The sequence below is a fragment of the Megascapheus bottae genome, chromosome 6 (assembly GCF_031878675.1).
Source record: "Megascapheus bottae isolate mThoBot1 chromosome 6, mThoBot2.hap1, whole genome shotgun sequence".
Taxonomy (NCBI): Eukaryota; Metazoa; Chordata; class Mammalia; order Rodentia; family Geomyidae; genus Megascapheus; species Megascapheus bottae.
The window spans coordinates 56,527,571-56,670,494 of record NC_143514.1 but is presented as its reverse complement, the minus strand read 5'-3'; the positions used below and the strand labels follow the sequence as shown (position 1 = coordinate 56,670,494).

Below are 142,924 nucleotides of genomic sequence, written 5' to 3'. Positions count from 1 at the left end.
TGGATGATATATTTTCATCTCTCTGTCTACACATAGAAATCTGTGGTCATTCTTGTGTTTCACCTTCAGTGGCTGCATTTTTATACCAACAATATAGGAGAATTTCAATTTTGGATGGTCTTGTAAATAGTTATTATCTTGTCTGTTTATTATAACCATTCCCATGACGTGAGATGGTATTGCACTGTGGTTTTGATTTGCACTTTCCTGGTAGTAGATGACACTGCGCATCTTTCCATGTGTTCACTGATAATTCACACAATCATCCTTGGACTTCATTAGCTTTTCTTAGCTATCCATCTTTTATCAATATGTAGAAGTTTTTCTAGAAGCTGAAATATTAATCCTAAACTTATCCCCATAATCTACTCTAAATTAATGTGGTACTGCATCACACATAAGATAATATATAATAATGGAATTCTAGCTCCTTTCCATTCTTTCTGTCATTTTGTATCACCCCACAATGCACTGTGATTGTTTATTTTAAACATATAATTGGCTTTTAAATAATTTAAGGAAAATAGTTTCATATTTAAATATATATACACCCTTTTCAGTAGTTTTCAGTTCTTCCTTGCAAATTCATTTTCCCATCTGCTAATTCTTCCCTTCCATCTGAAGAACTTCCTTTACTACATCTCATAGTGCAGTTTGTGGGCAATGAATTTTCTCAGTTTGTACTCATCTGAGAGTGTCTTGATTCCACTTTCATTTTTAAATACATATTTTTTACTCAATGTGGAAGTGTAAGTTGATGATCCTTTTCTTTCAGCCCTTTAAATATATCATTCCATTTTCTTCTGTATTGTATTGTTTTTAGCAAGAAGTTGGCTGATATTCTTATCATTGTTCTATATATAATGTACTTTTCCTTTCTGGATGCTTTTAAGATTTATTTCTTGGGGGTGTGACTCAAGTGGTAGAGAATTTGTCTAACAAATGTGAGCTCTTAGGTTTAATTCTGAGGAGAGCAAACAAATATATTTAAATTTAATATTTATTTATTTATTTACAGTGTTTAACAGCTTGACCTCACTGTTCATAGATGTGATTATAATTGTATTTAGCTTGAGAATTCCTAAGATTCTTGGATCTAAGACTGCTATATATTTTGAATCGAATTTAGAACAATTTCAAGCAAAATTCCTCTAAATAGAATTTCAAACATGTTTTATTCTCCATGTTATTTCTGTTTTTCTAAAGGATTCCAGTTACGTGGGTGTTGCCTCTTGATGTTAACTTATATATCATTGATGAGCTGTTATTTATCTTTTTCTTCCTTTTTTTTCTGTTTCAGTTTAGATTATTTATATTGTCTTATTTTCAAGATCCTAAACCTTTCATTTGAATGTGTCCAATCTTATTTTTAAGTATGTTTTTAATTGACACACAGTAATTGTATATATTTATGGAACACAGTGCAACATTTGCATCAAGTATACTATGTACAAACACCAAATAGATCAAAATAGTTGGCCTACCACTCATCCCAAACACTTGCTTCTTTGTCTTAGAAACATTCAGTCTTCTCTATTTTGAAATTTAATTTTTGCTCACCATGGTTATCCTACTGTGAATTAAATTCTAGAAATTATTTCTGGATGTAAGAGTATCTCTATACTCACTAACCATCTCTCTACCTCTTCTTGTGCTTTTCCCAGATACTCCCACCATCTCTCCACCCTCTTCTCCTTTTTTATCCTGACTTTCCTACCCTGAGGCTTCCCAGTTGCTAGGATTACAAGTGTGAACCACCAATACCTAGTTAGGAATTTTATCCTAGTTACTGTTTTTTTAACTGTACAACTTTTATTTGCATATTTTTATAACTTCTATCTCTTTACTGATACTTACATGTAGTGAATGTGAGATACATATTCTTGATTAAGAGTACATCCTTACATCATTCTCATACTCATTCTCATACTTCCTTTAGTTGGTTAGTCAGTGCTCTGAAGCTGTTTAAAATAGTCTATCATCTGGACTTCCTCAGAGACAGTTTCTATTTGTTTCTTTTTTTGGTGAATGTTTTCTCTTTTTTTCTTTTGCATGTCTCATAATTCTTTATTGAAGTGGGACTTTGGTGGAGGTTTGACTTAATGTGAATCCCTAAGTTCAAACCCTAGTACCACAAAACAAAGCAAAAAAAAAAACACGGGCAGAAGTTTAAAAATGCTATTACATGTAAATCTAGAAACCAGATTCTCTTCCCTCTTCTCCAGTGCTTATTGCTGTTGCTGCTTGCTGAGGTTATTTATGTAGTAGCTTCTCTGAACTAATCTGTAGTTTACATTCACTGTGTATAGCCAAGTATATTTAGTTAGCTTAGAGGTCAACAGGTTGAACCAAGCTTTCCTTAAATAACTAGAATTTGTAAAGCATCCTAATTCTTTCCCAGTGTGTGTGTGTGTGTGTGTGTGTGTGTGTGTGTGTGTGTGTGTGTGTGTGTGTGATCCAAGCAATTTTGGTCTTTGTACGGTACCTTAAGACCACAGACAGGAGCTTATGGTATTCTCCATTATTTCCTATAAATGCATTCAGTTCTACACATACATGTGGCCTTGCAGATTACAAAAAATAATGGTGATTTTCATGGTCCTTCTGGACATCTTCTTCCCCACTAGTTTTTTCCTTCCAGGGAAAAAAATGTACACCAGATTGGCCTACAACTTGCTTAAACCCTTCATCCTCCTTCCTTAGTCTTCTGAGGGCTGGAATTACAGGAGTAAACCACCGTACTTGTTTCTAAGCTTTTCAATTAATTTTTTTAGTTCCCTGATCCTTCCCCACATCCAATTTATCCATTGCCTCAGTTTACCATGCTGGTAAAACACTTGCTATAGGCCGGGAGTTTGGCCTAGTGGTAGAGTGCTTGCCTAGCATGCACAAAAACTGGAGTTCTATTCCTCAGTACCACATATATAGAAAAAAACCCAGAAGTAGTGCTGAGGTTCAAGTGGTAGAGCTCTAGCCTTGAGAAAGTAGAAGGACAGTGCTCAGGCCCTGAGCTTAAGCCCAGGACTGGAAAAAAAAAAAACCAATAAAACAAAAACAAAAAACACTTGCTATAATTATTTTTGCCTACAATTATTATTATTATTTTTTGCCAGTCCTGGGGCTCAAATGCAGGGCCTGGGTCCTGTCCTTGGGCTTTCTCGAGGCTAGAGCTCTACCTTTTGAGCCACAGCACCACTTCCAGCTTTTTCTGTGTATGTGGTACTGAGGAATCAAACCCAGGGCTTCGGGAATGCTAGTCAAGCACTCAACCGCTAGGCCACGCTCCTGGCCCCCTACACTTGTTTTCAATAAACATCCCTCTCAACCCCAGTGACAAAGCTGTTCATGATCGGTTAGCTTTAAGCCAACCTTATAATTGGGGTCTCAAGGGAATCACTATACAAGTCAAACAAGGAAAATGCAGAGTATTTTTTTAAGGCCACTACTGAGCCAGAAAGTGGGAAATGCAAGTTGATCAGGCTAAAGTGCTCTACAGCTACTATTTTTGAGACCTAGTTCCCTCTTTTGTAAAGAATATTCCCCAGCAGGAAAGCTGGTGAGACTCTCACCTCCAATTAACCACCACAAAACTGGAATGGTGCTGTGACTTAAAGTGGTAGAGAACTAACCTTCCACAAAAGAGCTCAAAGATAGTGACCAGGCCCTAAGTTCAAGCCTCATGACCAACAAAGAAGGAGGAAGAGGAGGAAGAAGAGGAAGAGGAGGAGAATGAGGAGGAGGTGGTGTTGGTGGTTCTTCCTTTTTCCCTGTGCTTTTTTTTTTTTTGCTGTTGTTGTTTTGAAGTGTGTGTGTGTGTGTGTGTGTGTGTGTGTGTGTGTGTGTGTGTGTGCTGGTCCTTGGCTTGAATTCAGGGCCTGGGCACTAATCCTGAGCTTTTGTGCTCAAGGCTAGTACTGTACCACTTTAAGTCACAGCTATTTCCAGTACTTTCATAGATAATTTGAGGTAAGTGTCTCATGGACTTTTGTGCCAAAGTTGGCTTTGAACTATGATCCTCAGATCTCAGTCTCCTGAATAGCTACCAACACACAGCTTGAAAAGTCTTTTAAAGTCCATCTTTCCCAATTTGCCTTTCTCAATTCAATAAAGAGTATTTTCATTTTAACTAGTATATTTTTAGTTCAGATATCTCTATTGATTTTTATATGCTATATTCATGTATATTTGTATATATTCATTTATGTTTATATATGTGTGTATATATTTATATGTATATATAAGCAAACTTTATTCAGACATAACATAACTACCCATTGAATTGTACAATTCCCATTCACAGAGATATAAAGTTATCATAAGGTTGTGGTTCTTTCTTTGCAGTTTTAATATCCTTACTGAAATTACTCTTAATGTATTATTTTTATATTCTTCTGTGGATTTGTTGACATAGTTATCATTTATTTTCTCTGCTAATTCCAACATTGAGCTCTCTGAAGATTTGTTTCTACCTTTCTCTTAATTAAGTGTGCCATTTTTCTGCTTCTTCACCTGTCTAATAACTTTTAATGCATGTAAGACCTTGTAAGTAGACTGTTTTAGAGATTCTGGATTTAGTTATCTTGCACAGAGTTGCATTTTACTCTAATAGATAGCTAAATTCCTGGCATATCACAGTAACCATCATGAAGTCTTGGTTTCGTTCTTCATCAGGGTTTATTTATCTTACATTTGTTATGATTCCTAGGTATAATCTCATAATTCTGGCCATAGTCCCTCTGTTCAAAAAGCCTGACTTGTCTGCCAAACTTCTCCAACACAGTAAGACTCAAACTCTAAACACCATTTCTCCTGAGGTGGAAAGTAACGAAGTTTGCACTCAGCTCTTTCTGGCTTCCAGCTGTTGTTTTCCTACAGTCTCTCTGGAGTCTCTTCATTCATATAGTTCTGGAATCAGCCAAGGATATGAGGGAAATTTACATATAGATTTGGTGCTTACCCTCAGTAGTTCCTTCTTTTCTGATTTTTCCCTTCTCACTTTCTCCTACTGCTCTGGCAGGTCCAAACTCTGTCCTATGAATCCTCAGGCAATGGCATTCTATTTATTTTCTATCTCTATGATCCTCAAGAATTAGGAGGTGCTCTCCAAGGAGAAGCCATAAAATTGTGCATGTCACACCCAGCATGATTCTCTTTTCTTGTAAGAACTGAATTCCCTTAGGTTTCTTCTTTTTGTTCTTTTTACTCATGTTTTTGTTTTGACATTCTCCCATAGATGTAAGCCATTAAAAACAATTTAAGGCAGAATTTATATATTTTTTTGTCTGAGAGAGAACTAGTCAGACACAAGCTACTTTGTCACTGCTAGAAGTCAGGACCTTGTTCTAAAACTGTTACCTTTTAGTATTATTGACTAAAAGACTGTCATGTATAATCTACTGTGTAATACAAGTAATAAATACATATTTAAAAATTGGCCAAGGATACAGAAATACACAAAGGGAAAAATAATCATTTAAATTCTTTTATTGCAGCCCCCTGCCTTCCCCGGCCGTTTGGTATTTATCCTAGTACACACATACATGTGTAATTGCTTTCACGTAAATGGTATGTACTCTTACCCTTTTGTTGTTTTGTCTTTTGTTTTAAGTCAGGGGAGACCATTTTGGTCTCAAACCCTTAATCTTCCTACCATAGGTGCTAGCTCTCATTATAAATATTATTCAATAATTTGCCTTTACTATCGATATACTTTTTAGTTTTTCTGAGCACACATTTTTCTTTTTTCTTTCTTTCTTAAATCTGAACTCAGAAGCACTCAACCACTGAGCCATGCCCCCCCCACCAGGCTTTTTGGAGGCTGATTTTAAAGATAAGGTCTTGTCCTTGGTATATGCCTGGAGTTTGATCTGCCTGTTTTAGGATCCTCACTGTAGCTAGGATGACAAGTATGCACCACTATACTCAGCTGTTGATTGAAAATGGGTCTCACAAAACTTTCTACCCATGCTGGTGTTGAACCAAAGTTTTCCAAATGTCAGCCTCCCAAGTAGATGGATTACAGGCGTGAGCGACAAGTTCTCAGCTCATACACATTCTATCACATGTACACAGAGTGCTAGCTATATATCAGACACTCCTCTAGGTCCTAGGGATAATCAAATAAACAAACAATAGGGGGAAAATCTTCTTCATGGAGGGTGAGAGAGGTGAATTGGGCATAAAGAAGCAGTAAACAATAAACAAGGTATTAAATCCTGTAGGGAAAATTAAGTGGGAAAGGCAGGAATACTTGTAGCTATCTTAGAGGAGAAAGGTTTTCGAATTGTAAAAGAATTTAAAGGAATCAGGAATTTGGCCTGGTGGTAAAGTGCTTGCCTAGCATGCACGAAGCCCTAGATTCAATTCCTCGGTACCATATACACAAAAAAAGCCAGAAATGGTGCTGGAGCTCAAGTAGTAGTGTGCTAGCCTTCAGAAATCTCAGGGACCATGCTCAAGCCCTACGTTCAAGCCCCAGGACTAGCAAACTACAACAACAACAGAAGAACTTGAAATAAGGAAGGGCTTGTTCAAAAGGTGATACTTGAGCAGACTTAGGAAAAGTGTGATGATATAAGGAAATAATTTTCCAAGCAGTAGATAGAGCAAGAGCAAAGACTCGCCAGGAGCATGTGGTATGTTTGAGAATAATAAGGAAACCAACCATCTGAATCAGAGTGAGTGAGGGGATAGTCACTGGAGATGAGGTCCGATAGCTGTTGAGAACCAACCAGATAGCACTAAACGCTGGAGGCCACTCTTTCTTTGAAATTGTTTATCTGGATCTTTCTTACCAGTGCTACAAATCAGCTATTGCTCTTAAGACACAATATCATATTGAAATATGCTGGTCAAAAGACCTGGCCTTCTCCATGATTTTCGTGAATACTTAGTTGGAGTCTAGATTCCAACTTCTTTCATGAGACTATGCACTGGAAACCATGGGGTCCTTCCTGCCAGCACACCCATATCTGAATTCACTTTGTTTTCTCAAAGATAAAGCTACTATCCCACAAAGAAATGTAAGAATCCTGCTTTTTATGAAGGCACAGAAAGCTCCTTTGTATCCTTCGGTTAGGACAAAGGATGCCTACCTAAGATCCATTGTCATAAATAATGGATACCCCTGAAGCTGTCCTTTCCTGAATGCAGGAGGTCTGCTTCAAGGTGAAACATTACATCCAGAAGAGACAAGAAGCAATTCCTTGGTATTCTCCTCCATATGGATGTACTATAATTTAATTGATCGTTCTTCTACTTTGGGATATTTGTTTCCCTCCTTTTTATTATTATAAATAATTCTACAATGAATGTCTTGGCATGGGTACAAGACATTTCTGTAGAATAGATTTCTGAAAGCAGAATGGTTGGGTCAAATGTCATATGCATTTAAATTTAAAACATCCCCAAATTGCTTTACAAAAATGTTCTACCAGTTTTTATTCCTATGAGAATGTCTGTTCCTACTCCATCACCATCACTGAATATTAAGAATCATTTCTCACCTTTGATAGTAATATTGTTTCAATTTCCATATATCTGATTACTACTGAGGTTGAACATGTTTTTATGGTTATTGGCCATTTTTCTTTTTATGGGACCTGACTATTCATAACCTTTGCTTATTTTTATGTTGAGTAGTTTGTCATTTCCTTATCTTGCATGTGTTGTTTTAGCTTGATTTCTAGGTATTTTGAAGATGAGGTTGTAAATTGATTACTATAGACAAAAAGGAAAGCTATTGATTTTAGCAAGTGTGTCTTATTTCTGGCATCTATCCTGAATATTTGTCTTGATTTTAGTAGCTTTATACTTAATTATCATTTTTTTCTAGGAAAACTATCATATTATTTGAAAATAATGGTTTATTGTGATTACTGATGTTTTACCATTCACAATGCACTCTGGTTTTTTTTTTTTTAAATCACTTTCTGTTTTGATGCTTCTGGGGGTGTATTTTTGTTTGCTTGTTTTGTTTTTCTACATGTGTGTGGAAGGGTTGGGGGGGGTTGAGACAGGGTCTCACTATGTATCACAAGCTGGCCTCTCGAGCCTCCTGCCTCAGTTTCTCAAATGTCTAGGATAGGCATGTAACACCTAGCATAGCTTTTGTGTGTGTGTGAAAGAGAGAGAGAGAGAGACAGACAGACAGACAGACAGACAGAGAGAGACAGAGACAGAGAGACAGAGACTGAGAGAGAGACAGATCAAAACTGTGGCCTTGGCTGGGAGTTTGGCCTAGTGGTAGAGTTCTTGCCTAGCATGCACGAAGACCTGGGTTCGATTCCTTGGTACCACATACAAAAAAAAGCTGGAAGTGGTGCTGTGGCTCAAGTGGTAGAGCTCTAACCTACAAGAACAGTGCTCAGGCCCTGAGTTCAAGCCCCAGGACTGGCAAAAAAAAAAAAACAAAAAACACAAAAAACCAAAAAACCTGGGGCCTTACACCTTCTATATAAATGCTCTATCATTGAGCTATACACCTAGGCACTCCTTTGTTTCTTTTGTTATCTGGAAGTTCTGCATTTTATTTCTGTGCTCATGGGGTTTCCAGAAATGTAGTTTTCTGTCAGTGTCAAGAATCAATTCACACTGTCCCCTACCAAAGAAGACCATTAATTCACTTGAACGCTACTTCATATACCTAACTTAATTGAAATCATTTGAGACCTTAGTACCAGGTTTTTTAAAAGTCATTTTACACATTAAATCTGTTTCTTAAAAGTACTTTATTTTGCACTTTGGCTCTATAAAATGCTCCTTTTTTTCTTTGTCATGATTTGAAAAGTTGTAGTGCTGTTTTTTCTGTTACTACAGATTGACTTTTGTATTTACCAAATATATTCTTGAACATTAAGTGACAAAAGTTAAGAGCAGTGGCTGGGAGTTTGGCCTAGTGGTAGAGTGCCTGCCTAGCATGCACGAAGACCCGGGTTTGATTCCTCAGTACCACATACATAGAAAAAGCCAGAAATGTTATGGTGGCTCAGAGTAGAACACTATCCTTGAGGAAAGTGCTCAGGCCCTGAGCTCAAGCCCAGGACTGGCAAAAAAAAAAAAAAAGTTAAGAGCAGTCAATATCTCCTCCTTCTTCTATTTTATGTCTAATGAAGATTTTAGTGTTCTTCCAACCTGCCTTCCCCTCTTCTTGCACATTTTCAGTCTCTTCAAATTTACTGTGTGTTTATCAGAAACATGCATTTCATTCACCTTTCTTTTAATTTTTTAAGTTCAATTCCTATGATATATTTAGTTGGTTTTAGTGTTTGTCTCTGGTCTTTCTTTTATAATGTTCCCATTTCCAAGTCCTTAATTTTAATTCATCTCTTGAGCAAATGAAGTGTGTCTTCAAATTGTTTACTTCGGGTGAGTACATGGGTGGTACATTTTCTACACCCTTCTCTGCAAATATGGAATATATTTCTGTTGTCTTCCCACAGGAAGGACAACTTGGTGGCAACAAAGTTCTCATGCCACACTGCTTTCCGCTTACTCCTTCATCTGGGCCCCTTCTCTCCAGCCTTTTCTTTATTTGATGCTCACATCTGGCCTCATGGCCTGCTAACTCCTTTATATTCTTTAGATCTCACTGCAAATATTGCCTACTCAAAGAACTCCTCCCTGGCCCTCCTACCCAACCCCCCCTCCACTCCATTATGTCCTATAATAACCCCTAAGCCATGCCTTATCTTACTTTATTTTATTTTTATACTAGTACTGGAGCTTGAACAAAATGCCTCACTCTCGTGATTGCCTTTTTTAAAATCTAAGTTAGTTCAATGCCAATTGAGCTCCACCTCCACCTTTGGGTTTTGCTGGATAATTGGAGATAAGAGTCTTGTGGTCTTTTCCGCCCAGGTTGGCTTGAAACTACAATCCTCAGATAACAGCCTCCTGAATAAACAGGAGGGGAGGGGAGGGAAAATGGGAGAAAAACATGGGAAGGGGTAACAATGTTCAAGAGGTAATGAATGTACTTACTACCTTATGGTTGTAACTGTAACCCCTCTGACATCACTCTGACAATAAAATAAATAGGATTGCAGGCTTGAACCACCAGTGCTAGCCTTTTTTCTTTTTCTTTTTCTTTTTTTTTTTTTTTTTTGTGGGTCATGGGACTTGAACTTGGCCTGGGCACTGTCCCTGAGCTCTTCAGCTCAAGGCTACCGCCCTACCCTTGAGCCAAGCCCCACCTCCCATTTTCTAGAGGTTAATTGGAGATAAGAGTCTCAGGTCCTTTTGTGCCCAGGCTGACTCTGAACCTAGATCCTCAGACCCCAGCCTCCTGAGTAGTTAGGATTACAGGCGTGAGCCACCATGCCTGGCCCTTTTTTCATTTTTTACAAATGGCTACCATGCATCACATCAATTAAAGAGACAAACTTCTCTGCCCACATGGGGCATAATTTTATGGAATTTCCCTCATAATGCCTCTTAAAATCATTATTAATCTAATTAATTAATTTCATTATGTCTTCCTCAGAAATGTCATCTCTTTGAATGCAGGGATGACATCTACTTGATCACCTGTTTTTCTTTTTCAAGTTCTGGGTATGAAACCCAAGGCCTGGGCCACTGATAACCCACTGAGCTACATCTCCAGCCACAATTTCCATTTGTAGCTCTAGAATTCATTCCTGGTAGAAAATAGATACTTGATCAATGTTTGATGGACAAACAATATTAGAAACAAATCCTGTAGAAGTCAGGACCCTTTTGTGTTGCAATCTATCTCAAACATGCTACAAGGAGAAAAAAAGAAAGAAAGAAGAGGAAGGAAGGAAGGAAGGAAGGAAGGAAGGAAGGAAGGAAGGAAGGAAGGGGAAGGAAAGGAGGGAGGGAGAGCGAGAGAGGGAGGGAAGGAAGGAAGGAAGAGTGAAGTAAATTAATCAGCTCACTAACTGAGAAGCCCATAGGCAGCTCTAGCATCATACACAGCTGGATCCAGAGTCTTACGTGATGCCTACAGGGCTCCGTTAGCTCCCCTCTGAGTGTTGATCTTATTCTTTCCAGCTCTAGATGGATTTCCTCCATGTTGCCAGGGGAGATAGGTACTGACAGTTCCAAATGCACATATTCTCAGCTTAGCAACAACCAGGGGGGAAAAAAAAGCACTGCTTCTCTCTTTGTGTGTATGCATCTGTATGTATGTCGAGCCCAGACAACTGAAGACCTGGCCCAATGTCCAAGGGCTATTCTGACTGGTCAGGACCTAGTGGTCTTTAGCACATGAAGCAGCCATCAGGGTCCAGGATGAATTTTCTAAGGAAATAATAATACATATTACCAACAGAAAGAGTGAAATGTGAACCAGGCACTGGTGGTTCATGCCGGTAATCCTGGCTACTCAGGAAGTTGAGGTTGAGATCAAAGTTCAAAGCCAGCTGGGGCACTAAAGTCTCTGGGACCCTTATCTCCAATTAACTACCAGGAACCCAGAAGTGGTCCTGTGGCTCAAAGTGGTAGAGCCCTAGCCTTGAGCTGAAGAGCTCAGTGCCCAGGCCCAGACTTTCAATACCCATGACCTACAGAAAGAAAGGAAGAAAGAAAAAAGAGAAAAGGGGGAAGGAGGATAAAATGTACTACTAATACAAACATCATGATGTGTTTTTTTCCTTGTCTTCTTTTTTGTGATTGTTCTCGGATTGTTTGTTTATTCTGTCAATACTGGGGTTTGAACTCAGGGCCTTGTACCTATTCTTCTTGCTGACTCATCTGACCCTCTGCCACTTGATCCATGCCTCCAGTCCAGCTTTCTGCTATTTTGGAGAAGGAATCTCTCAGACTTTTTCTTCTCTAGACTGGCTTTGAACGACAGTCATCTGGATCTCAGTCTCCCAAGTAGCTAGGATTACAAAGGTAAGCCACTAAATCCCAGCTTCCTTGCCTTTTGTACTTTCTGCAGCTAGTGGAGTTTGCATCTTTCTCCCTCTCTTCACTGCTTGGGGCTTTTGTCTTGTCCTGAGTAGCTGTTTCTGGAAGTGCTGTCCTTTGACAATGGAGGAGTAGAGGGGACCTTGCACTTTCTCTACACAAAGCTAGGTTTAGAACTGGCCTTTTCATTCTTCCAAGAGCTCTGCCTCCTGATAATGATTCACTGGACAAGTGCAACTCAAATTCAAACTAACCATTTAGCCTCTGCCATGAGAAAGAACAGGTTAGCAGAAACTCCTATCTGATTTCAGGTGTCAAGGAGTAAGCGCTTTGTTTAGAGTGGGCTTACTACATACCCAGCTCCCTGCCTGGGTTCCAGGGATAGGTATGGACTAGCTCCCATTATGTATGTGGCATGCTCTCAGCATTTGTCATTTCAGAGGCTACAGCTTCAAGGGTCACACTGTTCTGAGGCCACTGCATATTGCTTTTGTATAACTTCAAGCTAGACTCTAGGTTCAGATCATGATAAACAGGTATATTCACTTGCAAGAAAGTCTAACAGGAATATTCCCCAACCAGGCAGGCTATAGGGTAATTCTTCACCATGCAGAACTCTCCAGTGTATACCAAGCATCCATCATCACTGGCACCTGACCACTAAATGCCAATGGTACCCTTTAATCATTAGAACAACCAAGAAGTGCTCCACAAATTTTCTAGGCACCTGCTAAGGGATTGTCTTCACACAGCATCTTGTCTTCTAAAGACTTTGAACCTAGGTTTACTGCTCTGCATCCCCAAGCTCTACCTAGATCCTGAGTTCTTTCCTGCGCATGCAGAAAAATGCCTCCAGGAAGGCAGCGACTACAGTGTAGATCAAGGGAAGATTGACCTTGGTTCTGCTTAGAATGTTTCCAATAGTTTCTCACCGTTGGGAACAACACTGAGAGCAAAGCCCCTTGAGGTTGTGCCAGCACTTCACAGTGTCTCATCTGCAATGCAGCTGTGGTGGTCAGAGATTCTACATTCACATACAAGCCATACAAGCATGTGAGCCTTTTTTTAAAATGTCTCCAGAACCTGGGTATTTACACAAAGATACATAATTCTGTTGTAAGAGACTGTTCTTCATATTACTGTTAAACTGTTGAGTCCTATGTGTGTGTATGTGTGTGTGTGTGTGTGTGCACTGCACACATGCACATGTGTGTGCTGTCCCTTAGCTTTTTTGCTAATCTGATAATCTCACATTTGAGCCACATCTCCACAACTAGCTTTTATTCTGGTTAACTGGAGATAGAAGTCTCATAGATTTTCCTGCCCAAGCTGGCTATGAACCTCTAATCTCAGATCTCAGTCTCATGAATAGCCAGGATTACAGGTATGAGCCCCCTATAGTGTCAAGCTGGCCTGTTGAGAATGGACATTTTAACATGTTGAACATATATAACTATACATATATATAGTAGATAATACTATTTATTCCTTTATCTCAAGCTACACGAAGATGTTATAAAATAGGTATTATCCATATATATTAGGTATGATAGAATTGAGAACAACAAATACAAGTTTGGCAGTTGTCACCAACAAGCAGGAATTATATTTATGGTCAGAACCATCAGACCGCTGGGCATTGGTAGCTCATGCCTGTCACTCTAACTAATCAAGAGGCTGAGATGTGAGTATCACAATTTGAAGCCAGCTGAGGCAGAGAAATCTATAAGATTCTCATCTCCAACTATCCAGCAAAAATCCAGAAATGGGAAAATGTGTAGCATCCACTTTGAATGAAAAAGCCAAGTAAGAGCCTAAGGCTTTGAATTCAAGCCCCAATATGCACGCGCACACGCGCGCACACACACACACACACACACACACACACACACACACACACACACACAATGTTCCTTTTCTCAATATCAGACCTGTATTTAAAAACATTTAAACTTGCTGATTTAATCCTCACTCTCCACCTGTTCCCATCAAAAGCACCACTTCTAGACATTTCCCTGACCAATGAGCCCTGGAAATGCAAGTCTTGGTAGTGACACACGCAGAGGCTGTCGGTTCAAGTTCAACCCAGGCATTATGTAGTTCCCAATCCCCTTTTCCTCACACCGTTTCCTCTATAATATATCCCCTGCCCAGGTTCTGGTATATCCAGACTACTAGCAAGAGATGGTCCCCAATGCACCAAAGCTCTTGCAATCCCATCTCTACAGAACAAGAGTTGGGTGCCATCTCTGAGTACCACAGCCATTCTGCCACACTAACCACCTCCCACCCTGTCTCAGGCTGCATAGAGTCATGTTTGTCTTGGAAAATGAGGAGCAGAAATAGGAGGTCTTCATTTGGATTCTGAGCACAGCCGCTTCCCTCACATCTGCACTTGAACCTTTTCTGGATTTCAGCAGCTTATCGTGTCACTGCTGTATGAGTGGGCTACACTGCACTGTGCTTGCCCCCCCACACCCTGCAGCCTTGAGACCAATCTCTGCATGTTGCTATATCCCAAAGAAACCGAATTCCAGCTCCAAAGACAGTGATAGATAATGTGGGTTTTCTCAGAGATTCTGTGAGATGACAGAGGAGTCATAATACTCCCCCCGAGTTCTGCTCCCAACAGCTGCTCATCTGTCTCCTGGCTCTCCAGTCTTCCTTCCTTGTCCTCTGCATCCATGGTGGTTCTAGTCTTCTCCCTCATTCTCCTTCACAAAGTCAGCATGTAGAAATCTATCAACACTAGCCAGACAGAGGCCACCAGCAATTCCCCTGGCATTTCTTGGGAGGTCTTGGTTCAGTTCTCCAAGCTCCTGCTTGGTGAATGCAATTTTCTTGTATCCTGAAGGCTCCTTACTCAAACCTGGCCCCACCGCACCCTCCTTCCTTCCCATCTGTCCTTTCCTACATTACTTTGTGTAGGAATGCCCTTGTCAGCCCCAACCTGGCTTTCCAGGATCTCTGGGTGTCTACCAAAGTCTCTGTGATGCTTTGGAACATGTGTGATATGGAGGCAAACCCACAGTCCTGGGACTCACCTGGAACATGCATGTTTGTGGAACAGGGAAGGACAAAGGAGCTCCTATCACCTATCTGGGCTGTTCTGGGTTGTCCCCAGTGCTATATGACCCTTGCTTAGGCCATCTGAAGGTGTTAGAAGACCCAAAAGTTCCTATGGAACAAACTTGCCACCTTAGAAACAATTCGGAAGTTGTATCTAACCCGATCCAGGGTATGAACTGGGTGCTAGTGGCTTATACCTGCAATCCTAGCTAATCAGAAGGCTGAAACTTGAGAAAACACAGTTCAAACCCAGCTTAAGTAAAAAAAAAAATCCATGAGACTCATATATCCAATTAACTAGTAGTAGGCCAGAAGTGGAGATCTAAGTCAAATGGTAGAGTATAGCTTTGAGTGTAAAAGCTAAGGGACAGCGCCCAGACCCTGAGTTCAGAGGCCCTACTTCTGATTGCCCCCCTCAAAAAATTTTTTGTCCTGCATCAATTCTAGATCCCCACATCTGAAACCTCTGATCCCAACTTCAAGTTGCATCTATCTCCTCCTGCCCTCCCTAGAAACTGGAATGCAGAGTTGTCTCCAGACTCTAAAAGGTCTAACAATGTTCAGGAAACCCTGCCTACATGATTCTCATGCCAACTGGTTCAACCATCTTTGCCACACACGTGTGTAAGAATACCACCCCACTCTACTGACTTAGAGTTCTAACAGTGTCAGAACTAGCTGTGCTGACAGCTTAGGTTGGGGGTCAGCCTCAGGTTGATGCTCCAGAAGCAAACCCTGCAAGGATTCACATGTAAGACAATTTAGAAGAGTTTCCAGGGAAAAGCAAGCGATGAGTCAGGTATGGAGACTAAGAAGGGAAGGGGGAGCCTATGGCTCTATGGGCTTTACAAGAAGCACAGGCCACATATTGGGCTGTCATGTCCAAGAAGAGGAGCTACCGAATTTATGGCCTCAATCTTTTAGTTGCTGGCCCTGCCTCCTCTAAATTCCCAGACACATGTGTGCATTTATTTACTGTTGCCAGATACTGTCTCAGTACTGTCTCTGGCAAGAAGGGAGTGCAGACTGTTGGAGGGGAATGAACTCAAGTTGTGGGTGTACAGGCAAAGCACTGATCACATTGCTTATTCTCTTGAAATGGAGGCTACATTTCCTCTCTAGACACCTGCTAGCCTGTCACATTTCTCTAGCAGATTCAAAGTCATCTCCTCTCCTGGGATCAGAGTCTCTTGTTCACTTGGAAGTGTGTCTCCTGGCATCTGTTTTACCTGCATGTAAAGCTGGAACCCAAATTGGTCCAAACAGACATTAAATTAGCATATGTATCTAGTTCCTCCTGCTCCAGAAAGGGACCCAGATCCTTAAGAAACTGTTTCAAGCATGTTCTTGCCTATAATTCACTAGACTGAGATGTGAGGATTGTGATTCAAAGCCAGCTCAAACAGGAAAGTCCATAAGACTTATTTCTAGTTCACCACCCTAAAGCCAAAGAGGAGCTGTAGTTCAAGCAGTAGAACACTATCCTTGAATGAAAAAGCCAAGGCACAAGAAAAGGACAAATGGAAAGAGGGAGAGAAGAAGAGTGGGAGGAAGGAAAATATTGTCAGTTTGATGTGGTTATACTTTCCTCATGAAGGGGAAAACATTCTCTGCATGAAGGGTAGCACGGGCAGTGGGCATTCCACATCCCCCCTGGACAAATGAGGACATCCATTCTTGGCAAAAACCATCCTTTAATCCTAAAAAATGGCTGGTGGATTTCTCCACCTTGATTTTAAAAGGTCCCCTATCAGATATGGGGCTTCTTTAGTGCTAAGCCATCTTCCATCAATCTGGAAGTGCCAAATCCATTTTGAAACCCAGTGTCCAGTCTGCAGCCATCACTCTGCATCTGGTTGAAGTACAAGGAACCTTTTAGTTGTATTGATAGGAAAACTGAGTCAAGTTTGCTAAGAAGGGGAATTTACCGGGTCATTAATGAAAAGTCACAAGGACATTTAGCTTCAGAATGAGTTGGATCCAAATGCGTAAAGGAGAGCTTGATAAACCCTATAAGAGCTAGAATACAGGTGTTCTTCTAGATCCCAAAAGGCTACCGCTGTTCAAGAAAACATGGATAAATTGATCTGTAAGTCAAATCTGTTAGGAAAAATGATGCCATCCTTATTTGTTTGTGTATGGCTTCTTTTACTCTATGACCACTGTGCTGGGCAGCTGCAACAGAGACCACCTGAACCACAGAGCATCAAAACTTACTATTAGTTCTTTCTTGGGGAAGAGAGAAGAACTGAGGTGTGAACTCAGGGCTTTACCCTTGCTAGGCAAGCACTGTATCATATGAGTCATGCCCTCAGCCCTTTTCTGCTTTGGTTATTTTTCAGATAGGGACTCAGCCTTTTGGCCTGGCCTCAGACTTGGATCCTACCACTTCTGCCACCTGAGTAGCTGGGATTATAGGCACAAATCATTGTACTTGACCTTTACTATTGGCTCTTCATGGAAAAAGTCTGTGTCACCTGATTTAAACAGTATCCAGGATCCCCCTTTATCTCTTCTTGCCTGAAGGTTGCTGTCAGTTCTTCTTACCCCTGTACCTAAACTACAAAGACTGAGAGTGGCTGTGGTGTGATTCCCCAAGTGAAAACTGGAATGCAACCACCAAGAGGAGAATAAATGCTTCTGAGCAGACCAAAACAGCAGATGTCCTCTCTACAGGCTCTGATCTTGTTTTCTGTGCAGTGTTACACTGAGCCACCATGCTGACAAACCATAAACCATTTGGAGTTGAGCCTTTAGCTCAGTTGCACACTGAGTGAGACTGTCCCTATGTATCCCCTTGTTGTTAAGGCCTGAACGAGATCAATAAGCAGCCGTGGCTCCGGCTCAACTATCAAGACAGACTGAGCACCACCAGCAACAGCATCCCCAGGGCTTTGTGTGAATTAGAGCCATCTCTCTACCACCCCACTGCCCTTTCTGATCTGGATAGAGCATTCCAAGCACATTGAACAAAGTTCTGTTAAATCCCTTGGGTTGAGGCATTCCCTTTGAGGAGTGATCATAGCTTTTCCAATTGAAATTCTGCTGGTAAAATGATCTTTGAAATCTTACAACATCTTGGTAAGGAAAACCTAAAAACAGGAAAGAAACTTCTCTCGCCACACCTCCACTACAGAGGATGCTTCTCAACTCGCAGTGGGCTTCCTTGTCACCCAAGGAAGTGCCTTTCCATTCTGACTGTCCAACTTCAGAGGACAATGATCAAGCACTCCATTCTCTAAGAGCCTCATTCTGAGTCATCTCCAGAAGGCTGATGAGTGAATGCAACACCCTGGGCGCAGGTGTGGAGTTTTATTTGGATGTCCTCTGCCGTTCTTGGGCCAGAGGAATCATGCCCTAATTAGCCCCAGCATCTGTTCCCTCCCCAAGGCCTGAAGTCATCACTGCGTGGATCTCTGTGCCACCGGGCAACCTTTTGAAACAGCACCAACTGCTTCCACAGTCCATTCATGAGGCACACAATATTCTATGCCATATCCAATCATTAGGGCCACGTCATTCCTAGAATCAAGCATTCCGGCTGCCAGAGGGGCTTTTACCCTCCATGCCAGAAGGCCCTATCCTCCTTCCCACCATCAAACACAACTCCACACCTGGCTAAACTCTTTGACAATCCCTGCCCGCCCCCCCCCCCCCGCTCCCACCTGGGGTGGGGAAGTTGATTTGGGGTGAAATAATTCAAGATTGTAAATATAGCTTCTGCTACCAGCTGTCAGCCAAACTCTTTTCCAGACCCCTTTCTCATTCCTAAGGGCCTAGATGTCCTCATTAAAGATGGCTTTAGTGACGTGAGGAAGTGACCTTTGGAACACAGCAGCTGCACCTTCAAGAGTACATCATAATGCTAAAATTTTAGGCCACTGGAGTTTCTATCCTGCCTATTCCCAAATACCTCCTAATATCTAATTCCATGCTGATAAGTGAGGGGCAGGACAGGGTGTTAGAGGACACTCCACTTTCATACTCTTTAGATATCTATTCTTGGTATCCATATCTGCAGGAAAAACTCTGGTAGAGTAAGGGTATAGTTCAGTGATAGGGTACTTGCCTAGCACATGCAAGAACCTGGCTTCCATCCTCAGCACTGCAAGAATAAAGAAAATTCTTGTACGTTAATGAGGCATTGGGCCACACTGCCAGACAGGCTGAAGAACAAATGCCACAGTGTTGTTTCTTTCTTCGTGTGTGTGTGTGTGTGTGTGTGTGTGTGTGTGTGTGTGTGTGTGTGTGTGTGTGTATTAGGGCTTGAACTCAGGGCCCGGGTGCTATCCCTGAGTTTTTTCAACTCAAGGCTAGCACTCTGCCACTTGAGCCTTAGCTCCATTTCTAGCTTTTGTGTGTGGTTAATTGGAGATAAAAGTGTCACAAACTTTATGACTTGGTGGCTTCAAACTATGATCTCAGATCTCAGCCTCCAGAGTAGCTAGGATTGCAGGTGTGAGCCACCACTGTCCAGCCACAGTGTTGTTACTTCCTTTGACATAATACTATCTTCTGTTTGTCTTCCATCAAGGTTTACAGCTCAAGTCTCTTCCTTTAGGAAGCCACCCTTCCTTCATTTCCTATAGTTGAGGAGACACTGATTCCCCAATCATTTCCCATAAACCCAGGATCTGAAGGCCTTGAGTATCACTAAAAATAGCCTATTCTGTTTCTCTAGTCATAGAAATTAGTTCAGGGATGAGCACATAACCAAGTGAGCCAATCAGAATCTTCTCTGGGATTTTTCTGTTAGAACTATCTGGTAGAAAATACTCTGCTCTCTGAGAGTGTAGGCTGGAGCTATCTGTGGCCATTTCACTGTCTAATTGAAGAAATAATTTGTAGAATAGATTATATATATATATAAATAGAATTAATAATAATAGTAAATAGAGGAGAATGAGGCCAATAAGCAACATGGTACAAAAAATTAGCTGTGACGAGATATGGATACAGAGTCAGAGAGAAACCTGATGAACATGATTTGGGTCCTTGGACTGGCCACTTCTGAATATCCATACTTAGAGGAAATTAAATATTATAAGCCTCCAAATTTCATCTTTATTTAAAACTGTAGTTGGAATAAGAGGTTTCAGTAGCAATAGATAAGGAATCTTGAGAGAATGAGAACTTACTGACTAAGGACTTTTAAGAGAATTCAAAGTATTGGACCTGATTGAATTCTTTTTTTTTTTTCCTAATAAAGAATATATATTTTTGTATAAAGTATAAAGTTATATCTTTTTTGACATTAGTCTATATTAATTACACAAAGCAATAAGTTTCATTTCACATATTCTATTGCTACCACTGTAGTCCTCATTTTAATAAGGTAACAGGCTCATGAAAGGGTGAGATTCTGCTGTTGCCACACAGGCTTTCTTTTTTTTTTTTTTTTTGGCCCCTTTCTCTTTCTGGCCCCGCTCCCTCCGGCCCTGCTCGCTCGGGCCCGGCTAGGCCCCCTTTCTAGCTCAGGCCCCGCTCGCTCCGGCCCCGCTCGCTCCGGCCCGCTCGCTCCGGCCCGGGTCGCTCCCGCACGCTCCTGGCCCCGCTCGCTCCGGCCTCGCTGGCTCTGGCTCGGCTCGCTCCCGCACGCTCAGGCCCCGCTCGCTCCGGCCACCACTCGGTTGGGCTCTGTTCACTTCAGCTCAGCTCGCTTCTTTCGCTCTCTGTCGCCGTCGCAATCTTGTCTCTGCCACTTTTCCGGTTTGGTTGTGTCCTGATTGAATTCTTTTAATATAGCCAAGATTAGGAGTAAGGGGAAGAGAAGATAGTTTAGAGAGAGAGTTTAGAGAAAGAGAACCACATGAAGTTAAGATCTTATTTCGAATCTCATTTATTCTTATGTTACATCTTAACATCATAATTTTGAGTAGTTTGTATGCAAGAAGCTCTCCTACAATATCCTACTCTAACGACAATGTTTTATTATTTTGGAACCCTTAACCTTAAGACTATGTTTGTTTATTGTAGAAAATTATATTTACTCACTGTAAGTTTATTGTAGGAAATTGAACTTTCCATCAACCTTATAATATTTAACCCACTGAGCCTGACTGCAGTGCTCTTGTTTTATCTGAAGCAGCATAGGAGTGGTAGGGGTTCATTGGTATTAGGAGAGAGCATTTGTAAGGTTTGGTTTTCCCCCTTGCATATGTTACACAAGAAAAACAAATACTAATTACAAGAGATGCCTACTAAAAACACCATACAGGATTGAAACTTTCTCTTTTACATCCTGGACTTTTTAATTCCATACACAAACACATTGTTCTTTCTTTTCTGAGTGTCATGGGAAAAACCTTTGCTAATCCACCTTCCTAGAGGAAATGGCAAGGGAGACAAAAGTGAATTGGCAAGATGAGTGTAAGAGCATGGATCTCAGTGTCGGGGACACTGGCTCTGAGTTAATGCTGACTGTATTACTCTAAGATTCCCTTGTGGTGCACTTCTAGCTCAATTGGGAGTGTATGAGATGGGGGCCAGTGAAGGCCTTAACCTGAGTCCACATCCCAGAAGCTTAGCAAGGTCCAATCCCTACCCTGCAATCATTCTTCTTAGCTCCATAGCACCAGCAGCTCCAGATCTCCATTCTAGAACCCAACCACTGAGGATTCAGAGTTCCTCCTCCACACCCTAGGAAAGACCTAGTGTAAGTCCTTGGATTTTGCCTCCCCTTAAAAAAAATGAAAGCAATACAACATCTAAAACCACTAACAACTTGAAATACATAGGATTCGTGATTCTTACCACACACCATTTAATTCTCCATAGCCAAAGAAGGATAGAAGTCTTGGAGGATAGCAGTGGGTCCTCACATGCTTTCGTGATGACTGTAGTCCTTGCCCTAGAGTTGTTCAGGCCAGGTGTGTTCACACTGCTGTATTCACTGAACACCTCCTTCTGAGGTTGTGGCTATCTGCTTGTATCCTATGTTCTTCACTAAACTCTAATACCAGGTGTAACTCCACCACACCTGATTTCTCATTCCAGCTCAGGTTGGAGACCCTTTACTTTTCATGTTTCAGATGCCATGAGGGCATATGATGGCTGTCTTCACTGAGGTGATAGAACTTGGTCACAGCTGATGCCAGCTTTGTCAACACTTCTTGATGATTTCACTTCAACAGTCCAAATGTAGGAGGCAGGAAATGGTTCTCTACTATAAACACCATATTACTAACCAGGCAGAGTGAACAATGTACAAACTTATTGTTGACTTCTGACTTGAGTTTTCATTCGAACCTATGTGGACATCCCAAGAACTACTTTCAGAATTGGCTGAGCCCTAGAAGCAATGCCACAAGCAAGGGCTTTCCCATGGAGGCACCCACTGCACCCCAAATGATCACTTTCTCCAGAATAGAAGAGAGAATCTGTACCATTGGCCCATGCCTATAATCCTAGTTACTCAGGAGACTAAGATGTGAGAATCATGGTTCAAAGCCAGACCAGATAGGCAAGTCCATGAGATATTTTATTTTATTTTATCTTGTCAGTCATGGGGCTTGAACTCTGGGACTGGGCACTGCCCTGAGCTCTTTAGCTCAAGACTACCTTCCTACCCCTTGAGCCACAGCCCTACTTCCTGTTTTCTAGAGATTAACTGGAGATAAGAGTCTCATGGTGTTTAGTACCCGGGCTGACTTTGAACCTCAATCCTCAGATCTCAGCCTCCTAAGTAGCTAGGATTACAAGTGTGAGCCATCACACCCAGCAAGTCCATGAGAGTCTTTTCTCCAATTAAGATTCTAACTCTTTCCTCGGATTCTCCTGTTTGTTTTCTATAATAGTTTTCCTTGCCTCCTGCAGGTGCCTGGCTCTATCTCCTTGAACTCTGATACAGGCTTCCAGTTGCTTTACTCCAGTTGATTTCATTCTAGACAGGAGGGGTAGGGGTAGGGTTAAGGGGACTGGTTGGTAGAATATCTACAAAAAAGGCAGACTTGGCTGGGAGTTTGGCCTAGTGGTAGAATGCTCATCTAGCATGCATTAAGCCCTGGGTTCATTTCCCGGTACCACATACATAGAAAAAGCCAGAAGTGGCACTGTGGCTCAAGTGGCAGAGTGCTAGCCTTGAACAAAATAAAGTCCAAGGACAGTGCCCAGGCTCTGAGTTCAAGCCCCAGGGCTGGCAAAAAAAAAAAAAGGGCAGACTTTTCATACCACTAATGTCTATCCCCTTTTGACATATGACTTATGTGTTATTATGCAGAAAGAAAACCATTGTTTTTTATCAGGACTCTTCTGGCCACAGAGCCCTTTTGGAACTCTGGCCTTTGTATGTTCCATGCTTCAGGAAGGCAGATGTGGGCCTGAAGGGGAATTTGTGCTGCTGTAGCTCTCATGTTGATTTTAGAGATCCAACGCTGAGATGCTATTTCAAATTCCATCCCTTCTCAGGCCTGATCAATCTTCATTTCTTTATGCCATAAATTTGCAAGCATGGCAGTCCTAGTGGGGAGATACTCTAGAGTTTCAGAACAATTTATTTCAAGATACAGCTGGGCTCCACTCTTAGGTTAAAAAATACATATTCCAGATTAGGCCCAGCCTTTAACCCACACATGACTGCATCTCCCTAAACTCTGGCTTCTGCTACCATTAACCAGATTTGAAGCTAATCTCTAACTACCATGAACTCCCTCCAAAATAAACCCAATACCCAAAGTGACTGGAAGTTTCTTAGAGAGCTGGAAAAGAAAGTTATGTGGCCAATAACAGTTCCCTAAGTATCTTCTTAAAAATCCATTCTCCTTTAACAAACAGGCAGTACCTGTTCCTGTCCATCTCCCCTCCATCTCCCTTCCTCCAGGAGCTCCGGCCTCTCTCCCTGCTAAACTTACTCTGTTTTCTATATCACAATCCTGCTGGCCAGAAACTACCACTCAGCAAAAGAGAAGTCAGCCAAAGAGTGCTTTGAACAACAAAATTCTGCTCGTTATCTAAACAGCAAATCTAATCAACCATTGTTCCTCAAGTGTGCCCTAGTGGCCTCAGGCTGTCCTACCATCTCGTGGACAAGTAAAGCAGAAAAGCTGAAATATATTTATATTAAATCCCACTATTTTAAAGTAATATTTCTACTCCTCTCCCAAATTCTTTCTGTCCTTGTTGTTGATGAAATGCTGTTAAAAAATCTCTGAGACTGCCAGGTGCTAATAAATGTAATCCTAGCTACACAGGAGGTTGAGAACTGAGGATAATGGTTAAAAGCCAGCCTAGGTAGGAAATTCCATGAGACTTTTATCTCCAATTAACCACCAGAAAATCAGAAGTGGTGACTTAAAGTAGTAGAGCACTATCCTTGAGCAAAAGAGCTTAAGGACGGCACCCAGACCCTGAGTTCAAGCCCCACCCCTAGTGGACCAAAAAAAAAAAAAAATCTCTGAGATTATTAAAGGTGGACCATGTCTTTCCATCATGAACATTTTAAGCTCCAAGTTTTATTTGTGATTACTCAGCTATTCTTTAATCCAGAGCTATCCAGAACTTTCTGCAGACACAGCAATGTTCTCTATGTGCACTGCCCAAGATGGCAGCTACTAGGCCATGTTCAATGTTCAGTGTTATTGAATATTTGGGAATGTGACTAGAGTAAGTGAGGAATTAAATCTTGAATTTTATGGTATTGGGGATCTGAGCCAGATCTTTATAGATGACAGGAAAGCACTGAACTTTTAAACTACAATCCCAACTCCATAATAAATTTTTACTTTTGTTAATTGTGTGTGTGTGTGTGTGTCTATCTATCTATCTATCTGTCTGTCTGTCTGTCCTGGGCCTGGGCACTGTCCCTTGGCTTTTTCTACTCAAGAATGGTATTCTAATGATTGAGTCTCACAGACTTTCCTACTTGGGCTGGCTTGGAACCATCATCCTTAGAATTCAACCTCTTGAGTAAAGAAGATTACAGGCCTGAGTCATAATGCCTGGCTTAATTTTATTAACTTTTAATTAACTTGAATTTTAATTGCAACTTGTTTCTGCTATATAAGGCAGCCCAACCAGTACCTTAATTCCTCCAATGGCAATAAGGGACATTATGTGAAATCATCAAAGAAAACAATTAAATTGTCTGCAGTAGAGTGTCTAGGATGGTCATAATTCTATAGGTTGTGCTTCTACTAGGAAAGTTTGTTCTTTGTCTAAGAACCTGAAAAAGCAAGGTTGCTCTTAAACAATTAATTTGTTTAATTCTTTTTCTTTAATATTAAGGCCACCTTTGAGTTTCACAATCAATCATGTTCCCTTTTTTCCTTTGGCTGTAAAAGGCTCAGCCACATTCCAAGTCTGCTTCTAGCTTGTGTACCTTTATAGGTTTTTTTGTTATATGGTGCTAGGGATCAAACCTAAGACATTTCACACAGTAAATATTTTTTTTACCACTGAGCCACATCTCTAGCTCCAATGTGTACTTTTTTTTTTTTTTTGCCAGTCCTGGGCTTGAGCTCAGGGCATGAACCCTGTCCTTGGACATTCTCAAGGCTAGAGCTCTACCACTTGAGCCTCAGCACCACTTCTGGCTTTTTCTATGTATGTGGTACGGAGGAATAGAACCCGGGTCTTCGTGCATGCTAGGCAAGCATTCTACCACTAGGCCAAACTCCCGGCCCCTCAATGTGTACTCTTGAATATTGATATCACCTTCAGTTCCATATCTCTCCTACTCTGTTGTCTTTTTTTCTTTTTCCTTTTGTGGCAGTATTGGGGTATGAACTCAGGGCTTTGTGCTTAATAGGCTTACTTTCAGCTCTTTCTGTTTATGCTGTTTTTTTCAAATAGGGTCTCACTTTTGTGTGTGTGTGTGTGTGTGTGTGTGTGTGTGTGTGTGTAGCTCAGTGAGTTTTGGCAACATTCTCTACAAGTTAATTTTAAAACTTTTTCATTGCCTCTAAAAGAGCATGCTCATTTCCAGTTACACCATGCCTGTAGTCACCACTTATTTTCTGTCTCTGTAGATTTCCTGTTACTGGACATTTTATCATATCATATCATATGGATTTTTTTCGACTTAAGATTGAATGAGAGGCATTTCATATGCTATCCTTAGCAGGCTGAGCCACACCTCTAGCCCCCAAAGTCTTTTGTATCTGGTTTCTTTTTATTCAGTGTCATATTTTTGAGCTTTATCAGAAGTATCATTCATTTTGAATGTCATTCCTTTTCATGGGTGAATAACACTTTACTGTATGGATATTCTACATTTTGTTTATCCAGTTATCAAATGATAAACATTTAGGATACTTCTATATTTGTGTTATTATGTATTATTACTATTATTATTATGCTGCTTTGGGCATTTCCATGTCACTCTTTCTATAGACTTGTTTTTATTCCTCTTGAGCTAAAAATACCTGTAAGTGAAACAAAGGTCATGCAGTAAGGGTAAAATTATGTTACGAATTGACTAAATTGTTTCGATGTCTGTGTTGTTTTTCATTCCCACAGGCATTACTGGTCAGAGGGCTTTGGCATTTCCATACCTTCCTCCACACTTGTTATTGCCTGTCCTATTGACTGGAACCATTTGAGTGGGTGTGAAACAGCATTTCATCATTGCCTTGCCTTTTCTTTTATTTTTTCCTAGTCTTGGGTTTTGAACTCAGGGCCTGGGCACTGTCCCTGAGCTTCTTTTGCTCGAGGCTAGCACTCTACCATTTGAGTCATAGTGCCACTTCCAGCTTTTTCTGTGTATGTAGTACTTAGGAATCGAACCCAGGGCGTCATGCATGCTAGGCAAGCACTTTACCACTAAGCCTGTCATTATCATCTTGACTTGTATTTTTTCAGTATCTAATGATGTTGACCATCTTTTCATGTATTTATGGAGTTCTTTTATAGATATGCCTATTCAATTTGTTTGCATGTTTTAAATTTGGATGGTCTTATGAATTTTTTAAGAGTCCTTTTTTATATATTCTGGATGAAAATCCCTTTATCTAATGAATACTTACAAAGATTTTTGTCCAGTCTGTGTGATTTGTTTATTTTACTTTATTTAAAAAGTTGGCCGAGAGTGTGGCTTAGAGGTAGAGTGCTTGCCTTGCATGCATGAAGCCCTGGGTTCAATTCCTCAGTACCACATACACGGAAAAACCTAGAAGTGGTGTTGTGGCTCAAGTGGTAGAGCTCTAGCCTTGAGAAAAAAGCCCAAGGACAGTCAGTGCTCAGGCCCTGAATTCAAGCCCCAGGACTGGCAAAAAAAAAAAAATTAATTTAAAAAGTTGTTTTAGGGGCCGGGAATTTGGCCTAGTGGTAAAGTGCTTGCTGAGCATGTACAAAGACCCGGGTTCAATTCCTCGGTACCACATACATAGAACAACGCTGGAAGTGATGTTGTGGCTCAAGTGGTAGAGCACTAGCCTTGAAAAAAGTCCAAGGACAGTCAGTGCTCAGGCCCTGAGCTCAAACCCAGGACTGCCCCCCCCTAAAAAAAAAAGTTGTTTTAAGAGCTGGCTGGGAGTGGTAGAGTGCTTTCCTAGCATGCATGAAGCCCTGGGTTTGATTCCTTGGTATCGCATACATAGAAAAAGCTGGAGGTGGTACTGTGGCTCAAGTGGTAGAGTGCTTAGCCTTGAGAAAGCTCAAAGACAATACGCAGACCCTAAGTTCAAGCCCCATTGCTGGAGTCTGCCTATAATTCATAGTTCTAGCTATTTAAGTGGCTGAGATATGTTGTTTAAAGCCAGCCTGGCTAGAAAAGTCCATGAGATTTTTATCTCCAATAAACAACTCAGAAAAATTTGGAAGTACTGCTGTGGCTCAAGTGATAGAATGCTAGTCTTAAGCACAAAGAGGCTCAGGGATAATGCATAGGCCCTGAGTTCAAGCCCCAGGAAAGGCAAAACAAAACAAAACTATATATATGTACATATATATATATATATGTATATATATATATGTACATATATATATGTATATATATATATATAGTTTTACTTTTTGATTTGTAGTGGTACTGGGTTCATTCTTGCTAGGTAAGTACTCTACCTCCTGAGACATTCCACTAATTTCTTGAAAAAATTTAGTCCTTATGAAATTAAGTTTTTTTTTTTTAAAGAACTCTTTGTCTATAGGCCGGGAGTTTGGACTAGTGGTAGAGTGTTTGCCTAGCATGCACGAAGACCCAGGTTCGATTCCTCGGTACCACATACATAGAAAAAAAGCCGGAAGTGGTGCTGAGGCTCAAGTGGTAGAGCTCTAGCCTTGAGAAAGTCCAAGTGCTCAGACCCTGAGCTCAAGCCCAGGACTGGCAAAAAAAAAAAAATGTCCTTTAACTGGACATTTCACATAAGTGTGAAATAAATAAATTAGTAAAAAAAAAAAAACCTCTTTGTCTAGTCCAAAGTCATGAAAAATTACTCCTGTGTTTTCTTCTGACTTTTTATAATTTTAGCTCTTATATTGATACATAACTTACTTTGTGAGTTAATTTTTACATATGAGTTAATATATCAGAAGCATCTAAATGCATATTTATTCATGTGTATACCCAGTTGTTTCAGAGCCATTTGTTAGGCGAACATGATAACCAGTACACTGCAGACACCTCCTTAGGGCCATTTATTAAAAGAAAATGGTGCTTTTCCCATTGAGTTGCCTTGCTACCTCTGACCATAATGTAAGGGTTTGTCAAAACTCAATAGACCATAAATGTAAGGGTTTATTCTGGGACTCTCAGTCCTATTCCATTGATTTATAATCCTATCCTTATAACCATACTCTCTTGATTACTGTCCTTGTTTTCATTTTCTTTCTGTTTCTCCATATACTTATCTTTAATTTTATTTAACTGGGAGAATATATCATCCCCAAATTGATATTAGCCGTTGGCAAGAATGTAATTGAGGCTTCCTAAAATCAGACCATCAAGGCCTCTCTTGTGAAAATCATTGCAAAGCCATTAAAGGGACTACAACCATATTCTTATTCAAACAAACCCCAAAGGGGATCAAGAGTGGAACAGACATCTACCCTTGCCACAATAATCGGATTTACTCATTCTTAGGGAATAGGGAAAACACACTGCTAATTAGGAGGCAGTTAAGGAATTATTTCCTTTCTCAATATGGCTTTAGAATGTACTAGACCTAAGAAGTAATGTCTGTCTTTGAGCTATGGGCATGAAAACATTTTGTTTAGCAGATTTGATACATAAAGAAGAAACCAATAGGAATTTTGAAAAGAAAGCTCCACTCAGAGTCCTCGCTCACTTTGAAGGATGCAAAGCGGGCTGCCCTTCCCCTCCAACTGTTCTCCAGGAAGACCTGAGCATTACTAACCAACTTGGTGCAGCCCGCAGGGTGACTCGAGAAGAGTTGGCCCAATCCAAACAGCTGAGGACGGGGAGGGAAGGACTTCAGGAGATAGGCTTCTCCCTGAGGAGGAAGGAAAGTAAAAGTCCTGCCATGTCGGGGTGGGAAAAGCTGAGGAATGATGCTATCCAGGCTCAGGCTCTTGAGAACAAGAGCACAGTTAGCATTTGTTGTAGGTGCTTTTTTCCTTTTCCTTTCTTTCTTCCTTCCTCTTTCTTGCTTTCTTTCTTTTTTCCTTCCTTCCTTCATTCCTTTCTTCCTTTCTTTCTTTTTCTGCCAGTACTGGGCCAGGTGCTGTCCCTTAGGTTTTTCACTCCAGATAAATGCTCTACCCCTTGAACCACAACCCCACTTCTAATTTTTTTTTTTGCTGGTTGATGAGAGATAAGAATCTCACAGATTTTCCTGCCTGGGCTGGCTTTGAACAGTGATCCTCAGATCTCAGCCTTTTGAGTAGCTAGGATTGCAGGTATGAGCCACTGGCACATAGCTGGTATTTTTCTTTTGGGGGGTCTCTGGAGAAATCCTAATTCTTACCTAGTCATACAATGTTCTCTTTCTACATTGTAAGTCTTCTTTTAAATTGCACTGTCCTCCACTAAAGCAAGTCACACGTGGCAATGGAGGCTCAGGTGATGGTCTTGGGGAGAACAGAAGTGTGGAAGTGGTGGAGGGAGTAGGGAGCTGCTAGGGCTCAAGGAAGGGAGCAGCTCCAGTTGGTGACCTACATTATGAGGTGAGATCGTAGACTGCTTCCTAGCTGAATGACTTGAGTCAGGCATAACACTGAATCTTCCATTTCCCTGTATGAGTGAGACAAAATTCACCTGCTATGTGTCACCTATTTTTTATGATATGATATTTCCTTTGTTTATATTTGCAGTACTGAGGATTTTAACTCAGAGCCTTACAATTGCAAATTGTCCCCCACCCCCAAATCCCTTTGTTTTTAGCTTGCTTTTTCAGATAGGATCTCACACTAACTTTGCCTTACATGGGTTTAAATAGAAATCCTCCTACCTCTCCCAAATAGCTAGGATTACCGGTGTACACTATTACACCTAACTCTTATCATATATATATATATACTTGTTTTATTAATACATTTTATATAATTTTATTATATATGTAACCCTCCTTTCTAAAAGATGAGAGATATATACTTGATAATTCTTGGTTGAATTAATTATGAGCCAGATGGCATGAACCTTAAGTAAGTAGGGATTTTTCCACAAGGCTGCAGGAATAATAATCTGGGAGTGGCTTTGGAGTTGAGAAGGCTCAGCCCTTCTCACTGCACCATGGTTGTGGAATAGCATCCTCCCCTGAGACAATAGCTTCATCTTCAGTTAGGCAGGAGTCAGAAGGAGGAGATCGGAAGGGACTGAGTTTGAGATTGAGGGGGTGTAATGGCAGGAAATTGGATCAGGGGAAGGAAAGTGCTGAAGAAGGTTGAGGGACAATGAAAGCTGGGCTTGCATTCAGACTGTAGTTGAGGATTAACCAGAAAAGGGAACCTGCTTGGATTAGCTTGTAAAAGCTTCTCCAAACTGGTGCTAGTGCAGGCTTGTTTATGCTAATCTAATAATCTCCACATAGCTTCTATGGTCAGAACCTATGATGAGGGCTGGGAATGTGGCCTAGGAGTAGAATGCTTGCCAAGCATGCACCAAGCCCTGGGTTCAATTCCTTGGTACCATATACACAGAAAAAGCAGGAAGTAATGCTGTGGCTCAGGTGGTAGAGTGCTAGCCTTGAGAAAGCCTGAAGACTGCCCTGTCCCTGAGTTCAAGCCAAGCCCCAGGACTGACCAAAAAAACTATGATGATATGAGGCACTTTACCATCTCATCCTGCAAAGTAAGTATTATTCCCATGTTCAGAAGAGGAAACTGAGGCTAACAGAAAGGGAGTGATTTGTCTAAGACAGCTAGTAAGGACCATGGAGATTATCCAAACCTGGGTCTGTTTCTCCCAATACCAGGCCTTCCCCTAGCTGCTTGGTCTGGGGCAGCAAAGGTAGCAACCTTGAAAACCTGGAGTTTTTATAACAGGCAGCTGTGCAGCTCCAAGCACCTAGCCAGAAACCTACACCTTCCCATTGCTTACATTGCCTGAGTATTTACAAACTCCCCCCCACCCACTTTCCACAAAGAAATAGATATCCTCAGAGTAATATATTCTGTCTCAGAGGAAAATTGACCATCTCTGCCCCACCCTTGCAAAATGGATATGGTATTTTAAACAGATACCTGGAGTTTCCTGCCTCCTACAAATCCAGATCCTTGCTCCATATGTGCTTAATCCACTAATTCATTCATTAAAAAAAAGTTTGGGCTGAGAGTTTGGCCTAGGGGTAGAGTGCTTGCCTAGCATGCACAAAGACCCAGATTTGATTTCTTAGTACCACAGACCTAGAAAAAGCTGGGAGTGGTGCTGTGGCTCAAGTGGTAGAGCTCTAGCCTTGAGAAAGCCCAAGGACCATGGTCAGGCCCTGAGTTCAAGCCCCAGGACTAGGAAAAAAAAGTTCCATCTGGCCTAGCTCCAGTACCTTACCCCTGTAATCCTAGGTGGTAAGAAGGCAGAGATCTGGGAAGATCTCCATTAGAGGCCAATCTGGGCAAAAAAAAAAAAATTGAGACTATCTAAACCAGTGGCTGGCCATTGTATTTCATGCTTGACATCTAAGCTATGAGGATTACCGTTCAAGGCCAACCTGGGCAAAAAAAAAATGTTCATGAGATGCCATTTTAACAGAAAAAAGTTGAGCTTTGTGGCACATGGCCGTCATCCCTGTCACAGTAGGAAGTGTAAATAGGTGGACTGAGGCTCAGACCAGCCTAGTGAGACCTGTGTCAAAAATAACCAGAGCAAAACGGGATGGAGGTGTGGCTCAAGGGTTAAAGTATCTGCCCCACAAGTGCAAAGCTCTGAGTTCAAACCCTAGTACCATGAAAGAAAGATAAAAAGAAGAAAGAAAGGAGAGAGAAAGAGGAAAGAAGGAAGGAAGGAAGGAAGCAAGCAAGCAAGTGAACTTTAGCGCTGGTGGCTCACACCTGTAATCCTAGCTACTCAGAAGGCTGAGATCTGAGGATCACAGTTCAAAGCCAGCCCAGGTACAAAAGTCCATAAGTCTACAATTAACCACTAGAAAACTGGACGTGGCACTATGGCTCAAAGAGTAGAGCGATATCCTTGAGCTGAAGAGCTCTGGGACAGGGCCCAAACCCAGAATTCAAACCCCATTACCTAGGGGAGAGGGAGAGGGGATGGGGAAGGGTTACATTGTGGCTTGAGCAGGCAGGCAGGCAGACCCATTCAGAGCTGGGTTTCTGTCATCAGGTAAGATAAAAAGAGAAACAACGGGGCTTGGAGTATTGACAAAAGTTATTAAGTATTGGACCTGGAGGAGGGGAGAGTTGACACACTTAGAAAACAAAGAAGTGGTCAGTAGGGAAGCCCGGTGATACAGAGCAGTTCTCCTGAGGAAGGTGGGTAAGGTGCAGCAGGGGTGGGGAGGGCTTCCATTTGGGGATGAGGATGAGGCTTAGTGTGACCTGTATGAGGCGACCATTGCCATGAAGGAGGTCAAGGAGCTGATCTCGCTAATGAAGTCTGAAGCTGAAGATAGCAGGCCAAGTGGCCCAGGCCACTAAGAAATCCACTGGCCTGAACACAGAGGTCACTCGACTTGGCAAAATGGAAGTGAACAGTCAGTATGTTAGAAGCAATTTAGTCAAGTGTTGGTCAAAAAGCTGGATTATATAGGCTGAGTGAGCAAAACATGGAAGAATGAAGGCATCACGCAAAAACTGTTTTGGCATTTGCCAGGAAGCAGAGCCATATTCGAGTCTTTTGCACTCTGGATAGGTGTGGGCTGGAGGGAAGGAATTTGTGGGGGATAGGAGAGGCTCAAACATAACTATGAATGGAGTGGCAAACAGAATGCAGTGGATGGGGGAGAGGGCAGCAGAGTCCTGCATTCTGGGCACAGGTCATCTGCCTCAGCTAGCTGACAGGCTAAAGTCCCTTTACCACTAAGATGAAAGCTGACAGGAAAAGGCTGGTGTGGGTTGCTTTGCAGACTTGGTAGTGAGGACAGGAGGGAGTCCTGCTAGGGTGGCTTCTGTTTTCTAAGAGAAACCTGCATTGAGGTCATCAGCAGTGGAGTTCTATTGAGAAATTAACTCGTATCAGACTCCCCACCATAGTGACTCATCAGGAAGGAACCAAAGGATTTTGTGTTCTAAGGCCTTAGCCTTATTTCTCCCACATGTACCTGGAAAGGTAAACAGACCATGTAATAGTTCTGGTGTTTCAATTCCCCCTGACAGCAGAGGGAAGACAGCTGATGATGTTTTGGGGAACTAATTGTCCAGGTGGAGAAGGACAGGTGAAGAATATTCTCTGTTAACCCTACTTCTCCCAGGAACACATATAACCCAGAATGCTAAGGACTAAGGGTTGCCACTTGAGGGGCTTCTCTGGAACAGACTCCTTTGGAAGAGCCTGGGACAGAGGGAATAGAGGATCCTTGTCCCAAGGACCAGGCTAGGAAGCTGAGTCTTTGCAGTTGGGGATCAAAGAGAGAAAAGTCCTCACAGTGATAGCTGAAGACTACCACAGAAACAGTGTTCCAAGGAATGTGCCAGCCCATGCTGGGTGCCAGTGGCTCATGGCCTGTAATCCTAGCCATTCAGGAGGCTGAGATTGTAGTTTGTCTGGTTTTTGGTTTTGTTTTCGTTTTGTCAGCCATGGTATTTGTAACTCAGGGGCCTGGGCACTGTCCTTGGGTTCTCGTTGCTCAAGCCCAGTGTTCCACCACTACGATCCACACCTCCATGTCCACTTTTCGGATGGTTAGTTGGAGATAAGAGTCTCACAACTTTTTCTGGCCTGGGCTTGGCTTTGAACTGTGTGAGAATTGCAGTTTAAAGCTAGCCCTGGTAGGAAAGTCTGTGAGATACTTCTGTTAACCACAAAAATGCCAGAAGTGGAGCCATGTCTCAAGTGATAGAATACCAGCCTTGAGTGGAAAAAAAAAAAAAAAAAGCAAAGGAGCAATACTCTGGCCCTGAGTTCCAAGTTCCAGGACTGGTACCAAATAATAATAATAATAATAATAATAATCAGTGTTTTTTCCTTCAGGGTTCTGAAGTATAGACTGTCCATCTTTGGATCTCCTTTCAGTGAGAGGAGAAAGTAAAGTTATAAGTGACAACAGAAATCTTGCTGATCTGGTAGATGGGGATTCAAGCTGAATTTAATTTGATTTAGACTGAGTAAGAGATGAGTAAGACATGTATTGATGTCATGTTGTTTGAGGAGTGTCCAATGGGTCCAGGCTCTGGACAGTGAGCAGGGAGTGGGAACTGACATCTGGCTCTCCCCTCACCCTGCACCCTGCGGCTGGAACACAGTAGTCACAGAGCTACCACGTGGTACCACTTGGCCTTCACAGATGAGCACAAGGACATCTGTCCCCTCCAGGCCCAGGAGCAGGGCAGCAGGGCAGCCCCACATGGACCCTGTGTTCAGAGTTTGGCAATCTGGACACAGCGTTGGCTCTGTTCCTTCACGAGTTTTCAAGCTCTCCTAGGCCTGGCCATCTGAGATTCTCCTCACGTGGCTCAGGGCCCTGGACTTCTGGCTTCATGTCTCTAGGCTTTCGTGTTAAGACTAGTGTAGGTGGCTCACAGCATTCTCTTCTTCTGACTGCACACATCCTGTGCCACATGGGAACAGAAAGATGGGTGACCAGTGGGTTAGAGACCAATGGATTGAAGTTCTGAGACCCCATGTGGAGTCTCAGAATGTAATCCTGCAGTGCTCAAAGAGCCTGGTTAGTTCTGCAGTGAGCAGGTCTGCCGCCCTTTAACCATGGAAGTACAAGGGTCCTGGTTCTGTCTCCTTACCTTGCAAGTGTAGGATCACTGGGCTGGGCAGTATTGAGTAGAGAGAAAGGACTACTAGAGCTTCAGATTAAGCAGATATATGGGACAGAAGACTTAAGTCCCTATTCCAGCACATACCAGCCAGGCCTACAGAAGACTGAGGTTCAGACAAGCTCTAAGGCTTGATCAGGGAGTTCTTTCATTCATGTCTGATGGTCCCTTGAGCACAGAAAAGGTGAGATCTGCCTGTTCATTCCCTGAACAATAATGTATTCTGCACCTGTCAGGAGTCAGGTCCCACGGCTGGCCACTGGGAAGTGGCAGGTGGATGAGGCAGATTGGTTACTCACTTTCAAGGAAACTATAGTTCTTCTGTAGACAGGAGAGATAGATACAGATTTAGATGGCAATGATATCCAGACTTAAAGCTCCAATGGGCAAGTCTCTTATATACAGTTAATTCAGAAACAAGGATGCCTTCCTGGAGGAAGCAGTGGGGCTTTTTATTTGTTGTACCAGTATAGGGGCTTGAAATCAGGGCCTTGTGTTATCACTTTGCTTTAGTTAATTGAAGATAAGAGTCATGCTTTTAAATCTTTTTGCTCCTATGATCTTTGAAATAAGGTCTCACATTTGTCCCTAGGCCAGCATGGATTGTAGTCCTCCCATTTATGCTTCCCCTTATAGCTGGGATGACAAAGATATGCAACACCACGCACAGCTTTTTTTCTGTTGAGATGGCATCTCATGAGGGTTTGTTTTTGTTTTGCCCAGGTTGGGCTGGAACTTTAGTCATGCTAATCTTAGCCTCCTATGTAGCTAAGCAGGCATGAGCCACCAATACCTGGCTGTGCCTGAGATTTTATGACTGAAATCTAAGTCAGAAACTCTCCCTCTACATGAAGCCATATGGTCTGTAGCCTCATTCTATTCCTGAAAGTTTTCGAGACTGATGACTGACTGGGGAGAATGCTGAGAAAAAGCCTGCATTTCTGGCCCAGTGACAGTGGATGAAGGGGAGCAGACTTGAGTTGGAAAGATGAAGCTTGTTTACCTAAGAGACATCCAGGAAGTGGTATGGAGACAGTTCTTCATATATGGATGTGGAGCACTCAGAAGAGAGATTTGGAAGTCATTGGCACGTGGTTGATAGTGGCTCAGGAGGCAGAGAAGGGAAAGTCTACGATGGAGCCCTGGCAGTGAAGAAATGGTGAAGGAATTGGAAAAACAGTCAGTGAAGAGTACTCAGGCCAGTAAAGACTGATGTTTCAGAAGTTCAGCAATGAACAGGCATAACTAACTGAAAAGTGCACCTTTTTTTTTAAGAAGCCAAACCCTCCAAGTTTTGAAAAATAGGCAAAATAATGTCTAAATATGCACAAAATTCTAACAGTTTTCCCTCACAGCAAACCAAAATTACCCAGAGCGAAAAACCACGGACTGGGAGTATTCATTTTTGATCTGTTTGTCATCTAGACCAAATTGTTTGTCCAGAATCATTGGAGCCAGTCCCATCCCTTTCTTGCCCACGAGGGGGCGCGCATGCACTGTTCCTGAATCCAAATCCAGGACAAAAGCAGGCAGTGAATTAGGCAGAACTTGAAACCTCAATCCAGACCTCTTAACTCAAAGCAACAATGCCCTACACATTCCCACTGCCATACCAGAATCCAATGAGTTTCAACAATCCTAACATCTTGTTTATTTTTCTCTGCACTCCAAACTCACAGGAGAAATCTGGGAGACCCCCACAGAAGATAAAAAACTTTATAAAGGATCTCAGGGGGTATGCCCCTGAACTCCGTGGAGAAGCTTAGCAAGCACAGAGGTGGGGTGGGAGATAGGAAGGGTCTTGTATGACTTAACTGATGCATGGACTGGAGGGGCAAGGGTGGAGGGAATCTGAAGGCTTTAATGCCAAGGCTGGCTCTTGATTTGGAGCATTAGGACCTAGAATAAATCTTCAGGTAGGCTGTTGGTTTAGTCCAGAAAATTTATGAGTCCGCATTCAAGTTAGGTTTGAGAAGTCATAAACTCAGTGCCAAGGTTTATATTAGGTGTGAGGCATTATCAAATCTTGAATTAAGGAGCAATTGTACTCATGGAATTAGTATAATATTGAGGCATTGACCAGCTTCTGGGTAGGATTAATACCAGCTCTGAGAAGTGGAATATACGGCTGAAGGAAGTTTGTGAGGAGTCTCTGCAAAGCCAGTCTATCAAAAAGTGGGATTTGAGGTCACTCTCGTCTGTATTTGGGGTCCTTTTCTGATGATCCAGTCTCAATACTATCATTGAAACTGAATGTTCCAATTCAGGAAGTGTGCTGGTGTTTTCCTGGGAAGGGGAGTGTGGTACTGGGGTTTTCCTTAAGACTTGGGGTTCAGAGGGTTTACTTAGGGATAGGGTCTCGGCATTGGTACTAGAGTCCATTTAGAATCTAGGCTTGATCCCTCTAATTATCAAGTTTTAGGATAGGTGGAGGTAAATTAAGACATAAGTCGGAATTAGAGGCCCATACAGGGTACAGAGGTTCAGATAAAAATTACTTGTGGGGGGGGGGCGGGAGTTTGGCCTCGTGGTAGCGTGCTTGCCTAGCATGCACAAAGACCCAGGTTCGATTCCTCGGTACACATACATAGAAAAAAAGCTGGAAGTGGTGCTGAGGCTCCAGTGGTGGAGCTCTAGCCTTGAGAAAGTCCAAGGACAGTGCTCAGGCCCTGAGCTCAAGCCCAGGACTGGCAAAAAAAAAAAAATTACTTGTGTCCATTTTAGGGCCAATGCTGGGTTTAAGGATGGGTCCGAGCTGCGCCTCCGGCTTGGGTCTGAATGGATCTAGAAATGGGGTCCCAGCCCTGCATTAGGTTCACGTTAGGACCGAGAGTCACTGGAAAGATCTAGGCTTGCGGCCGAGCCCGGGGCTGTGCCTTCTGGTGCGCTGCGGTGGGGTTTAGGCTCGGGCTTGGGTTGTGGCCTCGCTGGGCCTGCGCGGCTCCGCCGCCTTCCGAGGGAGCGAGCGAGAGTGCACGAGGGGAGGGGCGGCGCGGGCGCGCGCACGGCAGGGCAGGGGCGCGGGCGCGAGCGCGGACGCGCGGCTGGAGCTGGCGCGGGAGCGGCGGGAGCGGTGGCGGCGGCGGCAGCAGCAGAGGCGGCGGCTCCGGCTCCAGCACCGGCTCCGGCTCCGGCTCCGGCTCCCGCTCGGGCGGCGGTGGCGGGAGCGGGACCAGGTGGTGGTGGTGGTGGTGGTGGTGGTGGCGGCGGCGGCGGCGGTGGTGGTGGTGGTGGCGGCGCCCGAGGAGCCAGGAGAGGCGGCCTCGGCGGCTTGGCGGGGGGACATGCGGACCGACGGCCCCCGGATAGGCGGTGAGTGACCCCCCAGGGCCCCCCTCAGGTCCTCTCCGCGCCGGTCCCCAGCCCACCCTTCCAGCCTCGCCCCCTCCCCCGTGTCCGCCGGGAAAGACGGTCCTGGGGGGCCTGGAGGGGGGGACGCCGCTAAGGCCGGGCCGCGCCCCCACCTGCCGCGCCCGCAGTCGCGGCTCGCCCCCCCCCGGCCCCCCGCACCCGGCGGCTCCTCCCCGTCTTTACCCCGCGGCAGATACCCCCCACCGCCGCCGCGGCCCGCGGGCTCCCCGCTGCCCCTCTCCCCCCTCCCGCCCGCCGCACCTGAGCCGCAGCCCGCGCCCCCGGTGCAAAGTTTCCCCTTGCCTGTGTGGGCCCCCTCCCCGGCCTGCCCCCCGCCCACTCCCCACCTTCCGGCGCGGACGCGCTTCGGGGACGGCTCTCCGCCTCCCACCCCCCCAGCTCCGGGCGGGTCCAGGCCGCGCCCCCACCCCCGCCGCACCGGCGCCCCCTCCCAGCCGGCGGGGGAGCCGCAGCCGGCGCGCCCCCGTCCCGCCCGCGGCCCCCGGCGCACGTGCGGTCCCGGGATGCGCCGAGTGCGAGTTTGGAGCTCTTCCCCCCCCGCCCCGCACCCCCACGGCTCGGTGTCTGGCGCGGATCGGGGAGAGCCGGAGCGGGCGGTGCCCACTCCCACTACGCTGCAACGCCCTGTCCCGGGAGGACGTGGCCGCGCGGACCCGCTCCGAAAGTTCGCTCCGTCGCCGCCCCTTGTCCCGTCCCGTGCCTGGTCCCCAGTTTGCTGCGCCCCGTCTTAGTCTCGGTGGTAGCTTTATTTCCCTGCGTGTCTCTCTGTCTCCCTGTGTCACTGCCTTCCAATCTCACCCCCTGCGGTCTCAGAGTCTCTATCCAGCTGTCTCCCTTCTCCCTGCCCAGGTGTCCCTGTTCTCTCTGCCTGGTGGTGGTCACTTTGCTTAAGGCTTCCTGTTCTTCTGGGGCCTCTGGTCCCCCTCCCCTCTCTGTCTGTTGGTGTCTCTGTACCCCCTCAGCTAGGCCCCTTCCCCCACTTCTCTGGAATGCTGCCCCTCTGGTTCCTCCACTCTGGGGGGAAGGGGAGGGGCTAGCCCGTCTCCCCACTCCAGCCTCCCCTGCAGAGCCCCAAAGTTGCAATCGGTGTGTGTGTTGGAGCAGCTGCGAAACCTGCTTGGGCTATGAAATGGGCCACTGTGATGCCCCTGGGGTAGAACGGCAGGGAGCCTGGACTGCCAACCGGTGACCATGGCTCCACTTTGGCTTCTGAGGGACAAGGGACGAACCCTGAGTGACCTGATGCTGGCTGTGGCTGGAGAATCTAGGGGAGTGTATCCAGATTTGGTTAAAAAAAAAAAAAAAAGTGTAGGGTGGCCCTTCCAAGAGGAAGGGATCCGATCTGGGATCAGCTGGAATCCAGAGGAGAGTTCTGACAAGAAATGCAAGGAAATTTTGTTGGGCTTCTTAGAAACACTTGCTTCAGGGAGCATGAAAATCCCTCTTTTTCCTGATTATATGAATGAGCCCAGGGCTTCCTTGAGTACAGCCTCTGTATCTTAGCTGGGCCTCAGGCCACACACCAACACCCTGCATACTTCTTTCCCACTTGCCTTCCCTCATCTCTCATCCCCATACACCTCCACATTCCCTTCCTTCTTGCCCTTGTCTGCTCTGTCCCGCATGCCAGCCAGGGATCAGAAATCCGCTGTGCTTGCACACTTACAGCACACCTGTGCACTTGCATACTCAGTCCTGTGCCTTCTGGTACATGTGCTTCTGTGCATATTTTTGCTTGTTTAATATTTCTCTTTTATCACTTGAGATGTCATTTCCAACTCCTCGCTCTACCCTTTTTAATCAGCCCTGGGACTTGAACTCAGGACTTGGGTGCTGTTCCTGAGCTCCTTATGCTCAAGCCTAGCTCACTACCATTTGAGCCACAGTACCATTTAGACTTTTTCTGAGTTGTTTCTTGGAAATACGAGTCTCATGGACTTTGTTGCTCAGACTGGCTACGAACCTGATCCTCGGATCTCAGCCTCCTGAGTAGTTAGGATCACAGGTGTGAGCAACTGGCACACAGCTATTTTTTCCTTTCTTGATCAGGAAACATTTTAAGGTTATTCTTCCACTCCTTGCTCTTTGTTTTTTTTTTTTTTCTTTCTCCTCCTTCTCCTCCACTGCTGCTGTTGCTGCTTTTTCTTCTCGCAGCTACTGACCTCCCTCCTTGTGTCCCACCTGTGTAGTGTGTGCTACATCCTGCCTACAAACACAGCTGGTGCTAGTGTGATATATAGGATTTTGTGAAGAGCAAGATGGGTTTGGGTGCTGGAGAAGCAGTTTGGTAGACTGAAGCAAAAGTAGATTGGCTAAACCTCTTTTTTGGAGAATTGCATTGATGTGCAAGGAGATAATGGTCCCTGGTGCTTTGTATTTTCTTCACTCTTCCCAGGAGCTGTAACCAAGGGTTCTAGTTTTCAAGTCCTCTGTCAGGGACTTAATGCACTGGAGAATGTTACACACACTACACCTGCCCCTCTGTCCTCCAGCCTTAGACCTCAAGGAGGTTGCTTTCTCCCTAATCTCAGTTTTGGCCCCTATAGAACAGGCCCCAGTGGGCCTTAGGGCTTCTGTGAGAAGCCACTAAAATTGTGTGGCAATACATCCTCAGCAGTGACAGTAACTTTGTGTGACTATGAAAGCAATTTGGTAACCTGCTGTTGATTGCTGACTGTATACCAGACTCCAGGGCTAGGCACATTCAGCCAGGCCATTTACTTCCTGTAGGATAAGACCTGATTAGAAGAGGGAGCCCATCCCTTAGCTGTTGAGGTTGTGGCATCAGTTTACCTAAAGTATCTTCAGTCCTTAGCTAAGATTAGAATATTGGGGAGTTCACCATGAAATGGGAGTTTGAAGTCAAGGTGAGATGAGTCCCAGAGGAGACGGAGAAAGGGCTGTCTAAGCCAGTCCTTTAGAGGTTTAGAGGATTGAACAGCATTTACCAATTGTAGAAGGGAGAAAGAATACTTGTGGTAAAGAACCATATATATACCTAGTATGAAGAAAGACGAAGAGAAACCACTTGTAGGATATTTAGACATTACAATAGATTACAGAACTTTCAGAGCTCAGTGAGATACCTGTGATTTAGAGAACAGAGGGGATTTTAAAGTTTTTCTTTTTTGTTGTTGTTTGTTCATTTTGTGCCAGTACTAGGGCTTGAATTCAGGGCTCTGGCACTGTCCCTTAATTTTTTCACTCAAGGTTGGTACTCTACTATAGAGGCTACACTTCTAGCTTTTTGCTGATTAATTGGAGATAAGAATCCTGCGGCCTTGGGCCAGGAGTTTGGCCTAGTGGTAGAGTGCTTGCCTACCATGCACGAAAACCCATATTCATTTCCTTAGTACCACATACATAGAAAAAACCAGAAGTGATGCTGTGGCTCAAATGGTAGAGCTCTACCCTTGAGGAAAGCCCAAGGACGGTGCTCAGGCCCTGAGCTCAAGCCCCAGACTGGCAAAAAAAAAAAAAATCCTGTGGACTTTCTTGCCTGGACTGGCTTTGAACTGCGATCCTTAATTCTCAGCCTCCTGAGTAGCAAGGATTAGATACAGGTGTGAACAACCAGCACCTGGCTAACACTGAAGGTTCAAAGTTGGGGTGGTAGCTGTGGTGAGATTTATTTTTCTGGAAGATGGCTTCGGGGGTGTGCAAAGATAAAGATGGTGTATAGGATGCTCAGTGACGAAGATGTTACAGTGAAGTTAGGAGAGAGGACTGTGTGGTGTGATAGAGTTGGAGGTATGGGCCATTGGAAAAGCTCCTTGGTCTGGACAGGATAGCTTATTGGATGTGGTGTGAGGAAGAAAGAGGAGCCCCAAGTTCCCAGGAAGCTAGGTAGGGCCTTCCTGAAGGCCCTGGAATATCTGGACAATCCTGAGGTGGGGACCTTACCAGGTGGATGCCGAACTCAGGCCTGATGTGCTGTCTTTGATGTGCTTGGGCACTTAAGGTTCAGTGGAGGTGGGGGCTATGCAGGGGTGGGTCTGTGAAAATAGAATTTGGGAGAACATTTTGAGCCAGAGAAGGAGAACCACTTTGGTTTTGAATGACTGGAGTTTGACTTGACCTTGACCAAGCTGCTTAATATCTCTGAGCCAGTTTCCTCATTTGTTAAACAAGTATAATAAAATTTCCATGTCTCAAGGGGGTGTAAGGAGGTTTAAAGTTAATATGCATTAAGCTTTTAGAACTAGGTCTGGTACCTCATAAGTACTGTTCCTCAGTGGTGGTGGTGGTAGTAGTAATTATAACCATATCAACAAGAGTGGTACAAGCCCACTTTCCATCAGAATCACTCAAGATTGCCTCAAAAAACCCATACTGGTCACCTAAAACAGCTCCAATTCTAAGCTGTAGTTAATAAGTAGCTAGCTTGACAAGGAGAAGTGTGCTTTTGTGCCCCCCCCGCGGCCCCCCTCCCCCCGCCATCGTCATCATCATCAGTGGGATTGTATGTTACTTGGATGTATTTGAGCTTCAGCTGGACAAGTGTAAGAAGGATATAAAGGTGTAGCCTTGTAGAAGAGGGCTTGTGGTAGGTGGGTAGAATTCTCAGAAGAGGTAGCCTCACCTTTCTAGTTCCTCAATTCCTCGGGCTCTTCCTGGGTCCTAAGCAGCTTCAGAGATTGGTTCTTTCTGAGTTTGCCTTAGAGATCCAGTGTACCTGGTCTGGGGGTCTGAAGACAGGTTTAGTTCCTTGGCTGTGTTTTAGTTGCTGCTTCTGGGAACTTTTCCTGATGCAGCCACAGGGGCTGCCTGGGGGTTGCTCCAAACCATGTCTGTGTTCTGGATTTCCACTTCATCCTGCTCCCACTGCTGGAGCCAGCTTTCCTGACCATGATGGAGAACCCTGCTGGGGGAGGCCTGGATTGGTGCCAGGGCCTTACGTGATCTTGGTCATGCCTGCCTACTAACCTTACAAGGCCCTTCTGGGTGGCACTCAGTATGATTCCTAACTTTGCTCCTATGCCAGTTAAGCCTTTTCTGAGTAGCTTTCCAGTTTGTCATCCAGTGTCAGTGGTGGCCTATTCTCAGGGTACACCCACCATTCTGAAGTCTGCCCCAGTGTGGGTCTGAAGTGGTTCTGGGAGCTGTTGTTGAGAATCTGTGTACTTGAGAGAGCTCTGTCTAGGTTGTTTTGGGCCTCTTGTCCCAGACTGGTGTGATCTAAGTGCTATTTAGGTTGTTCTGGAGTTGTGCACTGGTGTTACTTTGTGTGGTTTGGTGCTTTTGCACCTGTGTGTGTTTTAGTCTGTTCTGGGACCCACCTCCTGACCATTTTGAGCACGGGCTTCTTTCGACATGTGGCTCCTTCTTGTTGAAGAGCCCGTTCTCCCCAAGCACAGGGCTTGGGGTTCCTCCCATGGCCTTGAGTGTGATAGTGCTCCTTTGCTTGGGTTCCTGAGCAGCAGTGGAGCCAGAAACCTCACGTCAGACTCAGTGAAGCCTGGCAGACATCTCTAGACAAACGGGCCTTTGAGTTTTGGGAAGCTGGTTTGTCTAGCCAGACCCGCCTGGCAGCCTGTATACTGGGAGCAATGACCACTGGGAATATTGTGAAGAAACACAGTAGGCTGGAAGAAGGAGGTGTGTGGGCATTCTGAGTCCCAGGGCTGTTACTTCTGGTGGGGCAGGTTGTCTGTTTCAGGGCCTTGCACTCTTGCTTAGCTTTTTCACTCAAGGCTGGTGTGTTACCAATTGAGCCATGCCTTCACTTCTGGCTTTTTTTTCTGGATCAGTTAAAGATTAGAGTTTCTCAAATTTGTCTGCTTGGGCTCACTTCCAACCTCAATCTTCAGCTATCAGCCTCTTGAGTAGCTAGGGTTACAGGAGAGTGAGCCACCAGTGTCGGGATGAGAATATTATTTCATGTGTGGGGAGCATACCGCTGCTCTGTGGCTCTCAAGCCAGGTTTGGTAAGGATGGCATTGGTCTGGTGAGACCTGTCATAGGTCTGCCAGAATGGCCCTTGGCCAGAAGTTAGCAATCTTAAGATAATTTCCTGGTGTGGAAGTTGGAAATAAGGGTCAATGACTGGGTTTGTGAAGGGTGTTCCTGGCCCTTATGACCAGTGTAACCTGTGTGTCCATTTTGGGAAGAGCCATAGTGGCAGGACTGTGGGAGGGGTGGTGGCTGTTTTTACATGTGGGGTTGAGGCCCAGGAGAAGCCTTCTGCAGAGTTGAGTGGGCACTGTCAGAGTCTGTAGCTGAGCTGAGAGGGTGATTAGATGAAGTGAGAGTTACCGACCCTTTTCCCCACCCCGCTGGTGCCCATGCTAATAGGGGTTCAGTAATGATTTTGGATGGAAAGGCTGGGCTCTGGTTGCACTGTGTGTGCCCGCGGAGGAGGCATGCAGGGACACACCTTCATTTAAAAAATTATAGAGAAGCAGAAAGTAAAAAAATAAATATTGCTCTTGAAGTTTCTTTGAAGATTGACATGTATTCTGGGGTGTGTTTTCCAAGCTGTTTTCTGTGAACTCATTCATGCATTTATCTATGCAACTAAACATGTTGGCTGAATACCTACTATGTGCCAGCTCCCTGCTGGACACTAAAAATAGGAAACTGAGCTAGGCAAACATGACTCAGGTTCTTAATGAGCTTATGTTAGTGACTCAGTAATTGTATAAGTAAATAAATACATTTGTGATTACTGCTTCAAGGCAGGGTTCAGGGATGCAGTCCAGCACATCATAGGAAGGAAGAAAGTACCATTGGATTTGAGATATGAGTATACTGACTACACGGACCTAGGTAGCCCATTCCCAACAGAGGTACATGGTGAAGCAGTGCTGGGAAACAAAAAAAATAGGGTGCATTTGAAGATCAGAAGACAAAGTTCTTGGACTGGGAATGTGGCTTAGTGGTAGAATGGTTGCCTAGCATGCATGATTCCTCTGTACCACATAAACAGAAAAGGCCAGAAGTAGCATTGTGGCTCAAGTGGGAGAGTGCTAGTCTTTAGCAAAAGAAGCTCGGGGACGGCGCCCCGGCCCTGAGTTAAAGCTCCAGAACTGGCGTACGCACGTGCGTGCGCGCGCACACACACACACACACACACACACACACACACACACAATGAGAAAGTTCTTGTAGTTGACTAGTAGGAAGAGAGCATAGGCTGAGTGACTCTGCATAGCACTAGGATTATACTGAGAAATGTGGACACAGTTTCTACTATTGAAGTCAGACACTTGGTCTCTGTTGCTAATAGCCATATGGAAGGATGCCTTGCACACACTAGGAGCTCAGGGAGACTCAATAAAGGAGTAACTTGAAATGATGGGCATTTTTACTAAATGGAGATCATTCGACACCACCAGTTCTATAACCTATCTCTCTTACCCCACCCCCTAGCAAATGTTGAACATCTATGTCAATTCCCATTCTGCTGTGATCAAATTCTTATTTTTTCATCTCTTCTTCTCTGTCCAGCAAAAAGCGGAGGCCCCCATGCCCTGCCTTCAGAGCTGATTGTTCAGCAGGAAAGACTGTGAGCAAGCAAAAACACAGTAAGTGTGCGCCAAAGTATGACCTGAAGCAGGGCGCAGAGTAGTTTTCTGTGCCAGGCTGAACTGATGCATAGCCCATGGAAATCCGTATAGGTCTTGTCAACAAGGGCATGGAATGACCCTGTATGCATATGGCTAAGAGGTTGTAAAGGCTTTATAAGGAAGACAGTGTTAGTAGGGAAAGAAATGACTTGAGTGCTATTTAAGGAGGTAGAGTAGACAGTCCATGGTGAGGGAGTGAATGTGGGCCATGAAGGAGGGAGGTGTCAAGGAGTTTCTGGCTGGAATGGATGACAGAGGTGGGTGGGGAATGATACACAACTCATCAATGACTGTAGGTGTGAAATAAGCTTCTGGGTGACATTCTGGGGCTTACACTAGGATCTGTCTGCTGCTTCATTCACTGTGTTTCTTTTGAAAAGACTGCTTGCAAACTAAAGCTTGTGGTAGAAGGAGCAGGGTACCTGGTGCTAAGTCTCTGAGATCCACTGCTTTCCAAGAGAAGCACAGAGGTGGGTTTGGGTTGCACAGAATGAAATTGAGAGTTTGGAGTCAGCATTATGAGTTTGGATGTCAGACTAAAAGCTATAGACTTTTTCTTGGGGATGATCCAGAGATGTTAAAGATTCTTATAAACAGAGAAGCAAAATCTGGGTATTCACCTGTCTAACCATCCATTGACTCATTTAATCATGGAACATTGGCTTTAATGGGATCAGGCAGCAAACATGACATGCATTTTTACCTTTGCTTTTTGTTTGGGGTGGAGAATGGGGGTGGATCCTGGGCACTGTCTCTGAGCTCTCTCTTTCTCAAGGCTAGCATTCCACCATTTGGAGCCACAGCTCTGTTTCCGGTTTTCTGGTGGAGCCTTACAGACTTTGCTGCCTGAGCTGACTTTTAACCATGATCCTCAGAAGTCAGCTTCCTGAGCAGCCAGGATTCCAAATATAAGCCAACAGTGCCTGGCTGTATTTGCATTTTTTTTCCAGTCATGGGGCTTGAACTCAGGGCCTGAGCACTGTCCTTGGACTTTTCGCAAGGCCAGTGCTCTAACACTTGAGCCACAGCACCATTCCAGCTTTTTTCTATGTATATGATACCGAGGAATCGAACCTAGGTCTTCATACATGGCTTGGCAAGCACTCTACCACTCGGCCAAACTCCCGGCCCCTGCATTTTTATAAACTAAATGCACCATTGGTTGAGTGCAGGATGGGTTGGAAGGGATGAAGCCCACTGAAGAGGCCATAAGTGATTGGGATGGAGGCAAGGCAGGTTCGTACTTACTGGGATGTATGGGATGGAGAAAGGGAACATTTTAGGAGGACTTCCTAGCTTGGATGACTGGGTAGATCGAAGTGTAATCCCTAAGATTAGGAGTCTTAGATAAAGAGGGACTGGATAGTTCTGAGCCAAGGGCTTGGTGGGCCTGTTCACTTTGTGTGAATACATTGGAAGCAGAACCTATGCCTTTGGGCAGTTCTGAATGGATGACTGGGCAAAGAGGCCATGGAAAAGATGGGTTTGGCCTAGACAAGGTGGACATGTACATTTCATGGGTGTTTATAGTTACAGGAAGGGTCATGTGATGGGTTGGGTTAGAGAGGTCAGTTGGAATAGTGGGTGTAGGAATACAGTATGCCCTTTACCTGCCCGTCAAATGATGGTCTGGCCTGCCTGAAAGTTTACCAGAAGGGAGTACTTTGTCCTGTGTGAAGGCTACTTGCTGGTGGCACATTTGGATAAGTGGGCTTGGGTATGTTGCAGAACCAATTTCTGGTAGGTAGGCTAGGTTTGGGATTGGGGAAGATGCTCTGAAGTCCCAAGGGTCCGAAAACAGCTAATAGGAGAATTTAACCAAGTTATGGCTGCCTTGGGTTCAAGGCTCAGGATGTTTCTAAGGGACTGGGTCCTAGGGCTAGGACCAAGTCAGAGTATAGTCTGAACCAGCAATGGAGTTTCTCAGTATTAGTGCTGTTGGTGTTTTAGACCAGATGACCCTTTGCTCTAGTGATTATGCTGTTACTATAGGAGCACTAACAGTGTTCCAGGTTCTTCCTACTAGAGGCCAGTAGCACCCATGTCCACCCATGTCCTGACAGTCAAAAATGGCTCCAGAGCCGGGCGTGGTGGCTCACACCTGTAATCCTAGCTACTCAGGAAGCTGAGATCTGAGGATCGAGGTTCAAAGCCAGCCCAGGCACTAAAGTCCATGAGGCTCTTATCTCCAATTACCACTAGAAAACCAGAAGTGATGCTGTGGGCAGAGCCCAGGGACAACGCCTAGGCCCTGAGTCCAAGCCCAAAACCAACCCCCCTCCCCAAAACAAATTAGTTCCAGACATTAATTTAATGCCCATGGGGTAACAGTCACCCTGGAGTGGAAACCACTAGTTTGTATCACTTCTTGTATCTTTCTCTATGCTGTACAAGGCTAGAAAACTGAGCAGGTCATATGGAAAAGATTTACATTAATGTGTGTCACTTGAGCCTAGTTCTGAAGGCTGAGTGAGTGGCTAGGCAGGAGAAAGGCATCTTTTCTGGTAAAGACATAGCTAGGGCAGAGGCCTAGAGGCACTAAAGTAAGCATTAATCCAAGAGGTCCCCATGCCTCCAGAGGAAGAGGGCTAGAGCCTTAGGAACTATTAACTGTAGGAAGATTACCTCCACTAGTCCCTTTTGATTTCATGCTTTCCAGCTAGGCCCTTCCTAGGCTCTTGGCTGCAACCCCAGAGACTTCAACACTTCCAATCACTCCCTCCTTGTAGCTGAGGGCTACAGTAAGAGGACAGGGCACTCAGTGCATCTGGGAGGGAAAAGGGAGGGTTGTTCCTGGCTTTGCTTACAGATTCTGGTCCCCTGGCTAGAAGAGAAGGCATTCTCTGCCCCCTTCTGCCAGCTACCTCCTTCCCTGAAGCTGGGGTCATGGCTGAGGCCGTGATTTATTTTTATCATAATCCAGTGGTTGGTTTGGTGAGAGTTGGAAACATGTTGGTTTTCCTTTCCCAAGAGTATCAAGGCCTGTTTCCGCCTCCGTGGCCGCTGCTGCAATGCCACGTGGTGAACGGTCTAGGATGTGACAGAAGAGTTCGGTTGGCTGCTGCCACCAGTTAGAAGATGAGTGGCTCCCAGCTTTCCCTCCCCAGTGTGTGCTTCACTGCCCCAAGTACTGGCCTCTTCCATTGGCTGGCTTCTCTGTGTGGCCCTGGGTTACTCCTTCTGTCCAGGTCCATTCTGAGTCCTAGCCTCTAGGAGCCAAAATCCTGTCCTGAGGAAGGGTTAGTAGAGGCATAGGAACAGGTGGTATTTGGAGACTAATTAATATTTGTGAATAATAACTCATGCCCAAGGGAAAGAAATCAGTCTGTATTTGCATATTCATGAGGGGGCCACGGGAATGATCCCAGCTGTTTTTCAGCTGGGAACCCCTCCTTCCTGGCGTCACATAGTCCCTCAGGACTCCTTTGGTCTTGGCAAGGCGTGGTCAAGGTGGGCCACATGGAGGTCATGATTCTGTGTAGCACACATTTTCCATGATGTTGCTGTGCAGGTCTTGTGGCTTGGTGTGGTGCCTGCTTCTTCTTTTCCCAGGCTCTTTGTGTTCACAAACCAGTTCAGTTTCCAAAGGTTCTTGGGGCTAGACATAGGGTTGGCATTTTTTTTTTTTTATTTTGCCAAGGACATAATAAGAAGCAACTGCTATCTGCTATCCCCATCATGTCATACAGGAAAGGACATTTTAGTACCAAGGACAAGATCTGAGAATAAAGGACAATTCTTCCTAAGAAAGGGCAGTTGGCAGCTCTACACTGATGTAGCAAAGGGGAAAAAAAAAAGATATAAAAACCATATTGAATGTGGAAAAATTGCATTCAATTATATTCTATAATATCACAACGTTTATAATTGTTTTCCTGTCCAAGTATGTCAGTTTGTTAGACCTGATGGTCTCTAGTGCAGTTCTGAGCCATTAAAAGTCCAGACTCACCCATGGTTGCTGGTGAAGTGGGCACCCTACTCTTTCATAGAGAGGGTGAGCATGACTAGCAGCAGTCCTGTCTCCCTGCTCCTCTTTGCCTTCTCATAGCAGGTGGCCTGGGACTGACGGGTGGAGGAAGGACCAAGGTCTAGCCCTGAGGCCAGGCTTGGGGACTCTGAGTTGCCTTGCTCTGTAGCTGTGGGAGGCCCTAGAGCTGGGAGTGGCCTGAACCACCTGATGTGGGACAGGCTCTGGGCTCTGCAGTCTAGAGGCGGGAGCAGCTTGCTCACGCCAGGAGCTGCTGACAAGGAGAAGTCCTGGTTCAGACAGCTGAGTGCTTGCCAGAGTAGTTCCTAGGAAGGTGTTTGTGTGCATGCACGAGTGTGTCCTGTGTTTCCTTGTATCTCGGGGTGTCTATGTCTCCATGCACGTGGATGACTTCGTTTTCGGTTGTTCTACCTTTGTCTGTCCTACATTGTGGATCTGAACAAAATGTTCTGAGTATCTCAATCCAGGTCTCTTAACCCCTGTAGCCAGGATCTCACCCAAGATTGGACCTCATGGCTGTCTATTCTGCTAGTCATAGTCCATGATGGCTCTGCTGGATGGAGTCGCATACTCCTTTAATATCTGTAGCAGCAACTGACCCCCTTGGGATCTGTGACAGCAAGTTATACCTCTCTGGCAGTGTACTATCCTTAACAGGCAGTTACACTTTTATATGTCTCTACCCTCAGTGTATGCCCATATCTTGTCTGGGCCAGACACTACACTTTATAATGTCTACACATGGGAGTTAAAGTTCTGTGATTGCTGTACCAAGGCAAATATAGGAGATTAAGCCTCTGTGGTAATTATGCTGAGTTCCATCCCATGACTGTGCTGTGCATTTGTACCTCATAATGGCTGTTCTGTTTAGCGTCATCCCTTTATGTCTGTACCAGAGAGATGTAGCCTCCTGATACTTGTACAGGAGATTGTGTCCCTGAGGTGTCTATACTAGGGGTTACATACTTGGAAAAATGGTTGACTTTGTGTTGTCACACTCCATGATACCTGTCCTAGGCCACTCTGTATCTATCCTTTGGTACACACTATTGAGTTATACCTGTGGTACTGTTCTGAAACTGAAGGATGATCGCATCAGGGTACTATGCCTCCATGATAAGCTGTCTAGGCAGTTTATTACCTGATGTCTTGCTAGGAAGTCGGATTGTACTATTGGCTGCACTGCAGTTACCTCTGTGCTATGGTAACCAAATCCAGACAGAGCCTTAGTGATGCTGGACTTCCATCCTGACATGACTGTGCTGGACATCGTTGTGGACTCAGCCTCGTCAGCTGTGTGATCACTCAGCAGGACTCCCAGCTTGGTGCAAATGGGGCTGGATATCCACAATGTCTTTTCAACTTTAATTGCTTTTTCTGGCTCAGTTCTTGTCTTCAAGTTTCAGTGAGATGCCTGGGCAAGAGACATATTCCCTTTTTCTTTGTGTTTAGCCTCCACCATGCATCACAGTCACCTGTACTTTGTCTATCACTTTTGCTCATCAGCTGCTCTCTGACCTCATGACCTTTGACTGCTCCTGTTGAAACAAAGGTTCAAGTTCTAGGAAGGCCCAGAACCATCTTAGATCCCTATCTCTCTTATCTGTTCTGTCATCTTACAAATTCTCTTACCATTATGAGTCAGCAGGCATCTGAGTCTGACCATGGCTTTGACCCCTCCAGAGTTTATGGGTACCACTGTAGGATCCCAAGTCATGTCCGCTTCCATTCACGCCTATCATGCTCTGTTGAAATTTTAGTGTTAATGACCTGTCCAAATGCTAGTTCCCTACTTATGGCGAGATGTGTACAGAGATAGATGGTGGACACTGCTGCATATGACTTGAAACTCCCAGGTCCCAGGCAGAGGATGTGTGAGAGTGACCCTTGGGTGTTTGCCACCGGGATTGAGGAATGATGGCAATATCTTCAGTGTGTTGTGGGGTCACAGGAAGGTATTATGGGTGTCTACAGAGTAGATAGGGCACTCATACAGGAGCTTATGAACAAAGGCGTGCAAACATTTAGTTAGTCTCCAACACAGTTCCTCACTGTCCCTATATGCTTCTGGTTTCTGAAAGCAGTATGGGAATTGAGTCTTAGGGTGTAGCACCTCCATTCTTGGCCACTGAAGCTTCCCTATAGTTTCTCTTTGGAAGGGAAGGTGTCATGGGAATTGGGTAGGATGAAGGTGGGCAGTTCCAACTTGTCGAGTGTAGTCTTGGCCAGCCCTGATGGGTTGTGGCTTTGGCTACAATCCTCTGATACCTGGATTTGTCTGTTGCCAACAAGTCTGTGTTCTGAGACCTGTGCTCATTGTGTGGGGGTCTGGCCTCTTGCCTCCCTCCCTTCTCAGAAGCAGAGGGGCAACAGGATGCCCCAGAGACTTTGGGATGCCTGTGTGGATCTGCCTAGCTCCTAGCTGATCCCTATCTGTGTCTTGTCTTTGTTCCTTCAATCTCTGTGTCTCTGACTGTGTCTCGGATCCCATTTCCTTGTCTAATTAGTGGAGTGAGTTAGAATTAGGATGGATCATCCTGGTCTCAGTATCTTACACTGTTCTTCTGATGGGGTTTAGAGAATGTCCTAAAGACCTCCTGTACTCTCTTCCTACAAGAGCCTTGGTGGCATTGCACATTTCAAGGTGGGTCTGCTGGGCTAGTGTCTGAATGGATAGTGAGGATGAGTGGAGACTAGAAGAAAGCATGGGTGGGCAGTAGGGACATTAATGGATACCAGCTGACTGGCTCTACCTTCCTCTCTGTTACCAGGTGCATTGTCCTGGGCTGTGGCTGATTGAAGAGCCCTGGATGGCCCCAGAGCCAGCCCCAGGGAGGACGATGGTGCCCCTTGTACCCACACTCATGATGCTTGGTTTGGTGATGGGTGCCCACGGCGACAGTAAGTAATCCTTCAAGGTGCAGATCTCCCGGGTTAAGAGGACAGTTTTCCCAGCAGTTCTCTGGGCTGGGACAGAACTACTTATGGGAGAAACGGGATGCTGAGAGTATTCCGCCCCTCTGCTTCCTGTGAGCACCTGTGGAGTGCTTGTGTATCACTTAGGCTCTGTGGGTAAAACATGCTTAAGCATGATCCCATTTTATGGGTCTGGAAAACATGTCCTGGATTCATGTGGTCTTTGTGTGGCATGCTCAGACATGTGCTGCATCCTTATTGCAGATGTGTGTAGAAAGCCCAGGAAATATGTATAGATGTGTGAATAGGATGCCAAATGTGTCCTGAGGTCCAGGAAGGGCTCAGAAGCTTCCTCTGGGTTATTATACCCTTAGGATATAAGTATGGAGATATTGAGCCCTTCCTTCAGCAAGGAGCTGAGTTCCAATCTCCTTGAAGGGGGGTGGGGGGGCCCTGTGCGTGCGCACACGGGGTGTGTGTGTGTGTGTGTGTGTGTGTGTGTGTGAGAGAGAGAGAGAGAGAGAGAGAGAGAGAGAGAGAGAGAGAGTGTGGGTATGTGTGGGTATGTGTATGTTGGACAACAGTCTGTCCCCTATCCAGGTCCAACTCTGAACTTTGGTCCCTTTCCTGCTGCTGCCCTTCCCCCAGCCTGGTACTACAGTAGACTGGCCACAGCCCTCCCGTCGCCATGGTTACCACTGCTTGGTTACTGGAGGGAGGCGGAGCACAGAGTAGGCTCAACCAATCTGCAGGCTAGGGGGAGGGGCAAGGTCGGAGCCAAGGTCCCTGGGGGAAGGGGCTGTTCCCAGCCTGTCCAGAGCCCAGAAGCAGTCCAGGACCAATTCAAGGGTCAGCAGGCCACAGTCATCCTTTCTACCCACAAGTCTCTGAGTGAAAGTCTTGCCCCACCAGGGCTCTTTCTCCTAATGGCTCATTAATTATTCAGGAGCCGTATTGGAGAGGGGTGGCCCTGAAGTGTCCTGCCCTTTGTCCTCAGAAACTAGGCCCTGGGTGGGGCTACAAGGGAAAGGGTTAGGGGCTGACATTCCTCTATAGAAAGGAGGATGAGGAGTAGTGGGAGCTGCTAGACAGGAGCAACAGTGGGATCTAATAGGGGCTGTAGCAATAGGGAGCAATGTGACGGAGTTGGGGATGATCTCTAGACCTGCTTAGAACTGGTGAGAGAGATGGGGCCAGGAGTTTGGCCTAGTGGTTAAAGTGCTTGCCTAGCATGCATGAAGACCCGGGTTCAATTCCTTGGTACCACATACATAGAAAAAAGCCAGAAGTGGTGCTGAGCTCAAGTGGTAGAGTGCTAGCCTTGAGAAAGTCCAAGGACAGTGCTCAGGCCCTGAGCTCAAGCCCAGGACTGGCAAAAAAAAAAAAAAAAAAAAAAAAAAAAAACTGGTGAGAGAGGGCTTGAACTTGGAGGCACAGTTTGGGAGATTCACTGGGTGTGACTACTGTCATCTGGGCTTGTTCAAAGGTGATAAATATCCCTTCAGCATTGAAGGACTAACATTGCTCTCTTACCCCAACCCCAGACATTCTCAGGGCATGAGAAAGCAGAGAGAGAGGATATGCAGCTGGGTATTAAGGGCTTTAAGAAACTAGGTTCTAGGAAAATAACTTGCTTTCCCTCCTGCCTCGGTCCCAGCATGCCCCCACCTCTACCCTTCCTTCATACCTACCTGCTTTGCTTCCTTTTCTTCATATGGATAGTGTCACCACATTCTGTTATTTCTACCTTCTGAGTATCTTTGGAGTGCACTCACTTCCTTCCACCACTTTAATCCAAGCCACCCTCAGTTCTTACTTGGGCTCTAGAACACAGCAGCCTCTTCCCTCCAAATTCATTCCCCATTCTACAGGGAGTCTTGTTGCAAAAACGAAAACTACGCTGAAAACTACCCCTCAGTTTAAACCCTTTCCTCCCCTCCTCAGCTGCTTTCAGGGTTCAGAGCCTTCTCTGTTAGGTCACATGCTGCCTGTGTCCAGGCTTTCATTTCTTCTATTTCTGCTTAAAAAAACATTTTTCCTGTCCTTGGTTACATGTTACAGTGTGTAGCGTCCTGCCACACTGACTATGAGTCTGGGAAGTTCAGGTGTTGCTCAGCCCCAGCCTTGGTGGTTGGTGGGTAAGTGATGGAGTGAGCCTGAACTCCAGAAGGCATTTGTGAGAGGACAGTTTTTTGTTTTGGCCAGTCCTGGCCCTTGAACTCAGGGCCTGAGCACTATCCTTGGGGCTTTCTCAACGCTACAGCTCTACCACTTGAGCTACAGCACCGCTTCTGCCTTTTTCTATGTGTATGGTAGCAAGGAGTCAAACCCAGGTCTTCGTGTATGCTAGGCAAGTACTCTACTACTAGGCCAAACTCCCAGCCTGAGAGGACAGGGAGTTTTTTGTGTGTGTGGGGGGGGGGGTCATGGGGTTTGAACTCGGCCTGGGTGTTCTCCCTGAGCTCTTCAGCTCAAGGCTACCACCCTACCCCTTGGCCTGGGCATTGTCCCAGAGCTCTTCAACTCAAGGCTACCACCCTACCCTTGAGCCAAGTCCCACTTCCCATTTTCTTGGGATTAATTGGAGATAAGAGTCTCAGGTTCTTTTGTGCCTGGGCTGGCTTTGAACCTTGAGCCTCAGATCTCAGCCTCCTAAGTAGCTAGGATTACAGGCGGGAGCTGGCTTGAGGGCTTGAGAGGACAGTTTTAAAGGTTTCCGGGAATCTCCCTACTGGCTCTTTAGTAAGCAGAACCAAAGGGCCGAAGTCTTAAAGGTAGGACCCAGCTGAGGAAGCTGAGATCCTTCTTCTGCTAAGGTGAATGTTCTAGTGATGTCACTTGGACTCTCTCCCACACTTAGAACTATGGGACAGGTCTCTCAGCTGGGGTCATGGTGACCTGGTCCCAGGATTAGGCTTTCCCCTACAAATCTGCCTTAAGCTGCATTCACTTTTGGCTCTATATCCACCATGGCCAGCCTTGGACTGAGCCTGGGTGACTTCTTTCTCACTAGGGGCAAATAGCCAGACAGAGCAAGGCTGCTGTAGAAGGCAGGGCGGGCACCCCAGAGAATTGACGACTAGAGCAGTGAAGCGCAGAATGGACAAATGTGTTTCTATAGGCCTCTTAACGAGACAAATGAATGGGGGCCCTGGCCTTGGAGGGGAGTGGAGGGAGGCGAGGTGGAGAAGCAGCTGCCAGGAGTTAGCCTGGAGGCCCAGCATCAATGCCTACTCAGCTGCAGTTGAAACCTGGACAAGCACACAAACAAGCCCATGAGAATGGATTCCCTCTCATCCACTTCCCTAGCCCAGTACTTCATGGCTTCTCAGGAGGGGAGACCTGTGGGGCCACATGTGGTTCTGAGCCAAGATGGGAAGGATACATGCAGGCCTATCATAGGACCCATCATGGAGGGGCACAGAACTTCAAGCAGACAAAAACAACAGTGTGGTTGTAAGTTTGAACAGTGTTGACACAGGTCTTGATCTTGGAACAGGTGTTGGGAGGCTTCCTAGGGTAAGGAAGGAGGAAAATGGTCCTTGGGCTTCTGAGCTCATGGGAAAACCATAAGTGAGTCCCACATGCAGCATGGGACAGAGGGCCTCAGGACCAGACGTGAGTTGGCTCTGATATCGGCCAGTTATTTGGACTCACTGAAGCTCAGAACAGGATACTTGGTGGTGGCTGCAGGGGTGGACGGTGTGCAGATGCTGAAGATACAGAAAGCCAGGTCTTGAGGATTCAGGGGGGGGGTGTGTGTGTGTGTGTGTGTGTGTGTGTGTGTGTGTGTGTGTGTGTGTGTGTGTGTGTGTGTGTGTGTGTGTGTGTGTGTGTGTGTGTGTGTGTGTGTTTACCATTTGCCCTCCCTCTACTGAGCCTGTGAAGCTGGAACATGTCAGGGTGCTTGCATACAAGTTCTGCAGTGCTTTCCCCCTCATGTTTATGGGTGGCCAGTCTCGACTCTGCCCTCGGGAACTTCCGGCATAAATGCTTTCTCTCTCTGGGCCTGTTTTCCTATTGCACAACAGAGTTAATCACTACTATCAGGAAAGGTTAACTGAGGTCATGTAGCCAAGACACCTGGCACCTAGTAAGTGCTCCCCCTATTGCTAGGGCTTCAGGAGTTCAGGAATGACTCTTGGAACCAGGGTTGTCTTTGAGCCCTAGAGGGGAGGGGGGCAGTCACAGGAGCTCATTAATGAGTCCCTAGCTCATTAAACAGTTCAGAGCATGGGAAATTGCCTCTCCAGGAGCTCTTTCTGCCCTTCCCTTCTGTCTGTCCTTCATTGTGTGTCTGCCCTCTGTTTCCCTATGCTGTCTGTGTGCATGTGTGCATGTGTTCCTCAGGGAAGGCATAAAATAGCAGTCATGTTCCCTGAGGAGGAGCATTGGAGGTAGCCCAGCTTAGCTGTCCCTCCGAACCTCCTTGGAGTTTATGCCTCCTTTACCCCAGGCCAATTCCTTTCTTAAATCACATCCTCCCACCAGGCCCCTTTATCCCAGTCTGCAAGGTCTGTGTCTTGCTCTTGAGAATGCCTCAGCGTATGCCCTGAGAGTCCAAAGTTCTGTGCTGCCCACAACCCTGGGTAGTGGGGAGGGGAGACACACTGGTGAGTTATCAGGCTGGGCAACAGCAGTGTGTTCTGATGGCACCCCATAGACACAGACTCGAAAGTTGGACCAGCTGTGTGAAGCTCTGGGTGTCACCAGGATGGTGATGGTCAATCTAACAGTGAGACAGAAAGCAGGCTTCTACAGCCTCTAAGTGGGACCAAACACAAGAGAGCAGATCATCCCAAAGGCAGGGAGGAAACTACAGTAGGAGTAAGTCCCTTATAGTCTGCACTTTGTTCTCAGCTCAGAAGTGCTGGAAGAGATAGAAAGTGGGGGCTGGAAGGTTAGAAAGAGCACCTTTGAGAGGGGAAATGGGAAGATTATGTGAGGACAGATTTGTAGGTGAGAAATAGGCTCTGATTGTGCTCCCCAAAGCTCCTAGCAGTGAACAAGAAAGTCAAGGGCTTGCACCCAGGAGTGTTGGCCTAGCAGTAGAGGGTTCACCTGGCACACAGAAAGCCCTGAGTTTAATTTCTCAGTACCCATACACACAAATAGCTAGAAGTAGTGCTGTGACTCAAGTGGTAGAGTGCTAGCCTTGAGAAAGCCCAGGCCCCAAGTTCAAGCTTCAGGACTGCAAAAAAAAAAAAAAAAAAGATAAGTCAAGGGCTTGATTCAAAGAGGAACTGGGAACTGGAGCTTGACTCTGGTACTGTGTGAGGGACTGGGGTTAGGAGGAAAGCAAGGCAAGGCCTAATGGAGGGAAGGGGCCTGCCTATGAGCCTCTGAGCTATATAGGGCTGAGCAGCCCTGCCAGTCTGGCCCAGGGCTGTGAGTGGGGCCAGATGCTGGCTTCTCTCCAGCTCCTAGGGAGAGTAGTTCTGTCTTCTCACTGGCCCCAGACCTTAGGCACAGTCCAGCCTCCACTCCACTCTCAGGCTTGTCCCATCTGGCTGTTCCTGACCCTACCTGGCTCCCCTCCCCAGCTTCTTCACTCTTTGTTTGGCAAGGAGGCCCCTCCCGGCCCTGCCCCCCAGTGTACTCCCAGCCATTCCGGTTCTGCAGGTTGCTGCCTCTGGTTTCGATGTAGACACGTTGAGGCAAGAGCTGGAGGGGGACTTTTTTCCTGGAGTTTCTCCCTTGCTAAGAGGGAAGGTGTGTGTGTGAGGGGCCCAGTCTCCACCTGCCTTACACATTCCTTTCTCTATTTATTCCTTCCTCCATTCTACACCCCTGTATGCCAGGAGCTGTGTCAGACACTGGGACAGGGTGAGGAAACTAGACAGGGTTATGCTCTCCTCGGAAGTACTGTTAAACAAAAATGTGGGAAACGTAATAGCCTCACACATGCACACAACCAAAAGTTATAACAATGGGTAGTGTTGAAGGAGGTAGAGACAAAAACCAGGAACAGACAAAGTGAGCAAATGGGGGTGGGGCAGGTTGATCATGTTTGGACTGAAACTGGGGAGGTTACTAGGAGTGAGTGGGTAAAGTGGGTGGTCTGAGAGGTTCTCAGTAGAAGGAGCCACACATGTAAAGGCCCTGAAGCTATGGAGAACCTTGTTTATTCAGGGCTCCAAAGCCAGGACTCTGGAGAAAGTGGCTGGGTCAGCCCTAGCAGAGCTTTATCCGCAAGTATGGTGTTTTGAGAGAGAAGTAGGAGGCTTTTGAAGAGATTTGATCAGGGATAGTCTTCTGGCTGCTGAAGAGAGAATAGAGGAGGTGGGGAAGAATGAGAAGGGAGGAAGGGACACCAGCTTGTTTAGCTGGTGGGTATCCTGAACAGGGAAGTAGTGTCTGGACTAAAGGTGGTGACATTGCAAGTAGAGAGCTGGGAGATGCTGTCTGGAGGTCCTCAGGTATATGTGTGGGATGGGGGGAGACTAAGGGATGGCTCCAGTGGAACATGAGGGTATCCTGTTTGAAAAGACCAGTCTGAGAGGAGCAGAAGGCAGTGACAGACTGCGGATCTGTGCATACTAGCATAGTTCGAAAACTCCTTTAAAGGGAGAAAAGAGTCAAAGGGAGAGGGCATCCCCAAAATTCAGGTGATAACGTACCTTCTTTGTGGGGTGTTTTAAGGACTGGGGTACTAATGAGTGATGGCCATTTTCTTGATGAAAGCCCAAGGTGTTACATCCTGAAAAAACAAAACAAGAATTTTCTACCTTCCAACTGTCATCCATTCCAGCTGCCATCTTGATTTCCAGTCACAGCCAGTCTTCCTTAGAGTCTGCTATGCTCCCTCTCTACTTCATCACTTCTGCTCACTTTACTGCCTCTTTGGTCTGACTTTTTGCCTTTACAACTCTATTTTAGGCCTGCTCTTTCCCCACCAGCCCCCTGTGAACTGTTTTGTGCCAGTTATTTTGGACTCTTACCAGGCCTGAATTCAAGACCTGGATGTGCCACTCACTGGCTGTATGACCTTGGGCAAATGATTTGACCCCTTAAACTGTAAACTGGAAATAGTAATGTTGAAAGACTAAGTAAATAAGATAAAGTGCCTGGTGCAGAGTGGGTGCTTAGCAAAAGATTATTTCTGCCAGGCAGGGCCCAGGCCAAACCTGAGATAGCTTAGGTACCACGCAGGTGGTCTGAAAGGTCATTTCTCACAGCATTAGCCCTTCCAAGAGCTGTTCATTGGCCTGATTAATAGGAAATAGATCTGCTGTCAGGATTAACGAGGCATTGCCACATCTTAATGAATGAGTTTCTCTTGGCATATGACCCTGGATGGAGGGATTCATAGGGGTAACAGCCATGGGTAGACCCTGATATATATACCAGGATGCCATAGGTACGGCAGTGCCTGAGCCCCTCTCTTTTTCCCCCTTCCCTTGCCTTCTGTGGAGGAAGAATTCAAGGAGCAGATTAAGCAACCACCAAACCAGTGGGAAGGAGGGGGGTGGGGGGCACATTACCGGAAAGCATTCACCTGGGAAGACGTCCAGAAATACTTAGAAGCTGGAATGTCTAGGCCTTTGGGACTGCTAGTATGTGGGGCTGAAGAAAAAAGAGGAGTTTTAGTTTCTGGCTCAAGTCTAGGGGTTGGTGGAGGTGCCATTATGGAAAATGGAAAGCAAGAGGGAAGGTCTCTTCTCAGAGAGCAGCTAGTTCTATGGTGCTTTAACCTGGAGGTTAGAATGACAAAAGCAACTAACTATGACTCCTGATGCTCTATTACACTCTACCCCTTACTGGCTGTGTCACATAAGGCAAATCTCTTAACCTCTATGTGCCTTGACTACCTCATAGGTTTCAGAGTTAAACATCTAGCTCTTTGAAAAATACCTGTCACATAGGAAACCATACATAAAGGTTAGGTGTCATTACTATGTCTCTTAAGTCTTTTTTGCGCCCCTCTTCTCCATCCCCAACTGCCACCTGTAGTGTTGGCCATTCTAGATGGGACTATGCTGTGGTAACTTGATGTCTATATCTCTTCCAGGCAAACCTATTTTTGTTAAGGTCCCAGAGGATCAAACTGGGCTGTCCGGAGGAGTGGCCTCCTTTGTATGCCAAGCCACAGGGGAACCCAAGCCACGTATCACATGGATGAAGAAGGGGAAAAAAGTCAGCTCCCAGCGCTTTGAGGTGCGTCCTTGGGCAGGAGGCCCAGGCAGATTGCAGGGTTGGCCTACTCTTCCTTCTGGTCCTGTACCAAATCCTGTTTTGGAAGTATGAGGAAGATTGGCCCCAGTGGGTCCCTGCTAGGCTGTGACCATGTCTGTTCTCTGACAGGTAATTGAGTTTGATGATGGAGCAGGGTCAGTGCTGAGGATCCAGCCATTGCGGGTACAGCGAGATGAAGCCATCTATGAGTGCACAGCTACCAATAGCCTTGGAGAGATCAACACAAGTGCCAAGCTTTCAGTGCTTGAAGGTATGTGCCCAGAAGGGGCATGGCATGGTGGGTGCATAGACTGTGCTATGGAGAGAGTTAGCTAGCCCTGGCCCTGCCATGGCATGTATGTGTGAAACAGCTGGCCATTGGGGGTGGGTAATCTTTCCCTAGATTGCTGGCTTGTGCTGAGGCTAGCTGTGGGCTAGGTGCCCTTGTGTCTTCCTGCTAGGCCAGGTCATTGCTCTGGTGGATTCTGAGTCAGACTTGAAGTATGGAGCTATACTGTATCCCTTAGTTTACGTGGCAGTGACACTGGCTGAGATTTTCATGTAAAGTCTGGCTGTAGGTTTCCTCTGAGCAAAGGTCCCAGGTTGGGGTCTGGGGCTTTGAATGTGAATTTTAGTGTGTTTTTCACCTGGCAATTCGTTCATAAGCATTCTCTGGACTGCCTAAAAGTCCAGAAGGTCATCTCACCAGGTGCTGTTCTCAAATTGAGCAGTTTCTAGTGAGAACATCCTCAGAAGGCTTATGGAGAGGAGGAGGAGGAAGAGGAGGGAGCTGTCTCTGTAAGAGCCAAATTTCAAAAGTAGAGAAAGGGAATGTAGGCATTTTTAGAGGTTCGTTAGTGTCTATGTGCTAAAGTCCACAGGCAGGCAAGGTAGAATGAGTAGTTCATTTTGGGTTTGTAGGGGGCAGGTGTCAGCCATGTGGAAGGCACAGGCAGAAGGCCGGGAAGCAATTCTGCATGGTTTTGGAGGTTGAAGGGACAAGCTCACAATATCAGATTAAAAAATGAACACTTCTGGGGGTATAGAAAGACACAGGAGTGGGGAGAAACATGATTAGACCTTAGCTGCAACAGATTCGTCAGTCTGAATGTTTTCAAAATACAGCATTGATTGTTGATTTGAATGCAATACCAATACCTGTTTTCAGTTAAAAAAAAAAACTGAAAAGTATGGAATAATACATAGGAATAAAAATCACTCATTATCCTCCTACCAGTACTGGTTATTTCCGTGTGTGTGTGTGTGTGTGTGTGTGTGTGTGTGTGTGTGTGTGTGTGTGTGTATGCTGCTTATGTCTATAAAGACAGAGAGATCATATACCGCCCAGAGATTTTGATTTGTTTTTGTTTTTTGCTCTCTTTTGTAGTGCTAAAGATTGAACTCAGGGCTGCTTATATGCTAAACAAGCATTCTACTAGTGAACTACATCTCTAGTCCCTTTGCTCTGTGTGTGCGTGTGTGTGTGTATATATGTGTATGTATATGTATGTGTGTACATGTATACTAGATACTTGTGATTCACCCCTGTAATCCTAGCTATTCAGGAAGCTGAGATCATAGAGAGCCAAGGTTCAAAGCTAAACCAGGCAGAAAACTTCTCCACAATAAGTAGAAAAGGCTGGACTAGACACATATCTCAAGTGCTAGAGCACCAGCTGAGCAAGCAAGCTAAGTACAGTCCTTGAGTTCAAACTAGTACTGACAATAAACAAAAGACATTTTCTTGCCATTAAATACTCTTCATCTTTGTTGTTGCTGTTGTTATTGTTGTTGTTGTTGTCATCGTCATCATCAGTCATGGGGCTTGTACTTGGGGCCTGGGCGCTATCCCTTAGCTCTTTAAGGCAAAAGAAGAGTGTAGCCACAGCTCCAGTTTTCTGTTGGCTAATTGAAGATAACGTCTCTCAGACTTTCCTGAATGGGCTGATTTGTAATCCCAGTCCTTAGATCTCAGCCTCTTGAGTGAGCCATCAGTGCTCAGCTTGTATCATTATTTTTAATAGCTATTAATTGCTGTCATATACAAGTATCCTAATTATTGTTAGACATGTATGTTGTTCCTAGTGTTTTGCTTCTCTAAGTACAGTTCCATACATGTCCTTGAAGACAGACGTATTCACTTTGTGATCATTTCCTTGTTCTACATTTATGGAATGGAATTGCTGAGTCAAAGGGCACGTGCATTTTTATTTCTTCAATATTTCTAGAAGATTATATCAGTTTATATCTCTGCCACACAAGGGCATAAGAGGGTCTCTATTCTGCACATCCTCACCAGCAGTAGAAATTACCATTAGAAAAACTGTCTTTGCCAAGTTAATGGGCAAAGAATGACATCTCAATTTGCATTTCTTTGATTACAAAAGCAGTTGAACGTCTTTTTACATTGGCCATTTTATGCTGTGGTTTTATGTGTTCACACATACATTCGTTCAGTAAGTCTTGCATCTGTGTCTTGTGTGAATCAGTGGGTTCTACCAAGCTTCCATAGACATTCCAGCTAAGCAGAACCACAGAGGACAGTGGTGAAGATGAACTCTGGACCACTTTCTCATTGTGTGACTTTGGACCAGTGACTCTGCCTCTGAGCCTCATATGTTTTCACCTATAACCCAGGATATAGTACTTGGTGTGCAAGCTGGTTTGGAGGATTAAATACAATGCAGTGAAGCATTTCCCAGAATTCTCGTGTGAATGGTAGCTGCTGTTGGATGAGAAGTTGTACATTCTGAGGGCTAGCCACTTTATCTGATGATCCTTGGCTTTGATACTACCTGATCTGTTCTCATGGTCTACCTCTGACCTCTGATTTTCTTCTGTGACCTAGAGGGAATTATTTCTATACTGCCTCCCTCCTGTTGGCATCTGCCCCAACAAGGAGTTATTAACTGTCCCTGTCCTGACATTTGGATAGTGGGCTAGGACTGTAGCTTCTGTCCTGGAGGGGAATCTTCTGGGGCTCTCAGGTTGATGAGTAGGGTCTCCTTGTTAGCATTGTAAGAGAACTCCCCCCAAGTCACTAAGTTCAGCTTCTTTGGCTCGAAAGCTTTTCTACCTCCATCACTGCCCTGTGAGCTTTATGTTTTAAAGGGCTGAGGAGGGTGAGTGTAGCTGTCAAGAGTGTGAGGGGAGGAGGCTGGCCATTCACACATACAAAGGATCTCCATTACGAATGGCCTTCCTGGTCAATAGTTTTTCTCAGGACTTGAGGTTTGTATTTTGTTTTCGTGTGATGCTTGAGATGGAACCCAGAAGCAAATTAAGTTTAGCTGTCATACCACATACCACTGAACTGTATCCCCAGTCCAAGGATTGTGTGTATGTGTGTGTGTGTGCCTCTGAGCTGTGAGAGGTATCCCATAAGGCTAGCAGAAAGTGGGCTAGGTCCTCTGCACTGCTCCCACTCCCCTGAAGCAGGGAAGCTTAAGGCCTGAGTGAGTCTCTCCCGCTGCTGAAACACAGCGCCTGTAGCACAGAATGCTGGCCTATGTAACCTTGACCAGCTTTGGGTTTGGCATAAAGGAGTTTCTGGGGATAGTGTCAGGTCAAAACCACGTGCTCTAACCCTTCCTCCTAGGAGGCAGGAAAGCTGAGATGCCAGGAATTAGATGAAAGGATAGTGCTAGATTGGGGTTGGGGGATAGCCAAGACCATTATTGCCAGGTGGCCCCTGTAGGGTCCAAAGAGAGGTGGGAAGATAAGCTGCTTGGGTACTGAAAAATAGAGTTGAGCTCCCTACCCTAATCACCCTGGGCATGTCCTCCTCAAAGCATTTAGATGTATACACCTGCTTGCTTCAGGACTGGAGCTGAGGGCTGCTTGGGGTTTGCCTCCTCAGGTGCAGGGTCTGTGCACCTCCCCAAAACGAATCCCTGGTCTGTAAGTCCATCCACTATCCTCTGCGCTTGCTTCATTCTACACCAGGCCCAGTTCTCCTCATGCCAGCTCCGTCCTGGGCCACTCCCATTACAGCCCCTGGGGACAGTGCCTCTCATGTTCTGCATACCCTCCTCCAGAGCAGGACTGCCATTTCCACTGTGGATTGGTGAACCCCAGGTGGCTGTTCTGAATGGGGATGGCCAGCCCTGTGCCTTTCCATCCTGGGGGGAATGAGGTTCAGGCCAGGGGTCCAGCCCTAGCTGGCCGGGGTTGAGCCTGTCCTGGGCTGTAACTGGGCTAGCACAGGGCTCCGCCGCCCAGCGTGCCTGTCTGAGTGGTAATTGAAGCCATTAGCGCACCAGCCTCTCCCTCGCCGAGTAATGGCAGGAAAAGCTCTTCTCGCTCTGCACTCTTGAGGCGGCGGCTGAATCACTCCCCCTCCAACCCGCCCGCTGCTGCCACTGAGACAGAGAATCTGACATTTTCCCTCATGAGGGAGGGTGGTTGGGGGAGGGGACACAGGCCTTTCTTCTGGGCTTTTCCTTCTAGGGTGTGGGGTAGGGAGGGTCTTCAGCTCAGGTTTGAAGGTCATGAATCTGCCAGGGGCAGTGGGTTCCAAGCCAGGCAGAACTGTAGACAGGAAAAGCCCCAGGAGAAGGCCAGCCAGGGGTGTGGGCGCCTTGGTAACTGAGCAGATTTTGAAGTGGACACCAATGGAGCAATGGAGTAGGAGAAAGAGGAGAGGGAGGAAGAGGAGAAGGAAAGGAAAGAGACTGTGGAGATGGAATGAGCTGTTCTCACTTGTCCTGGGGCCCTGGCTCCAAGTGCAGGTGGCAATATTTGTCTTGTCATGGCCACAGCAAATAATGTGTTCTGTGTGTTGTGCCTATTCTCTGTGCCACATGTGAGTCTGTGTGTGTGTATGTGTGTCCTATAGGCTGTGTGTAGAGAATGAATGTGAAGCAGGCTCTGTGCATGTGCATACCTTGGGAAGTATGTACCGTGTGTGTGTGTGTGTGTGTGTGTGTGTGTGTGTGTGTAAAGGTACACATGCACAGCTGGCAATCTGTGGAATATGAGGGGGAGAAGGAGTGGGTCCTAGGCAGTATGAACAGCTTAAGGATCAGCAGCCTGAGCTGACTGTGCTGGTGGGAGGTTAGAGGTGCATGTCCAGGCTCAGGGTCTCGGACCTTCAGTATCCCTGTCGGTGTCTGTTGGTCAGTCAGGACAGCTGACGGGACTACAAGCAGATGGGTGTTGAAGTGTGGTCAACACCTACAGTGGCACCTTAGCAGTTCCTGTCTAGTCAAACCAAGAGGGAGGGTGCACCAAATAGTCCTGCCCGGACCTGCCTTAGGGAGATCTTGGAACCTTCTCTTCCTCCTGTCCTCCCTACACCAAACCTAGGCCCCATTCTGTCTGTTCCCTTCTAACCTTGGTATCTGCTAACTGACCAAGACCACCCCAGGAGTACAGCTATCTACATGGAGTGCTTGCAGTTGCCTACTTGGGGGAAGATTCTGGGAGGAGTGACTGGTAGTCATATGGGCCAGAAGCCAGGGTGGGGCACCAGGCATGGACGTGTAAGTTCTGCATTAATTCTAGGAGCTGGGTAATGAAGGGCTTCTTGACAACACTCCCTCCTCACTCAATTCCTTTTAGAAACAACCCTCAGCAACGTATGACCCTGTTCCAAGGTGTCCTGGGACAAGCTGGATGGGTGTGTTCCAAGGGAATCATCTAGTACTGTCTGTTTGTTCCACCCACAGTGGAGTGTCTTGGTCCAGGCCTGACTCAGGTGGAGAGACCTACCATAGCCAGAAAGGACCCCAGAACCTAAACCCTAGACTACCTCTTCCCTTCATTCTGACAAGTAGAATGTGGACATACCCCTCTCTAGTGGCTGTGGTCTCTGACCTGTCATTCTGCCCTCTGTGATTTCAGTACAATGCATACATGTTCTCGCCTCAACTCTGGGAGTACCAGAGATGTCAGCTAGATAGGTGTTGCTTGGGGGGGGGCTCTTGAAGATCAGAACTTGGGTTTCTCAGACCCTGGGTCCTCCATTTTTTTCTAGTAATGACTGTCTTTAAGGGCTCAAGTGGACTCTGATGACGTGGAACTGCCGTTTCTTCTGTTAGGTGTGAACACTGAATACCTGCCCTTGGGCTGTGCTTGCTCTCTCCATCTCTAGCCCTTGCAAGTTCTAATTTCTTTCTGGACTTGTTATATGCATGGGTGCCTTGCTTACCCTCCTCTCTCCAAACATACAATGATAGTGGACCATCAGATCTGGAAACAGCTCTCCAAGTTAATTGGAAGTGTTTTTTTTGTTTGGAGGTTGTTGGGTTTTTTGTTGTTGTTGTTTGCCCCTCCTGGGCCTTCAATTCAGGCTTTGGGCACGCTCCCTGAGCTTTTGTACTCAAGGCTAGTGCTCTACCACTTGAGCCACATAGCTCCTGTTCAGCTTTATTTTATTTATTTATTTATTTTTGCCAGTTGTGGGCTTGGATTTAGGGCCTGGGCACTGTCCCCAAGCTTCTTTTACTCAATCGTATCACAGTGCCTTTTCTGTTTATGTGGTACTGAGGAATCGCACCCAGGGCTTCATGAATGCTAGGCAAGCACTCTACCACTAAGCTACATTCCCAGCTCTCCCCCCCTTCAGCTTTTTGATGGTTAATTGGAAATAGGAGTCTCACAGCTTTTGCTGCCCATGCTGGCTTTGAACATCACTAGTACTGTCTTACCACTTGAGCCACAGTGCCAATTCCAGTTTTCTGGTGGTTAATTGGCGATAAAAGTCTCACAAACTTTCATGCTCATTCTGGCTTTGGATCACAATCCTTAGATCTCAGCCTCCTGAGTAGCTGGGATTACAGGTGTGAGCCACTGGTGACTGGCAAGAGAGGCTTTTTTTTTTTCCTTTTTTGCTGTTGTTTTCCTAAAGACAGGATTTTTAAGGTAACAACCAAATTTATCACTGTGGATTCAGGGTGCAGTAGAATATAATCAGGCTATCAGCTATGGAAACTAGGAGTGTCACTATTCTAGAACAGCCATAGCACAAAGTTAGGGAGACCCCATTTCAACTAAACTTCTGGGTATTGGTATGTACACTTATTCTCCTAGCTACACAGGAGGCCAAAGTAGGAGGGTTAAGGTCCAGGGAGGCCCATCCAAAAACCCATGAGATCCTTCCTGAAAAATACCTAAAGCAGCAAGTGGCTCTACTCTTCTTTTGCTAGCCTTGAGCAAAAGAAGGTCAGGGACAGTCAGGACCTGAGTTCAAGCCCCAGGTCCCCCCCCCCCAAAAAAAAAGTGATTTGAGTGTGTCTCTAGCCCATGCCTAGTAAGTATAAGGTCCACCAAAAAAGATTAAAGAAGAAGTTAGAATGAGACCAGGCTCTGATAACAGTAAAAGATCTGTACAGCCCAGGTGGGAGCTAGCATTGTCCTGAATCTGAGTGTGAGTAAGGGAGGAAAGGGGATAGAAACAGATCACCAGCAGGTTAAGAACACAGCAGCCATTCTAGCTCCTGTGCTATGGGAGAGATGATAGGGTTTGTTTGAGTTCTTGGCTCCAAGGCTGAGTAGACAGTGATACTATTTTCTAAGTTTCAAATGCTGGAGGAGACCCAGGACTGAGAGGGCAAGTTGATGAGTCCATTTCAGAATTTTGAGACGGGGTGCACAGGCAGCTGGGCAAGGATATCAAGGAGGCCTGGTATAAGTTTGTTTGGCACTCTCAAGGGACATCTAGAGATGAAACTTAGAGGGCCAAGAAGTGACATATCTCAGGGAGCCAGAGCCAAGATAGGAGAAGGAGCTGCAGAAACCAAACTCTGCATTTTGGGAGAGATCCTGAGAGATAGGAGGGAAGCCAAGAGGCAGGTGTGAAGCTTTGGAAAAGTGTGTGAAGGAGGAGAGAGGCCAGGCAAGATGAGCGATGGGAAGTGTTCTCTGGATTTAGATCTGTGGAGTTGTTGACCTTGTTGAGTGTTCTGTGGGAGGCAGTGAAGGTGGCAGGCGGCAGGGCTACAGGGGGCTGAGGAGTGAGTGGGAGGCTGTCAGTGGTCTGGAGTGACAGAGCAGGGCCTGAAGCCAGGGGGGTAAATGGATGAAAAGAATCTTCCTGCAGCAGGACTGAAGAAGGGGAACCCCAGTGGAGGGTCCAATATGGGCCATCATATGACTGGGGGAAGCCCCTGAGTTCACAGGGTGTTGTGGTAGGGAAGCCTTGTCTGCCAGGCTGAGTAGGGTGATGTAGAACACCAGGAAGCCTGAGGGAGGGGGGATTACTGAAGAGGAGGAGGCCGTGGCTGCCGACAGGCCCCAAACAGCTCAGATTCAAAAACAAAACAGGCTTTTAAGATGCCAAGTTTGATGAAATCTGAGTGCTGGAAGAGGTGGGAGTTTTCTCTTGGAAAAACAGCTGAAAATCGAGACTGAAAGCTGCGAAGGGAGATGGGCCCAAGGCTCCCCAGGCCCCCCTTCCTGCCTAGAAGCTTAGGGGTGGAGCTGGGCTTTCAGAGTGAAAGCTGGTCAGCGAGATCTTCTGCTTGCAAAGATGAGGATAGAGATGCCTCAGGGACCAGTCTGATGTCATCTTGGCTTCCTTGGTGTGCCTGAAGGCCAGAGGGAACTGGCAGCCCTGCCACCCACAAGGTTCCCTCCTGGTTTTTGTAGCTTGCATGTGTCACCAGACACATGTGTCTAGGCATACGTATCTCTTTGAATCTGCATGTCCTCACATGTGTGTTATTGTATGTCTGTCCATACCACCTCTGGATTTGCTGATGGGAGTTTGTTTCCACAGGGGCCTGTCACTTCAGATGTCCCTCCACGTGCACACATTGGTTTCTATTTTTGCACCTGTTTCTCCATATCTTTCTCAGGGTCCCTTGCTCAGCATGTTTCTAAGATAGGATGAGGCCAGGCCCAACACTCCTAGGGGAGAGGGTCAGACTCACAGATGCTGTCACTCCAGGGAGCCTGCGTCTGTGCCTGATTGTGTGTGTGCCTTCGTTCATAGAGACACCACGAAGCTGGGTAAACACGGGTGAAGAGGTCATGCTGACAGACGGTACTGCCTGCCCCCAGACCCTATTGGGCTGGCACCTCCATCTGTTAGCTTCCCTGAAGCAACTCCCCCCTGTTTCCGCCGCCCCCCCCCCCACCTCTCTTGGTCCAGACTCCGCCCCAGACATCCCAGACTGAGCTGGACAAAGAGTCCTGTGTGTGCCCTGTAGGGTGCCTCAGCAGCCCCCTTCCCCCTTCCAGTCATTGCACACTGGCCTTATCTATCAGAACCCCAACACATGCCTCAGCCCCCATGAGGCTCACCTTTTTACTCCCTTCTATTCACAGTCTTGGCCCAGGCAGCCCCCACCAAAGCTCTCCTATTCCCTGAACCTCTCTCCTCCATCAAGCAAATGAGTGGTAGACTTAGATTGATCAGCCTCATTGCTGGAGGTCCTCAGCCTCCTCAACAGTTCCCCCATTTAAAAACATACCCTGTCCTTTCCTTGTGCCCTGGGGGGCAGCAGAATCTCTAGGGAAGGGGACAGGTCTCTCCCAGCTGCAGTGGGTTGGGAGCAGGAGCCATTCATTCATGCATGCAGATTTGTGGGAAAGTATGCGCACTATATGAGTGGGCAGACATGGGTTCCTGGTGGACTCTAAAGCCCTAGTGGGCTTCTTTTCTTTCTGAGGGACACTCTTACCCAGATGGAAGGGTTGGCCTGAGACAGATACTTCGAGCACTGCATCTTCTGAGGCAGCTGGGGGCCTTCCAGCTCTGGTCAGAGACCATTGTGCCCCATTGGTGTATCCCGAAAGCCTAAAGGGAAGGATTCCCCAGATCTGGGAGCCAGGTTCTGTGAGGGGGCTGGCCCGAAGCCCATTGGAGGCAGGAAGGGCGGTGCCTAGCCAGGCCTGAGGCGCGCGAGCTGCAAGCTGGCAGCTTGGATGTGTGCGCGCTCGGCCCTTCCTCACCACCTCTCCGCTGTCACCATGGTAACCGGGTGGCCTGGAGGGGGCGGGGCCCTCCCGATCAGGCAAACCCGGTGCGGACAGGATGCCGGTGAAGGGGCTTCGGCATGACCTGGGCATCCTGTTGGAATGTGGATTCATGACGGGTGTCCACGTTTAGGATGGGGAGCACTGGGGCTCTCTGTGCTGTACCTGCAAAAGCTACACGTGTGCAGCTTTGCAGTGGAGTCTGGGAACTAGCTCTGGGCGTAGTGTCATGGTGGGATTTGTTTTCCTCATGAATACCCCACGCCTCTCTCCCCTGACCCTGTCTACTGCTATCATCCCAGCACCACCCCCAGTTTAGCAGAGTGACCTTGGGTGGATTTCTAGCTTTCTCTACGTCCCCATTTGCTTATATACCGCATCAGGATTTGATAAAGATTAAGTCATTTTCTAAAGCATTTTAAGCATAGTTCTTGGGGCCTGGCAAATGCTTCATGCAGGGAACCTTATGTCCTCATAACTGGGCCTCAGTTTTCCCAGTTGTGGATAGGTTCGGAGTGATGGCGCCCTGAGGAATTAGGTCTATCCAGTTCTTACCCTGAGTGGTACTGGTTACTATGGACCGAGCTTCAGGCACACCACAGGCATCAGGGAAAGACTGCTGCCTCTCCTGGGTTTGAATGTGCTGGAGGCCTCTAGGTGGAAAAGTCAGCAGCGGGTTTTCTCACCTCTGAGGGGCTGGAGTCCAGTGAGACACTCTACCCCCTCCTGGAAGTGGCAGAACCCTGGTCTTCTTACATTGCGAGAAGTCTAGTTGGCACAGGGGCCAGGCTTTTGGGTCCTGCTGTTTTATGGACGGCTCTTCACACTTGCTAGTTTTAGGCTCAGGTGGCAGTGCCTAAGGGATGATCTGAGCCAAGGACAGCCATTGAGGGCATGATAATTGAGGGAGGAAAATTAATTGTCCTTAATTTGGCATAAATCCCAAAGACCTTCCCCGTGTCAGGAATTCAGAGTAGATTCCTGAGACAGTGCTGCAGGCATTTGTACTGCTTTCCTTCTCTTTGATCAGTGTCTTGCCTGTAGGAAATAAAAGCTAGTTAACTCTTGGACTCTGACTCTGGCAGACCCTGTTCCCTGTACAACCCTCCACTTTGCTCAGGAGAGCTGAATAGGTAAAAGTGGAACTAGCTTAGTACTCTGATGGACAACATAGCTCGAAGCAGCCCCAAGTGTCCCCTAACCCTACAGGTAGTCTGAGAGAAGCCCAAGGTCTTGCTTTTGCTTTCTGTAAAAGAAAATGATACAGCACCAAGGGAAGCTGTTTCCCTGCTAGGTGCGTCCCACGTCCTTCTCATTTCTGTCCTCCCTCTGTTCTCTTGCATTGCTTAACACTATCCTTTTCCAAACCAGAGCTTTAAGTCAGGACACTGTGGAATCATATTTACAATCAGGGCTTTATATCCAGAATTTATAGGCCTTCTAATGGGGAAATACGTAGCCCGCTCCTTGGGGAAGGTTTGGAGATGAAACCATGCTAGAAGTCCTCGTTGCTCCTCTGGACTGAGACCACTTCTGATGGATGCCAGTCCCTTTGGGGAAAGCAGGAGTGTTGGTGGAGCTCCAGAGGATCTAATGGCAGACAAGTGTATCTTGACCTTGCTTCTCCAGCTTTGTCTCCTGCCTGGTCCTATAATCACTCCCCCTGGATCTCCAGAGCCTCCCAGGGAAGACCACCTTTGCCAGTCTTTTCTTTCTTCCCTTCTGAGGATCACATACACTTTTCCTCTCACATAGGAGCCTGACCTCAACAAATGTTCCCATTCACCCATTTTGTACCAGGCCTATGGACAAAGATGCAAAGCGGTGTTGTTTTCCCCACCTCAGAACCCAGCTTTCCCTACCAATAGGCAGACAAAAGGCAAGCCTTCCTGGGACCTCCATTGGGTATGCCTGGCATCCATACTGGTATGGCGGCACTACTGAGTTCTGGAAATCACTTGATGGGTTTTCTTCCTTGCAAGGGATACTTTTACCAGTCTAGGATGAAAAAGGAGATCCAAGGCCCTAGTCTCAATAGCTGTCTTCCTCAGTGTCTTAATACTTGCTCGTCACAGGAATGTTCCCTAATATTCATTAGGTATCCTTTGTCACACACACCTAATGCTTTGATTTTTTTCAGATGTAAGCCTTCAGGTAGCTATGTGCGTGCATGTGTGAGTGTGTGTACATGTAAGTGTACATACATATGTACATGCCAGTCCTAAGGCTTGAACTCAGGCCCTGGGTGTTGTGCCTGGGCTTTTATACTGAGGCTAGTACTGTACCACTTGAACCACAACTCCACTTCCAGCTTTTCGGTGATTAATTGAAATGAGAGTCTTACAGACTTTTCTGCCCAAACTAGCTTTTGAACCACGTTTCTCAGATCTCAGCCTTCTGAGTAGCTAGGATTATAGGCATGAACCGCTTGAACTCTGGGCCTAGTTGCTGTCCCTGAGCTCTTCAGCTCCAAGCCTTTCTAGTGGCTTTATAAGATGAACATTTGAACTCAAATGGGCAGATAAAGCAGAGATATAGGATAACGAACGCACACTGACCCTAGAGTTCATACCAGTGGATAAGAGAATCCTGTTCTCTGTACTAGTCCAGGGCCTGCCCTCCTAGATTTAGCACCTCTTTCCAAGTGTTGAAGAGTGCGCTGCATGGCCTCCACCCCCAACCCATTATTGCTGCTACAGAAATCTATGTACAGTAGCGGGAGGACAAAAGGGCAACTGCTGATGTTCATTCCTGTTGTCCCATGGCAGTGACACCTTAGGGAGCTACCTCCCCCTCTAGAACTGAGAGAAGTCAGAGATGTTTCACTCCTCCTCACCAACTTTTGGTATGTTAATAGAGCATATATGTATAATAACTTATATAATAACTTATAAAATAAATATAAATATAGGAATACATAATATACAAAACAATAATTTATATATAATATATATATATATATTTTGCCAGTCCTGGGGCTTGAACTCAGGTCCTGGGCACTGTCCCTGAGCTTCTTTTGCTACAAGCTAGCACTCTACCACTTGAGCCACAGCGCCATTTCCAGCTTTATCTGTTTATGTGGTACTGAGGAATTGAACCCAGGGCCTCATGTCTGCAAAGCAAGCACTCTACCACTAAACCACATTCCTAGCCCCCTTCTTAATCTTCTTAACTTACACATATTCATAGTCTCCAGACCTGACCATGGCTCCTGGGGTTGGGACTGCATGAGAGAAAAGGCATGGTTCAGGATGTAGTAGAGAATTTGTCAGGGTCAAGACCTGAGTTAGAAGAGGTTCACTGATAGAGCAGAGCACCCAGGGCCAGGGATCTTGGCTCTGCAAATGGTGAAGCTAAGGGGGTTCCAGGCAGAGGAGGAACACTGTGGGTGCCAACAAGGGATTGGAAGCTGGGAAGTGCAGAGCCTGAGGCAGAGTTGTGGCTGTTGCTGCTCTGAGAGCAACCCCCTCCACCCCCCACCCCCACCTGGTATCCATGAAGCATTTTCTGCTGCAGCCAGCAGAGCATTGATCCTTGTTTTTCCCAGGACTTCAAGAGATAAGTGCTGACATCTTCAATCTGAGGTGATGTTTCTCAGACCTGGGAACTGACAGAGCAGGGGCAGGGCCCATGGTAGCCCATGTCCCTGCCAAAAGGGACTTAAAAAGACCCTCATTCCTCATAGCAGGCTAGGCCTTGTGCTTGTACTTCAGCCAACTGAGACGTCAAGGGAAGCTTCCTCACAGAGAGGTTGTGTGAGGCAGACAAGGCCACCACCCCTAATGCACACATTTTTATTTCTCTTCAGAGGAACAGCTGCCATCTGGGTTCCCCTCGATAGACATGGGGCCTCAGCTGAAGGTGGTGGAGAAGGCACGTACAGCCACCATGCTTTGTGCAGCTGGCGGAAATCCAGACCCTGAGATCTCTTGGTTCAAGGACTTCCTTCCTGTGGATCCTGCTGCAAGCAACGGCCGCATCAAGCAGCTGCGCTCAGGTGAGCCAAAGGCCAGGGACCAAGGGGCTATGAAGACTCCGGGGAAGAATTCTTGCCATAACCCAGCTCAGCTTCCCTCTTAGGCCTAGGTCAGCTTCAAGCTAACTCTCCATGGCTGAGCCAAGAGCCAGTGCTTTAGGGTGGGCTGCATCTTACTACAGGCCTGTATGACCCAGGAAAAAAGACGTGGTAACAAAGCTTTGTTGACAGCTGTGTCTTTACCTTTCTGCTTTTGAGCCAGTTCTGCTCATGTCAGCATAGCTCTACAGAGGTATCTTGAGTGCTCATCTCCCATTTTCCCTGTAGCCCATCCTGAGGTGAGGCTTCTCTACTTTGTTGGATGGTAGTGATTCGCTGGGGAAAGAGACTAAAGATACATGATTTGTCAGGCTTCAAATAGACCTCAGGGCCCTGGAACTAGGGGAACTTGCTGCTGTCCCTCAACCACACCAGAGTCACCTGTCTTCTCTGGAAGTCTCAGTTGAGCCAGCTTGGAGCCTTCAGAATGAAGATGCCATTGTGACCAGGAAGAAGATGTCGCCTCAATGATCGATCTGCTTATGAGGCTTCTGCCAAGAAAATTGATTCCGTTTTTGTGGGGATAGAGCATATAGGAGAGAAGGCCAGAATCAGCTTGGCTGCATTCTGCATCTGCTGGAAGCCTGGGCTAGGCCCATAGACCTTGTTCCAGAAACCCTGCTAGCTCTGGGAAGGTGGGCCTCAGAATGGTGCAGCCGGCACTGGCCAGAGCCCCTGTTGCCCATCAGCTATGAGGTTGGCACTGAGAAGGCAGCTGTGACTATTTCTCTCAAGACCCTGTTGGTTTCAGAGGTCCCTACCAGTCCCTGAGGTGCCAGTCCCTCTGCATCAATTCGCATCAGTCCCACACCTTCTTGGTGCCTAGGGAGAAAAAGAAGAGATGAGCTGCCCGAGCAGGACAGGATTCTGGCCCTAGACACGGCCGCCTGAGACAGCCCACGAAGTGTTAGCTCATTTAATTTAATTAAAACTCAACAAGATGGAGGCAGCTGTAGCGCAGTTAATTAAAACAGCCATAATCAAGGCAGGAAACAGTCCGGCATTCATGGTCGCTGCCCAGCACTGCACAGCAGCCGGCATGGTTTAGCTCCTTGGTGCTCACTCACAGGTCCCCCAGGCAGGCTTCCCAAGCAGACAGATAGTCCTCCCCACAGGCCCAACTCCTCCCCAGAACAGCACTGACTGTCTGTGATAAGCAGTAGTTCTGGGAAGACTGTCTTCAGCATTTGTTCATCAAGTATTTATGTAGTGTTTGCTGTATGCCAGGCCCTGTGCTACTCATTTCCTACTCATCTCTCTGCTGGATGCTCCAAAGGCTCTTCTTAGCTGATAGCCTTCCCTCCTCTTTAGCCACTCACTCCCACCTTCCCCTGGGTCTGCCTCTCCTGACTCCTCTGCTACCTCCACCTTGCAGCTTTTGTCCGTTAGCTGGTTCCTTTAGTCCAAGAGACTGGGAGTCCTACCTTTACCCCGCAGACAGCCTTTCCCCAAGCAGAGTGCCTATTAGAGCTTCAGCTGCCATCACCTGAAACTCCTACTCTTCTCCCTAGCCCAGCCTTCCTGAGTTCCAGGACCCAAACAATCCATTTGGCAAATGTCACTTTTTCTTCAATGAGCAGTGACCTCCGTCCCAAAGCTGTGTCCTTTCCCATTGACCTTCTCTCTGAAAGGCAGCCCCCTAACCTGAAACCTGGGAGGCAGCCAACTCCTCCAGTAAAGAACCATCTCCTCTTGATGTATGATCTATGTAGCTCTCAAATTGGTCCCCTTCTCTTTTTTCACTGTCTCCATTTTATCATGAGGCACTGAACACTACCTTCTCTGTCTCCAGGCTCTCCCTGCGAATGTGGCGGGGCTTTCTGCCTTGTTCCTCCTATGCACTGAAAACATTTTGGTGGACCTTGGGTCTGTGACCCTGGACCATACCTGGGTGGTCAAGTGCGTGCTCTGGCAAGGCTCATAAAAAACCTTCTTACTCTTCCCCCAGCTTGCTGTCACCAGGTCCCAGATGTATCCTCGCTAGCTCTGTAGCCTTAGTTCAATTAACTTCTTCGTGTGAGTATCCTGAGCTTTGTTGAGTAAGGCAGTTGATTGTTGGCGTTTCTGTTTTCTGCCTAACCTAAGGTAAAGGGTCTTTGGAGGGAACATTTCTTGCCTTCTACCATTCCCCCACTTGTACTGAGCCATCCTTGCTCACCTCCTGGCCCTCCACTTATCTTCTAGTTCCTCCACTTGAAAGTCTGTTTTTAGCTTTAGCTCCTCCCTTAAGACGTATCCTGCTTCATGCTATTTATCATTTGACTCCAGTCCTACTTACCTACTCTGGGCACTTCTTTCAAGAAGGGCTTGGGACAGATTTTGCTTGGGGAAGTGGCCCCTTGACCAGCACAAGCCAAACTGTGGAATAGGTCTCTAAGCCTTTGCTGAATGATTTTATAAACTTGGTCTTTGGTACTTTTTTTAAAAAAAAAAACAAAAAAACCTTTTTGGGGCCCGGGAGTTTGGCCTAGTGGTAGAATGCTTGGCTAGCATGCACAAAGACTCGGGTTCAATTCCTCGGTACCACATACATAGCAAAAAGCCAGAAGTGGTGCTGTGGCTCAAGTGGTAGAGCCCTAGCCTTGAGAAAATCCAGGGACAGTGCTCAAGCCCTGAGCCCAAGCCCAAGACTGGCAAAAAAACAAAAACAAAAACAACTTTTTTTATACCTGGCAGCTGTGACCTAAGGCTCATAATGGGTCTAACTCTTGGTCTTAGTCATCCTAGCTCTATAGAGGATCTACACTGATGCTGGTCTGTGACTCTTTACCCTAGTGGCTGCTTTCCCTATCCTTTTAACATTTAGAAGGGAACTGAGGCTATTCTGGGCACATCTTGAGGAGTGGATTCAAGCCCCTAAGCACTGTTTTCTTTACAAGAACTTCCATGGTTCTTCTGTTACCAAGAGTTTGTAAAGTATTATATGCCCTTTTGTTATCACTGTGTCTCCTGCAATGCTATGAGGTAGGACAGGCTGTGATTTTTTTTTTATTTTATTTTTTTTTTTTTTTGGCTAGTCCTGGGCTCAGGGCCTGAGCACTGTCCTTGGACTTTCTCAAGGCTAGAGCTCTACCACTTGAGCCCCAGCACCACTTCCGGCTTTTTTCTATGTATGTGGTACCGAGGAATCGAGCCCAGGTCTTCATTCATGCTAGGCAAGCACTTTAACCACTAGGCCAAACTCCTGGCCCTGTGATTTTTTTTTTTATGCCCATTTACAGCTGAGTTAAGGAAGTCACTTGGAGTCACATAAGGATCTAGGGTCTAGCAGCTGCCCCTAGACGTATTCCAAACCTAGGAACTGAGGAGAAGCTGGACCTCTCTAGGACTCTAGAATTAGACAATTACATCCTTCCCCATTCCTCCAGCATCTGTAACCTGAACCATAATATACCTAATCAGGGTGTGGCCCAAGAGCAAACACTGGCCAGAACGTGGCTGGCATCATGTACACTACCTGAGTGTGAGCTCTGCTTGACAAGCTGCACAGGGCAATGTAAACTTGAATGGCCCAAGAGGAGTGAGGATAAGCATGTAGAGAGAAGCAATGCAGTCATGAGAGGGCATTGTCAGCCATGAGCAGATTCACCTCCAAGGTGGGGCTCAAGACTCAATCCTGAGATTGAGCCCACTAGCCTATTAGCTCTGTCAAACCTGGACAGGACCCAGAGGAGACTTTCTTTGCTCCTATGTAGCCTAACTGTGCAAGCTGCTGTCTCTACCACTCTCTGTAAAGGACACCCTCATCCAGAGAGTTGTCTTTTCCACACTCCCAGTATCCACAGGACTTAAGAACAGATGGCAGGGCTGGAAGTATGGCTCAGAGGTAGAGTACCTCCCTAGTAAATGTGAAGCCCCAAATTTAATACCTAGTTTCATTTCACTGAAACAAAAAACAAAGTAGGTAGTAGCATCTGGCTGTGGATCGTGAGCCCCTCAGGTGGGGTGCTTGTGGCTCCTCGTCCTGCTGACTGGACCCAGCTCTGACCAGAAGTACCTCTTCCCCCACTTTACACTGGTTTTGGTTGGGACTGCCCAGAAGAGTAGTCAGTGCATGATCACAATATTTCATTGGCCCTGAGCTTATTGACACCTCTAGATGAGAACGCTCATAGGAAGGCTGACTCTTGGGGGCTGGTACATCTGTTTTCTAAAATGGAAAAGGCAAATTCTCAGTTCAGTGGGGAAAGTGTAGATGGAGAGAGCAGCAGGTTAGGTCTTAGAATAGCTGCGGCCAGGTGCTAGTGGTCCTTGTCTCCAACTATGTATATTGTCACCCTTGCCTACCCCTTCCCTAGATTAGGTGCTGACACTCAGTTTTTAAATATTTACTCATCTAATTGAAATGATTTAAAAACCTATTGAGAGCTGGGTGCTGTGGCTCATGCCTGTAATCCTAGCTACTCAGGAGGCTGAGACCTGAGGATCACAGTTCAAAGCCAGCCTGGGCACTAAAGTCCATGAAACTCTTATCTCTAACCACTAGAAAACCTGAAGTGGCACTGTGGCTCCAGGGTTAGGGCAGTAACCTTGAGCTGAAGAGCTCAGGGACATCACGTAGGCCCAGAGTTCAAGTCCCACCACCAACCAAACACACACACACACACACACACACACACACACACACACACACACACACACACACACACACACACAGAACTTATCCTCATAAACTTTTGTTTTAGAAATGTTATTTATGTTGACACCCAATAGGTTTTGGGGGGGGCGGGTCGGACCTAGGGCTTGAACTCTGGGCCTGAGTGCTGTCTCTGAGCTCTTCAGCTCCTACACCTTGAGCCACAGCCCGACTTCCAGTTTTCTAGTGGTTAATTGGAAATAAGAGTTTCATGGACTTTAGTGCCAAACTGGCTTTGGACTGCTGGAGCTGGCTTTGAACCACAATCCTTGGATCTCAGCCACCTGAGTAGCTAGGATTACAGGTATGAGCCACTGGCACCAAGCTGGTGTCACACTTGATAAGTCCTCTGGAAAACTCTGCTGTGTGTTCTTGAAGGCTGTTTAAAGCAAATAATTTGTTAGAAATGCTTTTGATCTTACAGACTCGGAAGGGTTCTCAGAGACCTTTCCTAAAGACCTCTAGACTATACATGGAGAATCACTGTGATACTTCTTCCCACCAGACTGTACACCATCATACATACCCTGCCCAGCAGCTTCCTTTCCCTTTCCCTGGCCTTGGCATCTGCAGGAGTCACTGGCAAGAATCTGAGCTAGCTAGACTTGTTAGATCTTACCACCCTTCTTATGAGCTGTTTATCCTTTGGCTTTGAGCAAGCAACTTAATGTCTGTTGTGGGGCTTGAACTCCGGGGCTGAGTGTGGTCTCTGAGCTCTTCAGCTCAAGGCTTGAGCCACAGCCCCACTTTCGGTTTTCTAGTAGTTAATTGGAGATAAGCGTCTCACAGACTTTAATGCCCAGGCTGGTTTTGAACCACTATCGTCAGATCTCAGCCTCCTGGGTAGCCAAGATTACAGGCGTGAGCCACCACTCCCTGTTGCAACTTAATGTTTTGGGGCCTCTGTTTCCTTATTTGTACGTAGAAGTAGGGGCATTTCTCCAGGTGGGTATTTTCAAGTTCAGTGAGATAGTGATCAGTGTGTCTTTCTCCATACTTTCCATTCCCCAGAATTGGGCAGATGGGTTGAGGTAGACAGATTTGGATCTGGTTCTACTTATAGGTTCCTTACTCCTCTGGATGAGACAGTGGTTGAGCAAGAGTTCTGAGCCTCCTAAGGAGGCTCCAATGGTGAGGGAATCCGTAGGCCACATAATTGACCTGGAAGTGGAGGGCAAGTGCCTGGTGTCTGCCTTTGGCTAGTCCAACTAAGGGAGATCACTGGTCCCTCCATTTCTAGTGAGACTGGGGCGCTTGGTGAGTGGGGTGAAATTTAGAGAATCTACTACTGAGTTAAGAGTTGATTGAGTGCTGTACCTCTACTACCAGCTGCCAGGACTGGTGTATCTGTGGGAACTCTGGTCTGGTGGTAGGTAGTCTGTGGGAGAAGGTCCCCTTAATCTTTTTTCCTGCCTGCTTAAAAGCTCTGGTTTGGTAAGTGTTCTATTTGTGATCTTACCCACTGCGGGATTTGGGTGGCCTATGAGGTACTGGTGCCTCTTTTCTTTCCCTTCCCCTCCATAAGCCCAGCCATCAGGGAATATAGGAGCCCTGCCTCACCTTCCTGACTCCTATCCCCCCCAGCCCTGGTCACCAACTCTCCCAACAGTTCTGTGCTAGTGATCCTGGGGGACACACTTCACCCACCTCAGCCTGATGCTTGCTCACACATCACCTGTGTCCACTAAACTCAGGCCCCAAGTTCTCTAGATATTTAAGGACCTTTCTTGTGTTTTATTTTATCTGATTTGGCTTTCCTTCCTTTTGTACTAATGCTTCTCTCTGATCTTATTTGCATTCAAATTACCTCGCCAGGTGGTTCACCAATCAGAGGTAAGAATGCTGTCCGTGCATCTCGCCACGCCTCGCCACTGCCGTCACCTCCACTCCATCCAGTCCAGTCCGTCACCTCCCCATCCCCATCCTGACCTCTCCAGCCTCTTCATTTCTAGCTCTGGCCCCAGTACCACCAGCCACCACACACCTTCACTCTCAGTCATTCCCTCCTGTGAATTCATCCATTGCAAGTCTGAATTGTGGAGACTCTAGCCGAGCCCCACCTGCCATGGCAAGCACTGCTGCCCTGGCCTTCCAGGCAAGCCACACAAAAAGGATTGAATCAATCCCAAGAGTGAGGGCAAACCTGCCCCCTAAACTGGCATAGGTAGAGAAGCTTCCTATGAAGTTGAAGAGCATGACCAAGCCTTTTTCCGTGAAAGCCTCTTTTTTCTTGAATACCTCAACTGTTACTTGACTTCCCCTATAATATTTTGCTCCTATAATTGAATGAGGGTCATCCCTTATTTTTCAGCCCAGCAAGAACTAGGAGGAACATTTAGTGCTTAAGACTTGAGATGACAACAGGGAAATAAAGAAGCTCAAGCATAACTAGGTCACCTGATCTATCAGCTCAGTGCTGCCTGGCTACAGGGCCCTGCAACCTAGTGGTTAGAATGAACAGACTCTGGACTGCTAACGATCTAGCTTCAAGTGTGACTCACCACCTGTGTGACCATCAAAGAAACTCTCTCTCAAGAGTCTGTTTCCTTCTCTTTGAATTGGGTGCAGGGTTACCAACCCAGAGTTCCATGAGACTTTGAGAAAATGAGGATCTGAACAGTGTCTGCCATACACAGATTCCCTGTAAAATAGTAGCTTATCATTTTTTTCTGATATTCCTCAATGTTGATGGTTATACCTAGAGTCTGAAGCCCACCTGCTCAGAATAGAAATTGAGGCTAGGAGGAACAGTTGCTTCCTTTGAGACATCTTGTCATCCCTCCCTCAGGACATAATTCCCTTTTCTCTGGATCCTCCCCACCCCTCTGAATTTCCCGGCACATCCACTCAACACCTGCTGACTCAGCATTCCCTGATGCTGGGGCTTGGCACCAGTACCAGATTTGGAAATTTCCTTGTACAAATAGGCACAAGGTCTATGTTGGGTCTCCTGACCAGTCTTAGGCTTTCATTGCAGGAGAGCCTCCTTCTCCTGTGAGCCAGAATCCTAACTAGGTACCACGTCCTGCTCCTATTCCTAGCCTTTGGTAACAGCCACCCACCTCCCTGATACCCCTGATGTACTGACCTGAGGACAGTCCTCACCAGCCAGGGGCCTGACCCTCACTTGCTTGAATGAACATTTTCTGTAATAATGTCCATCCATCCCATAAACATAATTGTTGGTTGCCTGTCAGGGCTATTTTCACAGTAGGTGGGTATTTGGCATGTGCACTGGGTTCTGATAATCCCTGATGTCAATGGGAATGAACTAAAGTCAAGATTCTAGAAATAAGCCATCATTTTATCTTTGTGTACTGATGGACGTCACTTCTAGCCCCGCCTCCAGCTTCCATACTTCCAAGTATTCATAGCCCTTGCCTGGTTGTAGATAGCAGAACATGGACCATCGTGAAGAGCTATAGCTTGGTCCTGCAGAGGTCTCTCCTTGACCCTCGTATGTGAGAATGTTGCTCAGAAGTCTTCCTCTGGTTCCGGTTCAGTCCAGCTAGGTGGGCTTGGCAGTTTCTATCTGTCCTATGTAGGTGTGATCATAAGCTATGGCCCTAGGGTGGGAGTTTGGGGCTGTTAGAATCACTCCAGTTGTTCTGTGCAGGAGGTGGTTCTCTGTCAGACTGTGTCCTGTGGAAGCTAATAACTGTCCGTTGGACCATCCTGTGTGGGTGTGATTGTCTGTCAAAGTGTTCCAGGGAGGGGATTAGTGTTTGTGCCATGGGGTTCACTGTCACAGACAACTTGCCCGGTATGCTTTCACAGTTCTTTTCCAGTATTTACTGCTGGGGCTGGGGCTTGGCAAAGGGGAATGATCGCTCCACCTTGGGCTCTCCTCACCTGGACTTGCCAGTGTGGAGTCCAAATCCTGGTTTTCCCCACCCTCTGGGAGGGTCCTTTTCAGCTGCCTTCCTTACCACCACCACCCCCTTCCTGGCTCCTGTCTGTCCGCCTGTGGCCAGAGCAGCCCCTCAGGGCACTGGTCCGAGTGAGAACTACAGCCTCCATTAACCTCCTGAATTATGCAGAAGCTGTGGTGGGTCGAAGCACTTTAGTGGGGGCCAGGCAGAGGAGAGGAGCCGGAATGGGTGGGACCAACAGGGTGGCGGTAAAGTGGAAGGAGAGGATGGGGACTAGAAACAGAGGCTCTCTCTCACAAACCCCTTCCTTCCTTCTGGTGGCAGAGTGTCAGGCTCTTGCCCAGTGAAGGCTACCAGGTCTACAGGTCAGCAGGGATGTGGGTTCAAAAGATGATTGCTGGCAAACAGGCTCTTGGGGAATCAAACAGTATGGAATACCCTAGTTAAGGGTAAGGTTTAGCCCTTAGTGAATCAGAAATTGTGCTCCAAGTACTACCCTGGGTTCTAGCTCAGAGGCTACTTGGCTTGTATGAGAGAGCTTTCTGGAAGCAGCACAGGTACAGGACAGCCCAGGTGAGTTGCAACAGTTGTACACATGCAGTGAAGAGTCTTGTGTTCCAGACTACACTCAACATGTGCCATGGCTGACCTTTCCCCTTGTGTCCCCACAGGTGCCTTGCAGATTGAGAGCAGTGAGGAGTCAGACCAAGGCAAGTACGAGTGTGTGGCAACCAACTCAGCAGGCACACGCTACTCGGCCCCTGCGAACCTGTATGTGCGAGGTAAGGACCCAGCAGTGCTGGCTCCAACTACTCTGGAGCTGTACCTGCCAGGCATTCTGCCCGGAACCCTGGATGCTGACACTTGAGGGACTGCCATGGGCTCCATCTTCCTTCTTTTCCTCCTCTTTCTGCAGCAGCACTAGCAGCCACAGCAGCAGCTCCCATTGAGCAGGCTCCTAGACTGTGCCACTACTTGCCTTCCTTCCCTTCAGGCCCTTGAGGAAGCACACAAACAACCCCCACCCCACCCCTGGGAGTATTTGTATCTCTTCTAGGTTGTTGCTGACTGGGCACAGAGCCCTGTGGGAGTCTGGAGACTTCCAAGCAGACGTGTGTGCGAGTGTGTGTGTGTGTGTGTGTGTGTACACGTGTACATGTGGCCTGGCTTTCTTTCCATCTGTCCTCCTACTTACCTCTGGCTCTAGGCCAGTCAGGTCTCAGGAATGGACCAGATGCGCCTGTCCTCTGAGCCCTTCTAGGAAGAGCCTGTTGTTTTCCATCAACAGCCAGACCCCCTCACGTGGGCGGTCGGGTGGAGGAGGCTGTGAACACCTCTGGATCACCATGGGTGAGCACCAAATGTATTTGTTTGGGTGTTCCTTATGGGAACTAGGAAGATTTTGTGCTTTTCAGAGTTAGGTACACAGCAGAGGAGACTTGAAACTATTTGGGGGTGTCAGCCCAAAAGCAATAAAGTTGACCACCTGGCCCTTTCCTGAGAACAGGGGATTGGTATGCACGGTTCCTGGTTCCCAGGAAGAGCCATGAAGCTACCCACCTGTTGTTCCTTCAGCCCTCCTGCACAAGTTCAAGAGGATAATTAAACTGTCCTAGCCATATGGTAGTGGCTCTAACCAATAATCCTACTTACTCAGGAGGTTAAGATCCAGAGGATCAAGGTTTAAAGTCAGAGCCTTGAAAAGTCCACGAGATTCTTTCTCTGTAACTAATCAGCAAAAAAAAAAAAAAAAAAGCCAGCCAGGAGATATGGCTCAAGTGGTAGAGCCAGAGCAAGAAGCCCTGAATTAAAGCTCTGGTACTGACACACACCAAAAGAAAAAAGAAAAATAAATAACTAGGATATATAGAGGAAAGAGCTTCAACTTCCTTACAGTCTTAAAATAATTTTAATACAGCTCTGCAAGGGGTTGTCCTACTGGCCCTGCAGTGTCCTGTCCTACTCTTTGGGTCATTTGGTCAGCCTTGTTTACTCAGAGCAGAGGGCATTAAGACTGGCAGCAATAAATACTTACCGAGGGTCTTCTATGTGCTAGGACGCAGGGTAGTTCAGGAGAGGCCACCAGCTACCAGCCCATTTAGTGACCCAGTCAAGTTGCTGAGGAGCCATTTGTGATGGAGAAATTGTACCCCAGACATCTGAAGACACTTCATGGATGTGGGTGTGGGATAGAAGTTCCCCCGGCCCACCTTGTTTCAGGTATCCTTACCAAGATTCAATTGTACTGACCTGATGCCTGTCTTCTGGAACAGTTTGAGGACAGAGAAACCAGGAGCCTAACAATCTCCCAAATGGTTAAGTAGAGTTGCCAGCGGCACAGCCTTCACTCCACTGTGATCTGGACTGAACATTTGATAGAGGCACAGGAGGCTAATTTAAGATTCATAGCTAGGAAGACCCTTGGCAATGACTAACTCCCTTGACTACCCTTGACTGGGTTCTTCCCCGAAACACTGGAGGATCAAGAACATAGATGTCTCAGGCCCCAGCCAGGTGGCCCCTGTCTGTATATGGTTGCACCAGGGAGAGGAGAGGCCCAACAGAGATACTATATCAGGCCAGCTGCTTGGGTATCGCCATATGGGCTTATTAGGGGAGGGGAAGGGGAAGGGGAAGGGGGAAGGATATAGAGCTGCCAGAGGCAATTCTGAAAGAAGAGAAAAGCCCAAGTCCAAGATGCTCCTAGCTGAGCAACCTCTGTGGTATCACTGTCACACTGGCTTTAGCCCTGGAGATAGAGTAGTGGTCATCTTTCAGGATGGACTTAACTAGCACCTGGGACACTGATGAAGAAAGTCTTAACCTCCACCAGCCTGAGCATCTTTGTCTATAAGGCCCCATCATCCACGCGGTGGGCTTAGGCAGGACCCTGAATGATCCCTACCATGGCCTATCTCTCTCCCCATCACTTTCTGAATTCATCCTGCTGGCTTCGTTCCTGGGATCCTTTAGCAGGGAATATAGGGATTCCTTTAGCTTCAGCTCCTCTGGCCATGGATGCTAATACAGACAGCCTAGTTTCTGCTTCCCTGTCTCCCCCCACGCACACTCCTGCGGGCCCCAATTTTTAAGGACCACTCTTTAATCTTCTGTTCCCAGGTCCTACTTCTTGAGTATATTTATTTACAGCTAAAAAGCCCCAGCTCCCTAAGACCCTTGCCTCAGGATTTGTCATACTTTCTTATCTCATACTTGGCAAAATCTCTTACCTTCTATCACTAGCAGTGTTAGAAGTCCTTCAGCCCCAGCTAGCCTGTGTCATGCTGACCACCAGCTCTGTATTTGGAGCCCTACTTAGGGTGGGCAGCATGGAAGAGCACTCCCCCCCACCCCGTGTCTCCTAGCACAGTGCTTTCAGGTTTCCTTTCATAATGGCATCTGCCTCTCTTCCTCCTGCAGAGGTAGAGGGCTGCCTGTAGGTCCTAGCTCTTGTGAGGGCCTGAGTCTCTGGATTTGGGTTGGTATGGTCTGTAACTCACAGACTAGGTAATTCTTGGTTGTAGAGGACTCTCCTGTGCAAAGAAGGATGTTTAGAGCAACCCTGGCTGATTAGCCACCAGTGACAACCCTTAATCAAACTAGTCTAGATAACCACACTATTTCCATGCACTGCCACATGCCACCTAAGGGCAAATTACCCTGTAGGGCCCCTCTGCTCTGCATCAGTGATTCCACTGGCATTTGTCTCCATTCGTCTCTCTTCTCATCCTGTGTCCATTAGCCCCTAGGCTTCATCTCGTCTTCGGACTTATCTTCAGTGTCCTTCTCACCTCCCTTCTCTGCTCCCCAAACTCAGGGCTCTCACTTCCTCCCTGTGCTATGTTCCATGGGCCAGTACAGTACTATAAAGCTTCTGGCTTCCACGCATACTGGAAGCACATGAGGGTCGGTTGCCCTTTGCTGTTGTTAATGGGCTCACACTGGGTAGGGGATGCATCCTACAGTTATGTCTGACTTGGTTCACAGTTGCCCACAGCTCCACCCACAGTCTAGCAGGCCTAGGCATGCTAAGTGGACCAGCCTCTTTCTGTCACCATCTGACTCCTTTTCTGAGTGATTCATTCTCTCCTTCCATCCACAGCGTCTCTCCTTCAGTTCTCAGCATACAGCTGCCAAGACCAGGGTGGAGTTCTCTCCCTTCCACAGAGCCTGGCCTATGTGTCTCAAAGCCACCGCCCTTCTCATTCTCTACAGAGACCAGACTGCTGGGCCGCAACTGCCTAAAACAGGCAGGGGCAGTACCTTCAGACCTTTCTCCTCACAGGCACCCAGATGCGGGGCAGGGGGGGGGGGAGGCTTCCTCAAGCTGGTGGGATTCTAGTGGCTTATGTGCCTTGATGGGTTTGTGGGTTGAGTGGACTCTGCCCCCAGAGTCCAGTCCAGTTCACTGGGTCTGTCTGAGCTGTGGGGTGTGTATGAGGTATGGGGACTGGCCCGTGCTCTCCTTCCACCCTTGGTGTCCACTTCTGCCCTTGGCGTCCCTGGCACCTGCTGGGGGGGCCCAGCCCTGTCCACTGTGTCCTCCATAAGTCCTGAGTCTTTTGTGAGCAGCGTGGTCTGTGTGCACTTATGTGCACATGTGTGTGCAAGGGGACACAGGAGTCTTGTCTTGTCTCCGTGCTGTGTGGGCAGATGAAGATTGGCCTGTTTTTACTCTCTCTGTGTTTCTCCTTGTCTTTTTTTTATTCCCTCCTCATCCTCATCGCACTCTGCCATCAACCCAAACTCTCATCTCTCAGATCAGCGAGAAGGTTGGTCCTTTTCACTTCTTACCCATCTACAGTTCGTCTGTCAACGGGATATGCCCGTCAGTAGGGACCAGCGGGCTAGGTCAGATTCCTCAGGCTCACTCCTGCTGTGCCTTCCTGCCTCTTGGCCTCTGCTCATCACTGTTTGGGCTGGCAGGCAGGACCAGGGATGGGTGGGCAGGCCCCCTGCCCCGCATGTTTCTGCTGCTTGAGTCCTTGATGCACCGTGTGTTTGCATGTACCCTTAGCCAGGTTCCCCGCACATGTAGAGTTGTTGGGCAGGCATGTGCATGTCACAAAATTGCACTCCACCTTTGCACTCAGGCTAGGTGAGTTGTCTGTTCCAGGTGGTGTTCAGGAATGGCTGGGGGAGTTAGGGTCTCTAGGCCTATAGTGTTTGACATGTACTTGGTTGGGAGGGGAGGTGAGAGGGGTTCTATAACCCTTGCCTCTCATGCTAAGCATGACTTGGAGACACAAGGAGGAGGCTGTCCCTCTGAGAGTTGTCCCTCTGAGAGTCTGCAGTGCCTGCCGGGGTTGAGACCTCTTAGAGCTTCATCAGGACTCAGTGAGGCACACTAGGGCCCTGATCTACCTCAGGAGCTTGGTGTCCAGGACCGATCTTGGCTCACTTAGTAATCCTCGTACACTGTCATCTTTTTTCAACCAGATTTTAAATTATTATCATCCTACCAGCCCTCTGCCTGAGCCTTCTAGGCTGAGGGTAGAGTGTGTTTTCTCTGCCAGCCAGCTAACAGTCCTCATCCCTATCCAACCACTAGTGCTGAGCACCCAGACTCAGGTTACTTACAATTGGATTGACTAAACAGGCAGCTATAAGTTGGCAAGGCCCTGTGGGAGCCTGGATAAACCCTGCTTAGCTTTAGGTGGGCAATAGGACTTCTTGGAGACACCCTATAGCCCATTCCAGAGCAATCCCTTTGGTGCTTGTTTTTCCTATCCATTTTTGGAACCAGGCCTCTACCTCCGTGGAGGGCCAGCTTGTTATTCACATATCCACTGGACTTTGGAATTTAGGGGAGAAGCATAGCCCTAGAGAGCAGATCCAAGCCACTTGGTCCTCTTAGCATCATGCTTGGTGGCTTGAGTTTTCTCCAGGAGGGAGTGGATTCAGTCGGGAGAAGGGCTGCATCCTAGGGCTCAAATAACAGCTATGAGTGTGCATCTGTATGCACTCCTGAGCTCTGGGACATTTCAGTTATACCATTTCGCTGACCAGGCGGATCTGCCAGGATGGTCAGAAAACAGTCATCAGCAGATAGCCCAGCCCGCAGCCACGCCCCTTCACCCACCCTCTGGGTCCTTTGTCCCTTCCCTTCCCCCACCCCACCACCCACACTGTGGTCCCACCAAAAATAAGCACATGCACAAATATTTAATGGGAAGGAGAAATGAGTTTCTAAATATTCCAGGGGGATTTGCCAGGCTGGTAATTTGTTTGGCGCTGATAATTGCATCTTACATTTTTCCAGCTTTACTTAAAACTGTGTGCCGGGTGCGCCAGCATTTAATTACTGCTCTGCGGCAACCACAAGGTTATTTATTAAAGAGTTATTTTATCTTGATACAGTGGATCCTGCCCCTTATCCCCTCCTTAATGTTGTGTTATTTTCATCAGAGAAATTTCCGTGAGTGAATGCAGATTGCGGGGCTGCCTCCCCCTGCGATTAGGCTGTCACTCCATTGAATGCTGATGCCTCTGGGCGCCGCACCGCCCTATTATAGGGGGTTGTCAGCGCAAATAATTAGACTTAAAAGTTATAGCTGAAATATAATCCAGAAATGGCAGGGCCCTGTTTTGGAAATTGTCTATAAAATGTCAGCACTAAGGATACTCAGGGAACGGTAATAGACCAGCATTGTTGGAGCCTGAGATTAGACCCTAAGTGCATTTTTCCCAGCTCCAGTTTTTCCTTCCCTGCTGTGGCTTCTGTCAATAGACTGAGTCCAGGATGAGTCCAGCTCCTTTTAGAGTCCTTGTGCTGGTGATAGCAGGAGGAGGATGGTGGGGCCACCATCGGTGCAGCATCAGCCACTCCTGGCTGTTTTCATAGGGATGGTTCTCTAGGCCAGCCTAGGGCACAGGGCCCCAATTGGTGCTTGAATCAACAAGAGATTCTCCCTGCCCTTCAGGAATTCTGACCTCCTAGCCTACAGCGTAGAGATATGTGCATTTTAAGAAACTGAACTCTAGGATTCCTTGCATGTGGTTGGAGCCTTGTTTCTTTATAAAAGAGTAAAAATTGTGCCCCCAGGTTTCTCTGAGGTTGAATCCCTTACCTGGAGTTGGGAAAACCCCTAAGAGTCATAAGTGACCTCACATTCATCCCCAGCCACTGGAGTTCCACTTGCCACCTGCACATAGGAGAGCAGAAAACAAAAGCATTTTTAGAGCAGGTCACTCACACCTGTAATCCTAGCTACACAGGAGGCTGAGATTTGAGGATCAAGGTTGGAAGCCAGCCCAGACAGCAAAGTCCCAGTGAGACTCCTATGTTCATTTAACCACCAGAAAAACATAAGTGGTAGAGCACTAGCCTTCAGTAAAAAGCTCAGGGACAGTGCCTAGACCCTGAATTCAAGCCACATGACTGACCAAAAAACAGAAAGAATACTTAGCATCAGTTCTCAAGGGGCATTCATTCATTCATTTTGCCAATCTTGGCCTAGGCACTATCCCAAGCTGTTTTTGCTCGAGGCTAGCACTCTACCACTTGAGCCACAGAGCCACTTCCAGCCTTTTCTATGTATATGGCACTGAGGAATCAAACCCAGGGCTTCATGCATGCTAGGCAAACACTCTACCACCAAGCCGCATTCCACATTCCCAGCCCCAGGCCTTAATTTTTTATTTATATATTTATTTTTTGCCAGTCCTGGGCTTGAAATCAGGGCTTGGGCACTGTCCTTGAGCTTTTTCAGGGCTAGTGCTCTACCACTTGAGCCACAGTACTACTTATGGCTTTTTCTGTGTATATGGTACCAAGGAATGGAACCCAGGGCTTTGTGCATGCTACTCAAGCACTCTACCACCAGGCCACACTCTAGACTCCCCAGGCCTTAATTTTTTTTGTTTTTTTCCAGTCCTGGGGCTTGAGCTCTGTACCTGAGCACTGTCCTTGGGCCTTCTCAAGGTTAGCGCTCTACCACTTGAGTCACAGCACTACTTTGGTTTTTTTCTATGTATGTGATACCAAGGAATTGAACCCAGATCTTTGTGCATGCTAGGCAAGGCCTTAATTTTTTGACAGTGGCTGAGATTGGAGGTTTTGAAAGGTTTAGCCTAGAACATTGGCCTGATCTTCAGGGCTGATTCACAAAGTGAATTCACAGTCTTCTGGGACTGTTTGAGGGTAAAGTCCAGTTAAGTTTTTGGGCTGCGTAGATATAGATCTAAGATTTATTGGCCATACCCACTTCCGTATAGTTGGGTTTTTGTTTCATTTTGGTTTGGTTTGGTTTAATATGGTGATTCTTTTTGCCCCTTCTTATAGCTGGCACCCTACCACTTGAGCCACACATCTCTAATCCCTTTTTACTAGTTAATTGGAAACAGGTCTCTTGGATGTGTCTGCCAAGGCTTGCCTCAAGCTGTGATCCTCAGATCTCCACCTCCGGAGTAGCTAAGATTATAGCTGTGAGCCATGAGACAATGGCATGGGACCCTCCGGCTACTGTGGTACTCAAGAATGATTTTTCTCTTGAATCATTCATATTCCTCAGTAGGGTGCAGAAGAAGCAACTGGCCAGAATGACAGAGAGGCTGGATCAGTTACAGTTTCTTCTCCTTGAGGAAACTCCCTTCCTCAGTAAGCCTAGCCTTAAGCCAGGCACAGCCTGTGCCTCACCTCTCAGCATCTGCCCCTTGGGCCAGCCCCAAAACCCAAGGAGTACCCATGCCCCAGGCTGACAGCAGCTCTGTTTGTGCCCCTCCTTGTGCCAGCTGAAAGGGCTTCTCAAAGGGGTCTCTTGCCAGCCATCACCCTGAACCTACCTGTTCTCTACCATGAGAATTACTGAATTTGTAATACATTATCATCATCACTGGTTTCTGCCATTAGGACAGATAATAAAAATCTACTTAAGCTAGGCGTCAGTGGCTCATATTTATAATACTAGCAACTCTGGACACTGAAATCTTGAGGGTTGCAGTTTAAAGCCAGCCTAGGCAGGAAAATTCCTGCCTGGAGACTTTTACTTCAAACTACGCCCCCCCCCCCAAAAAAAGGCCAGAAGTGGTGCTGTGACTCAAGTGGTAGAACACTAGCCTTCCTTCATCAAAAGAAACTCAGGGATAGCACCCAACCCCTGAGTTCAAGCCCAGGACTGGCACACATACAAAAAATTCTCTTTAACTAATGTAAAACACACAAAAACTTAAAAAAATGTAAAAGTAGATTTGGTGTTGGGAAAGGCTGGTGTCAGGTATTCAGTCTCTTAGGTTTGTTCCCCTCTCCTGTGTCTTGAAAAAAGTGATTCTTACAGCTAAGCTACTACCAGAGAAACATAGACACAGACACTTTTCTCACAATTGCATAAAGATCCAAGAGTAGTTCCTGCTAGTCAGATCTAGGTCACACACTCTGTGGACTTAAGCACTGACAGAGAGATGGCTCCCTTGGAGAAGATGAGATTGGGAGTGTAGGCCAGTGGTAGAACACCTATTTGGTATGTATGAAGCCCTAAGTTGGATCCTCAGCACCGTGAAATAAAAAATGGGGAATACTGCTGGGTCCTAGTGGCTTGTGCCTGTTAGCCTAGCTTCTCAGGAGAATGAGAACTGAGACTTGAAGTTTAAAGTCAACTCAGGCAGGAAAATCTATGAGAGTCATCTCCAGTTAAGCACCAGAGAAGCCAGAAGTAGAGCTGTGGCTCCAGTGGTAGAGCGCTAGTCTTGAGCATAAAAACTAAAGGATAGAAAGCCTAGCTGTGAATTCAAGCCCCAGAATTGGAACCAAAAAAAGAGAGATTGTGGATGCCAGTTCTGAATGTCTATAGGACCCTTAATATTTTCTGAGCCTAAGGACACAGAGCTAGCTTGTGAGCCTGTCATAGTGGTGTACTTATGGACTGCCAGTGTTGTATTTCTCTCTAGAGGACTTAGAATGAAGCAGTCCACAGACATATTGGAAGCAAGGGCCGTGCAAGGTCTCACAGGCTGGCAGAGGAGTCCGGAAACCATGCAGGAGCTTGTTAAATAGGGAATGACAAATTTCTGCTACCTGTTTATAGAAAGTCAACTGGATAGGGGGCCAGGAGTTTGGCCTAGTGGTAGTGCTTGCCTAGCATTCACGAAGACCCGGGTTTGATTCCTCAGTACCACATACATAGAAAAAAGCCAGAAGTGGTGTTGAGGCTCAAGTGGTAGAGCTCTGTCTAACCTTGAGAAAATCCAAGGACAAGCTCAAGCCCAGGACTGGCAAAAAAAAAAAAGTCAATTGGATAGGGAGTAGAGGATGACACAAGGCAGGAAAACCAGGGAAGATCACATCTACCTATAGTAATCCAAGGAGTAAGGTGGTGATTTGGATTTTAGAAATAGCTACCCGTGTATTTGGAGAAAAATAAATAGATTGAAAGTTAGACAGTGAATAGTATAAGCAGAGCCATCTGGTGACTTGGTGAATGTCTTGACTCTGGCCTCAGTTTGACCCTTGTGTTGAGGTCAGAGGTTGGACCCAAAGGTCCAGCTCTGATTCTGTGATACGGGACTGTCAGTTGCTCCTGATCGGTTCTGAGGCATGCAGATTCTCTGAATGCCTCATCTCTCTAGCAAGTCTTCTTAGAAAGTTGTGAGTCATAGCCCTGGGGTCACTTAGTCTTACTGTCTGCTTTCTCCAGCCCTGTGTGTAAGGGTACCCATTAGAACACACCCGAGCCTTTGCCCAGCAGCTGCATGACCTGTTTGCATGCCACACATGCCTGCTTATAGCTAGGTCTTGTCTGTCTTTCTCCCCCCTCTCTGCATGTTCCAAATGTCTGTACCAAGCTTGCAATTTCAGAGGGTGTTTCCAGAGTGCACCCTGGACTGAGAAAAATTCAGGACAGCTTCTGTCCAGGGGAGCCCAAGGCTAGGGGTTGTGGCCAGACACAGCCACGCTCCCTCTTGAGATCCTTGCTCACTGGCACAGAATGCTGTCTGTTCAGTGCCCTCATCATGTTACTGTCATCGTCATGCCCATCCTGCCCGTCCCTGGCCCACCTCACCTCTTGCCCTTGCCCAGCCCTTCTGGATTCCAGGCTGTACCTTGAGCACAGCTGAGGCCCAGCAGGTGGCCATGCCACTTCTTTCCCTTGGCCTGGAGGTAGAGGACTGCTCTGCCCCAATCTTGCAATGAGGACCCTGACCCTAGGGTCTGGATTTCTCTGGTACCCCAGCTGGTCCCTCTGGAGATGCATGGGGAGGGGTCAGAAGTCTGCTGTCTGCGGCCCTGGACAGAGTTTTCCTGGGCCTCAGTATCTCAGGCTGCGAAATGGGAGCTTGAGTATAAGAACTTTCGTTAAGATATGCTATTCCAGATGGTCCCTGAGTGCAAGAACTACCTATAGCCCCAAAATGGGGTGGGATATGTTAGCCAGGGTCCGGGGACGCCACCCCTCCTGTCTCTGAGCTTGGGCTTGGCTCTGACAAGAAGGGCTTCCTGGATGAGGGGCCCCTGCCCTTCCTTTCCAAACTTGTGTCCTACCAGCCTATGAGTGTCTCTCTCCCTCCTCCTGCAGTGCGCCGCGTGGCTCCTCGTTTCTCCATCCCTCCCAGCAGCCAGGAGGTGATGCCTGGTGGCAGTGTGAACCTGACATGTGTGGCAGTGGGTGCGCCCATGCCCTATGTGAAGTGGATGATGGGGGCTGAGGAGCTCACCAAGGAGGACGAAATGCCAGTTGGCCGCAATGTGCTGGAGCTGAGCAATGTTATGCGCTCTGCCAACTACACCTGTGTGGCCATTTCCTCACTGGGTATGATAGAGGCCACAGCCCAAGTCACAGTGAAAGGTAAGTACACCAGGCACCTGCCACAGCTGATCCCTTCCCTGTCACAGAGGGTTCTGAGAAAGCCTAGGTCCTGTAGCAGATGAGTAGAAGCTGGCTGCTATGGCATAGACAAGGCAAAGGTGTCCATTATTACCCTCTTCTAGGTGCCCTGTCTTGGCTCCTCTGTACCCTTGGAGAGACAGGGACTTCTCTTACTCATAGCCAATGACGATAGCTAGCACATATTGAGCTCCAGACATGCTGATAAACGCAGCTTATTTTATCTTGTTTTAGTGTTAGTCTGGACAATAGATGCTCTTATTCCTGTTTTTGTAAATAGGGAAACTAAGGTACAGAAAGGCTATATTTGCCCAGGGTCACACAGAAATAAATGGCAGAGCAAGGACTTAAACCTTGGTGATCTGAATCTTCAGCCTCTTCCCGACTACTTCGAAGTACCAGACCCTTGGACTGAACAGGCTCCTAGAAATAAGAAGTGAAGCAGTGGTCAGTTAGGGTTTGAAGTACTCTGTGGAGTCTTGGGAACAGACACATGTACAATATCACAGATGATAGACGCTACTAGTTGCTCTGCTTCTCTTCTTGCCTACCTCTTACCTTCTTAAGATATAAACTAGGATCACGTCAGTCCCCACTCCTCCTTTGGCCCCATGATGGGGAACGCACTCTGGACCGCACGTATGGTAGGCAAGCACTATGCCACTGACCTAGTCCGTGTCACTCCATGTTGCAGTTACTTTAACTTTTAAAAATTGTTACTCTAAAGGTGATGTACAGGGGGGTTAGAATTATATGAGTCAGGTAAAGACTACATTGCTTTTTGAACAACATCACCCCTTCCCTTGTTCTCTCCCAGTTTTTCCCTCCCATGCCCACCCACAAATTGTATAGTTCATTTTCAACAGTGTCTAGTGAATGGCATCGCTGCATTTATTCACCCTTTGTCCCTCCATTCATGTTACTCCATTTAAGAAAGGAAGAGACAGCCAGGCATGGTGGCTCATGCCTGTAATCCTAGCTACTCAGGAGGCTGAGATCTGAAGACTGAGGTTCAAAACCAGCCAGTGCACTAAAGTCCAGGAGGCTCTTATCTCCAATTAACCACTAGAAAACAGGAAGTGGGGCTGAGGGTCAAGGGATAGGGTGGTAGCCTTGAGTTGAAGAACTCAAGGACAGCAACCAGGCCCAGAATTCAAATCCCACAACCTACCAAAAAAAGGCGGGGGGGGGGGTGGAGACAACTATCAGTGACTTTTATTGCTCTTAGGATAAGGATCAGGACTTTTACCACGATCCTCTAAGGCTAGCTTGCTTCCAATCTTTAGTATGTATTGAAATAGAATGCTCTCAGTTTGCCTTGTTCCCTTCCTGTTGTGGGCCCATTTCACCCTCATATGTCAGGCTATAACACTTTCCCTCCTGGGTCACCCTTTTTCTGCTGTCCTTGCACATGATTATCACAACTTGTTCCTTGATTCTCTCATGGGAGTATGAACTCCATGAGAACAAAACTCCCCTGTGACATTGTTTCTCTGGTGCAGTTTCTGGTATTTAGTGGGAAATTAGTAATTATCTACTGGATGATTGTGTATCTGAGATGTCTCTACCTTCATTTAAACCAGTCTATGGGGTCTGTTAGGGCTAGCAGCCCCATTTCATTCTAAACTCTAAAGCCAGCCCCTTACAAAATACCTCCTTCCCACATACTTATTATAAAACACTTGCCACTAAGTACAGGTAAGCTACAGAATTGTGTCTGCTATCTAGTTGGATGATTGATTCCCATTTTCATGGAACCTTAAAGAATATACTACCTCTGGGTCTATTTGTTAGTAGATAGTGGGCCAATGTGAGTGTAATGTGTTACACACTTGCATTAGATATGACCCAAGATTCCCAAGGCCTGGCTTGCTGTGCCCTACTTGGGTCCAGTCGTCAAGATAGTCTGTGGCCACCCTGGTAGCTATACCATGTTCTTGCTTCCTAGGGTTATGACCTTGAATAGTTCTAAGTGTTGTACTTTGTCCCCAGCTCTGCCGAAGCCTCCAATTGATCTTCTGGTAACTGAGACAACTGCCACCAGTGTCACTCTGACCTGGGACTCTGGAAACGCAGAGCCTGTGTCCTACTATGGCATCCAGTACCGTGCAGCTGGCACAGAGGGCCCCTTCCAGGAGGTAGACGGCGTGGCCACTACCCGCTACAGCATCGGAGGCCTCAGCCCTTTTTCAGAATATGCCTTCCAAGTGCTAGCCGTGAACAGCATTGGGCGAGGGCCACCCAGTGAGTCTGTGCGAGCACGCACGGGGGAGCAGGCGCCCTCCAGCCCTCCACGCCGTGTACAGGCTCGCATGCTGAGTGCCAGCACTATGCTGGTGCAGTGGGAACCACCTGAGGAGCCCAACGGCCTGGTGCGTGGATACCGCGTTTATTATACTCCAGATTCACGCCGCCCCCTGAGTGCCTGGCATAAGCACAATACCGATGCAGGGCTCCTTACCACTGTGGGCAGCTTGCTGCCTGGCATCACCTACAGCCTGAGAGTGCTTGCCTTCACTGCTGTGGGCGATGGCCCACCCAGCCCCACCATCCAAGTCAAGACTCAGCAGGGAGGTAGGTGGGACTGGGCACCGCGGGGGTAGGCTGCAGCCAGGCTGTGGTGCAGCCCCTCCTCCACGCTGTGAGATTGGGAGCTAGGGACACGTGGTCACTTTGGATATGGGATGCGGGAGAGAGTGTGGAGCCCTTTCCCTTTCCTTCCTTTACCTGGGTGCCCCTGCCCTGGGGGTGTGGTGAAGCTGACGGAGCCTGGGGTGGGTGTTGCAGTGCCAGCACAGCCAGCGGACTTTCAGGCAGAAGCTGAATCAGACACCAGGATCCAGCTCTCCTGGCTGCTGCCTCCGCAGGAACGGATTGTCAAGTATGAGTTGGTGTACTGGGCAGCAGAAGATGAAGGCCAGCAGGTGAGCCCTAGGGGGCAGGATGGGGAAGGAAGGATTCTCTGTTCCTAAGGGGTTTTGGTGGGTGCCCTCCGGAAGGCCTTCATGTTTTTTGTGGCTCATATCAGCATAGACTACATGTTTTGTAGTCTGTGGCTCATATGCTTGAGGTAGAGCTCCCAAGGTTTGCCTGTGGTTCTCTGGGCTCTGTGACTTATTTGCAATGGCAGAACTCTGAAGTTCTCTTAGGACCATGTATCCCTGGTTGCTTCTCGGGCCCGTGGTCCGTGAGGCACCAGTGGTGTGAGCCAGATGATGTATTCCTTGTGGGTTCCACTCGATCTTGTAGTGTGCCTTCTGTAGCCATGGTGGGCAAACACAGGACAAGTGGAAGCCCACATGGGGAACGGTCTCTGATAGTCTTTGAGGTCCGAGCAGTGAGTGAGTGCCCCCTGCTCTTCCAGCACAAGGTGACCTTCGACCCTACCTCCTCCTACACTCTAGAGGACCTGAAGCCTGACACGCTGTACCGCTTCCAGCTGGCCGCCCGCTCGGATATGGGGGTGGGCGTCTTCACACCCACCATAGAGGCCCGCACAGCACAGTCCAGTAAGTGTCTCCCAAGGCCACTACTGTCACATCTGGGCTGGGACACTCACGTAGACACACACACACACATACACACACCTGCCTTCTTCCCCTTCGATCACATGAATGGTCAGGTCTGCTGGGTCCAGTATTGGTTTCTGATCTGGGCTGAGTCTGGACTCTAAGCAAAGGACAGGTAAGTGTTCCTTAGTCTGTGACCAGGAGGCTGCTACACTCTTTGCCCAGCCTTCTTTCCTTCTTTCCCTCTTGCACAGGTAAGTTCTATATCTGTGGCTCATCTTGGCCTCCTTCAAGTTGGGTCATTCCACTGACTTGGTGGGTTTGCCATAACTCATACCTGTTTTAGCAATTGTCTCCCTTTCCCTACATCTCATCCCCACCCCCCATCAACCATATCCCCTTCCTCATGCTTCACTCTCTTATTTGTAAGCTGTTATCTCCCTGAGGTCACTATACCTAGGGACAAGTCTGATAAAGTGACTGTATAGAGCATGCTCCTCATGCCTGAGGAACCATGTCATTTGTGTGGTAGAGTGCCAGTCCTAAATAAGAAAGCCAAGCAAGAGCATGAGAACCTGAGTTTAAGTCTCAGTGCACACACACACACACACACACGTACACACGTTTGCCTGGTTTGGGAACCTTACAGTTCAAAATGCTGTATGCTGTCCGAGTGCAGAGGCACTTTTAAGAGGAAAAAACAAGCAAGCAAACAACATGAGATGCAAGGACATCCAAGGACAAGTAGTGTCTTGGGAACTGAAAGTTGTTTTGAGAAGTAGATTTTTTTGCTGCTGTGGAGTAAGGGGCAGAGAAATGCAGGCCTTCTTTTCTTGCGGGATCTGGTGGGGTGGAAGAGTGGGTCTAATAAGAGTGAAGATAGCAAGGTGGGGACTATGGGAAGTGAAGGATTAGGAGAGCAAGCCCAGAGGATGTAGACTTCAACTGTAAGGGGAACATGGTAATTGGAGGAGGAGGCTTCCGCATTCAATGTGGGGCTTTCTTTTAACATAGAAAAATCTTGAATATATATAAAAACGTTGGGAGTCAGTAACAAAAAAACCAGGAAACATGGAAAAGAGACAGATTAAGACTGGATGCTGGTGGCCAATACCTGTAATCCTGGCTACTCAGAAGGCGAAGAACTGTGAACTATAATTTCAAGATAGCCTGGCAGAAAATTCTTCCCTTCCTCCCCGGTTGTGGGGCTTAAACTCAGGCCTAGACTCTATCCCTGAGCCATTCTGTGCTCAAGGCTAGCACTCTACCACTTGAGCCACAGTGCCATTTCCAGCTTTTTCTGTTTATGCAATACTGAGGTATGTATACTGAGGGCCTCATACATGCTAGGCAAGCATTCTACCATTAAGCTATATTCCCAGCCATGACTCTTATCTGTAATTAATCAACAGATTAACTAGTGGGTGTATCGTTCAAATTGTCTTTATTTTTTTTTTTTTTTGGTGGGTCATAGGGCTTGATCTCTAGTCCCTGGGCGTTGTCCCTGAGCTCTTCAGCTCAAGGGTACTGCCCTACCCCTTGACCCTCAGCCCCACTTTCTGTTTTAAGTGATTAATTGGAGATAAAAGTCTCACAGACTATAGTTCCCCAGCTGGCTTTGGACCGTGATCCTCAGATCTCTGCCTCTTGAGTTGCTAGGATTACATGTGTGAGCCACTGTGCCCAGCAGAGTACTAGTCTTGAGCATAAAAACTAAGCAAAAACATGAGGTTCTGATTCATACAAGTAGAAAAGACATAGATTAACTGGCAGAGTCTGTGGAAGTGGAACGAGGCAGAGCATGGTTAATGAGAGAGATTGGCCATAGATGTGGTAACAGTACTCTTATGGGAGAATGTACGTAAGTGGTGGTTTAGATAGTAGAAATGATGTGAGCTGCTGTTGGAAAGCTTGATTTCCTCTGTAGAAAATAAGACTATGCTGGGAGCTGTAGGTTTGAGAGTGTGGAAAATGTTGGTCACATCCTATATTAAGTAACAGAATGAGCAAGGAAGGGAGCAGAAACCAATATGCAGCAGGAAGTCCAAAGGGAGGCCACTAAGACAGTCCAGAGAAGCAGCCTCCTCTCTCTTCTCATGTTTTGTGCAGATCAGCAGAGGTGGACAGATGAGTAGGTGAGAGAATGTGTTGGGGAGAGTGCTGGCAGACCGTGGCATCAAAGCTGAATATTAGGAGCAGTAAAAGTAAGAGATGTATAGACAGACAGACCTAAGGAACAAATAATAGAAGTACAGGGGTCCTAGAGCAACTGAGATGGGACAAGGTGGTAGAAAAGGTTGGAGGCCCTAGTTTTGGAGGTAGAACCATTTCTGGCAGTAATACTGTACAGGGCATGGCCATAACAATTCAGAGGAGAGGAAAGGGGCTAAGACCAGTGCGTTAGAGCTGCTCTGAAGCCACCTGGCCAAGAGGTAGTGACAGAATTTGGGAGAGTAAGTAAGTCAGTAGGTTTTTGGTTTGTTTTTTGTTTGTTTGATTTATTACCAGCCCTGGGGCCTAAACTCAGGGCTGGACACTGACTGTCCTTGGACACTGGTTTTTTTTTGGTGGGGGGGTTGTTTATTTTTTTTTTTTTGTTGGGTCATGAGGCTTGACCTTCCCCTGGGTGCTGTCCCCTGAGCTCTTCAGCTCAAGGCCCTATTCCTAGAGCCATAGCCCCACTTCCCATTTTCTAGAGGTTAATTGGAGATAGAGTCTCAGGTCATTTTGTGCCTGGGCTGGCTTTGAACCTTGATCCTCAGATCTCAGCCTCCTGAGTAGCTAGGATTACAGGTGTGAGCCACCACGCCCGGCCTTGGACACTTTTTGCTCAAGGCTAGCACTCTGCCACTTGAGCCACAGCACCACTTCTGGCTTTTTCTGAGTATGTGGTACCGAGGAATTCAACCCGGGGCTTTATGCATGCTAGTTGAGCACTCTACCATTAGCCTACGCTCCCAGCCCCAAAATCTGTGTTTTGTCAGTGGTATCTTCAGTGGGCAAGAGACTTTGGGAGTGTTGTCGGACACAGAAGATACATACCTGCCTTCTGACCCCCACGATGTGTTGAGTTGGCAGCATTTCTGTGGGAACTCTTTGTCCAGCTCTGAAGGATGAATGGCCACACTTGTGTCCTGGCCTTCAGTGTCCAGCCTCAGTTGCCTGAGCTCAGGCTCACAGTCAGGTACAAGTTAAAGCAGCCAAAATGCTTAGGCCACTTGTCTTCAGAAGAGAATTCTATTCTCCATGATGTGCTGTGTATCTGATACCACGTACATTTTGTGCAAGGGAGCATACACCCATGGGAGACACTATCAGATGTGTGTGTGTGATGTGAGAGAGAGAATGAGAGAGAGAGAGAATATGAGAGAGAGAAGGAGTTCAGAAGGAGTCAGGCTGTTCCAGTGGCAGTTTCCTAGAGGGACCCTGGATGACCATTGCATCATTTGGGGTAGCCTGCCTGGGTGAGTCTCTAGCCCCCTGTGACTCAGTTGCCATGTCCATGATTCATGATTCCCACCCTCCATCTGCCTGCCTTCCCTCCATTTGTCTTCCCCAGCCCCCTCCGCCCCTCCCCAGAAGGTGACATGTGTGAGCGTGGGCTCTACCACCATCCGGGTAAGTTGGGTCCCGCCACCGGCAGACAGCCGCAACGGCGTTATCACCCAGTACTCCGTGGCCTATGAGGCAGTGGACGGCGAGGACCGCGGGCGGCATGTGGTGGATGGCATCAGCCGTGAGCATTCCAGCTGGGACCTGGTGGGCCTGGAGAAGTGGACGGAGTACCGGGTGTGGGTACGCGCACACACAGATGTGGGCCCTGGCCCTGAGAGCAGCCCGGTGCTGGTGCGCACCGATGAAGACGGTAGGCAGCCTCGGCACAGGAGGGGGTGGTAGAGGAGGACACTAGACACCCAGGCTTTAAGTCCATTTCTGACCTAATGGTCCAAATTGGGGATATAAGGGCCAGGAGTTTGGCCTAGTGGTAGAGTGCTTGCCTAGCATGCACGATGACCTGAGTTCAATTCCTCAGTACCACATACATAGAAAAAGCCGGAAGTGGTGCTGTGGCTCAAGTGGTAGAGTGCTAGCCTTGAGAAAGCCCAAGGACAGCTCTCAGGTCCTGAGTTCAAGCCCCAGGACTGGCAAAAAAAAAAAAAAAATACAAATTAGGGATATAGCTAGGGCAACCTGGGTCCATGTTCCAGCCTTTGAGTAGTCTTGAAACAGCTAAAGATTTAAATGACTAAACCAGGCTGGACACTAATGGCTCACATCTGTAATCCTAGCTACTCAGGAGGCTGAGATCTGAGGATCGCAGTTTGAAGCTGGCTCAGGCAGGAGAGTACTTGAAAGTCTTCTCTTACTAAAAAACCAGTAGAGCTGTGGCTAAAACTGGTAGAGCACTAGCCTTAAGCAAAAGCAGCTCAGAACCAGTGCCCAGGCCTTGAGTTCAAGCCCTAAGACTAACACCCCCCCCCAAAAAAAAATAGAACAGGAGAAGTAGCCCCACTTACGATTTGGGAGATTAAGATTAGGAAGAGAGGTGCAAAAGACTCAAAATAGAATCTAGCGGCTGGGGGTTTGGCCTCGTGGTAAAGTACATGCCTAGCATACAGGAAGCCCTGGGTTCAATTCCTCAGTACCACATACACAGAAAAAGCCAGAAGTGGTGCTATGGCTAAAGTGGTAGAACACAGGCTTTGAGAAGGCCTTGATCAAGTCCCAGGATTGGCAAAAAAAAAAAAAAAAAAAAAAAGTATTCATAGGACTCCAACTTTGGTAGACACAACAAGGTGTGGGTGCCTATGAAAAGTTGTATTGACTTTGGGTGGTTGAAGGTTTAGTGTTTCATCTACTCCCCATGTCTGCCCTTCCCACCAAGTGAGGTGGCCATGCCTTAGAGGGTTTCTCACTACAACAGCCAGCCCAAGGAAACTACATTAGGGCTTTTCCTAGAAATGTAAGATACAAAGGCCTTGGAGTGTGCTTTGCTCACCTGAGCCAGTCAGTACCAGCAAGCCTAACTTCCTTCTCTACTTGACTCCCAGTGCCCAGTGGGCCACCGCGGAAGGTGGAGGTAGAGCCACTAAACTCCACTGCTGTGCATGTCTCCTGGAAGCTACCTGTTCCCAGTAAGCAGCATGGCCAGATCCGTGGTTACCAGGTCACCTATGTACGACTAGAGAATGGCGAGCCCCGAGGCCCACCTGTCATCCAGGACGTCATGTTGGCTGAGGCTCAGGTGTGCCATTGTATATGGTGGGTGGACAGATGGGAAGAGACCACTTTGCTTTGCTTCCTCCCCTGCCTGCCCTCAGGTGATACAGCTGCTAATTCTGGTTACCCTAAAAGTTCTTTGCTGTGTCAAGGGTGGGTGGCACTGAGATGAGGGCACAGGCAAGATTCCAGAGATACTTCATCCTCTCGGAGCTGTCCAGGTTGGGCCAGCCCAAGCCCTGCCAGTCTCACCTGCTCAGGTCGAAGTCCTAGCCTGATTTAGCTACCAGTATTCACACTGAGGAGATAACTCCTTGGGTTGCACCACACAATGCCAGGTCCAGCTTTGTTGGACTGGGTCTTTGAACTGTGCTTTCCTCCCAGGCAGTGCTGTGCTAAGCATTCTGTGTTGGTCACAGCCTAAGGCAGACAAGGACTTATGGCTCTTTCCCTACCCTCTGGCTAAAGGCCAGTGGCCATGGCAAAGCTCCAGGAGGGTCCAGTCCCTAATGTTTATCTCCAGTGCTAGCTGTCAGCAAACTAAAGATTGTCTTCCTGGGGGTGGTTCTTCCCATGAGGTCCCTGGGGTATTCTGAGCCCTGGTTTGCTATGTATATGAGAACATAGATCACTGAGAGGTCATGCAAGTGACCAGAATAACTTACCATGTGGGTGGCAGAAGTTGGGATGGGAGACCAAGTCTCTGGACTCATGAAAAATGACTGTACTAGCTCTTGAGAACCTCTCAAAATACTCTGCTTAAGCTTCAAAACACCTCATGTCATCTGCTCTCAAGATTGGCCCATCTAGAATCAGAGCCTGAGGGTCCTTGGACCAGCACTGAGCCAGCCAGTCCCAGTAGGAGGATCCTGGATTTTCTTCCTTTCTATGGTCTCACCTCTTCCTGGGAGCCAGGAGTATAAGCCCATCCCTTGTTCTGTGGGCTGCTGAGAGACAGCCTCAGTCACACAGGCAGGAACTTCATGCCTCTGGCTGCAAAAATTAATTGCCTTGCCATCTAAAACAAAATTTCTGCCCAGAGGGTGCCCTCTTCCTCCTGAGTCTGCTCTGGGGGTGGAGGTAGAGGGCTTGCTTATCTGCCTGCATTCCTGGAACTGGTTGAAGGTTCCTCATAAAGCTTCAATGGACACACCCACCCAGAACATCCCAAGAATGTCTCCCTTCAGCTCCTCCCATTCTAGTGGACAAGAGCCACAACTGTAGCCATTGAGGTTCCAGCAAAGCCACTTTGGGTGCTCCCTTCTGATTCCAGTTTGAAAAGGGAGCTAGGTCAGAGGATCACAGACGCTGCTCTCTTATGTCCTTAAGGGGGGCTATACCTGAACCCACACTCCAGGTAGGCCACTGAGAACAGAGGGCATTCCCTTATAGACCTTTGACACAGCACCCTTGTGCTTGGAGAAGTAGGAAACCAGATGGAATCTAGACTCCAGCTTGCCTACTTCATTTCCCTCCCAAGAGCACCACAACCTGTCTTCCTCCACTTAACATACCATCTGCTATACCCAGGGTCTTCACAGTTCAGAAAGAATGACATAGCATGTGCTCCCCATGCCTAACTGTAAAACCATCCCTGTCTCTTCTGCAGCCTGACATGAGCCTCAAAGTTCCATCTCATCTCCTTTTGTCCTTTTCATTCAGTCTGCCTTTCTCTTCCTCCCTGCTCTGGTTTTATCTAGTTCAGCATGCTCTCTTTCTCCTTTCCTTCCCTTAACACTCCTCTGACCCCTTTCTTGTCCCTCCTCCCCATCATTCCTCATACATCCATCTTGTTCTTTTTTACTTCACTCTTGCATTGCATCTGATGCAGGAGAGGTACTATGTGAGAGCTCTATGCCCATATCTTGCTTGGACAGTACATAATTCTAAAGCAAGAAAAACTAAACAGCCGAACCCAGCCTCATCATAAAGCGACAACAGCTGTTAGAGGTTTGTCTCGAGTCTTTCCCTATTCTGTTCCAAAGACTGACAGAACTCTTAAAGCACCTTTTGCCTATAGGTATCATGGGTTCTGTTTCTGTGCTTTCCTTCACCATCCCATTACCCATCCAACTTGTACACCTGTGCATACCAGTGGCCTAAAGAGTTTCCTCTGGAAACAGGTGTTTGTGGCTTATATCTATTTCCTAGCTACTCAAGAGGCTGAGATCTGAGGATTGTGGTTCAAAACCAGCCTGGGCACAAAGTCTGCAAGACTCTTATCTCCAATTAACCACCAGAAAATGGGAATTGGTGCTGTGGCTCAAGTAGTAGAGATATAGCCTTGATCTGAAGAGCTCAGGGATAATGCCCAGGCCCAGAGTTCAAGCCTCATGACCAACCAAAAAAAGTTTCCTCTAGTCTGGGAATGTGACTTAGTGGTAGAGTGTTTGCCTAGCATGCATGAAGCCCTGTGTTTGATTCCTGTGTACCACATAAGCAGAAAAATCTAGAAGTGGTACATGACTCAAGTGGTAGAATGCTAACCTTGAGCAAAAGAAGCTCAGGGACAGTGCCTAGGCCCCGAGTTCAATCTCTAGGACTGGCAAAAAGGAAAAAAAAAAGTTTCCCATTCCCAGCTGTGAAGTTGGCATTTCTAATTCAGTTATCAGACACCACAGGAAGAAACCAGAACATAGGTAACATCCATCCCTCAAGCTTATAGATAAGGTTCAAGCTCTGAGCTGGGTATTGTATCGCCATGATAATCTTGCTGGCCAGACTGTCCCTTGGTCCATCCCAGCTACAGCTCTTACATTCTGGTACCTTCCTTATGCCTAGATAACTAATTTGTTTCCCCAAGTAGAGTCTCCTCCTCCTCCCTCTCTGCCCCCTCCTCCTCCCCCTGTGTGAGTACACAGAGTCTCATGGATCCAGTCACAGGCTGATTTGAACCATAATCCTCAGATCTTAGCCTCCTAGGTAGCTAAGATTACAGGCATGAATCACTCACCTGCAGTTTTTTGTTTTGTTTTGTTTTCTTACTGTTTTTCCCTTAAGAAAATAGTCTTGTTGTGGTTGCCCAGACTAGCCTCACACCCATAATTTTCCTGCCTCAGCACCTTGAGTACCACCCCATTCTACATAACTGAGATCTCAGCCTCCTGAGTAGCTAGGATTACAGGCATGAGCCACCATGCCCGGCTTCCATCTACTCTTAAAAGGATCTGAGGAAGCTGGGTGATGGTGGCTCACACCTGTAATCCTAGCTACTCAGGAGGCTGAGTTCTGAGGATTGCAGTTCAAAGTCAGCTCTGGCACTAAAAAGTCTGTGAGAGTCTTATCTCCAGTTAACAACTAGAAAACGGAACATGGGGCTGTTTCTAAAGGGGTAGCGACAGCGCCCAAGCCCCAGAGTTCAAGGATCGTGACCAAAAAATAAATAAATAAATAAGAGTAGATGGATACATTGAATAATCATACCAAGGCCAGCAGAGGACTACTGACACAGGTCAGCAGAATATATGAATGCCCCTGTGTGTTCCCTTTCTATCTCTGTTTGAGCTGCCCACTTCACACCTTTCTCTTAGACCTCCTTCACCTGGAATTCTCTATCCCTTGCTTTCAGTCTGCCCTCTGCCTTCAGACAGGCTTCCTTCTAGGTCTCCCTACCTTCCCTGACCCTGGAATAGACAAGCTTATACTGAGTGAAGCTGAAACTCAAATCTTTGAATGCCAAGTGATCCTGGGCTATTACCCTTGTGGGCATTGCAGAGGCCCAAACCTTCCATCAGCCAGGTCTCCTCCAGGTCCCCTCTAGGCCAACATCTTTCACCATCCTGTCTCCCTTTCTTTTCCTCTCCTGCGATCAGTGGCAGCCAGAGGAGTCCGAGGACTATGTAAGTAACAGGTGTGCAATCATGGGCAAGACTGGGTCAGGCTGGGCTCATGGGACACTCCCCCTCTCCCAGCCTGTGCTGCCAAGATCCACAGGGCACCAGCCACATCCAGAGAAAATTGGCATTTAGATACAAGCACCAGGCTGAGCAATGATTGGCGTTTCCTCTAATCCTTATTTCTTGCCTGTCGAGCAGCAATTGAGGCCAGTGTTGATGATCGACCAGGACCTGGCCCCTGCTTTGTTCAGACTGGGATGGAGTTCAATCCAATCCTGATCGTTAGACCTTATTGATCCTTAGAGTGAAAAATTAACCTGCTCAGGGCCCAGGCTGGGAGAACATCTAGGGAGCCAGGGTCCGAAACCGGTACTGCTAGAGCCCCAGCCCTGAGAGACCCTCCAGCTGGGGCAAGGAGGAGCCTCCTCCTGAGGCTTAGAGCTGGAGCAACTCCAGGGTTGGAGGTGGCAGCCCTGATCCCGTTGCACGGTAGTCTCCTCCCTTCTTTACTCTTCTCTGTGTGGCGTGGCTTGGTCTCCTGTGGTGTTTTTCCGCATGTCCAGAAACCGTGTCTTTGCTGGAGATTGGTGTGGGGGATCCACCAAGGCAAAGGAATGCCCTGGGTAAATTCTCAGGCATCAGTGGGAATAGGTATGGGGAGCTTCCTTGGTCTCCTCCTATCTTCCCTGGTTTCAGGAGGCTTTGCAGGACATAGATGTTATAAAGGCACTGGCCTCAGTGGGCATCACCCTATCTTGCAGTATGGAGCCCTATTCCTCCTTGTGTGTGCTTGCTTTAGTGTCTGTAAATAGTGCTATACCTGCCAATGCAGAAGGAGCTAAGGTCTCAGTGTACATTCGTGCAAAGGGCACAGACGGCATTGAATGGCATTGAGTGCGTGCCATTGAGTGCATGCGAGGCTCAGTTTCCTCTATGTGTGTATGTGGAAGGGCCTTATGAAGTGCCATTCACAGCACAATGGGGTGATGAAAACAGTGCGGCCCTTTGTTCTTACCTGAAAGGAGAATGAGCTGTCTGCCGCAGGCATGGGGCTTCCGGAATAAGCGGGCTCCTCCCAGCCCACATCCCACCTGGCCATTCTAACAGTCAGGCATTGGATAGCCCATTTCCTAAAACCCCTTTCCCTGTGAGCCTGGGGGCTTCCTGGGCCTTGGGACCACAATGGCTGACAGTGTGGCCTCTTCCTGCACACAGTGATAGGAACTGCTTCTCCTTCCTCCCCAGGAAACCACCATTAGCGGACTCACCCCAGAGACCACCTACTCTGTTACTGTAGCTGCCTACACAACCAAAGGAGATGGTGCTCGAAGCAAGCCCAAAATCGTTACAACGACAGGGGCAGGTAAATGTGGGAAGGGGTCAGGGATAGAGCTGAGGGTTGGCAGCGGGGAGAACAGTGCCAGAGCCCAGTGCGTGGTTGTTCAGTCCCAGGGCGGCCCACCATGATGGTCAGCACTACAGCCATGAACACCGCACTGCTTCAGTGGCACCCACCCAAGGAGCTGCCCGGTGAGCTGCTCGGCTACCGGCTGCAGTACCGCCGGGCCGATGAGGCACAGCCCACCATCATAGATTTTGGCAAGGATGACCAGCACTTTACAGTCACTGGACTGCACAAAGGGGCCACCTACATCTTCTGGCTTGCTGCCAAGAACCGAGCTGGCCCAGGTGAGGAGTATGAGAAGGAGATCATGACCCCTGAGGACGCTCCCAGTGGCTTCCCCCAAAACCTGCGAGTGACAGGACTCACCACATCTACTACGGAACTGACCTGGGACCCGCCAGTGCTGGCAGAAAGGAATGGGCGCATCACCAACTACACTGTGGTATACCGTGACATCAACAGCCAACAGGAGCTGCAGAATGTCACCATTGACACGCGCCTTACACTCTCGGGTCTCAAGCCGGACACCACTTACGACATCAAGGTCCGCGCACGTACCAACAAAGGCGCTGGTCCACTCAGCCCCAGCATCCAGTCCCGGACCATGCCGGTGGAGCAAGGTGTGTGCTGGCACTCATGGCACTGCCTGCCCAAATGTGGCTGCGCCTGGGGAACCTCTGCTCTCCTTGACTCACTGACTCTGGCAACTATGATCCACCAGCCTCTGCTGTGTGACCCTTCAATTTCTTGTTACCATGACCACTAACCTCTAACAAACAGGCACCGTGTTTTGTGATGTGACCCCGACCTGTACTGTCCTTGACTTACTGATTTCTACTGTGTGACCTTCCAGTCTCATGACCTTGACCTTCTCATCTCTTGACTGCACCACCATTCTCTGGTGTGCAGCCTACTGATCTCTGGTGTGTGGTACTAACCTCGAGGCTATGACCCATAGACCTCTAGTAAACATGCCCTGATACCTGGACACATGCTTCTCATGACCACAACCTACTGACCTTTGGCCTCTCTGGCTTGATATCTGTGAGCTCAAAATCAAGCTTTTGCCCACCCTCTTCTAGCCTCCTCTAGAGTTTCTAATGATGGGTGCTATGACATCCCCTGCCCTATTTAGTGCTCAGTGTGGAAGAGGTTTGGTTGGGAGTAGGCTAGGAGTTGAAGCTGGCTAGAGGTGAGAGTACAGCCATTCCTACCTTCCCCCTTGCCCTGACCACTATCAACCTCTGATCCAGCTAGCTAGCCAGAGCTAACTCCTTCCTATCCTCTGCAGTGTTTGCCAAGAACTTTCGTGTGGCAGCTGCAATGAAGACCTCTGTTCTGCTCAGCTGGGAAGTCCCTGACTCCTACAAGTCTGCTGTACCTTTCAGGGTAGGTGAGGGCCACAGCCAGCCCAGCCAGCATACACACAGACCTACTGTATGCTGTCATTCCAGTTCTAACTCACATATCACGTGTCAGTACACTGGGTCCTGGTTGTACAGACACAGTGCCCTGCTGGCACATAGTGGTGGATCCTTATCCCGAGGCACTGCCACTGCTCTTTCTCCTGCAGATTCTGTACAACGGTCAGAGTGTGGAGGTGGATGGACACTCGATGCGGAAACTGATTGCAGACCTGCAACCCAACACAGAGTACTCATTTGTGCTGATGAACCGTGGCAGCAGTGCAGGGGGCCTGCAGCACCTTGTGTCCATCCGCACAGCCCCTGACCTGCTGCCACACAAACCACTGCCGGCCTCTGCCTACATAGAAGATGGTCGCTTTGCCCTCTCTATGCCTCAAGTGCAGGACCCCTCACTGGTCAGGTGTGCAGATGAAGGCTGAGGGCTGGCCTGTGGGACAGGGTTGCAGGCCACTAGAGGTGACAGCCCTAATTGCTGTTCTGTCTGTCCAGGTGGTTCTACATTGTGGTGGTGCCTATTGACCGAGTGGGTGGGAACATGCTGGCTCCAAGATGGAACACCCCTGAGGAACTGGAGCTAGAGGAGGTACCTGGAGGCAAGGGAGCAGCACAGGTGGCATCTCCAACTGTGGTTGGAAGTGGCCACCATTCCTTGAAAGTTGTCCTCCCAGTAGATTAAAATCATTGCCCTGGGGGGGCAGGGGTTTGGCCTAGTGGCAGAGTGCTTGCCTAGCATGCACAAAGACCCAGATTGGATTCCTTGGTGTACCACATACATAGAAAAAGTGGTGCTGTGGCTCAAGTGGTAGAGCACTAGGCCTTAAGAAAGCCCAAGGACAGTGCTCAGGCCCTGAGTTTAAGCCCCAGGACTAGCAAAAAAAAAAGATGTCCTGGCTTCTCTGGCTTGGAGTTTACCTCTCCCTGGAGAGAGAGACTCTGTGGGGACTCTCTGGAAGTGTTGAGAAAACTAAAGTGCTTAGCTGAGTGCAGTGGCTCACACCTATAATCCTAGCTACTCAGGAGGCTAAGATCTGAGGATCAAGGTTCAAAGCCAGTCCAGGCACAAAAGGACCTGAGACTCTTACCTCTAGTTAACCTTTAAAAAAGGGTAGGGTGGTAGTCTTGGGCTGAAGAGCTCAAGGACAAGGCCCAGGCCCAGGGGTAGGGCAGTATCCTTGAGCTGAAGAGCCCAGGCCGAGTTTAAGCCTCATGACCCACAAAAAAAAAAAAAAAAAAAAAATGAAGTGCTTACAGAGAGTTCACTGGAGGACTGGAGGTGTTTGGCAAAAATCTTGTGGGATGGGAAATGGCCCTATTGCTCAAGAGGCCTACAGGAGAGGCTTGTGGGTGTCGAGGCCATGGGGGTCTGGAGTGGGCCGTAAGCCTGAGTTCTTGTGTACACGTGAAGTCTTCTATCCTTTTCTGATTGCCCTGTGGAAACTGCCTAGTTGAGATGAGATTATATAAGGCTTTTTCTTGTGGCTTGGTGGTAGGAGTAGTGGTGCACTACCTGGTATTACCCTGTAAGGGTGGTGGGCAGAACAGGCTTGAGTTTCTTACAGAAATTAAGCCTCAGCCTTCGGAGCTGATGTCCCTGGCTCCAGCTTCAGGGCCTGATGTGACTCTCTTCTGCTCTGGCAGCTTCTGGAGGCCATTGAACAGGGTGGAGAGGAACACCGGCGAAGGCGCCAGGCCGAGCGGCTCAAGCCATATGTGGCCGCTCAAGTGGATGTGCTCCCGGACACCTTCACCCTGGGGGACAAGAAGAACTACCAGGGTTTCTACAACCGGCCGCTGTCTCCAGATCTGAGTTACCAGTGCTTTGTGCTTGCCTCTCTCAAGGAACCTGTGGACCAGGTCTGCTTGAGCCAGCGTGGCTCTCAGCACCCGATACCCTAGACCTATCCCAAGATTAGGCCAGTCATAGATATTGAGAAACCCCTCATGTCCCGGTCTATATCAGCCCTGACACATTAAGATTACTGGCCTAGGGCAGCCCCTAAGACCTTTATTAGATATCCCAAGACATTCGGCCAAGGACCCAGAAAACCAAATGTAATTTGTCTCTAGACACCCAGTCCTGATCATCAGATCAACCTCTTAAAGTATAGAAACCAGATCTGGGCCAGCCTATGTCCCAACCCCAGAGCCCCTCTCTAGGCTTGATGGGCAGAGGTTGGAGGGCTCACTGAGCTCATACATAGCCTGTGCTATTCCTCCATTGGACCACAGAAGCGCTATGCCTCCAGCCCCTACTCGGATGAGATCGTTGTCCAGGTGACACCAGCCCAGCAGCAGGAGGAGCCTGAGATGCTGTGGGTGACAGGCCCTGTCCTGGCAGTCATTCTTATCATTCTCATTGTCATTGCCATCCTCTTGTTTAAAAGGTAAGTGCTATGCTCAGGATTCTGGGGGAGAGCACCTGCCCCTGCCTCTCAGGCCCTCTCTAATACGATACATATGGAGTGAACACATTCATTCTAGCCTGGGTCCCTGGGCACAGTGGGAAGCCAGCATGGGCAGAAGCAGTATTTGTATGTGGCAGCCTGGGTAAGAAGAGGGCCCGGGCTTTCCATGAACATTGCCAGGCATGTCTGTCTGTTTCTATGAATGTGAGTGTGCGTCTGTCCATTTTAGTTTCCAGATGCCACTGGTTTCTGGTTTCCAACCTTAAACACAATTCCTAGGTAGTTTTCCAGCCTCATCTCCTACATGGTCCTGGAGAAATCCCCACTAATATTCAATTAGCAGACATTTACAGAAGGCCTGTTGTGGCTAATACATTCCCAGCTGTCACACCTCTATGTCGTTAACAGTTGGTCTTCATTTGGATACCCTGGGTACTCCCTCTCCTCCTGGCCTCTAAGGTGTTCCAGAGATTTTACTTAGTACCCCTTGATTTAAAACCTATTGGTGGCTCCCATCCCTTAGTCTGAGAGTTGAGTGCCTGGCTGACCTTGTCTCTGCCACCATCCTTACCATGGGTCCCAGGTCCGTGGAGGCTGGAACCTCCTCTGGGTTTGTAGCTCTCTTCCACAGTCCTGGCAGTTGCCTCTGTTTCCTTTATGGCTTATTTGTAGACTCCAGTGTCTAAGAGGCTTTGGTCCCCAGCCTCTTTCAGACAGCCTGCATCTGCTATAGAATGCCCCAATAGACAGCACAGTGCTGAAGAGGCACACAAGCATGCCCAGACGGTGTCTGCCCCATGAATGTATCCTGGTCTGTGTGTCAGATGAATCTCCTTATAGGAGTGCCATTCTCCTGAACTCCATTGCCCCCCTGACCTTGCCTGGGCCCTGTACTTCTTCTGGCAAATTCTTGCCGTCCCAGGGTGGTCAGAACTGTGGGTAGTCCTGAGGAGTGCCTCCCCCCACCCCCCGCACCTGCTCATCCTTCCTACCCTCACCTGGATCCTGGTGTCTGTGCAGAGGTGAACCCTCTCCCTGTGTTATGGGGGTGCTTTATGAGGGTCCCGCTTCGTCTCCATCATGTGAGGGCTGAGTGCTTGGCAGAATCAATGACCATTCCTTTCTTCTGTCCTTGCCTGTCTTCGGGACCTAGTAAACAAGAAAGGTAGGAGTTATTCCTTCTCTCTTCACACGCCTTCCTCTCTTCTTATCCCTGTGCATATGGGCCAGCAGGGAGGGATGGTGCTTTGACCAGAAGCCTCTTGCCTTGTGGCTTTCAGCAGCAAATGGTGTCTGGTCAGCACAGCTGGCTTTCTGGTTTGGAATGAGTCCTCATTGGCATGAGGGGCAGGCTTTGTTGCTCTTTTGCCTCTTCAACTGTGTTTTCCCCGTAGAGGATGCTCCCCTGGAGCTCATGCACGATGCAGCCTTCATTGCTTCCCAAGTCCACAGACCTTTCCAGAACTCTTCCCAAGGTCCCCATTCTCTAGAAAGTTATCTAAGTGCTGCAAAAGATGATCTTGTTCTACTCTGCAGAGCAGCAGGGAATGGTGTCTTAATGTGTACACAAGCACACTCACAAGTTCCTCCTTGACAACATAGTACACAACCTGAAAGTGGGCTCTGGGTATCCTCTAGAGCTGGACCCTGTATTCTGTTGCCGACCTGTCTTTATGGATGGGGAGGCTTAGGCCAGTGAGAGAGGACTTTGCCCGGATAGTTACACTTTCCTTGCCCCTCCCCTGCTGCTCTGGGGATTTACACAGATACCACGACGGCCAGACCGCTGGGGTCCAGGCCCCTGTGATGTTTGCATATTTTATGTGTCGTTGCATGTTTCTTCCTGATGATTTCTGCTGCCTCAGGTTTGGTAGTCTTGGGGACAGCAGCCACTGCCCTGCGGTGACCTGCTTTCTGTCCAAAGGAACCACCAGCCTGTGTGTCCCTTTCTTCCCTTGCTGCTTGCCCTTCTGTCCACTCCACACTCCTGCTGTCTCTCTACTACACTCCTAGCCTGTGTTCTTTCATGTTGAAGCTGCTCTGCCCCTGGCTCCTCTGTGCTCAGAGTCCCCAGGACTGGGTGGGGTCATAGTGCACATGGGGCTGGTCTGAGCTTGAACCTTAGGTTCTCACCAACCTCCCGCTGCCTCTTTAGGAAAAGGACTCATTCCCCATCATCAAAGGATGAGCAGTCCATTGGGCTGAAAGACTCCCTGCTGGCCCACTCCTCTGACCCTGTGGAGATGCGGAGGCTCAACTACCAGACACCAGGTAGGGTGGCTCCTGTGGCCTTTTTGCCCTACTGCTCTGACCACACAGACCTGCAGACTGTTCTGCAATCTGACTGAAGGACTTTGGACATATGCCACGTTTCTTGCTGCTCTTCTTCCTTTTCATCCTTTTCTTTGGACTGGGATGACTAAGGAGCACCATATCCAACAAGTGGATGGAACCTGGGAACCTCTCAAGGGCCACAGAGCTTCTTACTAGTTCCTGTGCATCTCCAGGACTCTGGATAAGAGATATAAAGAGCCCACAGGAGCCCACCGGAGCCACATTCCTGCCATAGGGTGGCCAATCTGTGTGCCCACATTCTGGCCCTCCATGCAGGAGGGCCATGTTAGCAGTAGCAGTGCCCACCAGATGCAGGGTGATGCTCACACTTGACCCTTCCTGGATGGCTCTGGGCTCATCGTAGAAGGACAGGGACCCACACTCATGGTTTAGTACCCACCCTTCCTGTCCAGTGATTTCTCCTCTGCAATCTTGTGAAGAGCTAAAATTTTGGCTCCCAGGACCTGTATTTGTACTGTGACTCCTCTAACAGAGGGCTAGAGTTGCCTTAATATGATCTCTAAGCTCTGTGGCAGCAGTAACCGTCTTGTTCGTCCTTATCCTTGTATTTAACCTGCAGTGTTGAATGCCTGTGAAATGAACACAGCTGTGGAACAAGTGAATGGACTAATGTGCACACACAAAAGACTTGTATTTGTATGAGCTAGTTATTACTGCATATCAAATTATCTTAAACTTAGTGGCTTAAAACAACAATTATGTATTCTCTTTTACATTTCCTATGAGTCAGGAATCAGACAGGGCGCAGCAGGAGCTTTGTCTCTATTCCCAAATGTCTGGGCCCTCAGCCGGAAGACTTCAAGGCTAGGAGATAGAACCATTCAAACCAGGGAGGGACTGGGAAATTATGGCTGATGGCCAACTATGTCCCACTATGTATTTCTGAAACAAGGTTTTGCTGGAACACTGGCACATCTATTACTTTCTGAGGACATTTGCTATGAAGGATGGAAGAGATAGCTGATGACTGCAAAGTCTTATTGACTTTCTGGCCTTCCATCGGGAAAGTTCACTAACCTGTCGATGGTAAAACCATTTAGGCAATGTTTATTTGATGAGCACCTATAAACCTGGTTAGGCTATCAGCAGGACATCGCTGCACAGCTTCTTCATATGCCCTGGGCTTCCTCACAACCTGGTGACAGTTCATGTCTTGCAGCTGTGCCGCCACAGACCTAGCAGATTATTATAATTTGGCATGACTAGATCTGCAAGGAATCCAAGTATCTGCATGGTAGGAAAGGGGGAGCTGGAGAACCAGTCCAGGGACGTGCCAGGCCACATAGGCCATTTTCAGGGAAAGGGTAGAAGGTAGTCCTCCAGGTAGAGTTACTGTATGTACATCAAGTTGTCATCCCTTGAGTGTTCCTGCAACATTGGAGTAGGGGCCAGGGTTACTGAACCAAGAGATGACTGAGGGGTTTAACGGAAGGTCCTGAGACATTTAGACTTCCTCCTGCGAGTCCCAGGGAGACATGGGAGATCTCTAGCAGGGGGGCTGCTGTGTTAGAATTATGCTATTGTGCTGGCTGCTCTGTGGCAAATGGGTTGAAAGAAGAGAAACTAGGGAAGGGAGACAAGGCTATTGGCCTAGGCTGGTAGGTACAAGGTGGCAGTGGGGATGGAAGGATGAGGGCATTGGGATCCATCCAGAGTTCACACAGAGATATAGGATGCTTTGGGGGCTGCTGGCTGAGGAATGGGATAGGAGCTTCTACATGATAGGAAGTCTGTGGGTACCAACCTCTTCACTGACAGCAGTGCTGAAACCATCAGTATGAGAGGTGCCAAGGAGGACTCGGGTCAAAACCCAAAAGAGACACACTCTCCCGGGCACGAGCCAAAAGGGAGCCCAAGGAGGAAGGTGGTGAACAGGGTTAATGAAGGATGGATGAGAGGCTGGCAACGTGGCTTAGTGGTAGAGTGGTTACCTAGTGTGCATGAAGCCCTAGATTTGATTCCTCAGTACCACATAAACAGAAAAGCAGAAGTGGCTCTGTGGCTAAAGTGGTAGATTCTAGCCTTGAGCACAGAGATCAGAGACAGAGCCGAGGCCCTGAGTTCCAGCTGCCAGGCAAAGATATGGACACATGGCAAATAGGTGTCTGTGAAGCTAGAGCTGGGAAGAGCTACACAAGGAAGACGAGGGACCAAGTGAGCTCAAGTAGAGAAGAACCAGTGGCTCTGGCCCTCAAGACCTTGCAGGGGATGGCGAGATGTATAGACAGTGGGCGAGTACTTAGGAAGAGAGGAGAGGGATAGGAAATGAAAAAAAGATTTCCCTAATTATTTTTTTTTTGTCAGCCCTAGGACTTAATCTAGGGCCGGGCACTCTAGCACTTAAGCCACAGCCATCACTCCTGGCCTTTTCTGTTTATGTGGTACTGAGGAGCCCAACCCAGGGCTTTATGCACTCTAAGCAACCACTCTACCACTAAGTCATATTCCCAGCCCTTCCCTAATTTTCAATATGAAAGTTATCTGAAAATACCCAAGGCCAAGTTTTGATAGCAAAAGGGACAAGAGTTTACTTTGGACTTTGCAAAAGGTCATGTGAAAAGCCCTAAGAGGCCACCCAAGTCTGTGTTTGGAAAACTCACTCTCAAGGTGAGAAATCAGTCGGTGCTTCTGAGCAACAAGGGGACCTGTCCTGACCCACAGCCCCCAGTTCCTCCTCCTTCACTGCCCAACCCCCTCCACAGACCCCAGCCCCTGCACTGTCTGATCTCACATCCCAGTGACCAGAAAAGGCAACCCAGCTCTTTTCTCTACCCCTATTGTTTTTCTGGTTTGTTTTCTCTACAGGTTCCAGTGCCCCCAGTTGCCCGAATATCTCAAGTTAGTTTTCAAAGTTCCCGTGTTTGGGGAAACTTTGGCTTCCATGTCTGTTTCTACTCTACTCTCACCCCATTTCCCCTCTGCTTTCTCAGTTCCTCGCTTTTTCCCACCTTTATCTCTTCTCTCCTCTCTCCTGGCTGTCTCCTCCTCTCTTTGTTCCTCTGCCCACCTGCTTCCTCCAGTCCCTTTTCTCTCCCTCTGGCTCTATCTCCTTGCCTCTTTGCTTCTGCCACCTTTAGTCTCATTCTGACACCTGTCTGCCTCCTGTCTTCTTGGCTCTGTGTCTCCAGTCTTCTTCTTCATTTGCTTCTCTCTCTATGTATCTCTGTGTCACACTGTCATTGTCTATAGTTAGTGGCCATTTCATCAACATAGTCATTGCCTGGAAAGACAATGTCACCAAGTCTCCCATGGTAACTGATGCCAGTGAGGGGCAGGCGGCCATCTCTGGGCAGATGTAGTGGAAATCCAGCTTCCATCCTTTCAGCTGCTGATGACTTGGGCTTCCAGCCCCAGCCTGGGAGGGACGAAGCCTCTTATTCCTCTTGAGCAGACCTGCCAGGCTGAACCCTGTTGCCCTCACTCAGCAGTGTGTCACCTAGACATGCTCCCATGTGCTAACAGCACACACATCTGCCACGCCCCAGCCACCATGTGTACTGCCATCCTTGTTGCCGCATGTGCTGCTATCTCCATGCCACCAGTGCTGAGTGCTCCACCAGTGCTCCATGGTCACCCATATTCACATTTGCACATACATACATTGGGGCTGTCTCTACCATCTTGCTCAGGTGTCATGCTAATCCTATTTTCCTGTGCCCTACCCCCCCCCCCAGGTATGCGTGACCATCCTCCCATCCCTATCACTGACTTAGCAGACAACATTGAACGCCTGAAAGCCAATGACGGCCTCAAGTTCTCTCAGGAGTATGAGGTGAGACACCCTTAGTCCCCACTCTCACAGTGTGATTGACCTGGACCTAGTCAGTAACCAGTTCCTGTCTTGTCCCAGATCCAAGCTAGGACTGGGGCTCCAGGTTTTCCTGGTACGCATGAGGACAGTCAACAGCACCAAGTTTCAGCTGGGGGAACTGGTGATTCTAGGTATTGGGCCCAGCCAAGGGCTTGCAAGGACCCTTTGATCACCCCTAAGAGATGCTACAGAAGGTGGTTTGCTAGAGCTCAGATGTGTGCTAGATACTGGCCTCTAAGAGGTTATTTCACCAACCTCTGGGCACCAGCTAGGCACTGGGCATCTCCTCCCTACAGACTACTGAAATGGTACTATTGTTCTCCCATTTTATAGGTCTGGAGGAGGGGCAAACAACTGATGAGTAATAGAGCCAGGATTCCAGCCTGTGTCGGCCTGACACCCAGTGCCCTATACTTTCATGAGTTCTATCCATTCTCTCATTGCCTGAAATATCAGTGTCACTGAGCTTCCTATGGTGATAGCTCTCCCCAGTAGGTATGCTACAAGCCCAGCTTCAACCCTGTTAGCAGCCACTCACCTGTGCCCACATGTCCATTCCAGATATCACAGCTCACAGATGAGACTTGAGACTTGCTACTGGGGCCTTGACTTCCACTTGCTGGGGCCTCAGACTTCAGGATATGAGGGTTCTCAGCAAAGCCAGCCCAGAGAAGAAAGTCCACGAGACTTACCTTCAGCTAACTACCAGAAAACTGCTCGTGGAGCTTGGCTCAAAAGTGGTAGAGCACTATCCTTGAGCAGAAAAGCTCAGAGATGGTGAAATCAAGCTCTATGACTGACACCCCCACACCCACTAAAAAAACCACAAACAATGAAGGTTGGACCCAGTCATTCTAGGGTTTTTCTGGCTTTCCAGTCAGATGTCCAGTCTTAGCGGCTATATTCTTAGCCCTCCAAAGGGCCATACAAAGTAGATAGCAAAGTTGGTTAGCCAAGAGGAAGTTAAACCTTGGTGGATATATGAATGAGCATATTTGCTACACAAACTTTTGCCTTCTACTGTAGAATACACAATAAATCCTGTTCAGCTATAGCCTTGCTGCAGTAATGAAGCAACTTGGGACCTGTTTTTAGCTCTTTGTCTGTCTAGGAAGCCTCCTTGTCTTCTACTCTTAACCTGTGTCATGTCCTATCCCTGCCCATTTGATGGGGCTATACCTACTGCAGACTTACAGGGTCTCTACTCACAGATACCCCTCATTTCTCACTGCTCATTTCTCTCTAATCTAAGCTTTCCTTACAATACCTCTAAATACCAGCTTTCTCTGCCCACCTAAGGCATCTGTGGGCTCTTCCTCAGCCAGGTTTCCATAGCTCAGTTAATGTTAATGTTCTGGGAATATGGAGACAAATGTCTTCAGAGACTTAGTGGATAAACATGGGCAAACAGGTAATCAGCATGGAATGTGTGATTGAAAATCTGCCCCAATATATCATTCATATAGATGGATGGATGGATGGATGGATAGATATAGATAGATAGATAGATAGATAGATAGATAGATAGATAGATAGATAGATAGATTAAACTTTCCTGACATGCAAAAGGAAGAGGCTGAGAACACTGAAGCAGCTTGAGTGTGGGTGCGTTCCTGGAGATCTCATGGAAGCAGTAGCTCCATCCCATGGAACGTAACAAGGCTGGGGCCAAAATATGAAGAGTGAGTGCTATGCAGAGAACTGTGGTTATATCCATCTGTAAAATGAGGATAACAACTGAGCCTCCCTCTTGAGAATTAGATGAGGGAATGTATGAGAGTGCTTTTAACAGTGCCAACTAAGACTTAGCTCTTACCATTTCTGTTCTTTGAGGCCATGACTAACATATAGAGGCTTTTAAGCAGAAAATTGATGTTCAAATCTGCATTTTCAAAGGATTGTCCTGGCCATAGGCCAGAATGGGTTGAAGTAGAGCAAGAGAAAAGAGGCAGGGAGATGCCAAGCCTGAATTAGGTGGAAAGCCAAGGGCAGCTATGGCAGGTTGAAGAGAGTTAAAAGGGATAGCACTAGATATGGTGAGTGATGGATAGAGATACAGAGATCATGAGGTGGACTTACAGCTACTGGCCTGAGCTTCAGAGTAAATAGATGATTGTGCCCTCTACTGAGAAGACCTACCAATAACACCAGGTGCAGAGGAGAAACTAATGAACTTGACTTTAGAAGTGGAATGTGAGCCAGGGGCAGTGGCTCATGCCTGTATTCCTAGCTATTCAGGAGACTGAGATCTGAGGATCAAAGTTCAAAGCCAGCCAGGGCACAAAATGACCTGAGACTCTTCAGTTAACCTCTAGAAAATGGGAAGTGGGGCTATGGCTCAAGGGTGGGGCTATACCCTTTAGCTGGAGAGCTAAGAGAAAGTGCCCAGGCCGAGTTCAAGCCCCATGACCCACCAAAAAAAAAAAAAAGTGGAATGTGGCTGGGAATGTGGCCTAGTGGTAGAGTGCTTGCCTAGCACACATGAACCCCTGGGTTTGATTCCTCAGTACCACATAAACAGAAAAGACTGAAATTGGCACTGTAGCTCAAGTGATAAAAGTGCTAGCCTTGAGCAAAAGAAGCTCAGGGTCAGTGCCTTGGCCTTGAGTTCAAGCTCCAGAACTGTCAAAAAAAAAATAAAATAGAATTGAGCCAAGCACTAGTGGCTTATGCTTATAATCCTAAATTACTCAAGAGGCCGATATCTGAGGATTGTGGTTCAAAATCAGCCCGGGCAAGAATGCCCATGAGACACTTACCTCCAATAAAGTACCCAGAAAAAGCCAGTAGTAGCCCTGTGGCTCAAGTGGTAGGCCACTAGCCTTGAGCAAAAGAAGCTCAGAGACAGCACCCAAGCCTAAAGTTTAAGCTCCAGGACCAGCGGGTGGGAAGGAAAAATGGATTGAGACAGAAGTTAAGACCCCCTGGTGAGATGATGTCTAGGCAGCTTCCAGATACTCAAATGACCGCTCCAGCAGACAAATGTAAGAATTCTGTCAGCAGTAAGGGCCACCTGGGAAGAGTCGTAACTGAGAAGAATCAGAAATAGGCAGTGTCCTACCTGTAGGAAGGGCAGGTCAGAGGAGCAGATGGACAAGGAATAGTCCAAGAGTTGGAACAGAGCTGCAAAGGTGCACAGTGTCCAGAGCCATCATCAGTTTCCAACGTGGCCCAAGTAGCTGGACTGTGCTATCTGCCCATTTCACTAGCTGAGCTCAGTGTCCTTTCCATAGCCCCCCCATCCCTGACCGCTCTAATCAGATGAGGGGATTTGGTGCTTGGTCAGAGTTGTTATCTGTCACATTCTATATCTGACCTATCCTCTTTGTGGCTATGAGGAGGGGCTGCTCAGCCTCATTAGCACCATGGGTAGAGGGTAGTGTGGCCTGCAGAGGGATGACTGAGCACGTCCCAGGTACCAGGGTTTCCAAGGGTAGTTTCTTGTCCCTTACCTCACCTGCTTCTTCAACTTTTGGCAGTCCATTGACCCAGGACAGCAGTTCACATGGGAGAATTCCAACCTGGAAGTGAACAAGCCCAAGAACCGCTACGCAAATGTCATCGCCTATGACCACTCTCGAGTCATCCTCACCTCCATCGATGGTGAGCCAAGGGGGCGGCACCCTCTCCCACCTCCCTGTTTCCCTCCTTTTCACTGGGGTAACAACTCACTGTAGAAGACACCGTACTCCCGGGTGCACAGAGGCCTGGTGGATGGGCCTCGGGACCCTACGTTAATGTTCTCCATGTCCTTTTCCAACTCTGCAGGGGTTCCTGGGAGTGACTACATCAATGCCAACTACATTGATGGCTATCGCAAGCAAAATGCCTACATTGCCACACAGGGCCCACTGCCCGAGACCATGGGCGACTTTTGGAGGATGGTGTGGGAACAACGCACAGCCACTGTTGTCATGATGACACGGCTGGAAGAAAAGTCCCGGGTGAGATTTAGCGTCCCTGCTAGGAGGTGGATGAGAAATAACGCAGTCACCAAGTGACGTTGGACACTCTCCTCTGCCCCTGTGGACAGAAATTCCTCAGTTCCTCAAGGAATCCCCCACATCCTATTGTTTTCCTAATGTGATTATATTCCCAAAGTACTGGTATCATCAGGTGCTGGGGTGGGGGGTGGCATATTCCCCAGATGTTCTTAGGTTCCTGGGATGTTTATATGTTTCACCAAATGCTATCATTTTCTGGAATGCTAATATGATCCCCATTTGCCGCCATGTTCGAGGTATTCACATGTTCCCCAGATGCTAGAGTATTCCTGAGGCATTAACACATCTCCTAAGTTAATTAGGAAGAAGAGCTGCTGTTATCTGCCTTTGCACTGCAAAGCATTGACTGGAACATAAAATTTACAGAGCTTGAAAATGGGGCATAAACGTTATGGGTAAATTTGGCAGAAAATGTGCCTGGTGCGATCTGGTCTTGAATAAATAATTTTCAATTATGGCCCCATTCCACCAGTGAGGGCAGTTAGTGACACACTGGCGAAGCTTGGTGATGGAGAGAGAGATGGCGCATCTGAAAGATGGAAGTAGCCAGATCTGGTAGTGTTTACACTCTGCTTTTGCCAGTGTTTGAGCACCCTCCAGCATTTTCATGTCCCCTCTGCCCCCTGCTCTCTTTGTCCCTCGCAGGTGAAGTGTGATCAGTATTGGCCAGCCCGTGGCACTGAGACCTACGGCCTCATTCAGGTGTCCCTGCTGGACACAGTGGAGCTGGCCACCTACACCATGCGCACCTTTGCCCTCCATAAGGTATGGGCCCGGGGGCCCTGAAACTCCTCTTTCACTGCAGCCTTGCAAGGACAGTGGACTGGGATGGGGCGCTGTCCCAGGAAGTGAGAGGAGAGTGTGACATGACAGACTGCATTACAGGGAAAGTGCCACACCTCCTTCAGGGGTCCGTCTGAGCAGGGGGAAGAGAGTCGGGTCCCAGTGAGTGATCAGTTCTGCCCTGGGTCATGGCAGGCAGACTTCTAGTCACTTCCTGTCTCCCACCTTTACTGTCCAGAGTGGCTCCAGTGAGAAGCGGGAGCTGCGTCAATTCCAGTTCATGGCCTGGCCAGACCATGGGGTTCCCGAGTACCCAACTCCAATCTTGGCCTTCCTACGACGGGTCAAGGCGTTCAACCCCCTCGATGCAGGGCCCATGGTGGTGCACTGCAGGTGAGAAGGCACAGTGCCACCGAATGGGGTAGGGTGGGAGGTGGGGAGCAGTGCCCCAAGCTAAGCCCATGTCCCGCAGTGCCGGTGTGGGCCGCACAGGCTGCTTCATCGTTATTGACGCCATGCTGGAGCGGATGAAGCATGAGAAGACAGTGGACATCTATGGCCATGTGACATGCATGCGATCACAGAGGAACTACATGGTGCAGACAGAAGACCAGTATGTGTTCATTCATGAGGCCTTGTTAGAGGCTGCCACATGTGGGCACACAGAAGTGCCCGCCCGTAACCTGTATGCCCACATCCAGAAGCTAGGCCAAGTACCTCCTGGGGAGAGTGTGACTGCCATGGAACTTGAGTTCAAGGTAAGGCTTGGTGGACCTCCTTAACCTCAAGGGCTTGGGCTGGGTCAGGGAAATGATGCCTCCCAGGAGGCCAGGCTTACCAGTCCCTTCCTCTTAACAGCTGTTGGCCAGCTCCAAAGCCCACACATCTCGCTTCATTAGTGCCAATCTGCCATGTAACAAGTTCAAGAACCGCCTGGTCAACATCATGCCTTATGAACTGACCCGGGTGTGTCTGCAGCCGATCCGTGGTGTGGAGGGTTCTGACTACATCAATGCCAGTTTCCTGGATGGCTATAGGTCAGCATGCGTGTCCTTGTACCATGATGCTCCTTGCTGGTGGGATGGCAGCAGAGTAGGGTCGGACCAAAGACCAGAGGGGCTAGCTGGGTAGAACAAACAGTGAGGGCATATTGGAGGAGGGGATCTCAAAGCAGAACCCCAAGGGGCCAGGCATTCTCGAGGGAGGTCGGGGGCAGCAGCACCTCCAGCATATGCAGTCTTATGTTCACCCAGACAACAGAAGGCCTACATAGCTACCCAGGGGCCTCTGGCAGAGAGCACCGAGGACTTCTGGCGCATGCTATGGGAGCACAATTCCACCATCATCGTCATGCTGACCAAGCTTCGGGAGATGGGCAGGGTGAGCCCACCCCTCCCCCCAGGGCCCTTTTCATTCCTGGGAAGACACCAGCTACCCTTGAGAAAGATGCCCCTTTTACTCCTCTCTCCTTCCATACCATCGGCATAGCCTCAGACCCTACCCTTCACCTCCTCTGGAATCCTACCCCGGAGTCCTGCACTCCCTTCCACTGTTCTCCCTACCTGATCATGGGGGCCGGGCACTCTGTTCACAGGAGAAGTGCCACCAGTACTGGCCAGCAGAGCGCTCCGCTCGCTACCAGTACTTTGTTGTTGACCCAATGGCTGAATACAACATGCCCCAGTATATCCTGCGTGAGTTCAAGGTCACAGATGCCCGGGTGAGTGTTGAGAGTTACTTATGCCTGTTGACACAAAGGTGTCTGTCACACCATCTGATCATATGTGGGACAGAGTCTGCCCACAGGATCCCTGTCTGAATCTAAGGTGGGGGTACGGGTTTGGGGCTGTGGCATAGCTTATTGGTACATGTGTTGCTGTACTTTTCAGCCTAGAGAGGCTGTAGCCGAAGGCACTAAACCTTCAATCTGTTCCCTGCCCACGTCTCTCAGGATGGGCAATCAAGGACAATCCGGCAGTTCCAGTTCACAGACTGGCCGGAGCAAGGTGTGCCCAAGACCGGTGAGGGCTTCATCGACTTCATTGGGCAGGTGCACAAGACCAAGGAGCAGTTCGGGCAGGATGGGCCCATTACAGTGCACTGCAGGTAAGCCTGATCCCATGAAGGGCCGGGGCTGGAACGTGATCCCAAAGGCCTGGCAGACTGCTGCCTCACGCAAGCAGGCCTCCTGACCCAGTTGTTCCCTAAACAGTGCTGGTGTGGGCCGCACCGGAGTATTCATCACGCTGAGTATTGTCCTGGAGCGCATGCGATACGAGGGTGTGGTTGACATGTTCCAGACCGTGAAGACCCTGCGCACACAGCGTCCTGCAATGGTGCAGACAGAGGTATGCAGCCCACAACCATCCTCGAGACACTTGGCTAGACAGACATCTCTAGGCACATGTGTTTATGTGACAGGCATGTTAGCATTGCCTGTCCTACCTCAGGTGCAGTGAAGACAAGCAAGATGTGTTCATTCTGTAGCTCAGGACTGAAAACTAGTGGGCTGGTTCTGTGGTGGGTTTGGACACAGCAGTCCTTATGGGGTGGAGCTGAACATGTTTTATAGGTAGTCACAGGGGGCGGGGAAAGGAAAGGGAGCGGTGGACCTTCAGATGTTCTCTGCATCCCATAGAAGCTCATTCTCTGACCCCACTGGCCATGAGAGCCCTCTGCTTCGTGCTTAGGATATGTGTAGGCACTGCCTCCATTGACCAGCCTCCCTGCCCTTGCAGGACCAGTATCAGCTGTGCTACCGTGCAGCCCTGGAGTACCTCGGCAGCTTTGACCACTATGCAACGTAACTACTGCTCCCTCTCCTCCGCTGCCCCCACTGAGGGGCTCTGGAGGGGACCCAGCTCCTCTGAGCCATACCGACATCGTCCAGCCCTCCTGCACGGATGCTGTTGCCAGCCAAGCACAGCCCACAGGGATCACTGCGTTTCAGGAACATTGCCACACCAATCAGAGAGCCCAGACCACCCTGGGCGAATAAGTGGACTGGCAGTCAGGCTCTGTTCACCAGGCCCAAATGGAGCCCGCTTTAAGCTCTCTGTTCAGCTCCGAGTTTCTCATGCTTCTTCTCATTGGGTGGGGATGGGGGCAAAGCCTCCTTTTTTATTTTTTTTTAAATTGGGATAGACAAAGGGAGTCTAGCCTCTTCTCTTTGATTTTCCTTTTGCAAAACCTTAATTGTAGAATGGGCCACTAGGGGTTGGAGCTCACTTTGTTTTCTGGTTTTTTTGTTGTTTTTTTTTTGTATGGCTAAGTGCTGAGGGAACATGTGTTCCTCGCGTGGAGCTGGGCCTTTAGCCTGAGCGAGGCGAGGCTGTGCACCGGGAGGCAGTGGGGCTGCTCTCCCAGCCTTTCAGATGAGATCTTGTTTCAGTCAAATGCAGGGAAACACAATTTTTTTTTTAAGTCTTTGTTTTGTTTTTCCTTTAGAGCCTTTTTTAGGCCCCACAGACAGTGGTGGGCGGGGAGGCGATAGGAAACACACATCCCCAGTCATCTATTCCAGTGTGTGTTTAACATTCACAACAGCCCACAACCACAGACATGTCTGGAGGAGCCTGGCAAGGCATTCCTCATCACCATCATGTTTGCAAAGGTTTAAAATAACAACAAAAAACAACCATGAAAATCAAAAAGAAAAAGAGAGTCATCCCTGGCCTCTTCTTCAGATGGCCAAGGCGGCCATGACATGTACCTGGGAGCCCCACCGGGCCAGTAGAACCTTACATTGCAGAATGGCCAGTGCAGACTGGGGTTCCAGCTGCCTGGCTATGTGAATGGCACAAGTTCGGGCATGGACCACGCCCCACACACCTCAGGGCCAAGCCAGGGCATGGCTGGCTCTTCTGGTCCAGGCCAGTGGGCCTGGAAGCACACGTCTGTCCTCAGCAGGGGCCAGATGGTTTTTCTCCCTGGTTTGCAGCTATTTTCAAAGCCCCTGAAAATTACTCTTTTTCCACTTCTTTGAGATGCCCTCATAAACCAATGTGGCAAGACTACTGGATTTCTGTCAATGGTACTATAATCTTATTATCTTGGCTTGCTGAGGGGCAGGGAGAGGGCCTCTTCCTCTAGGCAGGACTATCTAGATATAGGTAAGTGGGGGTGGGAAAGGGTTTATAGCTGTTTTAGCTGAGGGACAGGATGCCCAGGTCCCGAAATCTAGCTCGGCTAAGTCAAGATCAACAATCCAGGGTTGGAAATGTTGGGTGAAACATTCATTTTTACCTTGTGGATGCTAGTGCTGTAGAGTTCACTGTTGTACACAGTCTGTTTTCTATTTGTTAAGAAAAACTACAGCATCATTGCATAATTCTTGATGGTAATAAATTTGAATAATCAAATTTCTTAAAAACAGGTCTTTGTCTCCGTTCTTTTTGGATCCAGAGTCTGGGCTCTAAATCGGTAATTTGGATGGGTTGTAGAAATTTTATGTTTCTGAGGACCATGAGGTCATCCAGTACTGGTCACGGGGTGGGCTCTCCCTCTGTGACATTAGTGACTTGGCACATAGCAGATCTACTCCTTGGGTCCTATGGCTTCTCTAGTGGCATCGGGTAAGTCCTTCTGGATTGTAAAATCATGGAACTTCTAGACACAGAAATAAAAATGAAGAATAAGTGGGGAAGAAAAACACCCAAGTCAGCAGTTACTACAGGAAAGAGTGCCATGAGTCATCTTGGAGATTCTGTAGGTACCTCATCTACAGGGAAGGAAAGCTTCCCCGCATAAGTTAATAAGCTCAATTATAAATGTTTCAGAGTGAGTAGTGGTGTGTTGTAGAAGGCAGAAAAAGCATTCCTAATGGAGAGAAGGAGTTTTGGAAGCATGAAATACATCAAACAGGAACCTGTAAGGTTCAGTGTGATTGAGTAGGGAGACAAGAATTAGAAGGAGCCTTGAGATTATAAAAGCACAAGACATCCTGGCGGTTGAGTGAAACCTAGCACCAGGTTTCTCAGTGTCCCTATACCCACTTCTGTGCTGAGCATGTATCACTGCTCAGAGAAAGGACATCACACATTGCATGATTCGTGATAGTATTAAATTTGAATGATTAGCTAAATAAAAGCATGGTCTGTGAAGCATTTTCAAGTGCGATAAGTATCAGATTTCCACTTGAGAAGCTGCTTTGGAACTGCCTCGATCGGGCTCTGCTCTTAAGTACTTTATGGAGCAAGGGCTACTGTCAGATCATGTGTAGAGAATCACTTTGAGGGTAAAGAGACAGGCAAGGAGATTCTTAGCTCAGAGACCATAGGCAACTGAGTGCCTTACCTGCAGGTGTTCCATTGTCCTGCCCTCTTATCCCACACCTACCTCCAGAGCCCCTCCTCCAGGCCCCGCCCCCATCACTAAGCACAGTTCCTCATCCACCTAGCTTTCCACACACCATCCTCCTAAACCCTCACATTCAACTTGCTGCCAGACTGCATGTGGCTTCTTGAGCCTGTTCAACAGCCTGCCTTTTCTACTGCTGTCACCAAGTTACCAGCCCCAAGACTTCTGCTATACTATTCATCTGGGTTCCTTGTCCTTGGCACTGCCCTAATTGACTCATCCTCAACAGTAGCCAAAAATCCTTCCTCTGAGACCCTGTCCAAGCCCCAGTGTCAGCCCCAAGTCCGTCGCTTTTCCAGATTCTATAGCACTGACCCCTGCTCCTCCCCTCTTCCCTCACCTCAGCCTCACACTTTTCCACAAGCTCTTTTGGACCATTCTCCTCACCTCTCTACCTGAATAACCCTCCCCCTGTCCCTATTTTGTGTAACTTAGATCCTAAAAAGATTTCCTCAAGAAGCCATCCCTAACAAAATTGTCTGAAATATATTTGTGTAACCTTCACAACTGTATGTAGTTTCTTAATCAGAAGCCAGTGTTTTATGGGCTGGCAATGTGGCTTAGTGGTAGTGCTTGACTAGTATGCATGGAGCTCTGGGTTCTATTCCTCAGTAGTGCATAACAGAAAAAGCCAGAAGTGGTGCTGTGGATCAGGTGATAAGAGTATAGCCTTGAGGGGCCGGGAGTTTGGCCTAGTGGTTAAAGTGCTTGCCTAGCATGCATGAAGACCTGGGTTCGATTCCTCGGTACCACATACATAGAAAAAAGCTGGAAGTGGTGCTGAGGCTCAAGTGGTAGAGCTCTAGCCTTGAGAAAGTCCAAGGACAGTGCTTAGGCCCTGAGCTCAAGCCCAGGACTGGCAAAAAAAAAAAAAGAGTATAGCCTTGAGCAAAAGAAACTCAGGGACAGTGTAGGCTCTGAGTTCAAGCCCCAGGACTGGCAAAAAAGAAAAACCAGTGCTTTAGATTGGCACTGGTAGTGCCCACTTGTATCCTACCTACTCAGGAGACTGAGGATTGAGGTTTAAAGGTGGCCCAGGCAAACAAATCCATGAGACTCCATCTTCAATTAGCCAGGAAAAGACAGATGGATCGTGCACACTGATAGTTCATGCCTGTAATCCTAGCTATTCAGTAGGCTGAGATGGGAGAATCACAGTTTGACCTGGAGCTGGAAAGTCCATGGCATCTTATCTCCAATTAATGACACTCCCTCCCCCCCTCACTTCACCCCTCCTGCCAAGCCAGAAGTGGAGCTGTGGCTCAAGAACCTAATACCCACATCACTGTCTTGAGCAAAAATCTCAGGACCCTGAATTCAAACTTCTTCCCCCTCTCCCCCCCCACCATGTTTTATCCACTTGTGCTACAAAATGGCACCTGGGTTTGAAGTAAACACATCATTGAACTAACAGATTGCTGCCTTGAGGCATGTGTGTACCATGAGGCATGAGGAGATAGATGATGAATATGAAAAAGTGAATAAACATATTTGTAGTTTGCTAGATGGTGGTAAGTTATGGTGAGACAGGGGAAGAGACTGCACTAAGAAGCATCAGGCATGCCTTCTTGGAAAGAGGATTTGAGGAAACACTTAAATTCAGTGAGGGATTTTTTTTCCTCTGCCATCTTCAGAAGGAGCATTCAGACAGGAGGCCACTGGCGCTGAGGCCCTGGGTAGAAGTTGCCTGATACGTTGAAGCTGAGGCAGCCTCGACACCCTGAACAAGAGAGTAGCAGAATCAGGGCAGGCGGGGAATGGGACAGAAGTCTGGGTGTGAGAAGTGGCCAGATTATTATCTTGAAGACAGAGCTGAGGGTTAGCCAATAGACTAGAAAATAGAGAAGGCTAAATAGAGGCTCACACATGTAATCCTAGCTACTCGGTTCAAAGCAGCCTGGAAGAAAAAGTCTATAGGATTCTATCTTCATTTAGCCAGCAAAATGCTGAACTAGAGGCTTGGCTCAGAATTTGCTAAAGCACCAGTTGTGAGCAAGAAAGGTGAGCTAGAGCACAAGAGCCAGGGGCCAGTACTCAAAAGAAGAAAAATAAAAAGACAGAAGGAGCTAAGTGCTGGTGACTCATGCCAATAATCCTAACTACTCAGGAGGCTGAGATCTGAAGATTATGGTGCAAAAATAGCCAAGGCAGGAAAGTCCATGAGATTTTTTTTTTTTTTCAGTTGTGGGGCTTGAACTCTGGGCCTGGGTGTTGTCCCTGAGCTCTTCAGCTCAAGACTAGCACTCTACCACTTGAACCACAGTGTCACTTCTGGTTTTCTGGTAGTTACAGATAAGAGTCTCACAGCCATGCACTGGTGACTCACGCCTATAAGCCTATCTACTCAGAAAGCTGAGATCTGAGGATCACAGTTCAAAAGCCAGCCTGGGCACTAAAGAACCTAAGACTCTTATCTCCAACTAACCACTAGAAAATGAGAAGTGGGGCTGTGATTCAGGGGTAGGACAATAACCATGAGCTGAAGAACTCGGGAACAGTGCCCAGGCCCAGAGTTCAAGCCCCATGACCCACAAAAAAAAAAAAAAAAAAAAAAATCATGGACTTTAGTGCCCTGCCTGGCTTTGAACCATGATCTTCAGATATTCCCAGCTTTCTGAGTAGCTACAATTACAGGTGTAAGCCACTGGTGGCTTGTGGTCCCATAGTCTGGTAGTCCATGAGATTTTTTTTTTTTTAATCTCCAATAACCTACTCAGAAAAAAAGCCAGAAATAGTCCTGTGGCTCAAGAGGTAGAGACAGTATCCAGGTCCTGAGTTCAAGCCCCAGGAAGGACCCCCCCACCCTCCCCCCCCCAAAAAAAAGGCAAGAAGGGAAAAAAAAAATAGAAGAGTCACCCAGCAGGGCATGAGCAACTGGAAAGGTAAAGTTCGAATTTATTGAAATAGGATTAGTAAATTACTTGAAAGGTACCAACTAAAATCTGGCAACTGGGTTGGGAATGTGGCTTAGTGGTATTGTACTTGCCTAATATGCATGAAGCCCTGGGTGCTATTCCTCAGTACCACATACACAGAAAAAGCCCAAAGTGGCACTGTGGCTTAAGTGACAGAGCATTAGCCTTGAGCAAAAGTGACCAAGGATAGTGCACAGGCCCTGAGTTCAAGCTCCAGGACTGGCCAAAAAAAAAAAAACAAAAAAAAAACAAGGACAATGCCCAGGACAAGCAATTTTATTTTATTTTATTTATTTATTTTTTTGCCAGTCCTGGGCTTAAGCTCAGGGCCTGAGCACTGTCCTTGGACTTTCTCAAGGCTAGAGCTCTACCACTTGAGCCTCAGCACCACTTCCGGCTTTTTTCTATGTATGTGGTACCGAGGAATCGAACCCGGGTCTTCATGCATGCTAGGCAAGCACTTTAACCACTAGGCCAAACTCCCAGCCCCCAAGCAATTTTATTTTATTTATTTATTTTTGGGGTGGGTCATGGGGCTTGAACTCAGCCTGGGTGCTGTCCCTGAGCGCTTCAGCTCAAGGCTACCATCCTACTCTTCAGCCAAGCCCTACTTCCTGTTTTCTAGAGGTTAATTGGAGATAAAAAAAAAAAAAAAAAAAAAAATCTCAGGTCCTTTTGTGTCCAGGCTGGCTTTGAACCTTGATCCTCAGATCTCAGCTTCCTGAGTAGCTAGGATTACAGGTGAGAGCCACCTTGCTGGCTCTCACCTGTATTAATTGTATAATTAATTGTTGTGTGTTGGTTCTGAGGCTTAAACCCAGGGCCTGGGCACTGTCTCTGATCTTTTTTGTTCAAGGCTGGTTAATGCTCTACGATTTATGACATAGCTCCATTTTTATGGTTGGTTAATTGGAGATCTAGTCCTGGGGCTTGAACTCTGGCAGCTGGGCACTGTCTCTGATTTTTTTTTTTTATTTTATTTTTTTTGTGCTCAAGGCTTGTGTTTTACTACATGAGTCACAGCTCCACTTCCAGCTTTCTTTTGGGTGGGGGGGCCAGGGGTAGGGGAGGTGGTTATTTGGAGATAAGAGTCTCACAGACTTTCTTTTTCCTACCCAGTCTGGCTTTGAACTTCAATCCTCAGATCTCAGATTATAGGTATGAGCAACCAGTGGTTGGTCATGAGCAATTTTTTTTTTCCAGTCATGAGGCTAGAACTCCAGGCCTTTGGGCTTTCTCAAGACTAGCACTCTACCACTTGAGCCACAGCACCATTCCCACTTTTTCTGTGTGATATAGAGGAATTGAATCCAGGGCTTCATGCACGCTAGGCAAGCCCTCTACCACTAGGCCACATTCCCAGTCGAGCCATGACCATGAGCATTTTTAATGGATGTAAAAGGAGGTATATAGATTAGAATCATACTGTTTGTATCTCTATACAAACTTGCCTCTTATTTAAATATATTGTAGATTTCTTTCCATGTCAAGAGGGTGTTTTTTGTTTTTGTAATGCTTAGGATCCAATCCCGGGCCTTCTATGCTAGGCAAACATTCTACCACTAGTCTGGGTACGGTGGTTCATGCCTGTAATTTTTTTTTGCCAGTCCTGGGACTTAAACTCTGGGTCTGAACACTATCCTTGGGGTCTCTCAAGGCTAGAGTTCTACCACATGAGCCACAGCACCACTTCCAGCTTTTTTCTAGTATCTGGTACTAAGGACATGAACGCAGGTCTTCATGCATGCTAGGTAAGTACTCTACCATTAGACCAAACTCTTGGCCCCATACCTGTAATCTTAGCTACTCAAAGAACTGAGAATTAAGATTCAAAGTCAGCCCACACAGGCAAGTCCATGAAACTCATCTCTAACCACTAAAAACCAGAAGTAGTGGTATGGCCCACGTTGTAGAATGCCAGCCTTGAGTGTAAAAGCCAAGAAAGAGCATGAGGCTCTGAGTTCAAGCCACAGTACCAATACCATAACTATTGGTCCCACCCCTCCCCCTCCCCCTCTCTCTCCCCAGCAACAAAAAAAGTGCTCTACCACTGAATTCAGCCTGTGTTTTTAAAGCATTTGCATTTTTCTGTGGGCCAGTCTTGAGGTTTCAGCACTGGGTATTGTTCCTGAGCTGTTTTGCTCCAAACTAATGCTCTACCACTTGAGCCACAGCTCCACTTCCAGCTTAGTATTTACTTTCGAATCAACATATAAGAATTATGCATAGGAGTTTGATGAGGAGTGTGGCCTAGTGGTAGAGTGCTTGCCTAGCATGCATGAAGCCCTGGGTTCGATACCTCAATACCATATATGCAGAAAAAGCCAGAAGTGGTGCTGTGGCTCAAATGGTAGAGCTTTAGTCTTGAGAAAGCCCAGGGACAGTGCTGAGGCCCTCAGTTCAAGCCCCAGGACTACCCCCAAAGTACATAGTTCTTTTTTTTTGAGTCATGGGGCTTGAACTCTGGGACTGGGTACTGTCCCTGAGGCTTCAGCCCTAGCCCTGAGCCACAGCCCCACTTCTCATCTTATAGTGATTAATTGGAGATAAAAGTTTCACAGTCTTTTTTTTTTTTTTTTTTCTTTTGCCAGTCCTGGGTCATGAACTCAGGGCCTGAGCTCTGACCTTGGGCTTTTTCCTCAAGGTTAGCACTCTGCCACGTGAGTCACAGTACCATTTCTGGTATTTTATTTTATTTTATTTTATTTTATTTTATTTTTGCCAGTCCTGGGCTTGAGCTCAGAGCCTGGCACTGGCCTTGAACTTTCTCAAGGCTAGAGCTCTACCACTTGAGCCTCAGCACCACTTCTGGCTTTTTTCTATGTATGTGGTACCGAGGAATTGAACCTGGGTCTTCATGCATGCTAGGCAAGCACCCTACGATTAGGCCAAACTCCCAGCCCATTTCTGGTATTTTTCAATGTATATGGTACCAAGGAATGGAACTCAGACCTTTGGGTATGCTAGGCAAACACTCTACTACCAGGCCAAACTCCCAGCCCTGAGTTTCATGGTCTTTAGTGCTTTAGTGCCTGGGCTGGCTTTGAACTGTGATTCTCAGATCTCAGCCTCCTGAGTAGCTAGGATTTCAGGCCTGAGTCACCGCACCTGGCCATAGTTCATTTTTTTTAACTGCCACATACCATTCTGTTAGATACATCATACTCTTTAAAAATGGTTATCAGGGCCAGAGTTTGGCCTAGTGGTAAGAGTGCCTGCGTAGCATGCATGAAGACCCGGGTTCGATTCCTCAGTACCACATACATAGAAAAAGCCAAAAGTGGTACAATGGTTCAGGCTAGAACACTAGCCTTGAGGAAATCCCAAGGACAGTGCTCAGGCCCTTAGCTAAAGCACAGGACTGGTAAAAAAAAAAATAGTTATCAATATAACTTGTTAAAGAAGAAATGAAGGTTCAAGATAAAATAACTCAATCAAGCTCCATTTCTTTTTATTTTTTTTGGCCAGTCGTGGGCTTGAACTCAAGGCCTGACCATTGTCCTTGGACTTTTCTCAAGGCTAGAGCTCTACCACTTGAGCCACAGCACCACTTCCAGCTTTTTTCTATGCATGTGGTATCAAGGATTTGAACTTGGTCCTCTGTGCATGCTAGGCAAGCACTCTACCACTAGGCCAAACTCCCAGCCCCTCCATTTCTTTATGTAGAACTTCAAATTTCAAGGGTGCAATGGTGATTATTATTACATGCCTTTAGGAACTAAGGTCTGCTGACCTCAGGCTCATAAAATGGGAAGGAGGGGCCGGGAGTTTGGCCTAGTGGTTAAAGTGCTTGCCTAGCATGCATGAAGACCCGGGTTTGATTCCTCGGTACCACATACATAGAAAAAAAGCCGGAAGTGGGGCTGAGGCTCAAGTGGTAGAGCTCTAGCCTTGAGAAGATCCAAGGACAGTGCTCAGGCCCTGAGCTCAAGCCCAGGACTGGCAAAAAAATAAATAAATAAAATAAAATAAAATGGGAAGGATTTCAAGAATTTGCTTGATTCCGCCCCTCACTTTTATCTCTCTTTACCTCCTGACTCTGTGATACATTACCTTTATTTTTACTTTTGTTTTTTTGTCAGTCCTGGGGTTGGGCTCAGGGCCAGGGCCTGTAAAAATTGCAAACCAACAAACAGCAGTGTAATTGCAGGTCTTCTGGAGTGACGAGATACACAGCCAGCCATCAGTGCTCAGGTCCTGAGCTCAATCCCAGGACTGGCCAAAAAAAACCAAAAAACCAAAACAACAACAACAACAGCAAAAAAAACCAGGTCTTCTGATTTTGGCTGCTACAGCATGCAGGAGCTATCTTTTCTTGGTTACTTTTCACTTGGATATAATTCTCTTCACATAAGGTTTTCACATAGGATTATAAACTTTCTGATTCTTGCTTGCCTCTGAATATCTTTTACACTGACATTCAATTTTAACTTTTCCAACTCAGGGCTTTCTTTACAGAAAAAAAAAAAATATGGAAGTGACCCTGTAGCTCAAGTGATAGAGCACTAGCCTTGAAAAACTTGAGAATAGGGGCCGAGAGTGTGGCCTAGTGGTAGAGTTTGATGCCTTGATACCACATACACAAAAAGGCCAAAAGTGGTGCTGTGGTTCAAGAGGTAGAGTGGTTTTGAGAAAGCTCAAGGACAGTGCCCAAGCCCTAAGTTCAAGCCACAGGAAAGAAAGAGAGAAAGAAAGAAAGAAAGAAAGAAAGAAAGAAAGAAAGAAAGAAAGAAAGAAAGAAACTCATCTCCAATTAATGAGCCCCCCAAAAAAAAACCCAAAACAAAAAATAAAACCTGAGCGAGTGGTGGTGCTCACGCCTGTAATCCTAGATACTCAGGAGGCTGAGATCTAAAGATCAAGATTCAAAGCCAGGCCAGGCACAAAAGGACCTGAGACTCTTATCTCCAATTAATCACTAGAAAAGGGGAAATGGGGCTTGGCTCAAGGGTAGGGTGGTAGCCTTGAGCTGAAAAGCTCAGGGACAGTGCCCAGGCCCTGGGGTAGGGTGGTAGCCTTGAGCTGAAGAGTTCAGGGACAGCGTCCAGGCTGAGTTCAAGTCCCATGACCCACAAAAATAAATAAATAAGTAAAACGTGAAGGTAGAGATGTGGCTCAAGTGGTAGAGTACAGCTTTGAGAGGAAAAAGCCAAGATAAGAGTACAAGCCCCAATATTGGCACACACAGAAAAAAAATGCCCATGAGTTACAAATAATATGCAGATGAGCCTGGAGTCTTTTTCATCCAACTACCTAACTCAGTCTAAGCCAGAACTGTTCATTTGTTATTTTTTTCCTTTATTACCAATACAATCTATCACTATTTTGGGGGGTTTTTTGTTGTTGTTGTCTTGTTTTTTGCCAGTCCTGGGGCTTGAACTCAGGGCCTTGGCATTATCCTTGAGCTTTCTCAAGACTAGAGCTTGACCACTTGAGCCACAGCTTCTCTTCTGGCCTTTTCTGCGTATGTGGTAACAATGAATTGAGCACAGTCTTTCGTGCATGTTAGGCAAGCACTCTACTACTAGGCCACACTCAGGGCCCTATTTTGTTGTCTTTCATTGATTTGTTTTCATTTGCTGCTTCTGAATGTGTGCTTCATGCCCTCACTTCCCTTGCTCATCTAGTGCTCTACCACTTGAGCCATATCTCCAGTCTGGCATTTTTTTTTTCCAGTCCTGGGCTTGAGCTCAGGGCCTGAGCACTGACTTTCTCAAGGCTAGAGCTCTACCACTTGAGCCTCAGCACCACTTCTGGCTTTTTTCTATGTATGTGGTAGCGAGGAATCGAGCCCGGGTCTTCATGCATGCTAGGCAAGCACTCTACCACTAGGCCAAACTCCCGGCCCCCAGTCTGGCATTTTGCGGGTTACTTGGAGATAGGGTCTTATAAACTTCCACCTGGGCTGGCTTTCAACCTGGATCCTCCAGATCTGTCTCATGAGAAGCTAGGATTCTAGGCATGAGTCTTCAGCATCAGTTCAGGTGGTGGGGTCTGAGGAGTCAATTGAAGACAGCCCAGGCAGGAAGTCTGTGAGACTCATCTCCAATAAACTTCTCAGGAAAAGCCGGAAGTGGGGCTGAGGCTCAAGCCGTAGAGCTCTAGCCTTGAGAAAGTCCAAGGACAGTGCTCAGGCCCTGAGCCCAAGCTCAGGACTGGCAAAAAAAAAAAAAAAAAAGTGTAGCTGAGGTAGATGGATCACAAGTTTGAGATCAGCAGGGGCTATATAGTGGATCAATACCTAATTTTTATTGTTGTTATTGTTGTTTGTTTTTGGTGCTAGTACAGGGGCTTGAACTCACGACCTTGTCCCTTACCTTTTTCACTGAAGGTTGCTCTGCCCACTTGAGTCAGAGCTCTAGCTTTTTGGTGGTTTATTGGGATAAGATTCTCACAATTTCCTACCTGAGCTGGCTTCAAACCTTAGTCCTCATAGTTCAGCTGCCTGAGCAGTTAGGATCATAGGCAAGAGCCATGGGTACTAGGTTAAGATTCTTGCAAATCTGTAAGTGCAGAAGTAAACAATGACTGAGTGAAATGGCTCAGGCCTGTAAAATCCCAGCCAATCAGAAGGCAGTGATCATGGGGAGCCTGGTTTATGGAGAGCTCGCGCAAGTTAGGGAAACCCTCATTTCCATGAGCAAGCCAGGAGTGGTGGCTTTTTCTTGTGATCCCTACATAAGTATGAGGATTGCTGTCTGAGGCCAGTCTCAGGCAAGAGCCTAACCTGAAAAGTCACTGCAAAAGGGTGTGGCTCAAGTGTGAAGCCCTAAGTTCAAACTCTATCCTGGAAGAGTAGGGGAATGTGCATGGACACAAACAAGCAATTTCCATAGAAGATGCATAAAATCCTGTCCCGAAAGAAATGTAAATTGGAAAAAAAATTGGTTTTTCTGTTAAATTGGCAAAAAATAGGCATCCATTTGGTGTAGAGAATTGGATATTGATATACCAAAAGTGGGACCTTTTGGGAGGAAATTTTGCAGTATGTAAGCCAGGTGCTGCTGCCTCACCTGTACTCTTAGTTACTTAGAAGGCTGAGATCTATCCATCAAGGTTCAAAGCCAGCCTAGGCAAGAAAATACATGAGATTCTTTTTTTTCGGGGGAGGGGGGTGGCTCTAGGGCTTGAACTCTGGGCCTGAGCACTGTCCCTGAGGTCTTCAGCTCAAGGCTACCACCCTACTCTTGAGCCATAGTCCCACTTCTAGTGGTTAATTGGAAATAAGAGTCCCTTGGCTTGGCTTTGTTTTGCCCTTGGCTTTATATTGCCAGGGCTGGCTTTGAACCTTGATCCTCAGATCTCAGCCTCCTGAGTAGCTAGGATTATAGGCGTGAGCCACCACACCGTCAATACATGAGATTCTTATCTCTCCTTAATCACTAGAAAACTGGAAATGGCACTGTGGATCAAAGTGATAGAGCACTAGCCTTGAGCAGAAAAGTTCAGGGACAGTTTCCAGGCCCTGATTTCAAGCCCCATGACTGATGGAGAGGGGAAAAAAGCTTTATTATGGACCCACCAATATATACTTAGGAATTTACACTGGTTAGCAACTGGACAAATAATTCAGAAGTCTATAAGGAGAGCACTGTACCATGATACAAAATACTAAAAAAGTTAGATATGCAGAGATGTGTACAGTACATGCATTACCTGGGAGAAACAGATTCTGGGATCCCACCCTATACCTGCTGAATCAAAACTCTACTCTCACATCTGTATGAGCCTTCAAGGCAGAGAAGGACTGGCACAGATGGGAGCCAAAATGTGAGTGGTTTTTCTGGTAGCAATGTGTCCTATCTATTTCAAACATATTTTCTAGTTTTCCTGTCTTTGATGTGCATCTGTAAGAGGTTAAAAAAAAACAAAGCCATCATGCCAGAGCTGCCAGTGTTACCCCTCCACTTGGTGCCTTCCTGGCATACCTCATTCACGGAAGCTGGGGCCTCCTCGCAGCCCTTCTCCCACCCTCTAACACTCTAGTCTTACCTCCCACTGAGTTGTTGGTCCAGTAACCATAGCACTGTACTGAAATTATTTTCCTTGCTTCTTCAGCTGTTCAAACAGTAACACGGGGAGGAAAAATACAAGAAGATTATCGAAATTGCAGTGCAGAAATAAAATGTACATTGGCATTATGAATTATGGTTTGGCTCCTCTGGTGGACTGGAATCTTAGAACCAAGCAACTGAGAGCCTGCCCCCAAAGTTAGAGGCTCCATACATGTTTGCTAAGTGGATGAAATAGGAGATGCTCTAACTGGCTTTCAGGCAAAAGGGAAATCTGATGGCCCGAGGGACCGGTGACTGGAGCTCAGTCCTCCTCCCAAATTCTCTGAGTCTCTTTTGCTTCCACTGAGAGCCCGTTCCCTAGTCAGCTCCTAGAGGACTTCCCAGCTCCCCCAGCATTCTCAGCTAAGAAGGGATTTGCCTCCATGACACCAATTCCGTTTTTGCATGATAAACTGCATTTCTCTCCCAGCTTCCCCTTATGCTAATGGTTGGAAATGGCTCAGATGGAGATTTACCCAGCAATGACATATTTAAAATAAATGTCACTCAAGACTTGGACTGTATTGGGGTACTCAGTCCTCCTCAAATACATTGTGTCCCAGATCTTTTTCCAGGGCTGACTTTCCAGCTCTTTTCTCTTTCATATTATCAGGACATTTTCTGTAGTTACCCTCTCCACATCTGAGCTCCTGAATGGTTGGTTTTATAATCAATAAATTGGGCACTAGTGACTCATAGCTATAATCTTAGCTACTCAGCAGGCTGAGATATAAAGATTTCAGCTCAAAGTCAGCCTGGGCAAAAAATCTGTGAGACTCTTACTTCCAATTAATTACCAACCAATGTGAGTAGTAAGACTCCTGAAAAGTAGCTGTGCATAGCATTAAAGGTCCTGAAGCAGACTGAGATGCAGTTCCTTCAAAAATTGTTTTAAGGCCAGGCACCAGTGGCTCATGCCTGTAATCCTAGCCCAGTCAGGAAGGTCCATGAGACTCTTATCCCCAATTAACCAGCAAAAAATTGAAACTGTGATTCAAATGGTAGAACACCAACCTTGAGTGAAAAAGCCAAGGGATATACAGGCCTTGCGTTCAAGCCCCAGACCAGCACATGCACAAAATGTTTTAAGCAGAATGTGGTAGCTCATGCCTTTAAACCTAGCTACTTAGGAAGCAGAGATCAGAAACACCATAGTTCAAATGCAGCCCAGAAAAAAAGCTAGTGAGAACAATCTTAATCTACAAGCCAAATGTGGTGATGGGGCAAGCCTGTTATCTCACTACATGTGAGGCACAGGTAGAATGGTCACAGTTTGAGGTTGGCCTGAGGAAAAAGTTACAAGTTCAAAAGGGCTGGAGGGTTTAAGAGGTATGGTGCATTCTTTACAAGTGTAAGGGACTGGGTTCATTTCCCAGTACCTTCATCAAAGATAACAAACCAAAACAAGCCAAAGGGGGAAAAAATGTTTTAGACAAGCAAAACTGGCTGGGAACGTAGCTCAGTAGAATGCTTTCCCAGAATACACAGGATCCAGGTTTGATTCCCAGCCCTGATAGAAGGTCCACCATGGTGGGCAAAGGAAGAATGGGGCCGGATAGGATGTAGAGGAAGAGGGGATCGGATCACTGAGGCCCTGGAAGGCCAGAGCAAGAGACTTTGAATGACATTCAATAGGGCAGGGAATTCACTGGATTTGAGGCTTGGCAAAAGCACTCTGGAAGCACTTGGAGAACAGGTCAGAAAAGACGAGAGCAGAAGTGCAAACTTCCACTAGGAAACTGTTAAGAGTGAGTCAATAAAAGGGAAGGGCAGCTTGCGATGGTATGGCAGGGGATGGGGGAGACAAGAGCAGGATCCATTATGCAGTTGTGAAAGAACAGGCATCAAGGAGTGAATGTGGGCTACAAGGGGGAAGGAGGCACAATGATGGCACCTGGATGGGCCCTGGGGCCTTGGCTGAGAACTGGGAATGCTGGGGGAGGGGGAGGGGGTAGGGGCAAGAGTCAAACACATTCAAGTAGAGGGATACAATTGTCAACTTCACATCCCCAGGGCTAGCACAAAACAGGTAGAGGCTGGTAAAAATAAATAAATAAATAAATAAATAAATAAATAAATAAAAATTATTGGATGATTTCAAAATATATTGCAACTATGTATGAAGCGGCCATAAGGCAGCTCAGGGAATGGTATTGCTCACTAAGGGGATGGGAGGGGAAGAAAGAAAGCAACAGAGAGGGTTAAAAAAATTAAAAGAATGCAGGAAAGTGAAATGAGCTCTATGGGAAGGGTAGAGGCCAGTGGGAGAGGGAAGACTAACAAAGAAAGTGT

General features: G+C 47.2%; 1 protein-coding gene across 1 annotated transcript; it reads left to right on the top strand.

Annotated features, from left to right (window-relative positions):
• Positions 1-38,442: 38,442 nt before the first annotated feature.
• Positions 38,443-128,677, top strand: Ptprf (protein tyrosine phosphatase receptor type F). Its single transcript, XM_090335039.1, has 36 exons — positions 38,443-38,520; positions 46,030-46,106; positions 52,908-53,037; positions 61,064-61,209; positions 61,357-61,498; positions 74,957-75,145; positions 81,675-81,692; positions 84,403-84,513; positions 95,242-95,511; positions 97,543-98,124; positions 98,338-98,474; positions 98,915-99,059; positions 102,619-102,924; positions 104,111-104,304; positions 108,092-108,118; positions 109,361-109,478; positions 109,562-110,140; positions 110,812-110,909; positions 111,094-111,347; positions 111,437-111,530; positions 112,586-112,801; positions 113,177-113,331; positions 115,508-115,623; positions 118,513-118,545; positions 119,382-119,479; positions 122,998-123,121; positions 123,287-123,462; positions 124,168-124,287; positions 124,544-124,698; positions 124,778-125,063; positions 125,164-125,342; positions 125,559-125,685; positions 125,900-126,025; positions 126,257-126,411; positions 126,518-126,653; positions 127,044-128,677. The coding sequence occupies exons 3-36, from the start codon at positions 52,947-52,949 to the stop codon at positions 127,110-127,112; spliced, it is 5,772 nt and encodes a 1,923-aa protein (XP_090191165.1). The 5' UTR covers positions 38,443-38,520; positions 46,030-46,106; positions 52,908-52,946; the 3' UTR covers positions 127,113-128,677.
• The last annotated feature ends 14,247 nt before the right edge of the window (positions 128,678-142,924 follow it).

Bases quoted from the DNA above. Each gene is read 5' to 3' on its own strand.
- Ptprf (XM_090335039.1), top strand. From the start codon at position 52,947: ATGGCCCCAGAGCCAGCCCCAGGGAGGACGATGGTGCCCCTTGTACCC. The intron at 53,038-61,063 runs GTAAGTAATCCT...TATCTCTTCCAG, and splicing joins GATGGGTGCCCACGGCGACA to GCAAACCTATTTTTGTTAAG. The intron at 112,802-113,176 runs GTCTGCTTGAGC...ATTGGACCACAG, and splicing joins TCAAGGAACCTGTGGACCAG to AAGCGCTATGCCTCCAGCCC.